General features: G+C 37.9%; 4 protein-coding genes and 1 non-coding gene across 5 annotated transcripts; 3 read left to right on the forward strand and 2 right to left on the reverse strand.

Annotated features, from left to right (window-relative positions):
- Window positions 1-29,985: 29,985 nt before the first annotated feature.
- On the forward strand, window positions 29,986-41,786 carry LOC121389624. The gene is made up of 4 exons (XM_041521264.1): window positions 29,986-30,097; window positions 33,837-33,942; window positions 36,475-36,599; window positions 41,346-41,786. Exons 2-4 carry the CDS (start codon window positions 33,845-33,847, stop codon window positions 41,612-41,614), a joined length of 492 nt encoding a protein of 163 aa, XP_041377198.1. The 5' UTR covers window positions 29,986-30,097; window positions 33,837-33,844; the 3' UTR covers window positions 41,615-41,786.
- Window positions 41,787-49,834: 8,048 nt separating this feature from the next.
- LOC121390348 (fumarate hydratase class I, aerobic-like) lies at window positions 49,835-71,699 on the reverse strand. Its single transcript, XM_041522139.1, has 13 exons — window positions 71,531-71,699; window positions 69,092-69,257; window positions 67,707-67,834; window positions 65,829-65,967; window positions 64,109-64,209; window positions 62,105-62,311; window positions 59,648-59,774; window positions 58,293-58,483; window positions 57,296-57,406; window positions 55,951-56,157; window positions 54,057-54,176; window positions 53,359-53,476; window positions 49,835-51,071 (listed from the first exon to the last, which is right to left on the reverse strand). Exons 2-13 carry the CDS (start codon window positions 69,255-69,257, stop codon window positions 50,971-50,973), a joined length of 1,716 nt encoding a protein of 571 aa, XP_041378073.1. The 5' UTR covers window positions 71,531-71,699; the 3' UTR covers window positions 49,835-50,970.
- A 3,389-nt stretch (window positions 71,700-75,088) lies between these two features.
- Window positions 75,089-83,030, reverse strand: LOC121390342 (39S ribosomal protein L47, mitochondrial-like). The gene is made up of 5 exons (XM_041522134.1): window positions 82,848-83,030; window positions 81,268-81,374; window positions 79,813-79,873; window positions 76,742-76,838; window positions 75,089-75,470 (listed from the first exon to the last, which is right to left on the reverse strand). The coding sequence occupies exons 1-5, from the start codon at window positions 82,955-82,957 to the stop codon at window positions 75,129-75,131; spliced, it is 717 nt and encodes a 238-aa protein (XP_041378068.1). The 5' UTR covers window positions 82,958-83,030; the 3' UTR covers window positions 75,089-75,128.
- Window positions 83,031-90,716: 7,686 nt separating this feature from the next.
- LOC121390737 (prohibitin-2-like) lies at window positions 90,717-120,688 on the forward strand. The gene is made up of 8 exons (XM_041522640.1): window positions 90,717-90,890; window positions 98,097-98,178; window positions 102,670-102,749; window positions 105,468-105,592; window positions 106,537-106,722; window positions 114,320-114,427; window positions 115,652-115,729; window positions 117,792-120,688. Exons 1-8 carry the CDS (start codon window positions 90,761-90,763, stop codon window positions 117,897-117,899), a joined length of 897 nt encoding a protein of 298 aa, XP_041378574.1. The 5' UTR covers window positions 90,717-90,760; the 3' UTR covers window positions 117,900-120,688.
- LOC121390789 lies at window positions 115,156-115,467 on the forward strand. Its single transcript, XR_005960262.1, has one exon. It is a non-coding gene; the product is annotated as a small nucleolar RNA U85 (small nucleolar RNA).
- Window positions 120,689-125,400: the final 4,712 nt, after the last annotated feature.

Below are 125,400 nucleotides of genomic sequence, written 5' to 3' on the forward strand. Positions count from 1 at the left end.
CACCCCCACCCCATATTTTTTTAATTCACTTTAATGGTGAGAGATGGTACTATTTATATTCGTGGTGTATATGTCGATTGATACACTGCAGGTATGAGTTTTAGCCACATATGTTACTATTGTCATCTATGGGATTTCATTTGGTTGTATACACCCATTAGGCTATTTCGTGTTAATACCAACCAGGGTTTATGGTTAGGAAAATGATGATGGACAAACAAAAGAAAGATTTGACATATTAAAGTGCTGAAGGGGCGGGACATATCCTCGTCGCAAAGGTTAGGACTCTCTACACGGTTAACATCTGGGTGGGAGTTCCACTACAGTTCCTAATTGTGACATTCGTTGTTGTTCATATATTCACTTCTACTAGTAGTAACTGGGGAAGAATTAAAACAATTGTTTTTTTCAATTGTAAGCCTTCTTACTGGATTTCGTCCATGTTATTTTGTAATATTGTGCATTGATTTTTTGGGACATGGGTGTACAGTGGAAGAGCCGGTGGTTGTGAATGGATTTCTGAACAAGCTGTTTGGACAGATACAACAGCCAGATGCGATCATATAGCTAAAGATGGAGACCGAAATGTTGGAAATTTTGGATTGAAAATAAATGCTTATATGTCTGTTCGCAAATGTGTATGTTGTTAGTGGCCGAGAACCCGTTCTATTGCCAATCTTCATTTGAAGTTGGTCAATTTAACATGGATTGCAATGGTAGATGACATATGTGTGATAAAGTAAAGTCTGTTCTATTTAACGACGCCACTAGAGCACATTGATTTTTTATCTTATCATCGGCTATTGGACGTCAAACATATGGTCATTCTGACACTGTTTTTAGAGGAAACCCACTGTCGCCACATAGCTACTCTTTTACGAGTCAGCAAGGGATCTTTTATTTGCGCTTCCCACAGGCAGGATAGCACAAATCATGGCCTTTGTTGAACCAGTAATGGATCACTGGTTGGTGTAAGTGGTTTACACCTACCCATTGAGCCTTGAGGAGCACTCATCATACCTCAAAATGTTTGTGTGTAGCCAATAAATTGGTTATACATATTTTAAGTTCACTGTGTCCTGCATGGATTCAGTATAAGAAAATACATACCGGCGAAGGCCGCGGTCTTGGTAATCTAAAATGTTAAAAAAATATTGGCATTTAGTTTCAAACGTCTAGCAACTTTCAATAATAAAAATGATGAAAACAGTCTATTGCCTGCTAATTGACTTAATATTAAAAATTTTGGAAGAAAAAAAAAGAGAGAAAAAAATAGACGATTTCAGTAGGCCTATGCATAGTAACACCATCAGCTCATTTTTATAAAATGCTAGAAATCAATCTGTACGTAGTGCGTAATGCGTGGTGCGTAAACAACAGTTTGTATAGAAATCAATCGAAGCGCTTCCATGTGTATGCAATGCGTGATGCGTAATGCGTTTATTCCCGAACTCCTCGGTGATAGTTCCAATACGCACCACGCAGACAACACGGACACAGGAAGTAAAGAAATCAGGCATGACTTCAGCAGTGTTCAAGATTAAAAATCTTGGGCAGTATCCCAGGGAAAAATATCCGCCCGGCCCCCCCCCCCCCCCCCCTCCCCTAACCCTAACTAAAAATAATAATGGAGGGGAACCCCTAACCCTAACTAACCCGGGCGGATATTATACCGTATCCCAGTTGGATACTAACATTTCCAAATCTGGTATCCCACCTGAGAATTTAGTATCCCACTTAAATGAAATTCATAAATAACATCGTAAGTAACTTGGACGACAATGTTCTCATTCCCAGCCTATTGCTACGCCGCAATCAAAATCGTGGAATTTGTGATATTCGCAATCAAACGGAATCGGCAAAAAGATTTGCTGCATCTATTTTTGAGTAATATTGACATAAATTGATATTTAGCAGTAATCTATTAGTATTTCTGACATTACTAATGATAAAGCTACCTGTATCAATTTCCTGCAGATGTGGAATCAATACCTCAAATAAAATTTGAAGGGAGAAAACATCCAACAAAAACCATAGCGATTTAGCGGTTCCCAGTCTATTGCTATGCCGCTATTGCTCCAGTGTAGCATTAGACTGGGTACAAGTTGGGGGGGGGGGGGGGGGGGGGGGTATATTGTTAAGGCATAGCATTAGACTGAGTACGAGCTCGAAAATACTTTTACTTAACTTACAAGTAAATGACGACTTTCAATGTTTAAGTGAGAACAAAAAACGCAGGATTAAAAAAACAAAATATCATTATATGGCATCCCGGTGGGATACTGGGTTATTGAAGTCTGGTATCCAAAATTAAATTCTGTATCCCTGGAATATCGGGATACCGTTAACCTCGAACATTGCTTCATTGCAAAATGGAAAAATATATACTCTCGTAAAAAAAGAAACGTATACTAGACAATTTTCTCATATTTTTTACAACCATTTAATCGACTTAATAAGACCTTTACGAACTCTAAATTTCATATGGTGATTGTTATAGGTATGATGCGTTCATTTACCACAAACAAGCGTTACTTAACGATAACATTACTGGGCACTGTGTCGTTGAAGTCAGTATCTGTTATGACCGTCACGGGCCTGAATAACTGCTCTGCACCACCTACTCATCGACTGTATAAGTGTCTGTATTCGAACCTGTTGTATTCTTACTCATTTTTCTTGCAATCCATCCTGAAGTTGCTCAAGCGTTTGAGGTGGTGGTTGTGACGTTGTCGCGCTCGTCGATCAAGGTCATCCCAAAGATGCTCAATCGGGTTTACATCTAGCGATCTGGATGGCCATGGTAGCACATTTATGTTCTGGTTACGTAGAAAGTCCATGGTGATACGTGTTGTATGAGGCCTGGCATTATCCTGCTGGAACATTTCTCTGTGAACGTAATATAACAGAAAGAAGATGACGCTGAAGGATTTCATCTCGGTAGCATATGGCGGTAAGATTTCCTTGGATGTGCACCAAAACTGTTCTACGGGCGTAGGATATCACTCACGCTGACCATGACACTGCCCCCACCAAATCTGTCTACTTCCACAACGCAACTAGGGGTGAATCGGTAATTTCTACGCCTCTAAATATGTATTCTTCCATCTCTTCTGTGCAACAAAAACACGCGACTCGTCGCTATACCAGAACCTCTGCCAGTTTCTCAAACTCCAGTTCTGGAGATTTACACACCACTGAACACGTAAACGTCGATGTTGACGTTTCAATACAGCACCAATATATGGCTTTCTTGGTCGTAGTCCGAACTCACGGAGTCGGTTGCGTATTGTTTGCGCCGATACCCTACGTAGACCAGGCACATCGGCAGCAGTTTCTGTTGCTGTGACAGTCCGATGACATAGATCGGAAAACCCGGATGTATCTATCCTGACCTGCAGCAGTGATACGTCGTCTACCAGACCGTGGTCGATCTCGTGTCGATCCTTGTTGATACCGTTCCAATCAACGTGAAAGTGTACTCTGGTGGACATCAAAATGACGCGCAACTGCTGACTGAGACTCACCAGCCTCCAAACGTCCAATAGCAATGTTTTGAGATTCTTGGTCTAGTCTTGGCATATCAAAATATGCTCAGATAGCAACCAACTTTAAATGTTTCACCAGTACCCAACAACATCGCTGATGATTTCCTCAATTTTCACGTGCGTGATGCTTGCACACTTTCCACACGCAATTTGTAAACAAATTTTATGAAACTCAATGTGCTGAGCACTCAAAGTAATTCAAATTGTGCGTTTTGGCAATAGATTGTATTCTCGAATCAAATACCAATAACATTTTAGAGATTAAATACTATACTCTTCAAAAAAAGAAACGCAAAAGGGTACAAATGGGTTATAACTCCGATTTTATGTTTCCTACCGGTTCATGCTTTGTGAATATAAGGTCATTGCATGTCCCAAACACATTCCCACGGTTACATTCGATAAAACGCACTACTGTACAATAAAGTTCCAAAATGTGAATATTCGCAAAAACGCAGCCACGTGCAAACCATGTCACCACTGCACGTGCGTTGTCTGCACGTGCAACATGAACACCGACAGTATAAAAGTGCAGGGTGTTCGCTTGTCTGGCCTCTGTATCTGGCCGACAGTTGACAATCCAGGACATGCCACGTCTCAGTGAACCGCAGAGAAACAATGCCATCGGCCGACTAGACGCAGGCGAATCCAGAACGGCAGTTGCCAGGGCATTCCATGTGTCCCCAAGCACCATCTCCAGACTGTGGGGCCGTTACCAGCAACATGGATCAACACGTGACCTCCCTAGATCCGGTCGACCACGGGTCACTACCCCCGGGCAGGACCGCTACATCCGGGTACGCCACCTTCGGGAACGATTGACTACTGCCACCTCCACAGCCGCAGCAATACCAGGTTTGCGCAGGATATCCGACCAGACCGTACGGAACCGCCTACGTGAGGTAGGAATTCGTGCCAGACGTCCAGTTCGAGGTGTCATCTTAACACCACAACACCGTCGACTCCGACTGCAGTGGTGCCAGATTCATCGACAATGGCCTCAACTGCGATGGAGACAGGTGTGGTTCAGTGACGAGTCCCGATTTCTGCTCCGACGTCATGATGGAAGATGTCGCGTGTATAGGCGTCATGATGAACGTTATGCGGCAAACTGCGTGCAGGAAGTGGACAGATTCGGCGGGGGTAGTGTCATGGTGTGGGCCGCCATCTCACACACTGGCAGAACTGACCTGGTCCACGTGCAGGGCAACCTGAATGCACAGGGCTACATTGACCAGATCCTCCGGCCACACATCATTCCAGTTATGGCCAACGCCAACGCAGTGTTCCAACATAACAACGCCAGGCCTCACACAGCACGTCTCACAACGGCTTTCCTACAGAACAACAACATTAATGTCCTTCCTTGGCCATCGATATCACCGGATTTGAACCCAATTGAGCATCTATGGGACGAGTTGGACCGACGCCTCCGACAGCGACAACCACAGCCCCAGACCCTGCCCGAGCTGGCAGCAGCCTTGCAGGCCGAGTGGGCCACCATCCCCCGGGACGTCATCCGTACTCTGGTTGCTTCAATGGGCAGGCGGTGCCAGGCAGTTGTCAACACACGCGGAGGCCACACCCGGTATTGACTCCAGATGACCTTGACCTTGGTGGTGTGTCCTATCACTTACTCACAATGGACTAGAGTGAATTGTGAACAATCCTGCAACATTTGGTAATTATCGGACTCACCATTCAATAATTAAATCAATTCTCCAAATGTTACGACAATGTGGTTTTGCGTTTCTTCTTTTGAAGAGTATATTTCAACAAGTAACTTCAAAAATAATTGATATTCCTAAAAACAATATCACCTATGCGTTTCTTTTTTTGTGAGAGTATATTGTAGACAAAAACTAATAACATCCAACTAAAATATAAATGTGTTTGGGTTGCTTATGTATCATACATTTTAGTATACTTTGGAATACTGTAGGTGTCCTTTTTAAAAGTTACACCCCTCCCCCTATAAAAATCACGCAAACACCACAGATATATTACATGTGTTAGGGGCCGTCCATAATTTTCAACATTTTCACGAGCGTACAAACCGTACACGGGGGAGGGGGTGGGGGGGGGGGGGGGGATTACGGGCCAGCGTACACTTTTTTGGAAAGTGAAAAATGTCGATCAACATTTTTGATTTTGGGGATGTACACTTTTAGGGGGGGGGGGGGGGTTGTCATAAGCGTACTCTTTGTACACTTGTGAAAATGTTGAAAACTATGGACGGCCCCTTATATAATTATAATTCCAAGTATTTCACATTTATCTTATGTATAATGTTTAAAAGGGTAGAAAGAAAAACAAGATGTGAAATATGCGATGCAGCTTTTTACTGACTGTTAATGGATTGTGAAGATAAAGAATAAAGGACTACATTTCAACATTGGACGTAAGCTGTACGGGAGAACATGTTATCTAGGTGAACTGTCGCGCCACCTAAAAGCGGAACATAAAGTTATCTAAATTTGATAGAAAATAAAAAGTGGACCTTTGCTTGTTTTTTGGGGGCGGTTTGGGGTTTTTTTTTTTGGGGGGGGGGGGGGGTATACACCCGTCGCACCCCCTCGCTGCGTACTGGTCTGTTATTACTGGTAATAATAATTTTAAAAACAAAATAATTTAAAAAATAACAACAGTAATAATAACTAAATAATTACATGAATAAACCTGAAATAAAAGTGACAAGAAAACTAAAATAATTTAAAAATAAAAAATAATGAGATATAAATTAATTAAAAATTAATAATAATACAATATATATGTAAACCAAAAAACCACAACTGATCTTTGAATTTTATTTTATTACTATTTATAATTATTATTTTATCAAATTATTATTATTATTTAGTTCACTAATGTTTCTTAGTTTGTTATTATTATTATTATTATTTTAATAAATATAATATAAATTAATATATGTTTTCTAAGTTCGGCGTTATTTATGTCTATACCTGAAAATACTCCTCACAAATCGTCTTAGTCTCTCCATTATTATCACGAGATAAATCAACGTCATAACCATTGTTTATCCGGACAACAGACTACGTAACTAACGGCGTTCAAGCGATGTCACTGTCACGTGGTTTTTAAATTGTGACACTCAGTTTAAGAGCGGGAAGGGTGTAACCAGGGTATTTACCCCCACACTGTGGGCAACTCTGAAACTGGGAGCCATAATATGCATAATATGAAGTCGCATTTAATAAGTGCCCCTCACAGTTGCTGCCACTTTCCGACGCCTATATTTATTTCTTTATTTATCATTAGTATTATATATTGTTTAGTATTATATATTTTATTTAATTATAGACATCGATCACAGAAATAAAAAATAATGACTGGGTTCTTTACCGGATGATTACTTGTAATTAATAAATAAAAGACTGAACAAACACAATTTGAAAGGTAACAAAAACGATAGATATTTATTTACAAATGACAACTAAAGAAGGCTTGTTATATACATGATACACAAAATAGAAAAATAATAAATAATAAAGTGGTATGTCTATTTCCCAAAAATTGTTACTCAATTAAACCCCGAACGTTCTTGGAAGTTAATCCGACTTTAAAACAAAATATATCTAGAATTCACAATTATAACCAAAGAATCGAAAACTGGGAAGAACCCAAGTGTTCTGAAACACTTCTTTTAACAGATCGTGTAGCGCAAGAGACAGCCGGAGTGAATCGGTTAATGAACAACCTGTTCGGACCAGTACTGTAGCAAAAAAATGAGACGCAAATGTTCTCAATTTTGGAGTCAAAATAAATGCTTCCATAATGTATGTTCGCAATGGTGTATGTTGTTAGTGCCAACGAGAACCCGTTCTACTGGCAATCTTCATTTGAAGTTGGACAATTCAACATGGGTTTCAATGGCAGATTACATTTGTGTAGTGAGAAAGGCGCTAACTGCAGTAAAAAAAAAAAAGAAAAAAAATAAGAAGGGAATTCCCCATTTAAAAGTTCCGGTCCCTATCGCACATATGTGCGATAAAAAATAAATTTATCACACGGTTTCAAAATGGCTTTATCACAATAGTAAGATTGAATAGGTATGTAATAAACACCCGTATTATTTAAGTATGAACATGTTTATATTTACGCTGAAATATATAAAGTTCATAAGTGTCCAGAGGCATGTGGTTGTAAAGTCAATCTAATTAAAATTAGCTCCACTATTACATGTGGATCTAAAGACAGCCAGTTGGAGCTCATGTCCACCAATCAAAACCTTACTTGCAGAATCCTGCCAGTGATTTAAAAATAATTTGAAAACATTCCGAATTATCCTGAGGGTATATGACATGTTTCGTGTGAATTACGAATGCCTTAAAACATGTTTTATTTTATAAAATAAATAATTTGTAATGTAAAACTGAAGACTGATTTAGTTAGTTTTTTTTATAAATAAATAAATAATTTTTAATGTAAAATTGAAGACTGATAACCCACCCCACCCCGTACGTATTGGTATGGTTCGCTGTACTGCGGCCACTAAAATAGACTCGCCCGATATTTTTAGAATTTGTATGCTCCCAAATAACGTTATAAAAGGCGAAGTGTGATTGGTCAATATTTAAATTATTATTTACAGACGAAATGTTACCTGGACATTGGGGACTACGCAGTGTTGTTAGTTTTAAATCACTGGCAGGATTCTGCAAGTATTCTGCTATTTTTATTGTTGTTACTTTTGTAATTATTTTGTTTTTAAAATTATTATTACCAGTAATAACAGACCAGTACGCAGCGAGGGGGTCCACTTTTTGTTTTCAGCATCAAATATAGGGTGGGGTGGTGTGTGTGTGTGTGTGTGTGTGTGTGTGTGTGTGTGTGTGTGTGTGTGTGTGTGTGTGTGTGTGTGTGTGTGTGTGTATTTCTCATTCCAGCCAGCGCACGACTGGTATATCAAAGGCCGTGGTATGTGCTATCCTTTCTGGGATGGTGCATATAAAGATTCCTTGCTGCTAATCGAAGAGAGTAGCCCACGAAGTGGCGACAGCGGGTTTCCTCTCAATATCTATATGGTTTCTTAACCATGTCTGCCGCCATATAACCTTTAATAAAATGTGTTGATGCGTTTTTACTGCGTTCGTATGGATGCGTTTTTTAACGCAAGACGCATGCGTCTCGAATGTCGACAGGGTCGTGAATTAGTGTAGGAACACTGTGAGAATAATTTTTGGCCGTTTCTGACAAATAATATTTAAAGTAAATAGCTTGAATGAAAGCCGCTCTGTTTAACGTGCTCACTGTTTATGATATCGGAGGTGTTTAAGTTAAAACGACTTCTGACGTCACATATTAAAGTGCTGTGCCAGACCATACACTAAAATTTCAAATTCCATAATTAAATGCTTTCTTAATTCATTGCAATAATATTTTACACCGATATGTAAATCAATAATTACGAAAATGCCCCATAAAAGTATTAAAACATCACTCCCGTAGAACACTGCCGGAAACGACCGAGTAAAATTCTCGGTAAAAACATTTGCCTGTAAATAGCCGTGACGTCACGAAGGGAACGCGCTTCACTGAAACCTACCACGAGATGACTTCCAGCGCAAGCGAAAGTGGGACCGACAGCGACTGCCAAGCTCATTGATCATGCGATTCTTCTTTCGATGATGAATTGTGTAGTAATAACGACTGGACTAATATTTGTGCAACACAACAAATAATGCCTTATCAGGTTGAACCTGGAACATCTTCCGACGAACCACCGGCCTGACAGATGACGATGAAAATGGTTGTGAAGACAGCTTACCACTAATTTACAACTTTTATTCTTGTTTTGTTCTTTAGCTTTTCGTGCGAATTATTTTTCTACACTGTATATTCTAATACTTGTGATGTAGTAGAAAAGACGATAAATAACTCTTGAATTCTACGAGTCAAGTGGACCCGATATCGGTAATTTTAAGAAATAAACAAAAACGACTTTTAGTCCGTCCCATCCCTCTATGAAGATGGGGGTTTTTGTGAATAATTTCACTTTAGTTTAACGTAAAAAAAAAAAAAGAAAGTAAAAGTGTTTTGCAAATAACAAATCAATACTATTTTTTGTGTGCAGTTGTGAAAACAGTCTGCTCAGAAATAAATAACTTATTTTAATTTTAAAAAAATAAACAAAAACGACTTTTAGTCCGTCCCATCCATCTATGAAGATGTTTTTTTGTGTGAATAATTTCAGTTTAGTTTGACGTAAAAAAAAAAAAAAGCAAGTGTTTTGGAAATAACAAAACAATACTATTTTTTGTGTGCAGTTGTGAAAACAGTCTGCTCAGAAATAAATAACATAGCACATTCCATAGTATGAAAAAAGGTTTTCTCTGTGGGAAGGTATAGTAAAATTAATTTAATGTATTTTCTTCTTCTTTTTTTTTTTGGCCGATGTATTTTTCGTGCTGGGGTGTCGTTAAACATTCATTCATTCATTCATTCATTCTTCTTTTTTTTTTACAAAAAAACACCTACATTTTTGTAGGATGGGACGGACTAGGCTATAGATACTTTACTTTATGTCTGTACTTTATTGTTTTAATGTTCTCGAACTGTAAAGAAAAATCTCACAAATGAACGCGATGCAAACGACAACAAATCGGATCTCGATGATTGCACGAACCGTGCATGAGAAAACAAACTGACCGGAGTTGAAAGCATAACGCAATTTGGGACATTGACGATATGCACCCCAAGGTCGTTTCGGTGTGGATGGCGTCGGCTTGTTGTCATTTGTTTTGTGTCGCAGAAAAATTGTTGGTACGGCATCTTTTTTTAAAAGCCATAACACATGGTATTCCCATATCTCGCTTAAGCCGACAAGCCAGTTCGGATGAATCGAAACTAAAGTGTCTGCTGTTGCAACGGTCTCCGGCATTTTCTTCCTGTCCAGTATTTCCACGTTGTTTTAATCAAATTCACACACAGCTTTCTCACAGCAACATTACTAGGAAATGCGTGAAGACTAAATTTATCGGCGTTTGTATTGCAACACGCCGTTTAACCATAATAAACACAAAAGAAGCAATGAACAATGGCGCTGACTATCGAAAGGAGTTCCCTTCATGACATCACGGATCAAATCTTACGGAAATTCCCGAAACAAATTCAGCTGGTTCTGTTTTTCAGGGGAATATTTTTAAATGGAAAATATACCGGTATATAATTTTTTTACATTTTTTTTTTTAATTTTCTAATCATATTAAATAATATCTTGATTGATATAGCTCAATACATCATACATCTGGAACAGCACTTTAAGAGAAACACAGTGACGTCAGAAAACACCTGCATTCGTCTATACAGTTCCATTTTTTTTTTTCGGAACGTGTTACATGCATAATTTTATTTTGTGTCAACATAGGACAAAATAGAAAATAGTTTTGGAAAGAACAAATATTGCCCATGTATTTTCTTTGAATTTAAATAAAATGATATTGGTCCCGAAAAATTAACTTGTATATAGGCTGGGTGTTATTTTAAGCAAAATAACCAATTTTCTCTTTGTTCACACACGGTAGAAACGTTTTAATTTCAGTTGGTTAATGGATATAAAGCATGAAGGATTTGACTAGCCAAGGAAAAAAAGAAATGTCAAAGTGATTAATACTGCCATTCACTTTATGGCCGTGGATCAAAAGTTCACACGGTTACCTATGATTTTGTTTTTGAAATTTCAGTTTATAAAATGTAAAAAATTCAAGGGGGTGTAATGACTTAAAATTTTGACCGAATATAGGACGGTTTCCCTTTAAAATGTGTAAATGTGTTTTACTGACAATAAATTTTGAGGAAAACATGAATTCTAGTGGAAAGAGAGTTATAAAACTGAAAATTGCACAGAACACATACTTATTAATCTTGTTGAGGAGAATCCGGTTTTGTACGATGCGGTTTAGAAAACGCAGATAGGGAAAAGCACATTTCCGCGCGCGGAATCGCGTTTAATAATTGAATATTTAAAAAAGCGGGCCTAAGGGCGAAATTAACAGCCAATGAACATGTTCCTTGCATATGATATAATAATATCATTTCCCTTTTCCTAGAATCGCCTCCGCCTGGTCAGCAAATAGCTAAGTTATTGAGTTAGAGTGCTAATGACACCTTACAGTATTAATTTACAATGAAAATGCTTTGACATTAGAGGGCAACAGAAGCAGGTTTTTGATTCTGGTCATGCCGCCCTATGCCCATTATTGATTGTGAGGTGGAAATTTACCGTAACCTTTTTCTCTAAAAATGTCATTGGATGTAACTGCAAACCAACATATTATAAGTGTGGCCTTATGCAATGGGTTTTTGTTTTTCTCCAGGCGCTGACCATGGCTCTGAATCTAATGCTGCTGACGGAGTTGATATCGCTGATTCTGCTGAAGATCCCAAGGTTGTCCCGAAGATGAGCCCAAAGATCACACATATGTTGCTGACCAAGACAAACTACAGTCCACTCCAGCCCAAGACAAGTTAAGATGTTCAATACAGAAGCATCTGGCACTGATCAACAAACTGACCGAGCTGAAAGATGCTGGTCTGGTCACAAATGAGTCGATAAAACAGCTTCAAGGAGCACGGGCAACTCTAAAGCAAGAAGAAAAGCTGCTGAAACGCAAAGTAGCCGAGGCTGATAGACAGAGGAAACGAAGAGCTGATTTTCGTGACACAATGAAGGACTTGGCTGTCGAGCATGGTGAAAAGCCTGCATTCAAGCGCTTCTTTCGATGGAAAACTGGTAGACCAGCTTTAGAGGATGATTTTAAAGATCTTCATGAAGCTATTGTTACAATCGTATCACACAATGAGGGGGCAGATCATCGTAGGAGAACTGAAATTCTCAATGCATGCCAGACCCTAGATGACTTGCAGTCGGAATTGAAGAAGATGGATTTTAACCTAAGTCGCTCAGCATTATATCTTCGTCTGATTCCTCGTCGAGCAAATAGCACCGAAGGCCAGCGCCATGTCAGGACTGTACCAGTTAAACTAAAGAAGGCGAAAAATACTCTTCGAAAGAAACACGAAAATGCAGACTTTAGCTTCGCTTCGAGGGAATTCCTGAAAAACATTGCCACCATGTTTGGGCCAGACTCCGTTTTTGTGTTGTCTGTTGACGACAAAGCAAAGGTACCAATAGGTCTAACAGCTGCTACGAAACAAGCACCCCTTTTGATGTGCCTTGAATATGAAATGAGGCTCTCAGATCATGACTTTGTAATTGCAGGAAACCATAAGCTCACCCCCTCTGTCTACGCAGGATGTGTCATACGTAAGCCGTCAGCAAGGTCGGATTTTGAGATATCCTATTCTGGCCCACTATATATAGCGATTAGAAGTGCCAAGCATGACAGCAGCACTGCTTTCACGCATGGTAAAGATTTCGAGACACTAATGGAGTTGGACTCCTTCCAGGCTGTGGCAAAAACTGACGGTGTCGTGAAGCCTATCGTCCTGGTGTTCACGAATGGAGGTCCTGATGAGAACCCCCGGTTTCCAAAGACACTGCAGGTTGCAATTCATCATTTCAAAGAGTTCAATCTAGATGTTTACATCGCATTGACCACGGCACCCGGTCTATCAGCTTACAACTTCGTGAAAAGACGAATGGCTCCCCTTAGCAAGGAGTTGGCTGGTATCATATTACCTCATGACGCTTGCGGTTCCCACTTGGACAGTTCAGGGGTGACTATTGATGATGAGCTGGAGAGACGAAACTAGGAATGCGGCCGAAGTTCTTGCAGGCTTATGGAGCAATATGACCCTAGATGACTATCCAGTATTAGCAGAATTCGTTGAAAATAAATCCTTGACTGTGAACGACATTGATGAAGCCTGGGTGGCGAAGCACTGTCGTATCAGCCAGTACACTCTCACCATTGTAAAGTGCGCCTCCGTCGGTTGCTGTGGGGAAATGCGTACATCGTGGACGGACATATTCCCTGGTCGTTTGCTGCCTGCCCCAGTACCAAAAAGGTCTTCTAATTCAGGGCCAGTTATTCCTGATCCGAAAGATGTCCGCCCAACAGATATGTATCCAAATCTATGGGAGAGAATGGCTTTGACATCGCGTGTACCCCAAGTACTCAAGATATACAAGGAGATCCCGTACGATTCATACTGCCCTACAATAATGAAGGACATTGATGGGCGTGTGTGCAAGAAGTGTGGAATCTATTTCCCATCAATAGCGTCAGTGACCAGGCATCGCCGTGGAGGAGGGTGTACGGTTGAAACAATGGACGAAGGGCCGGATGCCTATGAGGCCATTCATGATGATCCTGAACACCTCAACGGCGACGCAGTCTTAACTGAGGAAGCAGAGCCTGTATTTGCACCGCCGATCTACAGAAATATTTTTGAGGCCCTTGGTGTACCTTGGGAGGCATTGGATGAATAACACTACACATTTTCTCACTGATCTAGGCAGTCCTATTGTTTATCAATATTTTGTTGTCATGTGCCCCAAAAAGTTGTACCTACTGGTACTAAGTTCTGACTTTTAGGTTTATAGTTCCGAGTTAGTTCCAGTTTTATAGTTTTGTGATTAAATCATTAAACATGATTTGAATTTTTTTATAATTAAAACAGAGCAGACGTTCCGGTTTATAATACATTTAGAAACATTTTATTCGTCGTCAAGCGTTGTTTAATACATTTGTACAATGAGCAGTATTCATTAATTATAGTATACCATGATGACATCGACGGTGGCATTGTTGTTGTTGTTTAAAGCTTTAACGTGCATATATACCACGAAGGTTTCACGCACGCCTGTCCTGGGCCCAATCTCTGGCCTTTGCCAGTGACTGAGTCCAGGACAAGGGGGGGGGGGATGAGTTTGAGGTGGGCGGAATTTTGAATAAGTATTTAGTAGTGTCCAGCGACTGCGCGGACCGACTAGTAGACACCGAAAATGGGCCGTGTTCTGACTGGCGTAATTTCGATTCCTTCGGGTCTAACTAGAAAAACCTAAGTCTACGGAGAATACCTGCACCTAACATCATGTCCGGACTATGAATTTAAACCCAAAAATAAGTTTGACTGCTCGGCCGAAACGATTTTAAGGTGATTTGAGCAATTGAACGGGCTCCAAAGTAAAGTGCGTTGGACTATTTATAAAAAAAATAAACATAAGAATTTTGAACTCGATCGCAATTGTTTAAAGTCCAACTAAGCCCAAAAAAGGAGGTTACCTGTCCTAGTTAAGGTTGGTGCAGCAGGATCATGGCGAGTTGATAGACTGTTCAGGCCTGAAGTTGGGGAGTCCTTCAGTCAAAGCCTTGATGTTGCGGTGTATGGCTCCTGGGTATATGTCTCGTAGGACCATCTTCAAGATGCGGTGAATGGTCCCGTTTGACATCGTTGGCATCAGGAGCCCCTGCCTGTACAGTCCTTCCTGCTGAGCTGTCACGTATAGTTTTTCTGAGTTTGGGGCACCTTGCAGCTGGTACTTCCCTTGTCCGGTTGGAAGTTGGCGCCAGTGATTGTCGTTCCAAGGTCCCTTCAAGTGTTTGGCATCGGTGAAGTCACCGATTACCGCCCCCGTGTACTTGTGCGGCAGGAAGTCGCAGACGAGAATCCATTCCGGATCATCAGACGACAACGGTACGGTGACCGATGACATCTTCCTCTTCTTGAATTCTCGCTGGTCTGCCGCGGTGTCCGTATCAACAACTGCCGGAGGTGGTGGTGGGCTCGCCGGTGGGTCATGAGAGACCACGTGGCCCGTTTCCATCTTCGTCGGTTCCTCAACAGAAGGGACCTCCACTGTCAGTGGAGCTGACAGCTTTGGTCCCCCCTGGGTGGTTCCTGGCGGTTGTTTCGGCTTGGGTGCCCGGTGTTGCTCAGAATGAACCTCCCCCGGTGGTTTAGCCACCGGGTTCGGATCACCCCGCGCCACGTCAAGTCCAGTCCTACTCTTCGGAACAGGTGGGACCGCCCCTGGCGGTTGAGCCGCCACGTTTGGTCCCCCCTGTGAAACCTTGGGTCGCCTCCTCCTTCTTCTGCTAGGTGCGCGGGTCTTCCGGTCACCGCCGTATATCAGCGTGACGGTCGCCGAGTCGCCATTGTGCTCTACGCGATACTTGACAGAGGCCCAAGCGCACGGATCACAGCCCCTAGGGTGGGGGGGGGGGGGGGGAGAATAATCTCCACGTTTTCTAAACTCAACTTCATCCTTCGAGAGTTAGTGCAGAAGTGGCATTGTCTACATTTACTGGTACTGACTGACGATCTTTTGCGTATGTACGCAAAGGGGGGGGGGGGTATGGGCACTGGCGTACGCATGCATACGGGGGGGGGGGGGGGGGGGGGGGGGGGTGCAAAAAATCTATTAGTCTGAACATAAACAACGAAGTGTCTTTTTTCCTCACAATATTAAAAATGCTTCAAGTCAAGCTGCCAACTTTATGTTTTAATTATAATACCATATATAGTGTGCATGTTATCGGTTTTTCGTAATGCAATATTTTGGTACTAATGAAATGCCTCACATAGCGAAATCCAGGTATTACAAATCCCTGCAAAGTTATCGTCTGCAACCCTGACATCTGACCTGCCAAAGTTAGAGGATATACTACGTGATCATTACACTGAACAATAAAATTTATGGAAGGCTGGTTGGGTTACCTCTTATGTCATTCTTTTAGATAATTTCTGCTGGGGGCATGTTTACATGTACATTTACATTTACTACAAACAAAGGTGGTTTAGTGGAATTAGATTTTTTGAAAATATATAGTTCTGTATCTCTGTTAGAGTACTTAAGTTGACAATCTGAATTTTGGTGTCATTGATACGTATAACAAGAGGATTAGACATTAACCTATGACAAAAACATAATGTAAATATGTTTTAAGTGAACACTGTCTATTGGTCTGAAGATTATTCAATATTTTTTACAAGTTACAAACATTTTATGATTTTATTTTCAAATGAAGATTTTGATGTAAATTATTAAACGGAGTATAGACCCTTCACTGCCATAACAAGGACAAAAATAGACAGCCAATGAAAGTATCGAAAACATATGACGTTTGTAAAAATATAGCGGTAACACCTGTACGACTCAGCAGCTAGTGTTTATGGAGGAAAACTTGACGTTCATGGGAAATTATCACTTTTTTTCACAATAAACTAATGTGACTTGAGAAAGGTAAAATATTATTGTATGTACGAAGTACTGTTTTTATTATAGTTTAATTTTTTGCTTATCGTTTCGAAAACATATGACGCCAGGATATGTTCGCAATGGTGCGTGTTGTTAGTGCCAACGAAAACCCGTTCTACTGGCAATCTTCGTTTGAAGTTGGGCAGTTTAACATGGGTTTCAATGGCAGATGACATCTGTGTAGTGAGAGCTTAGCGCATGGCATGACGTTGTTAGATTACGTCAAATCAACCCACCCCTCTTGAAGAGTATTCCACAAACAAGCAAAATGGCAGACGGCAGAAAATGAACAAGCAGAAAACAAATCCCATGCTGCGTGTACAAGAAAACAAACCGAACGGTGTTGGAAGCATGACGCAGTTAGGGACGTTGACGATATATTTGTTATTGTTGTTCTGTATATAAATGTATATTGTTTTGTTTTTTCTCTGCCCATATACGGGTGCAAATACTTATCATGTACGAAGCCGGATGGAAGGTGCGGGAAGTGACACGGACTGTCGTCGGCGTTAATGTTTATTTTGCTAAACGCGGGGTACGTACCTCGTCTCTAGTGCTGTCCCACTCTTCATCTTGGTTCAGTCTTGGTGAGTATTTCATCCTAGACGCTGTTTTGGGGGTATCTATCACACTTCTCGCTCTCTCAAAATGTCGCGCGCTCTGCACTTCAGACGTAAAGCTCACGTTCGTGGCTCTGTAAGCGATTAGGCCTAGCTATTTAAAACGAGCCAATAGCGTAATTTCCCACTTGTAGCACGCTGATTGGTTAACTTTCAATCCCTTCACTTGCATAGCCCTAGGGGCCAGGGCCGTTGTCGGAACAGGTGGTAGGGTGGGGTGGGGGGAGGTTCCTTATCTTTTTTAGGTTTTTTTTAAATATATATATATATACTGTTAAATTGAAGCATACTTAGCCTACAATATCCATGAAGACACTAGTCTAGTGTGACTAGGAACAAAATAAAAATTATTAGAATACGAATATTGGATTATAATACTATGCATAATATTCCTTAAAATAGTTTCAAAAATATTGTTTAAAAATGACTAATTTTTTCTAGTCATATGCCAAGAAAACACGTTCACAGCCATCCAATTTAAAACTGTTCATGGGGGGAGCACTCCCCCGAACCCCTCTAGACGTTTCGAGTCCAATCCGCCCTGGGATACGACTCTTCGTGCCTTTCTTAATAACGTTAAAGTTACAGTCTCTGGTTACCATATTATAACATAATGTACAAATATGAAATACTTGTAAGCTCAAATGCACTTTTAAAAAAACTCGTGTGTGTTCGCTATGAACGGAGATTGTCAAAAGTATACGCTCGATTCGTCGCCTGTGCCGCCATTGCTCGGCAAAGGACAAACAACAGCCTGTTGTCAGTTTCAGTTAACACGTGCGTTTGCCGATTTCAAATTGTAGGGTTCGTCTCAAAAAATGAAATGAGAAATCTTGCGCTGTACGAAGAACGTTCGGTTGAGGATACGGTACTAGAGTCTTTCGTTAAAACCGGTTTGATCTTGACAATGTATTATTGACAATCGAACCTTCATATTTCAGAATTAATATTTTATAAAGTGTTAGTAGAACTTTCAAAGTTTAGTTTGTATAGGCCTACTAGTAACACATTGATCATGTATATATTTTTTAAATAAAATATACTAAAGTAGACAGTGAACGTTTTCATTTCTTAATTTTACGTGTGTTAAAATCGACATATTCAAATAAATATTCTTTCGTTTGGAAAGGGTAAAGCTTTTTTGTTTCTTTTTTTTTTGTTTAATGACATCAATTGGATGTCAAACATTTGGTAATTTTGACATATAATCTTAGAGAGGAATCGGGTGCAGGGGGAGGGTATTGGAGGTCGAAACCCTTACCTGGTTAAGCTTAAAAATATTGAACTATATTTTCTGGGGGAGCATGGCCCCATTTAAACTTCGCTCAACACAGTCTATAACCCCAACCCCGCTGAAATCCCTGCACAAGCGCCTTGGAAACCTGCTACATTTTTTTTTTTTTTTTTTTTTTTTAGCAAGGGATCGTTTATATGTACCATCCTACAGGATATCACATACCCGTCGATGGAGATCGATCCTAGACTGACTGCGCATTTTAAAAAAACCCCCACCTTTTTACGTCTAAGTAATGAATAAAAATAACATATAGTCTTGAAAAATGTCACGTAAATCGAACACAACACCCTCTTCCTGTACCCCTAGAGCGTTACGCAGTTATAAACATCCCCTTACATGTAACGCGTATGCTAACCGCTGGCCACTGTCAAAATTTCAAGGCAAATCCTCCACCGACCCGTGGAAAGGTGTTGTACCATACCTCTATGGATATGAATATGTTTTGTTGATATGAGACGACCCCTCGATCAAGACAGTTAAATTTGTTCAAAATCACGTGGGAAGCTCAGCGCCTGCGCAAATCACGTAAAGTCCCAGTTCTACTGGCGTCCCGCTAAATGAAGAAAAACAAAGCTGGCCAATGCGTTTGTAGTTGACCTAGATAATGTAGATAAGCGAGCATTGCGAAACTATAGCGATGTGGTAGACCTTTTATGTACCAAACAGAACTGAATCATCTATTCTATATACTTAAATAATAAAAATATTCCAGGGACTGCAGGATTGAGAGTTCCGCTCAAGTGAACAAAAAACTGACAAAATAGTAATATTAGTCAGTTTACAGATTAGAGTGGAAGCATAGATTAACTGCAGTTATTTGTTCTTTTGTGGTCGAACACAAATGCATGTAAATATCGTTAAAGATTCAAACTACGCGTTTCTTTCTTTGAAGAAGTATTCCCCCACAGCTCCTTACACTGTAGTTTTACATGAATATATATATATATATATAAATAATATTTCCATATACTTACCATTTGTGACACCCAATAGCCAATATGTATTTTTGTGCTGGTGTGTCGTTAAACATTCATTCATTCATTCATTCATTCATTCATTCATTGAAAAAGTATATAAATAATTTAATTCAGCGAAGGTCACATGAGGTGATATAGATGTGAACGAGCAACATTATTCGCCAAACAGCACCCGAGGAAAATGCAACTCGACTTTGTATTTATACAGTGGAATGATATGATCTTATGCAAGTTAGGGAGCGGGACGTAACAAGACGTCTGTCTGTGGTTCCATTTGCTGAAGGTTCAATCCTCCTCAGTGGGCCCGTTTGATTATTTTCTGTCCCAACCAATGATCCATAACTGGTCCATCAAAGGATGTCAGGGGCGTAGGCTAGGGGGGTTCGGACGAACCCCCCTCCCTCCCCCGCTAAAGCAAATGGTCCGCTTTCAGAACTCAAACATACAGGTTTATGCATATGGAGTTTCTGGTGGTGTAAAAACAAAATAGAAAAAGATCCACTTGGTTCATATTCGAACCCCCCCCCCCCCCCAGGTCCAGATCACGCTACGCCCCTGGATGTCGTGTGTGCTATCCTGTTTGTGGGATGTGGGAAGTGCACATAAAGATCCCTTGCTGTTGTTTGGAAAGAGTAGCCATGTGGCGACAGCGGATTTCATTTGTGACCAAGTGCGTTTGCCATCCAATAACCGCTGATTAGTAGTCACTGTTGTTCCAGTAGGCTTAAATCTGTTACAATTTTTTGCCATATATCATTTATTATAAATACATTGGTACGACTGAAAACAAACGGTTTCTTGTCGTGGCTCTGTGACCAGGCTATTTTGCATGCAACTTGTTAACGTATATTTAGCAACAAAACTTAGTGTATTATTCTCGAATGTAACCGGCGTCATCACATTGTTTGCAAAGGGGTTCTATATATATATATAATATCTGTGGAAACCCAATAACGCTTATGATTTATAACTCTGCTTCCTGGTGCTGATACTATCACTAAGGGCGAAGGTGGGGGCGGTACGTTTATGATTTACATTAACTCTGCTTCCTGGTGCTGATACCAGCACTAAGGGCGAAGGTGGGGGCGGTACGTTTATGATTTACATTAACTCTGCTTCCTGGTGCTGATACCAGCACTAAGGGCGATGGTGGGGGCAGTACGCTTATTATTTACATTAACTCTGCTTCCTGGTGCTGATACTATCACTAAGGGCAAGTGTGGGGGAGGTACGTTTATAAGTTACATTAACTCTGCTTCCTGGTGCTGATACTAGCACTAAGGGCGAAGGTGGGGGCAGTACGCTTATAATTTACATTAACTCTGCTTCCTGGTGCTGATACTAGCACTAAGGGCGAAGGTGGGGGCGGAACGCTTATTATTTACATTAACTCTGCTTCCTGGTGCTGATACTAGCACTAAGGGCGAAGGTGGGGGCGGTACGTTTATAATTTACATTAACTCTGCTTCCTGGTGCTGATACCAGCACTAAGGGCGAGGGTGGGGGCGGAACGCTTATTATTTACATTAACTCTGCTTCCTGGTGCTGATTATTATGACTGATACCAGCACTAAGGGCGGGGGTGGGGACAGTCCGCTTATGATTTACATTAACTCTGCTTCCTAGTGCTGATTATTATGACTGATACCAGCACTAAGGGCGGGGGTGGGGACAGTCCGCTTATGATTTATATTAACTCTGCTTCCTGGTGCTGATACCGATGTGACACTAGGCACGTGTGCAGTAATTTTAGCAGCGGGTGGTCTAGACTGGCGACCGAACTTTATAGGTGAGTCGAGACATTCTCACCCGGAAAACGTATTGTGAAAATGTGCATGAGCAGAGGTGGGTTTCGATCCCTTGGCACCATGCACGTGAGATTCACCAAACGACAGGCTGATTACACACGAACCCCAGTAGGACATGCACACGTGTGGGTGTGTACTGGAAGTCTCCAACACACTGGCGAAGACATGATGCGCGGGCGGTTTAGGATCGATCCGTGTCGGTGGGCCCATTGAGCTATTTCATTTTCCAGCTAGTGCACCACGACTGATATATCAAAGGCCGTGGTATGTGCTATCAGGTCTGCCAGAGGATCACATAATACACTTTTTATTCCTAATATATGATATTGACGATACCGAAAAACACTGGTAATAACCTATATATATCTATAGTGCATGTGCGTAAGATAAAACAACTGATATGCCTACTATAATATTTTGTTAACGTAAGCAACTGTTTTGTTGTTACCATGGTAAATATCCCTTAAATCTAAATCCAGTTAGCATGCGTTCATACATTACCGCATACATACAATGACGTTTGCAGCGCCAAATCAAAGCATTAATCTTACAAATCATCAAAAGTTCACGTAGTCATGAAATATACCCATTTAAATGTTTTATATGTCATGAAAATCATGGCCAGCCATTACGCAAAATGACTAAGGTGCTATCTATAATACCACACCACTCAAGTCCTAATGTAACGCTTTATTTAAACTCAAATCAAATAATTTCAGAAGTTGTACATGAAGATGAAGTTGAATGTTACCAAGTAGTCAGTGTCAATTCATGAAAGTAACATATTGGTATAGAAAGGTCACTTGTTTTTGCACACAAGGCTACCATGACAACGGCTGGAACATTGAATTTTGGTTTTGAAACATTTGCATCGATTGGACTCGCATATCTTAAGACCAGCAGTTACACCTAACATATCCCTGTCCACCACATTGGATTCATGATTAACAGCTTGGCGTAAGGACACTGACTTTGTACGGTTTACATCAGCATCAGTAAGTAAACGCTGGGAGCACACATCAAACTGATTGCGTGTAAACTTCCCTTTGTGAAAACACAATACATATCGTTCTCATCACGGTCTATGATTATTCCGAGAATATTTCGTGGGTCACTGCATCCCCTATCCACAAGAGGGATGGGTACAGCTACGTTGTCTCCCACTTGTCCACTTATTAGCTCCAGTCTACTCCTCTTGACCATACGCTCAGCCTGAGTCATCTGGGAGGAACTCGCACCATTTCTCTCATTTAAGATATTGTGTATGCGAGCCTTGAGTAAATCAGCCGGGACAGCAACTGGAGCAGGACTCATCAGAGGTGGACCGCCATATTCTGGTGTTGAATCTGAAACTAAATCAATCGTGGCTGAGAGCACTGGCATATCAGGATCAGGTCGGGTTCCTGACTAGGTTTTGGCACGACTTCATGACTGCTGCTTGGTACTGGTTCCTGACAGGTGCTTGGTACTGATTCGTGTATATCAGCAGCATGAGGTGCAGTGGTATGTTCTAGGACGGTTGGTAAATTGGATACGGCAGATATAAGATCATCCTCACTTTGCATCCGTACAACCACCTCTGCTGGCAAAGACGATGATGTTAAGCCAACTTTGGCTTCACATCCAAACATGGCAGCATATGGTGATCACTAGATTCCAGAATGATAACTTGAATTTCTTTTCCATTATCTCCCATCCATGCAACAAGCATATCCTTGATATCACCATTTGCCCTTTCCACAGACCCCTGTCTTTGAAGGTTTACCATGGACCATAACCAGCCTGGGCCACACAATTTTTAGTTCACTGATAACCTCTTCTGTGAATTCACTTCCGTTGTCGCTCTGGAGAATAGATGGGGCACCAATGAGAAGGAATATATCAAGCAGGTGATGAGCGACCTCAGCAGCACGCTTTGAAAAAGGAAACATTAATTACCAGAACCTTTTATTAGTAATATTCAAGTGCTATTAAGCATATTTTCTATAAGATTCTTTAATCTGAAACTATAGCAAAAGTTGAATATTTTAAGTTGTTGTATAATAATAATAATAAGTAATTAATAATAAGTAGTATTTTAAATCGTATAATCAATATACTTATCCTTGTTTGTTCTTAAAATGTGATTTTATCAATATCTAAGACCAAAAGCCTGTATACAAGTGTCAACAATAAGACTTCAATCACTTAGTCATTTTGCGTAATGGCTGGCCATGATTTTCAGTCATTTCGTGAAATGCCTGGAATTTTCAGTCATTTCGCGTATTGCCTGGTGGTCACAGGCACTTCTCGAAATGACTGATTTGTTTAGGCATTACGCGTAATGACTGGTTTCACAGATTGACCGTAACATATATATATATATATATATATATATATATATATATATATATATATATATATATATATATATATATAGATATGAATGGGTTCTCGTTCATATGTGTGTCCCACACGCTGGCGTAGCCCTAATTTTATAATAGTTTTTTGTTGTTGTTGTTTTGTTGGGGTTTGTTTTGGGGGTTTTTGTTTGTTTGTTTGTTTGTTTGTTGTTGTTTGTTTGGTTCTTTTGGGGGGACAACCACAACATTATCTATGAGTCATGTTATGAGGACAGAAAAATACATACCGTGCGGTGAAAAACAAGTTTGATTGGGGAGATTGTCCCAATGCTCCCCCACCCTCGCTGACCAGGCCAGTGATCCCATAACTGGTTTTGTATAGCAAATTGAAGGCGATTTTCTCACAAAGTAGTACACGAAAGCAAGCAAAAGCCAGTAATTGGTGCACGTGCTGTTGTGTATGTGAGAGAAAAACGAATGTAGTAAGTCTACAATATCCATCGCTGCTATTATATAGGGTGTATACCACCAAATAAAATCCCATACACGACCAAGGTAACATATGTGGCTAAAACTCGTACCTGCAGCGTATCAATCGACATATACAGCACGGCTATAACTACTACCTCCCCTCACCCTCAAAGTAAATCAAACAAAATTGGGGGTTACGCTGCTCATTTCAGAGATAACGAGTAGCGTCTATGACTACCCTAGTTCCGCACAGAATTTTAGTACTTTTTTTCACTGGTCTCCCATAAGTGTTTCAAGCACAAGGCTACTTGATACAGTCGTACTAGATTAAATAAAATTGTGTAAATGTTTTGCCCAAATGAAAAAGAAATTAACAACAAACACACTCACATTTATCACCAATGACAGGACTTGTTCTATTAACTGCTTTATCAAAAGAACTTTGACCCAGCCGGAAGTCATTTGGTTTAGCACTACCTATATAGGTTGTACTATACCAAATAACGTATATACCATGTTAACGTATGTGCTTAAAAAACACTATATGCAAAATATCAACCCATAAATATCATTACAACCCCTACCTCAAAGTATTAACTGAAGAAAATGGCTCATTTTCTGTATAACCAGATGTTTTTACAACAGTTTCGCAAAAAAATTGAGTACTTTTTTTTACAGGTACCCCACACATGTTACAAGCACAAGGCTACTTAACACAGTGGTACTAGATGAAATAAAATTGCATACATGTTTAGCCCAGATGAAACTTTTTTTTTTACAACCGACACACTCACATTTATAACCAATCACAGGACTTGTGGTGTTCACTTCTCTATCAAAAGTTGTACGAGGTGCACCTCCAACTTTGACCCAGCCGGAAGTTATTTGGTTTAGTACTACCTGTAAGCAAATGACCCATCCACAGCAAAACATTACCTAGAGACATTGCGAATTGATTTACCATTATTAACCGGGTTAATACACTAAATTATCACATGGGTTTATGCATATATTTTGCATCCAGTTCCGTATGTGGAATGTTTATATGCAATAAAGTTTTATCTTTTAACTTTTTTTTTTTATAGAGGATAATAAACGAGTTCCCAGTTATTATCTAATTTATGTCCCGTGTGAAATAATTTTCATTTGTCACCTCGAACTTTGACCCAGCCGGAAATTATTTGGTTTAGTGCTACCTGTAAGAGTAGAGAGAAGCATATACGTGGTGGTAACGAGTTTCTGCTTTTGTACTATATGTCACAAAATGTTTAAATAACAGTTGCGATTAAAAAAAAACATTTTCTACCTCAAAGTGTGTTTGACATCCAATAGCCGATGTGTAATTTTGTGCTGGAGTGTCGTTAATATAAAACATTCATTCATTCATTCATTCGTTCATTAGTTTACCTTTGCTTGACACCCAATCATAGAACGCGATCCAAACATTAATTTGTTGAAACTTTATGAATGGTCAAACAAATGCTTAGTTACCTTTAACCCAAATAAAACGAATGTATTATTGTTTTCTCTAACCAAATTAATTAATGAATCATGTCTTGTATTTGGTGACACAACTTTAAACAAATCAAAAACGCATAAACATTTAGGTTTAACTTTAGCAGATGATGCAAAATGGTCTAGTCATATTCTAAATGTATGCACATCAACATCGGTAATGATCTCAGTATTAAGGAAATACAGACTCTAATGCGAATATATAGTACTTTCATTCGTCCCGTCCTAGAATATGCTTCAGAGGTCTGGGATGGCTGTTCCCAATTAAACGCAGATAATTTAGAAAAGGTACAACTAGAAGCTGCAAGGGTAATCACTGGCATGCCTAAATTTGCTCACGTAATTCGCTATATATTGAAACCGGTCTTACAACACTTAGTGAAAGGAGAAAAACAAAAAAACTGTGTACAATGTTTAAAGGGACATTCCTGAGTTTGCTGCAATTTATAAGATGTTATCGACTAACAGAGACTTTTTAACGATTGAAATTACATATCAAATATATGTTTTTGCATAAAATATTAGTGGCTGTATATTAAACGTATTTCTGATCGTTTTAATATTTGTACTATGTTAAATTTCATTTTATTTCCTAAAATATATTTTTTCGTACGTACGAAATTATTTGAAGACGAAATCCAGTTTGGGCTTCTTACAAATATTAAGACGACCAGAACCACATTGAATATACAGACACTGATATTCTAAACAAGAAAATATATATAATATATGTAAGTTTAATCGTAGAAATATTTTATTAGTCGAAAACATCTTACAATGCCGCAAACTCGGGAATGTCCCTTTAAAATAATGAAAGGAATGACTCCCGATTTCTTAACTAATTGTATTCCACAAAGATTAGAAGAAAGGGTTCCTTATATGTTAAGAAATCGGGAGGACATATCTACACCTTTTGCTAGAACCTGCTTATTAAAATTATCATTTATTTATTCAGCAATTGATTTATGGAATAATTTAAGCCCAGCAATTAAAAAGTGTGAAACAGTATCGTCTTTCAAAAAAGCAGTAACACCAGTGGTAAATAAAGTTCCATATTATTTTTCCTGTGGAACTAGATTACGACATGGATGTAGCCCTTTAAACGCCGATTTGTACAGATGTGGACTTACAACAGACCCTTCATGTAACTGTGGATACAGATTAGAAAACAATATCCATTTTTTCTTACAACGTAAACAATATGAACAATCGAGACTGATTCTATGTAATTCCTTACAGCTTTTTCAACCAATAGATTTACAGTTACTGTTATATGGCAGAAGCACATTAAGCGATGCCAGTAATAAAGAAATATTTACTTATGTACAACTATATTTTTAAAAACCTCATCGTTTTGATTAATAAATTATTATTTAAATTACCAAAAGGATTATTTGTAAATGTGATAGCGAATTTAACTGCATGTGATGTACTATTTGTGTAATCTTTTGTATCATATTTGTTTTTCTTTCCTTTACATTCTTTTGTATACAATACATTTCCTTACACTGGTTATCCTTGAATGTATACATGTAGTTTAAATTTACAGCTATGTAATATAGGTCGCCATGTATTATTGTATGAATATAGAAGAGGGCCTTGTAAGTTGTCAAACTTGTGCCCGATTCTTTTGTTCTCTGTACAATAAAATATGTTTGCAATCAATAGCCGATGTGTATTTTTGTGCTGGGATGTCGTTAAACACCCATTCATTCTTTTTTCATATTCATTATTTCAATAAAAAAATACACTCAATATATATACTAGTAGCCCCTTTAAATATTATCTTCATTCGTAATTGTCATGCACATGCTTTATGATACAAAGTGATTTCGTGATATCCACAAATAAAACCAGTGTATATAAGGCTGATCACTTTTGAAACAAATAGTGTTTTGTTAGACCGAGGTAGTGGTACAAATACATACAGTTTCTAGAAGCGGGTATTATTTTGACAGAAAGATGAGGTTTTGCTTCTGGATTATATTTGTGGGTGCAATGTCTTTATGTAAGTATGTTTTAGTGATCTTACACCAACATTTATTTTGTGCTGCACTCGAAAGAGTTCCCACTGTCTGTTTTCCCCTCTTATTCTATCTCTCACATCCTCTCTCTTTTTTTTTTGTCTTCTTTTTTTTGTGTGTGTCTTTGTATCTCACTATCTTTGTATCTATGTCTCCCAGTCTCTGTCTTTCTCTCACTTTAATACCGGCCTCGGTGGCGTCGTGGTTAGGCCATCGGTCTACAGGCTGGTAGGTACTGGGTTCGGATCCCAGTCGAGGCATGGGATTTTTAATCCAGATACCGACTCCAAACCCTGAGTAAGTGCTCCGCAAGGCTCAATGGGTAGGTGTAAACCACTTGCACCAACCAGTGATCCATAACTGGTTCAACAAAGGCTGTGGTTTGTGCTATCCTGCCTGTGGGAAGCGCAAATAAAAGATCCATTGCTGCTAATCGGAAAGAGTAGCCCATGTAGTGGCGACAGCGGGTTTCCTCTCCAAATCTGTGTGGTCCTTAACCATATGTCTGACGCCATATAACCGTAAATAAAATGTGTTGAGTGCGTCGTTAAATAAAACATTTCTTTCTTTTTTCTCTCACTTTACAACCCTTGCCCTAACCCTAATATTGATACCTTATAGCCGGGGTGTCGTTAGACATTCATTCATACATTCGGGGCCGTAGCTCGCTCGATGCTCGGACGGTGTGGGATCCCCGTCTGTGGGCTATTTCTCGGTCCAGCCAGTGCACCACGACTGGTATATCAAAGGCCGTGGTATGTACTACCCTACCTATGGGATGGTGCATATAAAAGATCACTTGCTGCTAATCGAAAAGAGTAGCCCATGAAGTGGCGACATCGGGTTTCCTCTCTCAAAATCTGTGTGGTCCTTAACCATACGTCTGACGCCATATAACCGTAAATAAAATGTGTTGGGTGCGTAGTTAAATAAAACATTTCTTTCTTTCTTTCTTTCTTTTCATTCATTAATTCATTCATACATTCCCCCCCCACCCCCCACACCCCCCCACCCCCCCCCCCCCCCCCCCCCTTCTTTATTAAACGTTCTTGGAGGTCAAGGTTCATGCAAAGTGGCTGGACGTGTTTTTGTGTGCTCTTAGAAAAATGTCGTTATTTACTTATTTTTAACTATACGTAACACCAAGCACAATACCAGGATATTGTCAAAGTGATAGAGGAACGTATCAGATGAAAGACAAGTTTTTTTAAAGTTATATTTTGAAGATTTTAACCATAAACGTTTTTGAAATAGCAGGGTAGACATTATCCCCCACACCTTTCCAGCTCACGCTTCGCGTTAATTGTGAACTGTACTCATGGGCTTCACAGCTCACAGAGTCAGAAAATCAACTTCAAATCGCCGATTAGGCTACACACAGCAGACAAGTGCAACACCACCACCCCACCACCCTCAATCTGATTTACAATCGGTTATAGAACAGCTTCAAGTCATTAACGACGGACAGCAAATCATCACTTAGGAGAAAAAAGCTCAAAAGATGAAGGACGAAGGAAATGTTTTATTTAACGACGCATTCAACACATTTTATTGACGGTTATATGGCGCCAGACATATGGTTAAAGACCACAGAGATATTGAGAGAGGAAACCCGCTGTCGCCACTTCATGGGCTACTCTTTTTGATTAGCAGCAAGGGATCTTTTATATGCACCATCCCACAAACAAGATCGTAAATACCACGGCCTTTGTTACACCAGTTTTGGAGCACTGGCTGGAACGAGAAATAGCCCAATAGGTCCACCGACGGGGATCGATCCTAGCTCAAAAGAGTAGGCACGTCTGGCGCTTGAAACAAACAAGAATGAAATAATCCATTGTCCAGATGAGAAAATCGAAAAACTAGAATCAAGGGTCCTTACTTTAGAAACTGAGAAAGATAAGATGGGAAAGGTTGACAGAGGCAGCCCCCCCCCCCCCCCCCCGCCCCTAAATTTCACGACAGTTATAATTTTATTATATGTTAATTTTCATCCACCTCCAAACCTTCCCCAAAGTCCCCTTGGCATTCCGGCTCATGTCATTGCCCCCCCCCCCCCCCCCCCCCCCCCAAACAAAAAAAAGAAGAAAAAAAAGAAGGATTTTCTGGATCCGCCACTGGTTGTTGATGTGCTACAAGCCAAATGCAATACATTAGAAGCTCAGGCTAAACTGACTTCGTGTAAAAGTGATCTGACTATGAAAAGACTTAATGAACAATACACTAGAAAAGACAGCATGCGTATGTTTGGAGTGAAGGGTCTCAACAAAACCGAATCGGTCGAAGAAACTATGGACGCAGTAGTAGAGGTTTTGTCAACAATTTTAATTTTTCAGATAAATTTTGCAAATACAAATTGCACATAATATTTATTTGCACAGTTTGTTTCATTAAATCTATGAAGGTGACAGAAATCAAATTTGTATCTTATAATTAATCATTTACTGCTTTACTAATGTGTAAAATATGTGTAAAATATGAAACAAGTGCAATGTTATTTGTTACTATAGAAAGACATTTAAAGGGACACACCCTAGTTACGGCTAGTTGTTAACCATTACGGCGTTGTTTTTCGCTATTAAAACAATTTTTTCACAAATAAAATTGCACTTTACTTACCGTTTATTATTTAGAATATACATTTCCATTCACCTGAAGTGTTTTTTGGTAATCCTGGTAATCCTGGTAATCCTGGTGTTTGTAATACCACAAAATGCATTTTTCGTATTTCATAAAATGGCACGGGCCCTCTGAGAAAAAAACGTTGAGCAGACAAGGTCTAATCTATTTTTAGAGGGGATATTTCCATTTCAATGTTACAGACGTTGGTATACCACGTGACCGTTATCATTTTGGTTCGGTTTGTTTTCTCGTGCACGGTTCGCGCAATCAACATCCGATTTGTTGTCGTTTGCTTGTTGTTCATTTGTGAGATTTTTCTTCACAGTTCGTGAACATTTTCAGTAACAATATAGTTCAGACAAGTAAGTGTCTCAATACAAAACGTTACAAACCTTTAAAACCAATAATTTTGCTAAGTCTTACGATATCTGGAGAGGATACAACCAGGACAGAACAGTTGGAACATGTCCAAAAGAGGTGAAACGAACGCACCCCAAGTCTGTCACATTTGTCGTGACGTAGACATTGTTGTGCTTCGAGCGACATCTACCGGTGACATCAGAATACTAACTTTCAATATTATTTCAAGCAATCGAGACATGGGGATTCCCATGGTATTTATCGATATAAAACCTGCTTTTTCACTCCATTTGATAAAAACGTGATCTAAGTGTGTTACAGGTTTGTAGATTAACCAAATTATAATTTATTTTCGCTGGATGGAACTAGGGTGTGCGGCTTTAATGAAATAGCCTAACCAAAATACATTCTGTACGCGTGGCGACTGGTCGAGATGCACGGGTCAGGTCAGTAGGTCAGGAGGTCAGGTCTGTGTATGACGTCAGCCATCGACAGCTGGCTTTGTTCTTAAAGGAGACCGGCCTCGGTGGCGTCGTGGTTAGGCCATCGGTCAACAGGCTGGTAGGTACTGGGTTCGGATCCCAGTCGAGGCATGGGATTTTTAATCCAGATACCGACTCCAAACCCTGACTGAGTGCTCCGCAAGGCTCAATGGGTAGGTGTAAACCACTTGCACCGACCAGTGATCCATAACTGGTTCAACAAAGGCCATGGTTTGTGCTATCCTGCCTGTGGGAAGCGCAAATAAAAGATCCCTTGCTGCTAATCGGAAAGAGTAGCCCATGAATTGGCGACAGCGGGTTTCCTCTCAAAAGCTGTGTGGTCCTTAACCATATGTCTGACGCCATATAACCGTAAATAAAATGTGCTCAGTGCGTCGTTAAATAAAACATTTCTTTCTTGTTCTTAAAGGAATACTACACTCAAAAACTGAGTATAAGGTTTTATGTATTGTTGTTTGTAAATTAAGTTCTGGGACGATTTGGCTGGATGGTAGATGGTCATGGGCGTACGACCGGGGGGGGGGGGGGGGGGGGGGCAGTGGGAAAACAGTGGGGAAAATTCGGGCAGTTTTTATCTGGGTAACATTTCGGGCAAATCAACCCCTCCAGCCCCCCTAAATCAAAGAGTCCCCATACGCCCATGTAGATGGTTAGGTGACAGTATGTGCGTGTATGTATGTGGGTGGGTGGGGATTAATTATTGATGTAATTAGATACTAACATAAGTCCGAGTAATAGGTGACGGTCTGTGGGTGTGTGCGCGTGTGTGTGTGTGGGGGGGGGGGGGGGGGGTAATTATTGCTGTAATTAAATAACGTATAAATATGTCTGAGTAATCTACCGCTATTATAGCTTAGGAATCCGTCATTACCGCTTGCGGTTATATTTATTATTATCCTATAGCTTACCCATGATTTATTACCCCAGCAGGCACTCAACGCGGAAAATAAAAATCATAATTTCTCACCGAGAACTTATCATGCATTGGTCTAACGAACAATACTATTGGATGATTTGAAGCTTACAAACCAATGACCTTGTCGGTACTAATATGATGTCATCACGATTTGGCAAACACACACAATGACGTCATGTAGTTTAAAGAATTTGCGTTTACGGCTGTTTGTTTTTGGTGTTAAATTTATGACAAAATGTCATTTTAGTGCAATTCATTATAAATTTTGTACCAGAATAAAGATAACTTTTCTTTTTGAAAATGATCTATGAAGTTAACATGATTAAATAACAGAGTTATAGCAATACTGAGAACAGTGCGTAAAGTGGTTTATATCGCTTCTATACGTATACCTGCATGTGTGTCGAAAATAAAGGCTTTTAGAGAACAAAATAGCTCAGGTAATAAATAGAATAACAAACTCGGTACCAGTTATCAAATTTATGTCCCTCGTGAAATAATTTTCATTTGTCACTCGCTAAAGCTCGTGACAACTGAAAATTAGCTCGTGACAAATGAAAATTATTTCACACGGGACATAAATTAGATAATAACTGGAAACTTGTTTATTATCCTCTATAAAAAAAGAAGATAAAAGATAAACTTTATTGCATATAAACATTCCACACACGGAACTGGATGCAAAATATATGCATAAACCCATGTGATAATTTTGTGTATTAACCCGGTTAATAATGGTAAATCAATTCGCAATGTCTCTAGGTAATGTTTTGCTGTGGATGGGTCATTTGCTTACAGGTAATACTAAACCAAATAACTTCCGGCTGGGGCAAAGTTGGAGGTGCACCTCGTACAACTTTTGATAGAGAAGTGAACACCACAAGTCCTGTGATTGGTTATAAATGTGAGTGTGTCGGTTGTAAAAAAATAATAGTTTCATCTGGATAAAAAAAATATGCAATTTTATTTCATCTAGTACCAATGTGTCAAGTAGCCTTGTGCTTGAAACATGTATGGGGTACCTGTAAAAAAAAGTACTCGAATTTTGTGCGGAACTAGGGTAGTCATAGACGCTACCCGTTATATCAGAAACGAGCAGCTTGACCCCCAATTTTTTCTGATTCACTTTAAGTGTGAGGGGTGGTAGTATTTATATCCGTGGCGTTTATGTCGATTGATACGCTGCAGGTAGGAGTTTTAGCCACATATGTTACTATTGTCGTCTATGGGATTTGATTTAGTAGTATACACCCTACAAGCCAATAAGACCTGTGTACCTGAGCGTAACGTTTTCAAAGATTTAGTTACAATTTAGTCAAACTAATTTGTGCTAATAGTGATGACGTCATATTATCGACGGTGGCGACCTTAGCCTGCTTAGTACTGTGATTTACTAAAAATTGAATTAAAATGTTATATTGTATGTGTTATAGGATAAATAGAATTCGCTACTCACGTTTATTTTAATATGTAAAATATCAACCTCGTCTAGTTAATCGGTATTTGTCTCGGTAGAGCCTCGACAAATACCGATTAACATAGACTCGGTTGATATTTTCCATATTAAAAAATACTCGTGACGAATCCTCTATTTATTATTATTATTTATTATTATTATTATTATTTTAATTTTTATTCTTGTTTAAGGTTCCAGCATGACGTCTGTTCCGTCATGTAGTTACAGCGATGAATGCACTGAAACCGGAAAGTCTACACTTTTGGTGTTCGAGAAAGGATCTAGCGAGTGGTGCAGGTTGTTAACGTTATACACACGTGTAGGCAGATGTCGGGTTCTGTCGGTGTTTTCTTCCTTTATTGCTTTAACCTTTCTTTTGTGCTCTGTTGTGATTGTGTGTGATTGTGTGTGTGTGTGTGTGTGTGTGTGTGTGTGCGTGTGTGTGTGTAGGTGTGTGGAGAGTATTTGTGTATTTATTTTTTCAAATTGTTTAAAAAAAAAAAAAAAAGTGCTTATTTTGGGGGTTTTTTCCCTTTCTTTTAAATTTTTTTTTCTCTCTTTTTTTCTTTTTCTTGTACTTGTATGTGGTTTGTTCTGATGTTTTTGATTGTTTGGTTTGTTTTATTTGGCTCTAATTTTTGTTTGTTTTGGTGGATGTTGCAAGGTAATTTGTTTGTTTGTTTTTTGTTTATCGTTTGTGTGTGTGTGTGTGTGTGTGTGTGTGTGTGTGTGTGGGGGGGGGGGGGGGGGTGATCGGGGAGGAGGAGGAAGTTTGTTTTTTCGTATTTTGGTTTTGTATGTTTTCGGCTTTGTTGGTTGTTGTTTTGTTTTTTGGGGTTTTGGGGTGTTTTGTTTTTGTTTTTTTACTTTATTATTTTTTTTCCAGGTTTATAAGAACTAGTTAAGGTGGGAGTACACACAAATACTAATCATATTCGTATTTAACAAAAAGGGGTGGGTACAAACCCACTGGCGCTCATACTGGCATAAAATGTACCACACTGCAGCCTTTTGTACAATAGCTTGTCCATGCAAATTCCGACAAGACACTTGAGCTATATACAGACGCGGATCGGGGGGGGGGGGGGGGGGGGGGGGTCTGGACCAGAGAGTTGATCTTGACAACGGGAATATACTTCAAATCCATCTAAAGCTATCTTCAAATATGAAAATCCCACCCCCCACCCCACCCCCGCTAAAATTCCTGGATCCGCCCCTGATATATTGTGTTCATTAAACTGAAACGATTAAAGTTTAAAGTTTTTGTTTAACACTACTATAGCTAATTGATTATATTTATTAATCGTCAGCTACTGGATATCAAACATTTGGTAATCCTAACATAGTGTTAAAGAGGAAACCAGCTACTTTGTTCCATTATTAGCAAGGGATCTGTTATGTACACCATCCCAAAGTCAGGATAGCACATGTCACTGACTTTCATATATCAGTCGTGGTGCACTGGCTGTAACCAGAAATAGCCCAATGGGTCCACGGACGGGGATCGATCCCAGACCGACAGCGCATCAGGCGAGCACTTTTCCACTGGGCTACGTCCCGCCCCTTAAACCAAAAGGAAGGGAAAGAAAGAAATGTTTTATTTAACGACGCACTCAACACATTTTATTTACGGTTATATGGCGTCAGACCTTTGTTGAACCAGTTATGGATCGATGCAAGTGGTTTACACCTACCCATTGAGCCTTGCAGAGCACTCACTCAGGGTTTGGAGTCGGTATCTGGATTAAAAATCCCATGCCTCGACTGGGATCCGAACCCAGTACCTACCAGCCTGTAGACCGATGGCCTACCACGACGCCACCGAGGCCGGTCCGAAGGGAAAGAATATATTATGTTTTACGGTACCTGGGCACTTTTTTTAATGTATTATTATACTCAGTGCACTAAATTATGCTGGGTCTAGACCGTGCTGAGCGAACTTTCTATGGGGGTTCGGATCTTGCTCTCCGGAAAATATATATTTTTAAACTATTAATGAAATAATAACGACAACGCAACAGCTACAATAATAATTCGCTTTGAGCAGGTGAGGGGTTTTGACACCAAACGTCCTCCTCTGCACTAGTGGCGTAGCGTGGGCGGGGCCACTGGGACGGCGCAAAATTCTGGACTAGTGGAAGGGACTCGGGGGAGTGCTAATGGTCCACTGGTTAGGGGGCGCAATATTTGCCTTGCCCCGGGCGCCGACAACCCACGCTACGCCACTGCTCTGCACACGCGTCTGCAATGCGACGTATTTTCATTTCATTGTAAGTTGAATTTTGTCTGTATAATGCATTCAACTAATGTTCAAGAATACTGTCCTGGACACATACCTCGGCTATCTAGAATGTCTGTCCAGACCGACACATACCTCGGCTATCTAGAATGTCTGTCCAGACCGACACATACCTCGGCTATCTAAAATGTCTGTCCAGACCGACACATACCTCGGCTATCTAGAATGTCTGTCCAGACCGACACATACCTCGGCTATCTAAAATGTCTGTCCAGACCGACACATACCTCGGCTATCTAGAATGTCTGTCCAGACCAGAAGGTTAATGGTTAGTTGTCAGTGATTAGTGAGATAGAGAAGTTGGTTGAGTGCCCACATTGTATATCGTTACTTAACCATATGTCTGACGCCATATAACCGTAAATAAAATGTGTTGAGTGCGTCGTTAAATAAAACATTCCTTTCTTTTGTATATCGTTAGAAAGTTAGAAGTTTGTTTTGTTTAACACCACCACAATATTCATTAATCATCGGCTATTGGATGTCAACAAAGAAACTGTATGATATATATGCGTTTCTTGTATATCCAGCGTTTATAAATATTACTTTGAGTGTATGATGGCGGCATCGTCCATCTGTTCGATCGATGAATGTTTGATACAGAGTCGACTGACCGAGACTCGTGAATACTGCCAGGAAGAATGCCTCTGGGATGGTACGTATTAACAATTAAAAATACGATCTGTGTACAAAATGAGGTCAAAACATTTAGATAGGATATTGAATGCTCTCTACATAAACTATAGATCTCAATATTATCCTCTTGTCTTGTATGCTTTATACAGAACTCTACATTAACTATAGATTTCAATATTATCCACGTGTTCTGTAGTATGGTACAGAACTCTACATAAACTATAGATCTCAATAGTATCCACTTGCCCTGTAGGATGATACAGGAGTCTACATAAACTATAGATTTCAATATTATCCACTTGTCCTGTAGGATGGTACAGAACTCTACATAAACTATAGATCTCAATAGTATCCACTTGCCCTTTAGGATGATACAGGGGTCTACATAAACTATAGATCTCAATAGTATCCACGTGTCTTGTATGATTTATACAGAACTCTTCATAAACTATAGATCTCAATATTAGCCTCTTGTCTTGTATGATTTATACAGAACTCTACATAAACTATAGATCTCAATAGTATCCACTTGTCCTGTAGGATGATACAGAACTCTACATAAACTATAGATCTCAATAGTACCCACTTGCCCTGTAGGATGATACAGAACTTTACATAAACTATAGATCTCAATATTATCCACGTGTCCTGTAGGATGATACAGAACTCTACATAAACTTTATATCTCAATATTATCCACTTGACCTGCAGGATGGTACAGAAGTCTACATAAACTATAGATCTCAATAGTATCCACTTGTCCTGTAGGATGGTACAGAACTCTACATAAACTATAGCTCTCAATATTATCCACTTGACCTGCAGGATGGTACAGAAGTCTACATAAACTATAGATCTCAATAGTATCCACTTGTCCTGTAGGATGGTACAGAACTCTACATAAACTATAGATCTCAATCGTATCCACGTATCTTGTATGATTTATACAGAACTCTACATAAACTATAGATCTCAATATTATCCTCTTGTCTTGTAAGCTTTATACAGAACCCTACATTAACTATAGATTTTAATATTATCCACTTGTCCTGTAGGATGGTACAGAACTCTACTACATAAACTATAGATCTCAATAGTATCCACTTGTCTTGTAGGATTTATACAGAACTCTACATTAACTATAGATTTCAATATTATCCACTTGTCTTGTATGATTTATACAGAACTCTACATAAACTATAGATCTCAATAGTATCCACTTATCTTGTAGGATGATACAGAACTCTACATAAACTATAGATCTCAATAGTATCCACTTGCCCTGTAGGATGATCTAGAACTTTACATAAACTATAGATCTCAATAGTATCCACTTGTCCTGTAGGATGGTACAGAACTCTACATAACCTATAGATCTCAATATTATCCACTTGACCTGTAGGATGATACAAACTCTACATAAACTATAGATCTCAATAGTATCCATTTGTACTGTAGGATGGTACAGAACTCTACATAAACTATAGATCTCAATAGTATCCACTTGTCCTGTAGGATGGTACAGAACTCTACATAACTATAGGTCTCAATATTATCCACTTGACCTGCAGGATGGTACAGAAGTCTACATAAACTATAGATCTCAATAGTATCCACTTGTCCTGTAGGATGGTACAGAACTCTACATAAACTATAGATCTCAATCGTATCCACGTGTCTTGTATGATTTATATAGAACTCTACATAAACTATAGATCTCAATATTATCCTCTTGTCTTGTATGCTTTATACAGAACTCTACATTAACTATAGATTTCAATATTATCCACTTGTCCTGTAGTATGGTACAGAACTCTACATAAACTATAGATCTCAATAGTATCCACTTGCCCTGTAGGATGATACAGGAGTCTACATAAACTATAGATTTCAATATTATCCACTTGTCCTGTAGGATGGTACAGAACTCTACATAAACTATAGATCTCAATAGTATCCACTTGCCCTTTAGGATGATACAGGGGTCTACATAAACTATAGATCTCAATATTATCCACTTGCCCTGTAGGATTTACACAGGACTCTACATAAACTATAGATCTCAATATTATCCACTTGCTCTGTAGGATGATACAGAACTTCGCATTAACTCCCAATATCCACTTGTCCTGTAGAATAGCACGTGACTCCACATTAACTCTCATTATCTACTTGTCCTGTAGAATGATACCGGACTCAATACTAACTGTCAATAGCCATTTGTCCTATAGGATCATACAGTACTCCATATTAACTCTAAATTCGAAAAAATATATATATATTTACTTTACCCACCTGGATATTTTTGTTGAAAGAATAAAGCAATATTTTTTACGATTTTGAGTTGACAAGTTGTCAGAACAAACGATTTGTTCTACACTCAGACTACTTGTCTCGGACAAGCGAGCAAGCATTTATGTATGCTTGCTATTTCCTCCTTCGAAACGAATACAGTCGTCGAACACTGGATGGGGTTGGGGTAAATAACGATGAGTTCCATCCTACGATCCTACAACAGGGGGGTCGGGGGGGGGGGGTGTATACTAGGAGGCCTCCCCCAGAAAGAAGATTGGTTAAATGTAAGGTTAGGGTTAAGAAAGTCATAAAGTAATGATAAGAGTAATTACATTGGTCAAAAGGTTAACTTATAAAAAAAACCTGCAAATATTTTCGGGTATATGTATATGCATAGTGTTTTTTTTTTTTTTTTTACAAATTATTTATTTATCTTCGCCGCAAAAAAAATATAAAAAATAAAATAAATATAGCTGTATGCTATTTATGCCTAATACAAATCTATGGAGGACACCTTGATGGTCAGCAAAACGCAGCATCTTATGTTAACCAATGAAAACGCTGCTTGATAATAAAGGCCCATGGGTTGTTACAGGATCCCAATTCCCACGTGCTAATAATGCATGTGAAGCACGTGCACATATTGGCTCAACTTGGATGGGTTGACGATAGTCGTGCTGTATTTGTGTATGCTATACACTACTGAGAAGTCATGCACAGATTAACAGATGCCCAACGTAATAGTGCAGTAGGCCGAATGGAGGCCGGGGATTTTCTACCATTGCTTGTGTACTGAATGTGACACACACCACTATATCGAGACTTTGGGACAGATACCAGCAAACTGGAACATCACGTGATCGCCCCAAATCCGGTAGACAACGTGTGACGACGGTGGGGTAAGGTCTCGCTACACAGATGTCATCTGCCATTGGAACCCATGTTAAATTGCCCAACTTCGAACGAAGATTGCCAATAGAATGGGTTCTCATTGGCACTAACAACATACACCATTTCGAACATACATTATATAAGCATTTATTTTCACTCCAAAATTGAGAGCTTTTCCGCCTCAGTTTTTTGCTATATGACCGCATCTGGCTGTAGTACCGGTCCGATCAAGTGGTTCATTAACCGATTCACTCCGGCTGTCTCTTGCGCTGTATACCAATGTCCCAAAAGGTCGATGCACAATATTACAAAATAACATGGGTAAAATACAGCCACAAGGCTTACCATTAAATATACATATTGTTTTAATTATTCACCATTTCCTAGAAGTGAATATGTGAACCATAACATGTGTCACAATTAGGAACTATAGTGGACCGTCATCAATCAACTCTCACCCGGAAGTGTTCTGTGTAGTGAGACCTAAGACCGGTACATACGGTTGCGACATTTACGACATAGGTTCTTAACAGCTTCTTCTACAACAAACACTATACCTGAACTACGTAGGATTTCCGATCAAACTATGAGAGAAAACATCTACGTGAAGCTCGTATTTGACCAAGAATGCCTGCTAGAAGAATAATACTAACACAGGAACATCGTCAACAACGGCTTCTTTGGTGCCGACGATGCAGGTTGTGGCGTGTACAATAATGGAGAAGCGTTTCCAAATAGCTATGAATATTCCGATTCATGCTTCGTCGAGCCGACGTAAGAGTGAGGGTATACAGGTGGCGTAATGAACGTTATGCAGCTAACTGTGTACAAGAAGTCTGACAGATTCGGCGGTGGGAGTGTCATGATGTGGGCAGCCATTTGTCACACCGCTAGGAGAAACCTAGTGCGTAGTCCAGGCAAATTAAATGCGAACATATATTGCAACGTAATTCTGCAGCCACACGTTATTCCGTTTCTGAGCGCTAACGTTATTTTTCAGCGCGAAAATATATGATCGATCACACAGAGTACGGGCTGTTACAGCATTCCTCAACCAAAACAACGTAATAGTGCTGCCCTGGCCTTCCAGATCGCCGGATCTGAACCCAAATGAACATTTGTCGGACGGACTGGATCGACGTGTGAGACGACGTGAACCTGAACCACAAACAGAACAACTTGTCCAGGCACTGCAGGAATAGTGGACTGCAATTCCACAGCAAGAAATCCAGGCATCAATTCGTTCCATAGGCAGCAGGTGCCAGGCAGTCAGCAATGCCATTGGAAGTCATACAAGCTATTCACTAAATATGACCTTGACATTTTATTGATGTCGTTTCTAACATTACAGTGGTTGGTATACATCCATCAATATTGTTATGATGACGTGTTTCGAAGTCCGACTCCGATAAAGGTCTTCAGAACTCTGTGCTTCTATTTACATATTGCAATAAATTGCCCAATTAATTTGACTATTCTTTTCTTTTTTGACGAGTATATATGAAACAGTTTCCAGCATATCTTGACAAAAGCATCCCCCTTTTCCCCAAAGATAATCCTTTTTTTTTTTCACAAACAGATTTATGCACTGCATATTCAGTTGATTGCACTAACACCACCACCACCAGTCAGCTAGATTCAACAACAACTGAACAACCATCGATACAGACATCTACGCCCACCATGGACTCGGCTATCCAGTCCTCAACAATCGACTTGAAAGATGTCTATGGAAACTCCAGCAAGCTAAATGATGATGGTGCAAAGAGTGACTCGATGATGGTTCAGATTTCGTGGCTTTATATAGCAGTGCTGATGAACTGCGTACTGTTTCAGTATTTGGAATGAAGATAATTTGACTGAAATAAGATCTTGCTGGCACCCCTCCCGTCTTTGTCACTATTAAACCACGTGCATGTAAAATGTTTAGGGTCACATTTACGAAGTCTGTTTTCCTTAAACATCATTTGTTTTGTTTTTTGTTTTTTATAACAAATACTAATAACACATGTAGGTGATGACCAGGGCCCCATTCCACGAAGCGATCTTAGCGCTAAGATCACCTTAAGTGCATAACTACCCTATGCACTGAAGGCGAATTTAGTGCTAAGATCGCTTCGTGGAACGGGACCCCAGGTCATCACCTATATGCCATAATAATCCAATGAAAATACAAAACAGCACAATTGAAATCCATTGCTGTGTGACGTGCGTTAACCTGAAACTGATTGCTCTGTAATGTATAAGTTAACCTGAAACTGATTGCTCTGTGACCTATAATGTAACTTGAAACTGATTGCTCTGTGACATGTACGTTAACCTGAAACTGACTGCTCTGTGACATGTACGTTAACTTGAAACTGACTGCTCTGTGACGTGTACGTTAACCTGAAACTGACTGCTCTATGACATGTACGTTAACCTGAAACTGATTGATCTGTGACGTGTACGTTAACCTGAAACTGATTGCTCTGTGACGTGTACGTTAACCTGAAACTGATTGCTCTGTGACGTGTACGTTAACGTGAAACTGATTGCTCTGTGACGTGTACGTTAACATGAAACTGATTTGTATGTGGCATGTACGTTAACCTGAAACTGACTGCTCTGTGACGTGTACGTTAACCTGAAACTGACTGCTCTGTGACGTGTACGTTAACCTGAAACTGACTGCTCTATGACATGTACGTTAACCTGAAACTGATTGATCTGTGACGTGTACGTTAACCTGAAACTGATTGCTCTGTGACGTGTACGTTAACCTGAAACTGACTGCTCTGTGACATGTACGTTAATCTGAAACTGACTGATCTGTGACATGTACGTTAACTTGAAACTGACTGCTCTGTGACGTGTACGTTAATCTGAAACTGACTGATCTGTGACATGTACGTTAACTTGAAACTGAATTGTCTGTGACATGTACGTTAACTTGAAACTGATTTGTCTGTGACATGTACGTTAACCTGAAACTGACTGCTCTGTAACATGTACGTTAACCTGAAACTGATTGCTCTGTGGCGTGTACGTTAACCTGAAACTGATTGCTCTGTGACATGTACGTTAACCTGAAACGGAGTGCTATGTGGTCTGTACGTTAACCTGAAACTGATTGCTCTGTGGCGTGTACGTTAACCTGAAACTGATTGCTCTGTGACATGTACGTTAACCTGAAACTGATTTCTCTGTGATCTGTAGTTGACCTGAAACTGATTTGTCTGTGACATGTACGTTAACGGCAAGCGTTAGAGACGTAAATAGGTTGGATACAAAAGACGTTTAAATTTATTTCGAAACCTATTAATATAAACACGTATTCAACTCGCTTTCGCTCTTGTAAGATAAAGGGTATCCAACAACCACTCGTCTAGTATTCTCCATTCCTTACACTCGTTTCAGCATAGAAAACAGTGGTGGATCTAAGGGGGACTCTGCCCTCACCCCTTCCCCTAATTTTTTTGTATCTTCATTTATTTTTTTTACATTGGAATAACTGAGGAATCCCTTCGGGAACATTTGTGGCTTTCGGCCACATATCATTGGTGGCCCCCTCCATAAATGGATTTTCGAGATCCGCCATTGGAAAATGTATTTAGTTAAACGCGTGTAAGACAAAAACAGGCTTTGTAAATTCTGGAGCCGAGACATTTCTAAAGTTTGGAAAGTTTGAACGTCATGACAAACAACGCTCTACACAAAAACTGACTAAAAACGTCCAGACTGTATTAAGAATCTGAGGCGGGTTCAGGAGATTGCTGGCTTTATTTTTATTTGCGCCCAACGTTAAATGGATGTAACTGGAAAATATGTTGTTATGGAAGCGAAATTGTTCACAAGCGCTCGCCATCCTGAACACACTACTGGGTGTATTGACCCTGGTGGCCTTTCGTCGTGATCACTTATTGCGATCGAGTTGCGGCTTGGTCAGCGCCGTCGAATTTATTTCAGTTATCGAATGAAAATGTCACTTGGAAGTCCTGAAGTCGGAGTGTCAGTAAGATCTTATTTCAATTAGATTTATTTAAAAACGACGTCGTCAGTTTTTGACAGTTATCATCTTCTTTACATTAATGTTTAGTTCATAGATTATGCGGTCTACTTTGCCTTGCATACTTTGGTTGTTGTTTTGGGGTTGATGTGTATTTTTATATTTTGCTTCTGTTTTAATATTTCGTTTATCAGTTAATCTTATTGCATTTTGTGCGCTCTCCCTCCCCTCTCTCTCTGTCTCTGTCTCTGTCTCTCTCTGTCTCTCTGTCTCTCTGTATCTCTCTCTCTCTCTCTCTCTCTCTCTCTCTCTCAGGGTTTCTATTACATTTTGTTGTATTCACTTTCGTTAATAATTCTTTGACGCGGAGTCGTATATTTCAAGCTCCAATTTATGTTACATGTCAGCCTGTATTAATTTTTAATTACGCATAGACTGAAAACAAACTTACGTTTCCACCTGGATGAATGATTTGTGAATAATCAATATCCATCACTAATACAAAATAATTTTTGTTAGAAAAACTTACTTAAGAATGCACAATTTCAAAAACAGTTTAAGTGCACCTCGAACTTTTAACCGCTGGAACACAAGATAGGTTAAGGAACCACACAATTACGGTTACGGATAATCATAATGTGCTGAAGTTACAAAGCCTGTTTATCTTATACGCGTGTAACTACATGCATTTACAGTGATTAAACATCTGCGTTGAAGAAAAACAGGCTTCATACATTTACGCCAATATTATTCGGAAAGACTCAATACTAATTAATTTAAATTTACATGTATATATATGTACAATTATATATCTATATATATATCTATATATATATCTATATCTATATATATATATATATATATTACTCACGAAATGTATTTGCGGGAAGCAAACTGATTGCACGTCACAACTACACTCAAAGTGGTGACCTATCACTATCCGTAACAGTAACAGTGTGGTTACGAAGCCTTACGATCTATTATTTGGTGAACCGTTACCTTTGGAATATCAGTGTGTATACACAATATGTGTCTGGTTGTTGTAAAGTTTGTAGTAGACCAGACTAGATTTTACCTCCCAGTAAGTTCGTACACGTACGAAAAAAAAAAGTATATATATATACATGTATATTTCAGGGCGGTAGCTTGGGTTTTTAATTTTTATTTTATTGGGGGGTGGGGCCAGATAAATTCTTGGAACGAATCAGCATTCATAAAACTCAAACGGTTAAGAAGAGGAATTTTAAGTTTCTATTATTTTTACTGGATTTTTTTTTTTCGGGGTGTAGACATTTTATTATTGTTGAGGAGCTTTATCGATGGCACAAAAGTGCCGTCGGTGATGCTCTCTACCTATGACAATTTATATCTCAACGACGGCAATTGTTGTCGGTGCCGCCGTTAAGTTCGAGCCCAGATACATATATTATTTAAAATTTTACATTCCAAATATTTTGACTCCTATGGAAACAAAAAAAATTGCAATCATGATGCATTAAACATGTTTATTCAATTTATTGGCCTGGTTTTCTATATTTGATGTATTTTATGTATTGCATTAGTTAGTCGTCATTGGTATTTAATGAGGAAGAAAATGAACATGATTAGTGTATTTCTGAAACAGGGCAACACAAACATGTTACTACTAAGTAATGTTCCTTGTTGCACCCTAATTCGTAAAGATCAAGAGGCCTAGCCTAATTCACTAAACTCTCGCAACTTTGCGATCTCGCAGTGCAATGCTAAAAGACTTGTAAAGAGGATGCTTTGTTGTCTAGCAGAGCCTAAGAGACCTCTGTGAATTAGGCCCCAGATGACTAGAAGAGATGGAGTTAAAGTATACATATTTTAAAAGCATAATTATGTTATAATTATAATTGGTATAGAAGCTGTGTGGATTTAGCAAAGTCGGTTGAGTGCTTGCTTGAGGTGCTTCCGTCGCAGGATCGAACCACCTTGGCGGATCAATTCAGCTTTTTTTGTTTTTTTTGTTCCAACCAGTGCACCTGGACAAAGGCCATGGTATGTGTTTTCCTGTCTGTGGGAAAGTGCATATAAAAGATCCCTTGCTGCATTAGAAAAAATGTAGTAGGTTTCCTTTGATGACTACGAGTTAGAATTACCAAAGATTTATTGCCCCCAGAACATAGGCAGTGAACAGGTTCAAAATGCTTGACACCGAATTAATTAATCAATGTGCTCCAGTGATGTCATTAAACAAAACAAACTTTTTTTCTTCAGTGCTCCTACAACTGGACAAAGGCCATTTTATGTGTTTTCCTGTCTGTGGGAAAGTGCATATAAAAGATCCCTTGCTGCATTAGAAAAAATGTAGTGGGTTTCCTTTGATGACTATGAGTCAGAATTACCAAATATTTGACATCCAATTAATTAATCAATGTGCTCCAGTGATGTCATTAAACAAAACAAACTTTTTTTCTTCGGTGCTCTTACAGACCTGATTTAAGCTAATGCTTCGTACTGGGACCGGCCTCGGTGGCGTAGTGGATAGGCCATCGGTCTACAGGCTGGTAGGTACTGGGTTCGGATCCCAGTCGAGGCATGGGATTTTTAATCCAGATATCGACTCCAAACCCTGAGCGAGTGCTCCGCAAGGCTCAATGGGTAGGTGTAAACCACTTCCACCGACCAGTGATCCATAATTGGTTCAACAAAGGCCATGGTTTGTGCTATCCTGCCTGTAGGAAGCGCAAATAAAAGATCTCTTGCTGCTAATCGGAAAGTGTAGTCCATGTAGTGGCGACAGCGGGTTTCCTCTCAAAATCTGTGTGGTCCGTAAACCATATGTCTGACGGAATATAACCGTAAACAAAATGTGTTGAGTGCGTCGTTAAATAAAACATTTCTTTCTTTCTTTCGTACTGGGAATTAATTTCTCAATCAGTATCAGCAGCTAATGATAACATGATAAAATCTGGGGGAAATTTTAATGAACATTTCTTATGCATCTGTCAGTTGGATAGAATTTCTCATATTTTCACCCAGGCTACACAAATTACTGATAATACAATAAGTACTCTTGTTCATCTTGTTTTTGTTTCATCTAACAAATGTATTAAAGAACATGGATATTTGTCGTTACAATCTTGACCGATTTTGCTGGCTTGTAAAGCTGTATAAAATTGTCTTAACCAGAAGCATATATATAGGTTACTAATGTTATAAATATTATAAAGTTAAAGTTTGTTTTGTTTACCAACACCACACTGATTAGTTAATCATCTGTTACTGAATGTCAACATTTGGTAATTTTTACATATTGTCATCGGAGGAAACGTGCTACACTTTTCCTAATATAGCAAGGAATCTTTTATATGCACTTTCCCACAGACAGGAAAGCACATACCACGGCACTGTATATGTAGTGAAATAATTACACAAGTATAGTATATAAATCAATGCTGCTTTGCTGTTCTTTCCAGTTTACAATGAACAAAGGAAGCAAAACAATTTAAAATACATGTATATGCAAACAACATATTATCACACAAAAAAAGTTTTCTAAATATACAAAAAGCATTCTACATACACAAAACACATTTTCTGTTCACAAAGTACTCCATATGCATGAAATACTGGTTGAATGTGTTTTTTTAGACTAAATAATATTATACAGTACTACCAGTAATTATACAGTATTAGTAGTAATACTCATTGTAAGATATTCAATTCCATGATTAGCAATGACTATATGAAGAGTTTAGGCGCAAAACGCGATATATAAATTTTTTCATTTTCAGTAAAAGTGATATTTTTTTTAATTTGCGTATATCGCGTTTTGATAAAAAAAAAAACGAGATTTACCCAATACAATTTCATAAGGATCAATCGCGTTTTGTGGAAAATTAGCGGGCCTACGATTAGTCCTTACCGACATACAATAATGACTTTAACTAAAAAAAGAAAGAACATCATTATATCGCGTTTTGCACCTGAACTCTTCATATGTCCATGGCACTTACGCAGGTAAATAAAATATTTAACAGTGAGGCCTAAAAAAAAAACAATATGTGTGTTTCTGGTTTTATCCTTGAAAAAAAATAAGGTAGGTAGGCAGGACCTTTTTTTTTTTTTTTTGGCTGAAATGTTCTGAATTCAGTTTGCTGATTGTAAAACAAAATCATGGATAATGACTTAATGTTTTGGGAAACACCTATTTTTTTTTTTTTAGGCCTGAATACCAAAATAACGTAACAAAACTATCCATGGCACTTATACAGGTAAATAAAATACTTAACAGTGAATATACAAACAACATAACAAAGCCTGCACTGTCACTGTGACTGTAAAATTTCACACTTCTTATTTACATTTATAATTTTATACAAGTTAAGTAAAACAAAATAGAAATAAAATACAGGCAATGGAAAACAAACATCTTAACAAATATTTTAAGTAAGGTTACTGCACTGTCAGGGATCAAAATAATGGCCTTCAAAAAGTGTAAAGTAGTTAATTTTTTATACCTAGCAGGTTAAATAGAAATCTATCTGCTATTTAGCTCATGGGGGTGGAATGTAGCCTAGTGGTAAAGCACTCACTTGATGCGTGGTCGGTCTGGGATCGATCCCCGTTGGGTTATTTCTCATTCAACCAGTGCACCATGACTGGAATATCAGAGGCTGTGGTATGTATTATCCTGTCTGTGGGATGGTGCATATAAAAGATCCCTTGCTGCTAATCGAAAAGAGTAGTCCATGAAGTGGCTACAGTGGGTTTCCTCTCTCCATATCTGTGTGGTCCTTAACCATATGTCCAACGCCATATAACCGTAAATAAAATGAGTTGAGTGTGTTGTTAAATCAAACATTTCCTTTCGTTCATTTAATTCATTATTCTATTATATTTTAATTCCACAATACTCTAAAATGCATGTAAGAGGTCCTAATGTTTCACACTGTCCCAAACCCTCCGGTCATCCCATGCTCTTACTTCCAGCAGGCCATTTTTACTTTTCTTAGCAGGCCATTTTTCTTTTGACCTGCTGTTTTAAAAAAATAACAGCAAGCCAATATTTTACTTTTAATTTCAAGCCCTGCATTGTGCATAAAACATTTTAAAAGGATATTTAACTGATGATTTTTAAAGATATTTCGAAACAATAATATTACTTCAAATATTATGATTATCAACTAGAGGCATATGTTGTAACAATGTTCATGTTTATAAACTTGTATGAAACGTTGGCTTTAACATTTGTGTAAACTGACACCTGCTATAAAGTATAACTTGTCTATAGATTATGAATTATCCCAAAAGCTGACAAAAGTACCAGGTTACATGCATGTCTTCTTTTTAAAGTGTTACATTTATTATACTTTAGTTTCAGGTCGAAATTCAGAGGTTTCTGTCAAACTTAAGCACTTTCCATGCACAAAATCAGTGGCGGTGCAGACAGTACGGCCAGTATGGCCATACCACTTTTCATAAAAGGGGTACGGCATGGCAGTACCACTTTTTGTTTGTTTGGTGGGTTATCTTTGTTGTATCTGTTAAAATGTCCTTCACGGGTGAATTTGAAAGGAGGGTCTGGCAACCTCGAGCCGTACCACTATTTACTATTATATACACTGTGCCGTCCCTGAAAATCTGTATTTACAAAACTGAAGCACTTTTCAAGCACTACCCAGAAATTAAAAAGCTTTTCCAGATACATGTACATGTATGTGCTAACCCTGTAACAACCGAAAACATAAAATTATTCATCTGTTAAAGTAAGGCCCAATTTGTCATTGACGGTTCAACCAAGATTCACAGTTCAAACTCTGATATTCAGTCTGAGAGAGGATCAACTCAATTTTGCATTTCACATTAAAGGGACAGACCCTAGTTTAAGCCCATGAAAATTAACACTAAGTTTAGTTAATCTACAAACCTGTAACACATTGGGATAAAGTTACGATTGAGTTAAACATGAGCCTGTGACTTTGAAATGGTGAAATACCCTCTAAAAATAGATTAAAACTCGATTCCATAGCTGTTATTTCTCAGACGCATGTGCGTTTTTAAAAATATGAGAAATGCATTTTGTGATATTAAAAACACCAGGATGACTAAAAACACTTCGAATGTATGGAAATTGATAATCTAAACCATAAAATCTAAGTAGAGTATGATTCCAGTTATCAAAAACGGCTATAATAGTAAAAAATATGCCTTAGTGTTTAAAAACTAGGATATGTCTCTTTAATGAGTCAGATTTAATCTCTGCTCAAAATCTGTTTGATATGAATGATTTTGCATGCAAAGTAATTTTTAAATGATCAACCATCCATTGTAAACCAAGTGTATCTGAAAATAAGTGTGAGGATTAAGCCTCTCGTATTTGAATCGCCAAAAAGATATGAGGCCTCAAAGCAGAGAACAAAGGACTGTCCCACTAATGATATCCCCCCAAAAATAGAAGAAAAAACAAAAAGAAGGAATGGGCAAGATGCAAAATTAGTTCCAATAGTTGAATACCAACAGCTAAAGTCCCGTGATCATGTTTAGAAGAGCCCAATGTAACGAAGACTAGTTTAAAAACCTATTGCAAGCAATAGGCACATCTTTCTGAGGTCAATGTTGTTGTTTTTCTGTTTTTCAATTTAAAGGAAACATAAAAGTTGATATATTTGGGTAAACTTAATTTCATGATCCTGAGGTTCTGAAAACCAAACCATGCACAGACAGATGCATAAACCAATCTCCCATTCAGTTCTTTTCTGTGTTAACTTAATTAAATACCAGTTTATCACAGAAGTCTTCCAATTGACATTTTTCTGAGACTTTTTAACCATACCACACGATAAGATGCTACTACCTTGCTATCAACAACAATAAAAACAAACTTGGACATATTCAAATTCAGCAAGTAGAATTGTCATAAATCAAGAATTGTGTTGTAAAACGTCTATGTAGGCCTACATGAATAGCAAAAAATACCCAATTTTACCAACACAGCAGATGTGTTTGTATTTTGCATTAGGAAACAATGTTATAAGATAAACATGTGAGACTGCAATTTATGCTGGGGAAATGTTCGACCTCTCTGTAAGTATTAACCGATTCATAACATCATCTTTGATTGATTTTAGTTACATGCTGTGTCTTCTTTCTTAGTCTGGAAGTTTTCAATCAAACAAATTGATTCGTGCAGTTACCCGTTATTTAGTTCATTTTTCAGAGATTCCTTTGATGTTGGGTTTTATGATCTCTACTCAACTTGCCATTTAGCGAAGAAATCATTGCCCTTGTTGTCAACAACAATAAATGCTGGGAAATTTTCAACCTCTACTCGCCAAATTGCCTCCATTCCTAAAAGAAAAAGAAACAAAAACATGATTGTTTTTAAATATATATATATATATATATATATATATATATATATATATATATATATATATATATATATATACATTAGAGTTTTTAAGCTGTATCAGCAATGTCAGAAAATCTATAGCCAAATCCTAGCTTCAATTAGGTCTAAAACAAATGTGTTTCCGTGACTGTACCGAAAACCTTTAGGCAGGGTAGGCTGTCTTTTTGGTTTCTTTTATTAATACATTTTTACTCTTTTCACATACATATTATTATGCCTTAGTAAAATGAAAGATAAAAGACAAAATGATATTTGTTATATGTACGAACTTATTATCAGATATGCAGACCAATACATGTAACTGAAAGCTAGCCAAAACAGTGATGGGTCTACAAAGACACATGATTTTACAATTAGTTTTCTAGCGAATTATAAATGAAATATACTGAACATGAATATTTTAACACACTGTAAATCAGGAAATGTTCGCAAGCATAAAATGTTAGCGAATTTAGCGAGGCCATTCAAGACGCTACTGTTTCATGATGCTAAATTTAAAGACATGTAACAGACTGTTCCAAAAAACTTGTGGACAAAGAAAGAAATGTTTTATTTAACGATGCACTCAACACATTTTATTTACAGTTATATGGCGTCAGACATATGGTTAAGGACCACACAGATTGTGAGAAGAAACCTGCTGTCACCACTACATGGGCTACTCTTTCCGATTAGCAGCAAGGGATCTTTTATTTGCGCTTCCCACAGGCAGAATAGCACAAACCATGGCCTTTGTTGAACCAGTTATGGATCACGGGTCGGTGCAAATAGTTTACACCTACCCATTGAGCCTCACTCAGGGTTTGGAGTCAGTATCTGGATTAAAAATCCCATGCCTCGACTGGGATCCGAACCCAGTACCTACCAGCCTGTAGACCGATGGCCTAACCACAACGCCACCGAGGCCGGTACTTGTGTAATTGTTTTGTCTGTGGTTAACTGAACACACAACAATGGTTTCATATTATTGGTGAAACCAAAAGGATAACAAACAATAGTTAGTTAGCATGCACATTATTGCAATTTTCGACAAAATTCAAGATGTCTGTAAGCTGCATAACATCAAGGTTAGTCAAAAACATTATTTCAGCTGATCCTACAACTTAAGCTTATTCTTTTTTTAATATGCCGACCTCGCTAAAGTTCTATGTCGCTAATATGTCACTGATTTGGTTTTCGCTAAATTTTAAGATCGCTAATATTTTATGATTTTACAGTATGTATTTTTTGACGGTACAATTCATTCGGTAAATAGATTGGTATAGTGGGCCTACAATGCTCACAAGAGATTAACAATTTTACTAGACACAAAAATTAGAGGGATTCAAACTAAATAATTTTAAATATAATTAAAGAAAACTGAATATATATTTGTTTTTTGTTCAATATATGTTTTCTAAAAACAAATTTCATTCACAGTCCTACAACCAACTGCACATTAGGCGAGCACTCTACTACTGAGCTACATCGTGCACATGTTAAAACAGAACACAACAGACCTTGCTTTTTAAGGTGCGCAGGTGCGATCGCGCTCGTACAGCGCACATAATTTCAATTTGATGAGTGTGAAAAACAGCACATGCTACACTCAACAAACGGCGCATGTAAAATAGATGGATATATTTATTTCCACTGTTCACAAAAATCAACAGTTTCCATAGCTCATTTAGCCGATAGGAAGGTCCTTTTATTAAAAAATTAAAAATTTAAAACATGGCAATGGCTTCCATGTAGTTGTTAAACTGGTATTTCTCTTTGTTGAACAAATCAGGAAATACTGGTTTAATAGACAATTTTGTAGGCGTACCAGTCAAAAATCCAATTGCCTATTTTATTTATTTTAGAGAGTGACCAAGGACTGACACAAGAAAGATTAAGTCAATGTAAGTCAGTAAATTAATTCTGAGACTACTGGAGCAAACAAATTTTCATTTCGCCCAAGATCCAGGACCATAACTCTGTGAAGAAAATGGGTAAATCACAAAACTTGAACTTGATCTGTAACTTTCCATGATAAAACTATACACAAAATTTCAGCTGAATATTTTGGAAAAGGGTAAAAAAAAAAGCCAGAAAATGATACAGTGCATGCAGGTGGGACAGAAGAACAGACAGACAGATGGATGAAGAAGAAAACTATAGTTCCCTCCAGCTGGACCAGTAGGGGACTAAAAACAATTATGATAATTTCCTATAATAACACTGGATGACATGCTGACTAACCTAGTTCTGGATATTCTAACACCTCCACTTTCTTGATACAGTTCTGAGCCAAAATGGCAGCCGGTCCACCGATTGAACCCAGATAGAATCCTCCGTGAGACTTGCAAGCCTTCGTCACCTAAACACAAACATACTGGTATTGTATTCTGCAGCTACTTTCACTGTTTGTTTTCTTTCTTTTTAGTAGAAACAAAAGCCCCTAACATTACATTAACATTTCTGGGTTAGTAAACTTTTTTTAATGGAAACAAAAAATCCACAGTAAGTAACGTGAGTGTGAGAACACCCCAGTACACATGCTTTGACATTAACCTTTGTCAATCGTAGTCCAGTCCATCTGGCTACCAACTGGGCCAAAACTGATAGCCCTATAATTTCAGTAAACAAAATATCTGGTAGCCCGAGCCATATTTTGGTAGCCAAAACATCCAAGATATAGCTTAGGTTGAAAAAAGATAATTATTATTTTGTTTTTGATGTCAAATGTTGGTAATTGTGGCATATAGTTTTGCTAAATTTTTCTGTTAACAGCAAGTGATCTTTATATGCACTTTCCCACAGAAACATATTCCAGGACCTTTGATATATCAGTCATGGGTCCAGCGATGGGATTCGATCTCATGACCAAAGCACCTCAGACAAGCACTCTTCATGGGTGGAAATATTAAAATGTTAAACTGACAGAAAATTTAACTTGCCTGCTTGCTTCGATTTCCTTTTGCTAACATGATCATACTGCCTCCGGCTGCCTGGAATTCATCAACATAGGAATCCATTCTCCCTGCTGTCGTAGGTCCGAATGAACCACTGGCATATCCCTAAATTACAAATTAAAGGGGTTTTTTAAATATTATAATTATATACAGAGGATACTCCCCTCATCTTGTGATATCATAATTTATCAGCACGAGTTGATAAAAATACTTTTAAACTTTTATCAATTAGTGCTGATAAATTATGATACCACAAGACACGAGTGGGGTATTCTTTTTTATCATCCATTATCATTCTTTTCATTTGCAACAATTGTAAACAATGTCAGTAATGTGGGTTGAATGTCACTATATTTGGCAGTGGTAGACTCGTTAACTAGCAGAACAACAGTGGCGTGACGTCACTAATGATAGGTTTAGCACTGAAATGTACACAGTGACATAACAAAATAATATCTTGTGATTAAAATTTGACCAAACAAGATTATAAGAAGTGATATCTCCTAAGAGAATACCGCAGGAGATATCACAAATTATAATGCCAGTGATATCTCCTACAAAAACCTTTAATGGATGATAAATGTGCTTCACTTCCTACTCTAAACCAGAAGACAAACAAGAAGACTACCCATTTAAGTTTGGTCTAACAAACATCTCAGTTCTTTTTACAATAAATGCTTATATTATTGGAAAACACAACACAAGAAAAATACATGACATCTTTCTTGTTCATGGCTAATAATGGGTACATTTTTTATCCTTGTGGCATAAATTTAACATTTTTAGTTATTCAACATTAAAGGATTTAATCTGCAACTGAAACAAATCTCTGATGTTTTAGCAAACCCAACACAGTGAACTTGATGATCTTGTATCTATTTTTTATATTAAAGGGACATGCCTGAGTTTGCTGCATTGTAAGAGGTTTCCGACTAATAAAATATTTCTACGATTAAACTTACATATTAAATATATTTTCTTGTTTCGAATATTAGTGTATGTATATTCAATGTGTTTCTTGTCGTCTTAATATTTGTAAGAAGCCCAAACTGGATTTTGTCTTCAAATAATTTCATACGTACGAAAAAACTATATTTTAGGAAATAAAATGAAATTTAACCTAGTACAAATATTTGAACGATCAGAAACATGTTTAATATACATGTACAGCCACTAATATTTTATGCAGAAAAATATATTTGATATGTAATTACAATCATTAAAAGTCTCTATTAGTCGATAACATCTTAAAAAAGCAAACTCAGGAATGTCCCTTTAACAACTTTTTATACGGTAATTTAAAATAAAAATAAAAGAGTATTTGTGAGGTACATGCTGGAAAACCATATGATGTTCAAAATATAGACAAATTATTTGATTTATTTGTATCACAGAGACCTAGTAATTGTGTGTGACACACCATCCCAAATTGTTCCTACATGTGAGGTTTGATGGTCCTGTGTGCATCTGTATGCAAGATATGATCTGAACAAGGATTGACTGTTATGTGCAGTAGACCGTGAAAAGTAGGTCACAGTGACTTAGTAATAGTACGGAACAAACCACCATCCCAGGGTGTTCCTACATGTGATGTTTGATGGTCCTGTACGCAAGATATGGTCCAAATAAGGATTTACTGTTATGTGCAGTAGACCATAAAAAGTAGGTCAAAGTGACCTAGTAATAGTATGTGACACACCGCCATCCCATGTTGTTCCTACATGTGAGGTTTGATAATCCTGTATGCATCTGTATGTAAGATATGGTCCTGACAAGAAAATTTAACAGACGGACGAACGGACAGACAACACCATAATACAACCCATCATAGATGGGGGTATAAAAATGAATGAAGAATAGAAGATTACTACAAACAAACCTCTGGTGTTTTGGCAGGTCCAGCATAATAAACGGGGTGATCTTTTATATACTGCGGCAGACCTTCCCCCTTAGCGAGTCTTTCCTTCAGCTTGGCATGAGCAATGTCCCGAGCAACCACCAATGTGCCGGTCAGGCTGAGTCTCGTCTTCGTTGGATATTTGTTCAGTTCCTTCAGCACCTCCTGCATTGGCTTGTTCAAGTTAATCTGTACAAAGATAAATTAAATCCACGGTCACAGCAGGATTAAAAAAAACATTATGAATACTTCAGCAATTAGGTTGGGAATACCTGACTATTTCTTTCTTTGTTTTGTTTAAAGAAAGAAAAAAATGTTTTATTTAACGACACACACTCAACACATTTTATTTTTTAAAATCAACTTTCATTCGCATCAATCCTACAACCCAATCACTTCAGGCGAAGGAAGGAAAAGTTTTATTTAATGACACACTCAACACATTTTATTTACGGTTATATGGCATCAGACATATGGTTAAGGACCACACAGATATTGAGAGAGGAAACCTGCTGTTGCCACTTCATGGTCTACTCTTTTCAATTAGCACCAAGGGATCTTTTATATATGCACCATCCCACAGACAGGGTAGTACATACCACAGCCTTTGATATACCAGTCGTGGTGCACGACACCTCAGCATGAAAAATACATCGGCTGTTGGGTGTCAAACTATGGTAACGGCAAAACTTAACTGATGGTCAACATCAATATAAAAATTCAACAGTTAAATAAAAGAACAGAACAGATGTTTAACGACACCCCAGCACCTAACACACAATCATGCCATGCATTAGTATACATTGATTTTATTACAAATTCAATATAGGTCATAGATAACTGCAGTGCAGGTGGGGGTCTAGACTGCGTTAAGTGACATTTTAAAACAAATTCAAGTCATGTTTTCCTCGAAAAAGTTAACGTTTGTTTTGTTTAACGACACCACTAGAGCAAAATGATTGATTAATCATTGCTTATTGGATGTCAAACATTTGGTAATTTTGACATATAGTCTTAGAAAGAAAACCGGTACATTTTTCATTAGTAGCAAGGAATCTTTGTATGCATCATCTCAGACAGGATAGCACATACCACAACCTTTGATATACCAGTTGTGGTGCACTGGCTAGAACAAGCTTTTCCTTTAAAATGTATTTTAGAAGAAAAAAATTAACCTTGAGCAGGTGGGGTTTTCGACGTCAAAAAAATCTCACCTGCATAAATACATGGTCTGTAGGCTACTGTGACCACTTTACTGTAATGCCAAGTGCCCGGGCATCAAGAGATGCTTACACCGAGATGGAGACAAGCTAAGTGAGAGCGTTACCTGGACAACGTCACCCCCGAGATCCTTGTCCTCAACTTCAGGCAGGTATTTGATCGGGTTCACCTCCAGCTGCTCCAGAAACACACCTTCATCAGTAATCTTCCCCAGTGCCTGTCACAGACAACATCAATATAAATCAACTTAGTTTTACCATGATGATAAATGCATAAAATTGATAAATGTACGTGTATATCCATTATAAAAATGAAACTTCCTTCCATGATTAGTTATTCATTGATATTTTCCCTAAAGTATGTCACAAACTTAGGGTTTAAAGCAAGGTATTATTTAATTTATACTATATGGTGGTACAACAATTCTAATGTTTGTAGTAGCCCAAACTGTATTTTATCTACAAATAATTTCGTCCATATGAAACAATTTATATTAGGAGGCACAATGAAATTCGATCTACTACAAACATTAGGATGACCAGAAACATGTTTGATATACAGAAACTTATGTTCTGAACAATAAACTGTATTCAAAATGAAAATTTAATTCTTAAAAAGGATTTATTACTTGAAAATGTTACAAATGTTGCAAACTCAAGTCCCTTTAATACCTTAGAAGAGGTGTTTTAATATTCATATTAACGGTCCTTGTTTTATGTATTGTAAAGTATTTGAAAATTAAACTGACTAGTCTCCCTTGTCAACTTCAAGCCACTGTTCACGACAGGATTTTAAACTGTATGGGAAATACTTTTTTCAGTTCTGTGTCCTATGAACATCAGAACCCATGGAAAACTTGTTTTTCAGTAATCATGGTGATGGTGGATTGTATTACATGACAATGGATAACAGACCTTTTGTCCTGCGATTTTGCCAACATGCAATTGGATGTCATAATTTCTGTGAAATCTTATCGCTTGAAACTTATTTTTAATAATGTTTTTTAAAAAAAGATAATGTAAAACTGTACTTATGTTGCATAAACTAAACGATTGGTCTCACAATTTGTGGCATAAAATGAACATTCCTTTCGTCTGCCTTACCTGTCTATCTGCGGAGCAGGACACACCGATTCCGACTGGGCAGGACGCGCCATGTCTAGGCAGGCGAATCACGCGCACATCGTGACAGAAATACTTGCCGCCGAACTGCGCCCCAATCCCCATCTTCTGGGTCATCTTGTGAATCTGCTGCTCCAGGTCAAGATCCCGGAACGCTCGGCCGTGCTCATTACCTACACGGGTAGAAAACCATCAGACTATAGTCCCATCATTCTATTTTGTAAATAATTTCAGTTTGGTCTGACGTAAAAAGAAACGCAAAAGTGTTTTGGAAATTACAATTTTTTTTACTATTTTTGTGTGCAATTTACAAAGCAAATGGCTCAGAAATAAATAACTTGTAGTAAATTTTGTAGTATGATAAAAGGCAGTCCCTGTGGGAAGGAATAGAAGTATACAGTACTTATATAGTCCATCTCATCATTCAATAAAACAGTGTTTTGTAAATAATTTCAGTTGGGTTTGACGTAAGAAGAAAAGCATACGTGTTTTGGAAATAACAAAACAATACTATTTTTGTGTGCAATTTACAAAGCAATTGGTTCAGAAATAAATAACTTGTAGTACATTTCGTAGTGTGAAAAACGGCATTCCACGTGGAAAGGATTATAAGTGGCTCTCGGTGGGATAAAGTGCAGGGGTGAACCTACAAATGTAGGAAATATTTTAACGGTGAGACTGTCAGAAAGGCTCATGGACTACCTTTTTGAAAAGGACACTCTAATGGAAATTAGAAATCAAAGTGAGTTACAAAACATTCAGGTAATTATAGTATTGGTGGTCAGGTATTGACATTGGCCCTAGGCTCTATTGGTTAGAAACATGCGACAATCTCATCAAACTCATATCAGTCTTTATAGGTAATGGCAATGTTGTGTAAGCCACATGTCTAACATGAGTAGTATGCCAATGAGACAAGAAAACTGTGTGAACACAAATCTACTGAGTAAAATTTCACAACAATGATTGCCATTGTGAAGGCATTCAATCAGGCTCCAATTTTTGTAGGGTGTGGGGGAGGCTGATTTTTTACCAAATTAAACGAAAATCTTCAAATCCGGTTAACAATGCTTATACATATTTGCATCACTACCAAACAGCTATATAGAGTTCCAAACAAATCATTACACATTTTTACATGGATTACAACTAATATTGTGAGTAGATTGCTGGAAATACATGGAGAAAAGTTTTCAGGTCAGCTCAATTTACCCAAACATCATTTTTGCCTGAATGTACAGATGTTACCCCCATTTCATATGCTTATGACTGAATGTATATAGACAGATCTGTGCCCTTCTCTCTCATCCAACAATTGCTATGGTTTTGAGACCAACCTGATGTAGCGAGGTTATCCAGGTATTTACACGAGGCCAGTTTGACTGTTTTCAAGGTCAGTTCTGCCGACATGCCTCCGATGACGAGAGCTAGATGATACGGAGGACAGGCAGCAGTGCCGAGAGTCTAAATAAAATATATTTTTAAAAAAAACATCAGAATTAGACAAATGTAACAGTTAAACTTCTCATTAGATTTAGGTGTCTAAGTGTACCTGTAGCTTTCTACACATATTTACACAGTAATGTTGATCCATGAATGCATGGATATCTGGTGTAGGAAGTAGCATCAAACACATACTGAGTAAAGTGTGTGTGTGTGGGGGGGGGGGGGGGGGGGGGGGTAGGGGGTCGAAGAGACAAACAAAACATCAACAACACAACAACCCAATAAAATAAATTTAAATAAAATTATTGTAATAAAATGTTCTAAGCATTATGAATTGCATATTAGTTCATTATTCAATAACAGGGTTTCTACCAGAGGGTAAAACGGGTATAGCGCCATACCCAAAACATTATGCAGATGGGTTTTTTAAAGTTAACGTTTTGACCAAATTAATTAATGTTATCATTTCTTATCCCTAACCCTAAACTTAACCCATTTTCTTTCTTGGGGAGGCACCCCATACCCCCTGTTGACTGTGGTTGCACTCAATTCCATAGCACCATACCCAGAAATTTCTTTCTGGCAGAAACACTGAATAAACCATCAATATGCTTTAGGCACGCAGGCCTCCCAGCCACTTGTACACATTAAAATATAGGAAATATAGGAATTTTCATACCAAAATATAGGAGTTTTATAGGAATTTTGAGGTAAAATATAGGAGTTTAATAGGAATATTTTGACCGATTGTCACGATTATAGGCATTTAACACGGATTTCTAAAGACATTTACATTACTAATCAGGGTTAGATATTCACCATTTTTTCAGGGTGTTAACAGGACTACCTGACTTTCATTTCAGATAGTCCCTTGAAGTTTTAAGTGGTCCATAGTTTTAAACTATTTGTTTTATCTTGAACAATGTCTTATTCATTGTGATCCATTATTGATAAACTCACTGTAGATATATATAGAACTATTATAATTGTTTCAATCAAAACATTTGTTTAATGTTAGATAATAGATTCAACAAAATAAAATATTATTAAATGATGTAACCTGAGATGCATAATTGATTGAAACATGCAAGCAGTTCTGCGTTAAAATGGGGGGGGGGGGGGAGAATGGCATTTTTGTAACTCAGTGGAAATTAATATGCACCGTATCGGTAATTTCTGTATCAGCATTTCTATTGGCACACCGTGTCTAAATTTAATTCTGATGACGCGTGTACCGTTTTACGAAAACCTGTGACAACTGCCAATCGATATATTATTATTGTTTTGCTGAGAATGGTCAATTTCGTAGTTCTTTTATTCTGACGTGACGTTGGTAAATTAAACTACCATTCTATGAAAATGTTTGAGGAATCCTGCGGTTATGTTCCGAATTCAAGATGATTGTATTTTGGCGGAAGACTGCATCGACTACAAAATGTGTAACTCGCGCATGTTCATTTTAGACTGGATGCAGTAACAGTTGTGACCAAAATACTCACCGCATACTCTACATGAATGTGATATGATGGGGTCCAGTAAAGTTATACTCAATATAACTGTTTTCTGAACAAGCCTCTGTTTCTGCCGTTTGAAATAGGTCAGGAGATCCACAAAACGTTACATCTGTGCTAAATAAATTTTAAAATTCCAGCTGGTCCAACGGATTACGTGTTTGCAGCTTCAGGTAGTCCTGTTAATTTTCAGGTAGTCTCAAACTACCGGACTACTGTTAAGATCTAACCCTGCTAATGGTATGTTCTTACCTTGCGTATATACACAAGATACCATATCTACTACCTCAACAATTATATACCAAGGCTTGCCAGCATTCCATGCCCATATCCAGGATACTTTGAAAGTTGGTGGATCTTGTATCAGTAATATATCCTCCTCACCTCATCAGGTGAGCAGTATCTTGATTGGCACTTGATACAGATCTCCCACATTCAAAGCATCTTCTGAATTTCTGACAGGGTGGCTACCTTTCACTGCGAATATAACTCAGTAACATATTTTATTCATCGGCATTTTGGCAAAGCAATTGAGTCAAATATAGGAAATGTAGGAAATCAATCTCAATATAGGAGTTTTATAGGATCCTATAAAAAATACAGGAAATATAGGTCTGGACAAGTGATCGTCAAAGTGACCTTCAACAGGGTCAGGGAAGAGTGAGTGGAGGACAAAGAGTAAGCAGACGGTAATGCAATATAAAAGATTCCTTGCTGCTGATGAGAAGTAGCCCATGTGGCAAGGTGTGGGTCTCAAAATCAAGACACTTGGCAGATTTCGTTAATCAAAATCACTCGAAGTTAATAAACACGGTAATTTTTAAAATTTAGTTTTACCTTTATTTTTTCATCTACAAATGTCAGTAGACGTTCGGGGTTAAGCAACGCCTTGGTCTGTTGGTAGAGAAACGTCTTGTTAGCTGATCCGCCACCTTTGGCGAGGAACAGAAAGTCATACTGGCTGGAATCGGTGGCATACAATTCTATCTGAGCAGGCAAGTTTGTCTTTGTGTTTACCTCAGTGTACATGTCCAGTGGTGCTACCTATAAACAACAAACAAGATTAATTAAATTGGATCCATTGATGTCCATCTCAATGCATACTAAAACAAAATAAATTAATAAAACCAATTAAATTTAAAAAAATAAAATATAATAATCAATGGTATGTGAAAATTAAATTCAAGGAAAACTGTGCATGCATGGTGTCTAAGGTTTGTTCGCAGAATGTAGCCAGTGGTGAATCGCTCGCTCTATGCGCGGTCGGTCTAGGATCGATCCCCATCAGTGGGCCCATTGGGCTATTTCTTGTTCTTCTTCTTCTGCATTCAGTTTCTTTATGCTCCTTGAATTCAAATCGCCAGTGCACCACGACTGGCATATCAAAGGCTGTGGTATGTACTACCCTGTCTGTGGGATGATGCATATAAAAGATCCCTTGCTGCTAATCGAAAAGAGCAGCTCATGATGTGGCGACAGCAGGTTTCCTGTCTCAATATCTGTGTGGTCCTTAACTCTTTCACCACGACAGGCCGGTATACCGGCTAGCGATATCCAGTGCCTCTCAGCACGACAGGCCGGTTTAGCGGCTTGTAACACCTGTTCATATTTGGTGCCGAGTGACGCTTCAATATTATAATTAGTCAAAATCTTGCGCGACCATAGCTGCCATGTGACACACTGTAATGGCTGCGCCCATGTTCTAGTGAATTTTTAATGAGTTTTTCCAAGTTTATACTGATATTCTGACTGTAATTAAACATGAACCGAGGTGACGAAATTTCGTCTGTTGAAAACAATGGTTGCGATTCAGATGACGGGTTTTCCGATGATGAAATGTGGGATAATATGAACTTTGGTGCATTTGATTTAATCGAGATTGGCGATCGTGAACGAAATGTCATTCAACATGGCAATTTAGAAGAAAATGATACCGATGACGAGTTACAAGATGACTTGCCACTGTTTTACCATGCGCCTGAGTTTACCTGGACACATGAGCCATATTCGGTTACCTGCAGATCAACGTTTACTAAAAATCCGGGGCCTGTCAAAGTGTTTGACGTCAACACAAACGCCATAGAGTACTTTTTGATATTTTATTCCAATACAGTGTATGGAAAAATTGTGGAATTTACCAACATGAATGCCAAAAAAAAAGCGTGATACAGATCCTGCTAACAACAAAGGTGTGTGGTATGATGTTTCTGTTGATGAAATGAAAGCTTATTATGGCTTGTTAATTTTGCAAAAGCATTGTAAATATATTTTTAAAATTATAACTGGAATGTTAATTAATTCATTATCCAACAAGAAAAACATTTGTACTGTTGTTTTTTAAATTACCAGTCCTACCTACTCAAATAGGTGAGTAATATGCATAGTTTACTTGTGATTACCAGATTTATACCTGTTGAATTTTTAAAGTATTATTTTTTTTATCTAGACAGCCGTCCATTCACCTTTCTGGAAATGTATAGCCTATAACTAAAATTAATGATAAAACAAGTAGTTTTATCCTTTAACAAACATGATCATAAATCTGCTATTTAAACTCAGTGTGCAGGGAAGGTCAAGGCTGTAAAACTTAGTGGTGAAAGAGTTAACCCTATGTCTGACATTATATAACCATAAATAAAATGTGTTGAGTGTGTTGTTAAATAAAAAAAATTCTTCCTTCTAAGGTTTGTTGAAAATATCTTCTTCCAGTTTAAATGCTTGTGTCCTCTAAAAGTGATGACAACTGAAAATATGACAGCAACTACACATTAAAATACTTCAGTACTGCAAAATGTGATTCTTGTATTAATGTTAATATTTGATATGCTATTCCAAACAAACCTGTGAATAGCGGAGATTTGTTTTCGTGTACGTGTTATAAATCCCTTTAGAAATGGCTTCTTCATCTCGTCCCTTTGTCCATACATACTGGCCTTTCTTTCCTGAAAGGTAACACATTAAAATATTGTTAACAAGTCCAATTTTCTGTTTTATAATAGGTTTGTTGTTGTTTTTTTATTGTTGTTTTTTATAATAGGTATACTTGTCACTTGACTGTTTATATAGTAAACTAAGCATTTAATTATTTAATATATTAATTTTATCTAATTTATTTAGTAGGGCTCATTCTGGTATATATAGTGTAATTTTGTTTTAGCCAATTTCAGAGATATTCCTTTGAAAATGATCTAAATCCGACTAATATGAACAAACTTTCATTAGCGAAATATTAAATGTTGTGGCCACTTTGTATAGAAAATTATGGGTTGGCTAATTTGGCAAAGAGCAGAGTGAGAACTGATTTAGTAATGAAAACCAAAATGATAACAATTTTAACGAGCCTAACTGTATCATGTTAATTTTAATACTCAGGCTGAGAACATCATAGCCAATATGGGCCAAATTTACAAAGGCTTTTTTTTTGTCTTGCAGACATGTAGCTACATGTACATATATTTACAATCATTAAATGCCAGTGTTTAAGAAAAATGGGTTAAATAAATTTGGCACTATCTTTTCATTTGTTTACAACTTTTTGCACAATACTAATAGTCACTTGCAGGCTCTTGAATAGTAGAGGGGTTACTATATTAGCTTTAAAATTTTACTAAAGAACAAGCATATTCATGAACAGTTTTCAAATAGTGCTCAAATCTAAAATTAAGTTTAATCCAGGCCGATAGGAAACAGGCGGATGGGGTGGATATGTCGTGCCCTGCCCCCCACTTGTGGCACACATTTACTTTTTTTTTTGTCCTACTACATGTATATCATTATACAAGTTTGTGTGTTTTGTTTAACGAAACCACTAGAGCACATTGATTTATTAATCATCGGCTATTGGATGTTAAACATTGGTAATTTTTACATAATAGTCTTAGAGAGGAAACCTGCTACATTTTCCCATTAGTAGCAAGGGATCTTTTATATACACCATCAACCAGACAGGGTAGCACATACAACAGACTTAGTTACACAAGTTGTGATGCACTGATACTTCCCTATGGGACCACAGACGGCGATCAATCCTAAACTGACAATGCATCAAGCAAGCGCTTTACCACTGGGCTATGTTTTGCCCTGTATCATTATACAAAACCAAAAAAAAATATTTTGCTCTGGGCTTGTGCCTACCCACCTCCACCACCCCACCCAACTACCCCCCAACTACATTGTACAGTGTGCCCTCCACTTTACATACTGTTCATTCAAGACTGTAATCAGCTATAAGGTGACTAGTACATGGTTGCTCTGACAGGTTCTATGAATGCTATGACAATATTACCAATACATGTATAAGGTGACTAGCACGTGGTTGCTCCGACAGGTTCTATGAATGCTATGACAATATTACCAATACATGTATAAGGTGACTAGCACGTGGTTGCTCTGACAGGTTCTATGAATGCTATGACAATATTACCAATACATGTATAAGGTGACTAGCACGTGGTTGCTCCGACAGGTTCTATGAATGCTATGACAATATTACCAATACATGTATAAGGTGACTAGCACGTGGTTGCTCCGACAGGTTCTATGAATGCTATGACAATATTACCAATACAAATAGCTGTGCCAGTATCCTGACATCCAGGCAGCACCATGCCTGCTGCTACGTTGGCATTTTTCAGCAGCTCCAACGCCACAAACTTGTCATTGCTGGATGACTCCGGGTCCTTCAGTATGTTCGAAAGTTGCTGAAACATTAATAGAACATTTTACAGGGATATCAATGAAGAAAGAAGAAATTTGTTTTGTTTAACGACAGCACTAGAGCACATTGATTTATTAATCATCAGCTATTGGATGTCAAACATATGGTCATTTTGACACAGTCACAGAGAGGAAACCCGCTACATTGTTCCATTAGTAGCAAGGGATCTTTTATATGCACCATCCCACAGATAGGATAGCTCATAACACAGCCTTTGATATACCAGTCGTGGTGCACTGGCTGGAATGAGAAATAACCCAATTGGCCCACCGACAGGGATCGATCCTAGAGCGACTGCGCATCAGGTGTGCGCTTTACTACTGGCCTACGTCCCGCCCTGGGATATCAATGAGAAAACAGGACTCACACAGAACAAATTTTGGTTTAGCCAATTTTCAGAAATGTAGAGTACATGTGTATTTCCTAAAATGTGGTTAATTTAAGCAACCTTTTATTAGCCAAAGACTAAATTTTGTAGCAATTTTTGGCTAATTTGGCAATGTACAGGGTGATGTCTGGAAAAAAGTGTTAAAGAACTCAGCAACTAAATGTTCCAGTTAGTGAATTAAAAAACAAAATCATAAAGTGATCCAAAATATTATGGAAATCCATGAATCTGCAAAAAGTATTGGATTCCTGAATGCACACCTCGCTGGGTAAGGGGAGCTATCGCTCTCCCTCCCCATCACTCACCTGAGATTAGCTCAAGGAGTGTAATTTTAGCTCCCCTTAGCATGTGAATTTATATATCCATATGGTAATATCTTAAATGGCTCCCCACAATCTTCTAAGTTAGTGGAGCAATTATCAAATTAATCACTCTCCTCAATTTTGTTCACGTCGAGGTCTGCATGGAGCGAAATGATTAATAGGTATTTTAATATAAAAATACCAGTTCCACCCATTAATTAAAGCCAGTAACTCACATTCTTTTAAATCTGATTAATAATATGAAATTAAAATGCTAATGAGTTCCACTGATGTCAACATCAAATTTCTAAACAAGTGTTTTGGATTTTTTAGATACATGTAGGAAACACATTTTTTGTCATTTTTCAATAGCCGTGTGGAATGGATGTGGGCATTATTTTATTTTTTTATTAACACATTAAAATGTATTCAGTATTGCAGATATTTAACTATAATACCCATATCCTACCCCCTCTCCAACACTTTTCCATATTTAACCATTTAAACAGTTTTGAAAAGGATCTGCAGGCAAAATATAGCCAGAATAAGAGATTTTGCACAAGATTACAAAACTAATTCTGGATTAAAACAAATCAATTTTAATACACTGGACAGCATTTCAAATACCATTGTGCAGTAGATGGGGTAAAAACACAACAACAAAAAACCAAGTTCATTGCATGGATCAAACCTCAAATTTTTGCCAGAAAATAGTTTGAGGATACGTAATAATAAAACAAAACAGATCATAAGTGTCCCTACTAGGTGGTTATGGGTTTGAAATATTTTGAAATTGGACAGTGGACTGCATACAAATGTATATGTTGACAAATTTTAAACATTAGTTCACTAACTATAATCTTTCTAAACATGATTAAAATGTATCTATTAATTTCCAAACTTTTAGGGCACATAATTTTACTTTTCATACCCTCTGATAGAAACCCTAAACCTTGCACTCAACCCATTTCAAAGAATTCAGGTACTCTACCATCAAACTAAATTCTTGTCCAACCAATAAACAGAACCAACCTGCAAATGCGCTGGTCGCAACAGATGCGCAATGTCGATCATAGCCTTTTCTGCCAGCAAGGTCAAGGCTTGTGGTTCAATACTGAGAACCTTCTTGCCTTTGACGTCAAATGTTGACACAAAGTCACCTGTAAACACAGATGAAAGTAATCAACTTTACACAATATGAAGAAAAATACAGCACGACAAAATACATGATTTGTTGAGAAAGCAATTAATTCATTATAAGAGGCGAGACGTAGCCCAGTGGTAAAGTGTTCGCTTGATGCACGTTCAGTTTAGGATCGATCCCCGTCGGTGGACCCATGGGACTATTTCTTGTTCCAGCCAGTGCTCCACAACTGGTGTAACAAAGGCTGTGGTATGTACTATCCTGTCTGAGGGATGGTGCATATAAAAGATCCCTTGCTGCTAATCGTAAAGAGTAGCCCATGAAGTGGCAACAGCGGGTTTCCTCTCTATATATATGTGTGGTCCTCAACCATATGTCTGACGCCATATAACCATAATTAAAATGTGTTGAGTGCGTCGTTAAATAAAACATTTCCTTCTTTTTTAATTCATTATAAACATTTTAGACGAAAATGATATTTATCTCTTGCACCACTTTTCTTTGTCCTAGAATGATTATTATCTAGAACGATTTTATCATTATGTAATTTTACCTGTATTATATAATATTTCATTAAATGTAATTTAAATAATAATTAGTTTTGGTTTTTATAAGGAAAAATGATTTGCAGTACAAGGTTGGTTTCAGAATTTGTTAAAAACAAATATTTTAAATTTTTTAAATGACCAAAAGAAATAAATGTACACTAATTAGCAAATTAATAAATAGTTATTTATGCAACCTAATAGTGACTTAGAATACATTTGCATGCATCCAAAACACGGTTTAATGTACATGTAGCACAAAAATACAATGGACTTTGTCCAAACCAGTATCTGAGTAATCTAAATTATTTCTTTGTAAACTGACATGAATACAGAATCCCACTCAGTTACAATTACATTTAATTTAATTGTCTGCATTTTATTTTTGGTGAACCATCTAAATTTGTGTCCAAATTTTAAACTCATGCACATTTGTATTGCTGAATTAAACTTTACTACATGTATTAGACTAAAATGTATTGCAAATTTCTCTCCATTCCGTTTCCCCTTCTACTATGGGAAAAAACACTGATTTTAATCAAAGGCTGTGTCCACAGTAACTGAGTAAGCGTCTCTGAACCCTCGGGATATAAACATGTTAACACCTAGCTACCAATCAAAGATACAATTACTTGGAAGAAATCTCAGTATGTTACAAGTCAGTCCCTCTTGATTCTGGTTGAGACAGAATCTACTATATATTGTTACAGATTTAAAATCATACAAACTTGTGAGCTTTTTCCACTGCAAATCTGGTTTCTTCTCCTGTTCGAACACATCCTGATAGTGGAACTGCTTTACTTCAGGTGCTGCTACAGCCAATGGCGCTGTAGTTTTGAGACTGCGACAGTGTGCACACAGCGTTTGTACAGCTCTCAGTCTAAGCGGCAACATCTAAGGAAACAAAAACACAGACTTAATCTTCTATTTTAATTGAGTGGGCTCAAGTACATGTAATTACATACCGTAAAATATGATGCTGTCGACTAAAATAGACTTTTTAATGACTGTAGTTACATATTAAATATAATTTTCGGAATAAAATATTAGTTTCTGATCATATCCTATGCCAAACTTCATTTTATTTTTGTTTTAAATTTCGTGTGATCAAAATTACGAATGCCAGACAACTCGGACCCGTGGACAACTCGGCCCAGACAACTCGGCCCACGTCGAGACAGCTCGGCCCATAGTTCTGAGACAACTCGGCCCACCTCAAGACAACTCGGCCCGGAGTCCAGAGACGACTCGGCACATGCACAATATTGTATATTGTTGAAAAATATTGTTGAACAAGTGTTGTTTTTTAAATCACAGAAATAAAAGAGTGTGTTTTTTGTTAGTTTTGAATTAGTCTCACTTTAACATAAACGTCCCGAAACGAAGTGTCATGTCGGATTGATAAATTGCTGATCCATTTATCTTTGAAGATAGTTTCCGCTGTTCGAATAATTTGTTTTTGTTCTACAATCAGTGACCTAAACATTGGAGATGATCCCAGAAAAAACATGCAAAAGTTATTTATCGTTGTAACAACACTCGCGGATATAGCCTCCTGACTTCCTGCTTTTAAGAAGTAATTCCAATTGGTGAGCATGATGCCATTTTCAAATAATGTATATAACCGTCCGAATTATTGGACTTATCACTTTCTAATATCACTTTCCAACAAAATGCTGACATATGCGTGTTCCTTTTGTTCCAATGAAGTTCGACCCAGACAACATGCATTACGCTGCGACGTTTGTTCACGATGGCAACACCGCACCTGTAATACTGTCGTAATTTTACTGCTTTGGCATATGAATACTGTATTGATTGAGAAATACTAGGATAAACTGTTCAATTCTGCTACTTGAAAATCTGATTTCGACATATAGCCGCTTTCCGCAAGTATCAATGAACCCGTATCAATAACTCGGGGCCGAGTTGTCTCGGACAGCTCGGCCCCGAGGCCGAGTTGTCTGGGCCGAGTTGTCCATGGGTCCGAGTTGTCTGGTCCCCAAAATTACTTGGACACCAGATCCAGTTTGGGCTACTTACAAATATTAGGACCATCAGAAAGACACTGAATTTGTAGACACTGTTATTCTAAACAAGAAAATATATTTCATACATGATACATGCGCTACTGCAAAATTGTAGTAGTCAGAAACATCTCACACGGCAGCAAACTCGGGACAGTTCCGTTTTAAAATGGCCGGCCCAGACTTAACAGGTATATTCAGTTGACATGAATAAACTACATATAAGTACATGTATGAATTTTTATTTTTAAGCATTTTAAAAATCCCCAATCAAAGGAGAACAATTGGTTTGGTTATTTATTCTGATGTAATTTCTTTTAAACATTACCCTAAAATGAATATGTAGATGTACACTGTAAAAGAGGTATGCAGTGATAGCTAGGGAGGATACAAACTTTACACACTTAGTTGAATGCATTTAACAGTGTATGTGTTGTTGCAAGTTGTTTCTTAGCTTGCAAGTCAACTTCCTATTAAATCATACGTCAATTGATCAAAGTCATTTTTATCACATGCATGCACAAAATGTTCCAAACGGTAATAGGATAGTAATTTATCATAGTTGCTAACAATGTGGTTCAGACTTTAGATAACTGTATAAATCACTGGGGCGAGTTGGTAATTTGTGTGAGGAGAGTTGACCAACAATTCATAGAGGTGGAACATAGCTCAGTGGTAAAGTGCTCGCCTGATGCATGGTCGGTTTAAGAATACGATCAATTCCTGTCAGTGTGCCCATTGGGCATTCCAGCCAGTGCTCCATGACTGGTACGTCAAAGGCCGTGAAAGATGCCATCAGATCTGTGGGGCCAGGGATGGTCAATATCAAAGATCCCTTAAGTTAAGTACTACTAATGGAAACATGTACTACGACAGTCACATAGGGGGTTTCCTTTCCAAGACTACAACTTGTACAAGTCAAAATTACCAGGTCCAAATGTTTGACATTCAATAGCCAATCGGCCCAATGATTAATATTAAATCAAAGTGATCTAGTGGTGTCGTTAAACAAAATAAACGTTGACTAGTTCATCAAGATAAACGTTGGACGCAAGCGTATTCCCGACGCTTGCGCCCGACGTTTGTCTTGAATCTTGATGAACTAAACTGTAAACACTAAAACAGTAAACTTGGACCAACCACTGGCTGGGCAAGTCGGTGTGCTCTCTTCTTTGGCTACTGTGCAACGATTTCGTGAAATTATATATTTAAACAGTATGCTGTGGAACTAGGCTAACGGACAATCATGACATAAATTGCTTGCAATTCTGAAAACTAAAGTAGTAAAACAAGTTTCACATCAAGCAGCCGACTCTTTCTCACCTTGATCAAATCGGGTAAAGGGGAGATCACTCCTCTTCAAGGTGAAGGTCAAGTTGATTGTTCGTTTTTAAATTCCACCATTATGGTGAGACCTCCTGTTTTTAGTTTCAACAAAATGATGCAATACATAATTGTGCATATTTTTTATTGTCAATTTGTATTCAGTTTCCAGGGGAGCGCTCGCTTGATGCGCGATCGGCTAGGGATCGATCCCCGTCGGTGGGCTCATTCGGTTATTTCTTGTTTCAGCCAGCGCACCACGACTGGTATATCAAAGGCCGTGGTATTTTCTATATCCTGTCTGCAGGAAAGTGCATATAAAAGATCCCTTGCTGCATTAGAAAAAATATGTATCGGGTTTCCTCTAATGACTATATGTCAAAATTACGAAATGTTTGACATCCAATAGCCGATGATTAATAAATCACTGCATGTGCTCCAGTGGCGTCGTTAAACAATCCAAAACTGCTACAATTTATTTTGTATATTATGACATTTCTGATACTAAAAATATTTAAAACGTCATCTCATTCGAACATCTAAAGTATTAACCGTAAGTATGTGTTGTGGTCTAAGCCAGTATTCCACGTCTTTGGTCACTCTTTGGTGTGTAACCCATCAGCCCTTTTACACTGGGCCATCGATGGCCCATCGTCGAATGAATCGACAGCCCGTTGTCAGCCCGTCGTCTTTTCTGTTCGTCCGTACGGAAGCGGTCCGGTGTCGGTTAACGACATATTATTAAACCGATATCGGCCCATCGATGGCCCTGTCAGTTGTCAACATCAGCCAATAGTCCGTTTCACTCATCCATACAAAATTAACCATAATATTCACAAAAGATAAACAAAAGAGGGCATACTGGAAAATTGGTTTAGTAAAATTTTAAGAGATGTAGAGTATTTCTTTGAAAATTATTAAAATATACTTAATTTAAGAAATACTTTATTAACCAAACACTAATTTCACTCAGAGGGGTCGCAAGTAATTTGCCATTGAGTCGGCGGAGATGGTGTGTGTGTGTGTGTGTTTTTTTGTTTTTTTTGTATGTGAGGGGTGTTCCTCTCTTGCAGTTGGTGCTGCAGGGGTGTTTCTGCTTGAAACATTTTTAAGGTATCTACTTTCGGAGAATATTGCCAGAATATTAAACAGAAAGAACACTAAAATATGTACCAGCACGTACTGTTCTCGTGACACCTAGCACACCTAGAATTTTCCAAAAGTTGTCAGTCGCGATTCCTTATAAATTGCAAACTTGTATTATACTTGCGTTTGCAGCTAGCTAATACAATGTCCATTAAACTTCACAATTAGCGATAGTGGGAATTTTGATTTGTTGTAAGGAAAATTAAGACTTAAAAAAAACTACAACCTAAAAACAAAAACAAACAAACAAAACTGCTGTCCCAGTTCCGACGCCCCTGTCACTAAATGTTATAGCCACTTTGCATTAAAAAAAATAGCAATTGGCTAATTTGGCAATGAACAGGGCGAGACCTGGATACACCAAGAACATTCCTTTATCAACCACGTCACTCGTATACTGTCAAATAGCTCCATGTGTGTGTGTGTGTGTGTGCTTTATTGCATACACGTGCACTAGTTGAAACAATATACATGTATAACCCAACTATTCAAAAAGTTGTTCCTACAATCTATATTGTGTAGATAGGTGGTCACTACGTCTTCCATATAATCCTACCTCCAATGGGAATGTTTTAGCACAATTTAACTCGCTATTAATATTATCTGTACGTGTTAGACATTATAATTTCTTATGTACTAATATTTCTGTACGAGATATTTTTAATGGTAGTGATCCACAATTGACCACTAGAGTGTAGGCCGTTTACAGATTGGCAAGAGATTAATAGTTATTTTATCAGCAACAAGGGTTGTCCCACATACACAACACACATACCACTGTCTTTAATATTCCAGACTGATACTGGTGACCAAATTTCATCATTTACTAAATGTCACTTTATTTATCTGTTTAAGGGGAGCTATCACTCCCACTTCCCCATCACTCCCCTGAGACTATTTCAAGTTAATCATTTTTCGCTCCCCTTAGCATGTGATTGTTAAAAAACGTATTAGGCCTACAAAATGATTAAATATCTGTGTTCAGTATGGTAATATCTTAATGTCTCCCTATAATCTAAGTTGGGGGAGCAACAGTTCATCAAGATAAACAACGAGTGCAAACATTTGTGCTTGTGGTTTATCTTGAATTAGGGGAGCAATTAATCACTCCCCTAATTAATTTTTTTCCAAGGTTGGTAACAATAACGTCCCACCTGAGGCAATATGCGATTCTTTTTTCCCAGTACTGGCTTCAGTTCAGAGAGTGCACCACTAGGCTCAATGAGATTTGGAGATGAAAAGTCATACACATTTTTATGCATTTACAGTTATGCAGGGGTGGGATGTAGCCCAGTGGTAAAGTGTTCCCTTGATGCGTGGTCGGTCTAGGGTCGATCCCTGTTGGTGGACCCATTGGGCTATTTCTCATTCCAGCCAGTGCGCCACAACTGGTATATCAAAGGCCGTGGTATGTGCTATCCTGTCTTGAATTGTGCATATAAAAGATCCCTTGCTGCTAATCGAAAAAGAGTAGCTCATAAAGTGGAGACAGTGGGTTTTCTCTCTCAATATCTGTGTGGTCCTTAACCATATGTCCGACGCCATATAACCGTAAATAAAATGTGTTGAGTGTGTTGTCAAGTAAAACATTTCCTTCCTTCCTCTTGGATGACACTTTTTAACATGGATGTTTACCTGCCTGGCACTGTAAATTCCATGAACCAATATGCTGGCTTTAAGTGATGTAGAGAAAGCTCAACGGACAACACACTTGGATTAAGGCTGTCAAATAGTCTGCTGAATGACAAATAAGATTTGAGGTCAAAGTCTGTTTTGTTCAAAGATACCACTAGAGCACAATGATTTAGTAATCATTTCACTACTGGGTGTCAGACATTTGATAATTCTGACAGTTTCAGAAGGGAAATAATATGTATTAGGCATATATGCAGAGAAGGAAAAATATATGGATGAATGGATTAACAGATGAGCGATTTATGAATGGATGGAAATATGAATAGATGGAGAAGTTGGTATTTTGATGGATGGATGGACAGACGGATGGATGGTGGGATGAATAGGTTGATATTTTGATGGATAGACAGACAGATTGATGGATGGATGGATGAATAGATAGATGGATGGATGGATGGGTTGATGGGTGAATGGACAGATGGACGTCTTTGAAGTCCTAACAACACCTGTTCTAAACTTAAGAAAAACAAGACAGGAACACCCACCCCCCCCCCCCCGCTCCCACAAAAAGCAAAACGCATTTAACCAGCTTAACTGAGCACTACAGATTTATTTACATCCACACAGTCTTTGTCTATTCTTTTTCAGATTCACGCAAGTGAGGAAACTTCTTCTCCAACATTTTCATATTTTTCTGCTCTCGCCGCAGCTCTCTCATCCTCTCCCTTCGTTTCTGTTCCTTGTAAAGATTAATGTACATGTTCATCGACGAGCGGTATGGCGCGTGAGTCAGTCGGTAGAATTTGTTCATGAACGAAGGAATTGCATATTCCTTGGGTGTGCGGTGGTATTTTAACCCGAGGAAGTTCCGGACGACCCTCTTCTCCGGTTTGTTGGATTTCCCGGTCTCTAGCATACTGAATGCCTCATTGCGCTCGTCCACGATCGCCAGTATATTCTCCATACTCTCCTCTACCTGGTGAACAAAAGAAAGGAAGGTCTGGTTAAATTACACCCCAGCACATGGTTGAACTACATTTTAAAGCTGCTAATCTCAGTCCGATTGAAGTGTAAGAGCCATGAAACTGCTTGTATGTCTGTATTTGTATTCCATTTACGTTCAATTATGTTTGCTCTTGACACAACTCAGGGGCCAGGACACAGCCCAGTGGTAAAGCGCTCATTTGATGCGCAGTCGGTTTGGGATCGATCCCTGTCGGTGGGCCCATTGGGCTATTTCTCGTTCCAGCCAGTGCTCCACAACTGATTTTACGAAACGAGTGTCAGGATTCTTGTATTGCCAGAGCGAGAGCAATGGTAATACATGAATCCTGACACCAGTTTCGTAAAATCAGTACAATTCACACGGAATAATTTCTTTATTATCTATATTATCCGTATTACTTTTTCTGAATAACAAATACCTTGTCCAAACGTTTTGAATGTAACTAGAAGACAGTGTTTCTGTCAGAAAGGAATTTTTGGGTATAGTGCTATGGAATTGAATGTAACCACAGTCAACAGGGGGTATGGGAGGCCTACCCCAGAACTAAAATGGGTTAAGTTTAGGGTTAGGGTTAAGAAATGATATAATGATAAGAGTAATTAATTTTGTCAAAAGGTTAACTTAAAAAAAAAAAAATTCTACAAAACATTTGAGTATGGCGCTATACCTGTTTTACCCTCTGACAAAAACCCTGAAAGAACACAACGAAATTACGTCAATTTTGTAAGCAATTACGATATTTCACATGCACAGATCTGAGACTGGGGAAGCCACATTATGACGTCATTTATTGGTCAGTGTCATTTCCCTGTATGTGTTGAACTACGTGGGTAAATAGAGATTATTAAACGAGCATGTGTGTCGTACTGATTTTACAGAACGTCAGGATTTTTGTATTGCCCGAGCGAGAACGAGGTTAATACATGAATCCTGGCATGAGTTTCGTAAAATCAGTACGACTCACACATGAGTGTAATAATTTCTTTATTATCCATATTATTATTGTTGTTGTTTTTATGAATAGCAAGACCCAACTCAAAATGTTTCAGCCACAACTAGGAGACAACGAAATGATGTCATATTTCAAAAGCATAGTCTTAGCTTGGCCTGGGGAAGCAACGTCATGTTATGACGATGCTTCCCAAAATTATGTCATCACACTTGTTATTACATGTGTGCTTCATATGATTATTATTAACTCGGTATGTTGAACCATGTGGATAATAATAACTCATATGTACCTTGTCGACTCTTTCTGGACTTGGGAACAACTCGCACTGTCTTGTGTACTCCGCCTCCATTGTCATCAACATGTTACGCTCCTTCAACAGAACGTACCTGAGAAAAGAGAACACACACATGTAGCGACACTAGCTTACATGGAGATGTACCTGCAAATATACAGCATACGGGGCTTCTAGATTAAAAGTAGCCCCACTCCCATGGCTACTGATATGCAATGTTGGGCTAGTAAATAACTACAAATGTCATGCCTAACAGGGCTTCTAGGTTATGGTAGCCCCACTCCCATGGCTAGTGATATGCAATGTTGGGCTAGTAAATAACTACAAATGTCATGCCTAACAGGGCTTCTAGATTATGGTAGCCCCACTCTCATGGTTACTGATATGTAATGTTGGGCTAGTAAATAACTACAAATGTCATGCCTAACAGGGCTTCTAGGTTATGGTAGCCCCACCCCCATGGCTAGTGATATGCTAGTGATAGTCATAACTACAAATGTCATGCCTAACAGGGCTTCTAGATTATGGTAGCCCCACTCCCATGGCTAGTGATATGCAATGTTGGGCTAGTAAATAACTACAAATGTCATGCCTAACAGGGCTTCTAGATTATGGTAGCCCCACTCCCATGGCTAGTGATATGCAATGTTGGGCTAGTAAATAATTACAAATGTCATGCCTAACAGGGCTAGATTATGGTAGCCCCACTCCCATAGTGATATGCAATGTTGGGCTAGTAAATAACTACAAATGTCATGCCTAACAGGGCTTCTAGATTATGGTAGCCCCACTCCCATGGCTAGTGATATGCAATGTTGGGCTAGTAAATAACTACAAATGTCATGCCTAACAGGGCTTCTAGATTATGGTAGCCCCACTCCCATGGCTAGTGATATGCAATGTTGGGCTAGTAAATAACTACAAATGTCATGCCTAACAGGGCTTCTAGATGGTAGCCCCACTATGGCTAGTGATATGCAATGTTGGGCTAGTAAATAACTACAAATGTCATGCCTAACAGGGCTTCTAGATTATGGTAGCCCCACTCCCATGGCTAGTGATATGCAATGTTGGGCTAGTAAATAACTACAAATGTCATGCCTCAGGGCTGCCCCAAACAGCTAGCTAAAAGACCTAACAGAGATTATGGTAGCCCCACTCCCATGGCTAGTGATATGCAATGTTGGGCTAGTAAATAACTACAAATGTCATGCCTAACAGGGCTTCTAGATTATGGTAGCCCCACTCCCATGGCTAGTGATATTCAGTTTTGAGCTAGTAAATAACTACAAATGTCATGCCTAACAGGGCTTCTAGATTATGGTAGCCCCACTCCCATGACTAGTGATATGCAATGTTGGGCTAGTAAATAACTACAAATGTCATGCCTAACAGGGCTTCTAGATTATGGTAGCCCCACCTCCATGGCTAGTGATATTCAGTTTTGAGCTAGTAAATAACTACTATTGCCATGCCAGACAGGGTTTCTAGATTATGGTAACCCAACTCATCTTGATACTCATCTGCTCTGCAAACAGCAGCAAAAGACCAGAAGGTAAAATTATGCACCCTAAAGACTAGGAAATTAATGGATATATTTTTTAAAAACTTTTATAGATTTTTTTTTTTATAGATAACGTTGTTTAAAATCTGTCAAAAGCATGAAATGCAGTGCCCAATTTCAAAACATTTCAAACCCATAAACCACCTAGTAGGGGTGACTTATGGTCGGTTTTGTTATTATTACATAACCTCAAATTATTTTCTGGCAGACCGGTCTCGGTGGCGTCGTGGCAGGCCATCAGTCTACAGGATGGTAGGTACTGGGTTCGGATCCCAGTCGAGGCATGGGATTTTTAATCCAGATACCGACTCCAAACCTTGAGTGAGTGCTCCACAAGGCTTAATGGGTAGGTCTAAACCACTTGCACCGACCAGTGATCCATAACTGGTTCAACAAAGGCCATGGTTTGTGCTATCCTGCCTGTGGGAAGCGCAAATAAAAGATCCCTTGCTGCCTGTCATAAAAGAGTAGCCTATGTGGCGACAGCGGGTTTCCTCTCAAAATCTGTGTGGTCCTTAACCATATGTCTGACGCCATATAACCGTAAATAAAAATGTGTTGAGTGCGTCGTTAAATAAAAGATTTCTTTCTTTCTTTCTTCATCAGGAAAGGATAGTATGCAGTCTTCACCAGGAAAGGAGAGTGGTCACCTACTCCCATCCACACTCTCCTGGAATGTTTTTAGGAGAGCTGCAAACTGATCGCCTTGTAATAAAATGTTTAATGAATTACATTTGTAACTTCATATCATTGCTCGCCTTAAATCATTTAAGTGGAATGATCTTCAGCTCACCTTGATTTTGCTCATCACGAAGACCGAGTATGCCCTTAATGCACCAGTTGTGGGACTCTTGGTTCAGTGGTTGGAATGGGAAAAAAACAACCCCAAGTCCACTGAGGACAATCAATCCTGTGAACTATCATACCTCAACCAAGTGCTCTACCACTGAGCAACATGCTCTTTCTATTATATAAAAGTGCCTAGTTGAAATTCATTCAAGTTGACGTTATTTTTTTTCTGTTACACAGAGAAAAAAGCCTTCTGTCACCACACAAGCTACATGTGTATGCACTGCTACAAATACCCGCAAGGGATCTTTTATTTTTGCACTTTCCCATACACAGAACAGCACATACCATAAACTCTGAAAGACAAGTTATGCAGGGGAGGATCAAGTATTTTGAGAAATGGGGGATTAGCATATAAAGTCTGTTTAGTTTAATGACATCAATAAAGCACATCATCAGCTATTGAATGTCAAACATTTGGTAATTCTGGGATTAGCATATATGCAAACTTGTAGATCCACATCTCCCCAAGAGGTTTGTGTATGAAAAAAAACAAAATATTATTTTTATTTTTTTCACATTGCAGCTAAAAGTTGGGGGAGTGGGTAAACCCCCTAAACCATCCCCTTGGATCTGCCACTGTTTTGGTCAGTTTGGAACAAGAATATTCCACAGAGTCTACGAAGTAGGAGAATTCTACAATCCTGTGACTTACCACAGTTTGTGCAAGTCTTCATTGCTCTTGATTCGTAATTCATCCAAATGCCATGGTCTGCCTGAACAAAGATGACAGAATGTTAACATGGAACTAAGAAATGACAAATTTCAGTTACGTTAACTTCAGCATGCTTTCTCAGTGTTTTCTCAAATTGTTTGTTAAATATGCTAAATATTTATGTTATTCTGTTGCATAGTGACCATTTTATAAATTAAGTTTACACAAAATCAGGCTAGTTTTGAAGACCCCCTCAATATACATGTACGTTATGTAGCATTTTGTACAGCCAAGACTACTGCCCTTCTAAAACCTGTAACACTAGTAGTCTACCATACATGTACCAGTATATTTTTGGTGATGGCCTTCTCAACACCTCCAGCCCCCTGTTTATATATTTCTTAAGTAAATAAAATTGGTTCAAATGATATTTACATGTACCTCTAGGTAATCCATTGTTCATTTATGTGAATTGTATATTTATATGTAATCTAAATCAGTGATCACAACTTGACTGCTATCAGATGTCCAAAAAAGAATACTCAAATAAAGTTCTGATGATCCTTAAGTTTGCAGCTTTTAATTTTAGAACATAACAATTCATCACATACATGTACATGCATGTATGTAACTGAAGGTACGTATGAATTTAAAAAAAAAATGATTCACGTGGAATATTGTGCCCTGCTTCGTCTTCAATGCAAATAGGTACCAAAATTATTGGAAGGAAATGTTTTATTTAACAACGCACTCAACACATTTTATTTATGGTTTTATGGCGTTAGACATATGGTTAAGAACCACACAGATATAGATAGAGGAAACCCGCGGTCGCCACTTCATGGGCTATTCTTTTCGATAAGCAGCAAGGGATCTTTTATATGCACCATCCTACAGACAGGGTAGCACATACCATGGCCTTTGATATACCAGTTGTGGTGCACTGGCTGGAATGAGAAATAGCCAAATGGGCCCACCGATGGGGATCGATCCCACACTGACCACGCGTCGAGCAAGCACTGTACCACTGGGCTACGTACCCAAAATTATTGTGTTTTCTGTTCTTAATTCTGGTAATATTTTACAGCTGTCTGAAAACTGCGAGAGCGATAGTTTCATTTGGGCATCGCTTGCGTACGTATAGTTCTGAGTAATCCATTTTCGTTTGCGCATTGAATTTATGACATCATTTACATGGTCATGACGGGTTACATAAAAGCGAAATGGGTTGCCTGAATTTGATTTTGTGTAACCCATAAATGGCTTATGCAAATTTTCAAAGGCTCGTTTTACACAATAATTACACAGAATAAAATTCATCTGTAATACTAGAATTTTAAACTGGTCCTTGAAGGCTAGATTGTGTAAAAGAAAAATGACAAATGGAGGAGTGCAGGTGAAAATCATTTGAAATAATGAAAATAATTATGAATTTTAATTAATATGTCAGTTTACCACACTTGATCGTTTCCTCTCCCCAGTTTTCTTTGTCATCAAAAAATTGTGACAAATTTTCCCTTCTGGCCGATGTAGAAAATGCTGCATGGACCAAGGCTGGTATCCTGAATTAAAAAAATAAAAAATAAAAAATAAAAAGGAAGGAATGAAGAAATGTTTTGTTAAACTCATTTTTTCTAAGGTTATTTGGCGTTGAACATTTGGTAAAAGATGACACAGGTAATGAGAGGAAACCTGTTGCCACCACACCAGGGCTACTATCCTCTACCGCACAATGGGTTTTAAACTAAATCAATCTAACAGTAGCTGCGCAGGTACCTTCAGGTATCTTCAAGTGAGCCAGATGAGGCTATGTATTGGCATGCTTTGACAGTCACAAAGTTAATATTAGCAGTCATTTTGTCCAACACCAGGTACAGTCGCTAGAATACCATATAGTAGACCTTGCTTTTTAAGGTGTGCGGGTGCGATTGCGCTCGTACAGCGCATGTAACTTTAATGTGACGAGTGTGAAAAACAGCACACATTACACTCAACAAATGGCGCACGTAAAATAGATGGGTATATTTATTTTCACTGTTTACAAAAATAAAGTTTTCATAGCTCATTTAGCCGACAGGAAGGTCCTTTTATTAAAACAATAAAAATTAAAAACATGGCAGTGGCTTCCACACAGTCGTTAAACTGGTATTTCTCTTTGTTGAACAAATCGGGAGATACTGGTTCAATAGACAATTTTGTAGACGTACCAGTCAAAATCCAATCGGAGCTGCACTGCCTATTTTATTTATTTTTGAGAGTGATTTTTCACTCACCTTAGTATATTGACGTGTGCAATTTTCCACTCACTTATAATTTTCAAAAACCAAGGACTGATATAGATATCGCGTTTGCTATTAATAAACAAGATTCAGTCCAAAAGAAGCTATACCCAATTCAGTCGAACTCCGTGGAGAATCCATAGTCTGCCAACTTGTTCCGATTTGATTGGAATAGCAGTAAGAGAGAATTTTCATGACACATAGCCCCTTTTCAATGGTTAGTTTTAGGTATAGGGTTAGGGTTAGTCTTTACAGCCTTTGATATAGAGGGGTACGGATCAAACTCTTTCCAGAATTACATGTTTGACATCAAATAGCCAATGCGTTCACTTGATGCGCGGTCGGTCTTGGATCAATCCCCGTCGTTGGAGCCATTAAAATTTTTGGCTATTTCTCGTTCTAGCCAGTGCTCCACAACTGGTGTAACAAAGGCCATGGTGTGTACTATCCTGTCTGTAGGATGGTGCATATAAAAGATCCCTTGCTGCTAATCGAAAAGAGTAGCCCATGATTCCGCATGAAGTGGCGACAGCGGGTTTCCTCTCTCAATATATGTCCGGCGCCATATAACGTAAAAAATAAAATGTGTCGAGTGCGTTGTTAAATAAACATTTTCCTTCCAATAGCCGATGTTTAATTAATCAATGTGCTCTAGAGACTAGTGGTGACAAATAAAAAATCTTAGCATTAGCCTAAGGCTAAGACTTAGGGTTTGGTTCCCGACTTAAGTCTTATAATAATTATTGTAACAGGTACCTTCTTTCACAATGACATCGGTGTAAAATCTTTGATGACTGTAAAGTGATCTTGTGCATCATGTGTCGTAGAATATGGCAAGTAAAATAACATGACTGCATTACTGACATCGCGTTGAATAGTTAAGCTTGTGCTACTCGTTAAATTTGACGATGACCTTATTTCAAAAGCGTAACAAATTATATTTTCGACTGGTAACCAACACTACGTTTTTCATATGGTCTAAAATCCATGGCACCCCACGTATGGACAAATGTTCCAGATTTCATTGTTTTGGGAAAACGACTTCAAACGAATCACAACGCATTCTTACGTGTAGTAGAATGCAGAAAATACACGAAATACATCTAAGTTTGCCAGAACGTCTCCATCGTTTTAACTCGAATGTCAATCAATCAAAATCATTTATTTATATATGAATCATATAAACATGACATGGTATACATTGGACAACATACATAATTAGAATATAAAATGGTAAGATCAGACACATAGTAATAATAATGATGACAATGATTATATACGTGTAATAGTTATACATGTACACGTAAATGTGTGCAGTGTCACTGAGTGTGTATACGTGTTTATTCAAGTTGGTGTTGTAGTAGAGGGTCTGGTAAGTTCATTTTGCCTATGGTTGAACATTTCATAACATAATTGCCCAACAGTTGGAGTTACTTGTTCTGGGCTGTCAAGAAGGAAAACACATTTTTCCAGTTCAGACAGAAATGTGAACTAAGAACATATTTGACCGACTTTATAGTATAGTATTTTTCTTAAATGCATATTTATTGGACACCGAGTCAAAAAATTAATCTCATCTTCTGGTTCTTTTTGGCACAGCCGGCATATACGGTCATTTCTATGGATATTCCTATAACGTCCTACCTCCATTTCCAGTCTGTGAGCACATAAACGTAGTTTTGTGAGAGCTTGTCTAAAATTGGTGGGTTTTTTTAATATATATTTCAAGTAATTTGCCATTTCATATTTGTTTTTAATATGTTTAAATATTTGCAGCTTTTCAGAGTTCTGTAGCTTAATTTTAAAGTGTTCGTAATATCTGTCATCAAGGATTTTGTTTGCGTAGCTAGATTTAGATTTTGGGTGAATTTTAGCGTTAGTTAATAAACTTTTGTCAATGTTGTTACTATCAAGCATATCTTGTAAATAAGCATGCCAGCCTATGTTGTATTGTGTTTGTAGCTCTTTGCTACAGGATACTGCATCATACAATATAGATATATAGATGTGGAGATTTGTTCTGAGCAGCACGGGGGGGGGGGGGGGGGGGGGGGGGGTGTTATTGACCTCATTATCTCTCGTCTCGTGCGCTTATAAGAGTTCTAAGCTCAAGATATAATAAAGGAGGAAGCGACATAAACTCTGTATGATATATAAACTTTCAAATAACATGTTACCAACTTGTTTAACCTTACAACTACTTCTCTCTGCTGCAGAACGTAATGAATACTATATGCGTAATGCGAAGAATCTACAAACATATTTTTGTCGAACAAAATTGTTTTCGAACTCCTTCTTTCCTTCAGCAGTAAAATTATGGAATAATCTGTTGCCTGATATTAGAAATTCTTCTTCATTAAAATTGTTTAAAATACAAATGAACAAACACGACCTTGCTGTTCCATCTTATTTTTATGAAGGTGATAGATGGCAACAGATTCTACATAGCCGACTCCGTTTGGGTACCAGTGATTTGAATGGTCACAAATTTGTACGACATGTGACAGATACCCCTTCTTGTATTTGTGGCCACCCAGTTGAAGATGCAGAATTTTTTTAAATGTTTTTGCCCAATATATGTTGCAGCTCGCAATACCCATTTACTGAACTATTATAATATCAAGTGTCATACTTTGCTATTCGGAGATTCAAATTTAAGTGTCCAAGAAAATATCTCTATATTTAAATCTGTTCAGAATTTTCTTATTAATAGTAAGCGTTTCGAGATCAATTAACCATTTAACCATTCCAACTGTTTGCTATTTATTCTTTGTTTCTTCTACACACTCATCTCTTCTATTCCCCCAACTATCCGTGTTATCTTTATTGTAATATTGTTCTAGCCATCTTGACGTATAACATGTATATTTGTTAAATGTAGGGAGAGGCCTTACAGGGACATTCCTGAGTTTGCTGCAATTTTAAAGATTTTATCGACTAACAGAGACTTTTTGACGACTGTAATTACATATCAAATATATTTTTCTGCATAAAATATTAGTGGCTGCATATTAAACGTGTTTATGATCGTTCTAATATTTGTACAAGGTTAAATTTCATTTTATTTCCCAAAAAGAGTTTTTTCGTACGTACGAAATTATTTCAAGACAAAATCCAGTTTGGGCTTCTTACAAATATTAAGACGACCAGAAACACATTGAATATACAGACACTGGTATTCTAAACAAGAAACTATATTTAATATGTAAGTTTAATCGTAGAAATATTTTATTAGTCGGAAACATCTTACAATGCAGCAAACTCGGGAATGTCCCTTTAATATAGGCACTTGCCTGTTGGCCAATCCCAAATTTGATTTGCTAATAAATATTGTTTAAACCAAGATATAATATCTATATTGTGCCTGTGGCCATTACGTGGAACATCTCCTGTTACCCCCCCCCCCCCCCCCCCCCCCCCCCCCAAATACAATTGAGAGCGCCAGACTACTTATTTAGGTTCAATCATACAAATGTGTATATCAACACATTATATATGGCAATCCCAACTTAAAGCAAATTCCAACATTTCATTGCTAAAAGCAAACGTTACATAAATTTTTATTGATAAAACCGTTCACCTTCTCCTTTATTCGTCTTGTTTCTCTGGTTCTAATCGATATACAAATATTTATATTTTGACAGGTTAAACATACAATTAAACTAATAGTTTTACTTTTGTTGACACTAAATGCACATTTTCTATTTTTCTCAACATTTCCATGTTGACCAGTTACTACTTTAATTGTATAATGTAGGGAAAGGTCTTTAAATATATAGGCTAAGCCTGTTGACCAATCCATTCTGTTAATGTTATATAAAGTTATAATAAACAGAAATAAGTATTGTGCAAACCATAATATCTTGATGTAGCCATTCAGTAAACGCCAGATAAGTACCTAAATTTGATGGCAGCTTATTTATACACAATTTTAAAAGTGCATCCTACTGAACTGCCACCTGATCTTGAACACGCTTTCAAATAAGATTTTTAAAATTTAGTTGTTTTTTTCTGGATAAGTTAGTGTATCAGTTTAACTTTATTATAAAATTGTTGATATTAGGTGTGCAGGGTTTCCCCAGAGCCGTTAGGCGTAACGGCCCGACACGCCTTGGTCCGTAACGTAAGCGCTTCAAATGACGGCGTGGAAGTCCCTTAAATCAATAGCCGCTACGCCTTGGTTTTGAAGTGCTTTAGAAAAACAATTACCACAAGTACGAGCGCGGCAGTCGACTACCTCTTGCAAACAACTTGGGTACCAGTATATCAAACGCACCTGATCACTATGAAACACTTCCTAAATACCTAACAATGAACCAGTCGTTTGCTCAAAATTGGTGTTTGGTAATTTTACCACATGTACTGGGACCGCTAATCCACCAGGAAGGCGCTTACGCGTAACAGGATTCCCGTGCCGAGCAATCAAGCTGTGTGTTAATTGCTTGTGAATTTTCTTTTTCATTTAGGTGGTTGCTGAGAACAAATTAATAATTTTGATAAATACGGTTTGAATAATGAACAAGTTAGTGGATTATATTCGTTGTTCTGTCGATCTTTGGAGCAAATCATGAGATATATTTTCCAAGGTACATTACAAGACACATGTCTTAGTCCAGTAAGCTTACGCCGTTTAATAGAAGAGATATGACCATTGTGACAACCAACCCGTGTGACAACCAACCCCGGTCTCCCCTACATATTTGTGAGGGGCCTTTAATAACATTCGTAATTTAAAAACACCTAACTCAAATCCTAACTCAGCCAGAGAGGAAAAAAAAAAACGCCGAGGAAAATCCAAACCTGTAAAATAAATCTCAGTATCATGGGAAACATAAAATAAATCTGTGAAAATTCCAGACGAGGTAAGCGCCTTGTCTTCCTCATGCTGGCTACGCCATTGCACTAGTTACTAAAATATCAAAGCTGTCAGCTGGTGTTAGCCGTTTCCTAACCACGTGTAACGATATATGATAACATTCTGTCGGCTAACCAGAGCATGCGCATATTACACTAGCCGAGTTCGCAGTCAGTTAATCCAACTGACGTGATAGCCAGAGCAATTAGTGGCGCCATAATTAAAGATAACGGTATGCTCGTCCGGTTTCAGAGGTAGCTACAATTTACACTAAATGAACACCTTGGGACTGAATTATTCGTCCGGTTTTTGTTAGGGGTGGAGGTGGGGGGTGGGGAGGGGGTGGTCCGGTCTAGAGAGAGAGGTAAACTTTAGTGTTAAAAAATAATTAAGACGCGAAAATCACGGGACCTTGGAAAATGTTCGCTCTTGAGAGAATTCCAGTTTAGTGGTTGGTTTCACTGTATATGCATGTATATAGTTCATATACCCTCATAAATACATCCCTCGTAGGTGAGTATTCCTAAAAAAACTAAAAAATGCTATTTCAAGATTAATATAGCAGAAAAATCGAACAGTATTTTAAGTTGACCGTGTACACACAAATAATAATAATAATAATAATAATAGTAATAATATAATAATAATAATAATAATAACAATAATAATAAACATCTAAATAATAATAATAATAATAATAATAATAATAACAACATAATTTATCTCAATGCTCTTGTGCATAAAGTAAAATATTTCTTCATGTTTCTTCATAATTTTAATTATGTATGGTGAATAATTCGGTAACGTGCACCTGTTGGGTATAAATTAGAGGCTTCCCATATAGCAGAAGTATTTCGATTTCAATGTATATGTAACAGCATTAGGTTTGTTCCCAAAAAGACGACAGACAGCTGCAGGTTCTGAACAATGGCATTTTATTTAACATCATACACAAAGTATTTTTAAAACCCAGGTGTGTGTACTACTTAAAGTTGTAACACTTCACCGGTAACTAATACACGCATTCAGAAGTGGAGATCTTAGAAATCCTCTTAGAGTGCAACACTACAGCAATAGCGACAATATCATTTTCACCCAGCAGGATAGCCATGGACAGCACGGACCTCGGCAGCCAAGACGAGGTGATCGATATCAACAACCACAACAGCTGAATTAGCGGTATCAACCCAGAGATGAACCCGTTTGCTTCAGATGTGGACAAGTAGACGGATGTCGGGTAAGACTTGACCATTCTCGACGACATACGTTAAACAGGAATCAATCTATGGGGAGGGGCTACCCGTAGAATCCAGACCGAGATGCCCTATGAACTTCATGCAACAGGATAGTACACATTTAGTGGGAGGTCCAAATGAAAGTGATGTTATTATCAATAATATTTCCACTAAAGCTTTGTTGGACACTGGCTCAACAGTATCTACTGTTGCAGAAAGTGTTTACAAGGACAACCTGTCTGATATAGTGATGCATCCGTTTGATGTTATTTTAAAGATAGAATGTGCGGATGGACAGCAGTTGCCATACCATGGTTATATTGAGGCAAAACTACAGGCAACCGGAGCTAGTTCTTCTGGGAAACAGCTCTGTCTTTTATTAGTTGTTCCTGGTAGTTCTTATAAATCTCAGGGCCTCGTTCCACAAAGCAATCTTAGCGCTAAAATTACCGTAAGTGTATATGTTAGGTGTGCAGTTACGGTGATCTTGGGGCTAAGATCGCTTCGTGGAATGAGGGGTCCTGGTGCCACTTCTTCTGCGAACTAATGTTTTGTCAACATTCATGAGTGAGTGTAAAAAAAAACATGGTAGTCGTTTTCTTCAGAAAGCAGATATCCATACACCATGGTATCTGGCTTTCTGTTACATGCTGTTGCAGGATAAGGTATTATCACAGGAACTATCTCATGCTTATCGGAGCCATTCCATCTAATGTGAAGAGCCAGCCAACACCGAAGCCTAGGACGAGACAATCGCGAGAAGTTCAACATGAAGTTAATATTGAGAAGAGTGGGTCTGAACAGGAAGTTCTGGACGTAGTGCAGTCTACAGCTGCGGATGATACCAGAGTCATCGCTGAAGACGCTGTAGATGAGGATGTATCTGTCTTGCCGGATGCTGGTGACGATCAGCTATCTGTTGAGGCAGAGGGTGATGTTTCTGGTGGCGACGACCATGTGCCTGATAACTTGGAAGACGTTGAAGGTACAGAAACAGAACCTGATGTTGTTGATCCAGAGGTAAACTCTTCTGAAGGAGAATCTCCTCCAGTATCTCCAGTCAGACTTCTACCACGGCCTCCACCGCGACCTCCCCCACGTCGTTCTGAGACATCGCACAGGAAACCGCATTGGATGGAGTCTGGTAATTAGGTCATGTCCCATACTGTTAACCCCGATTTTATTGACAAATCTAGACTTATTGAACGGTTGGCAATTCTTTCTATCCTCAATGGTTCAGGTAAATGATGAGGTTGTAATTTCTCCAGGAGAGGAAGTATGTGGCAATATCGAGTTTTATCTGTGTATAATATATAATGGTATTTTATAATGTATTAATATGTAAAATAACTCTTTTGCAACTATATTTATCTAAAGTAATTAAGTAACAGATGAAGTATATTAAATTAAGTTCTAATGTCTAAATGGTAATGTAATTAATATTATGATTTCTTATAACGAATTACTAATGGGTTTTAACTTTAAATTAATTATGTTTTGATAGTTAATTGAAAGTAAGATGTTTGCAGAGTTTGTATTATCGCAGAAGAGATAGTTTATTTTATGCTATTGCTATTAATATAATTATGTACTTTGGATTATAGTCTTTGTACGATACTTAGACTTAGTGTGTTTTATTATTTTATTTAGATCTCTATTTCTGAATGCGTGTGTCAGTTACCGGCCAGGTGTTACAACCTTAGTTATAGTTACACACACTTGGTATGTACATGACTAGGTTGTTATATGTGTATATTTTTTATGACGTAATGTACGTGAATATGTTAAACATTAGTAGTGAATGTATTAGTAAAGTATGGGTTGTATAATTGTATAAATGATTAACATATGGTGTTGTGTCATATGTATTGTGATGTATTAATTGTTTAGTAGGAACCATAGGAACCATGTATTAGTATGTGATTCGATATATATGTTAACTATATGTGACAGTATAGGAAATGTCGTGTGTCATTTGTCACATATATGTATTTCTTATCGTAATGTCATGTACTGTATTCGTATTGTATTTTAATTTATTGTTTTGATCGTTTCAGGGTTTTAAAAATACTTTGTGTTTGGTGTTAAACAAAATGCCATTGTCTTGAACCTGCAGCTGTTTGTCGTCTTTTTGGGAACAAACCTAATGCTGTTACATATGCAATCCAGTGTAAGATCACATCATATTGCTCCGAACACTGTGAATTCATATATACTATTGTGGGTCTGTGGTAAATGACAGCCGAATTCAGCCGATGTGTTCTGGTTGCTACTGTCAACGACGACATGGACTTTGGACCAATATGAAAATGAAAACCTATTATATTATTATCTAAACATTAGTTCAAATTATAATTATTTAAATTAAAAATAATACAAGAACATATATTTTTTCTTTAAGACATAACTAAATGTTATGTTGAAACACACGCATTGATATATTGGTTATATATTTTTTTATTTGATTTAAAAAATTTTTTTAAAGCAATCTTCTAGTGATACATTGTGGTGTTTTAGATAGTAGTATTCACAAGCACATGTTCGCAGTTTGAACCTTCAGCAATTTTCATCAGCCGAAGATGGACCCTAAAAAGCTTGGAGATTTTGCTGGCAGATTGAAATCTGGTGGCAAGGGCATGGGCGCAGGGCTTGGCTTATTAGCTGTGGCAGGGGGTCTTGTGTACGGGGCGTCGCAAGCGTTTTATACAGGTATTTAACCTCTTTGCAAACGTGACATTAACATAAGGGAGACAACTCTAGTCTAGTGTGTTGTTTTTTGCTCGATCACATCAGATCACCCCACCCGTTTGTCTTTAAATAATTAAAGAAATTTGTATTTAGTTCGTTTATTCTTTTGTAATTTGTTCTTATTCTCCCATTCTATATAAGCTGTTCCTTTAATGACACCAATTATGCCTTAAAATAATTTAAGCAAAAACATTTGAATTATTAATCTGTAAAATACTTGTAATTCTACAGACTACAGAACTTTCCACAAGTAAAATATTCTATGTGCATTCCAGGGTTCCTTTGCTTATGGCAGTTGTAGAAAGTTGTTTTTTATGCCTCGGCTGGCATGGGCTATAACCGTGGCAATCCTACAATGTTGAAACCAGTAATCAGTCAAGGTCAGATGAACTAAAGTTGTAGACAATTAACTGACAGTGTGTCATATCTGCTTACCCCCATGACTCTATCATTACCACTTTGGAATCCATCGTGTGGAAATAAAGAAGCAGTTTGAATGCTGACAGAATGACACACTTTATTGTTTCCAGTATTTTAAGTGAATCTTTTGGAGGAATTTTCAATTAGAGACTAAAAAAGTTGAACATTATTTCATTCATGATTCACCACATGAATTTATCGAGCCATTCTGTTTGTCCTATCATAGGCACCCTTGCCAAAAGGAAATGACTGAAAATTCCCACTTTCTATTCTAAAAAATCCCAAGATATACATGTATATATTTAATTATGTCTGTTCTAATAAATCGATTTATAACTGGTATATATATTGCATCATTCAGTGGCTTAAAAAAATATCCCAAGTAAAATTTGCTCAAACTCATTTCCCAAATCCCATCAGACATGGAAGCCTTGGCGATAAATCCCTGTCATTCTGTTTGCAGAGTAAAAAAAGTAAAGTTTGTTTTATTTAATGACACCACTCGAGCACATTGATTTTTTATCTTATCATCGGCTATTGGACGTCAGACATGTGTCCATTTTGACACTGTTTTTGAGAGGAAACCTGCTGTTGCCACATAGGCAACTCTTTTACAACAGGCAGCAAGGGATCTTTTATTTGCACTTCCCACAGGCAGGATAGCACAAACCAATGCCTTTGTTGAACCAGGTATGGATCACTGGTCGGTGCAAGTGGTTTACACCTTCCCATTGAGCCTTGCGGAGCACTCACTCGGGGTTTGGAGTCGGTATCTGGATTAAAACCCCCATGCCTCGACTGGAATCTAAACCCAGTACCTACCAGCCACGACGCCACCGAGGCCGGTCTGTTCTGTTTGCATGCCAATTACGCAGTTTTATCGATTATATACCAGTGCTTACGTTTTCAATAAGTGATGGTGATCAACCGGCCTCGGTGGCGTTGTGGTTAGGCCATCGGTCAACAGGCTGGTAGGTACTGGGTTCGGATCCCAGTTGAGGCATGGGATTTTTAATCCAGATACCGACTCCAAACCCTGAGTGAGTGCTCCGCAAGGCTCAATGGGTAGGTGTAAAACCACTTGCACCGACCAGTGATCCATAACTGGTTCAACAAAGGCCATGGTTTGTGCTATCCTGCCTGTGGGAAGCGCAAATAAAAGATCCCTTGCTGCTAATCGGAAAGAGTAGCCCATGAAGTGGCGACAGCGGGTTTCCTCTCAAAATCTGTGTGGTCCTTAACCATGTCTGATGTCATATAACCGTAAATAAAATGTGTTGAGTGCGTCGTTAAATAAAACATTTCTTTTCTTTTGATGGTGATCAATAAACAACTCAACAGAAATTATGTAAGAGAGTAAAATGTTTGCTCTCACTCAGTGCAGGTAACATTCTGTTTTCAAAATCTTGATTAATCAGTGTATTTCCACAGGTCTTACGATTTCAAATTTTATGAGAAACACTTTTTCGGTTCCGTGCCTTGTGATCATGAGAACCCATCGGGACAATTGGAACACTTCGGCTGATATTTAAAAAAAGTTACCGAACTTGCCTTTTAATTTGAAGGGAAATAACTCCATCAATCAGGTGTTAGAAAAAGCGATTCCTTGGCTCGTAAACAAAATTAATATAGAACGATTTGATTTATAACAACACCAAATTAGTGCTTATGGTAGTTTTGGAATGTTTTTGTGGAAATCGTTGTTATAGTTAAAAAAAAAAAAAAATGGAAATACAAAAAAAGATTTAGGGTCGGCAGGTTCAAATTAGGGTCAGTCGGGTAACCGGAAACAAACAATATTTTATGATATGCCTTAGCAACTACTCGGTGTTTGTACCAGAAATACATTTTTGGGTATGGCGCTATGGAATTGAATGCAACCACAGTCAAAAGGGGAACCGGCCTGTCCCCAGAAAGAAAATGGGTTTTGTTTAGGGTTCGGGTTTAGAAAATTATACATTAATGATAAAAATAATTAATTTTGTCAAAAAGTTACATGTAACTTAAAATAATAAAATCTGGAAACAAATTTCTGTATGGTGCCATACCCTTTTTACCCTCTGGCAGAACAAAATATTCCTTGTAGTTGTAGTGTCGAAATTAACTGTCATTGTGAGTAAAATCATAAAATTTGGCACAAACGATTTTGTGGTTCATCTGTTGGTTATTTGCAAAACCAATGTCAACATAAATGACTGATCGTTCGTGCAAAAGCTGTAATCGCTTGTCAGAAAATCCAAACAAACGTGTGTTGGCTAATTAATGTCATCAATGTTTTGGAAAACTGTGCAGTGGGAAATCCCTGACCTAGATGTACGTCATATATGCTTGATAGTGATGTTCTAACCAATTTTTTTTCCATCGTTCAACATGTTCAGCTATTTTCTTCATGACCACTGTCAACTTTCGTTATAAAATGTTACCCACATTAGCATACCACACCACCAACATATTTACAATTTCCTGAAGTTTGCTGAAATTCTCAAACTCTTAACATCACAATATTCGGTGTTTGAAGCACGTCACAGAACTTTTATGGGTAGTTTCTTAGAATATTATATACATACCGATGCAATTTAATGACACTAATGAAAACAAAATGTTTTAAAAACAATAATAGAGGGGTGTCATGAAAATCTCTCTCACCTCTATTCCGAGCTAATTGGAATAAGTCGACCGATTACAAATTTTGCGCAGAGTTCAACACTTGTAGCTTCTTTCAGACTAATTCGGGTCTATTAATAGCAAACATGATAATACAGTCAAAGCATGTCAATACATAGCCTCATCTGGCTCATGTGTAGGTACTAGTGTAGCTACCGTTAGATCGATTTAGTTTAAAACACATTTTGCCTGCCACAAGAGTATGTACCCAGGGGTTCTAGAATATTTTTAAAATTCACTTGCCATAGGGCCAGTGGATTTGAAAATTCACTGGCCATGGTGAAAAATTCACTTGCCCAATTTTAACTGTTGATAAAACAAACAAAAAACAGTAAATTAAAATAATTAACTTTTTAATGTCCATTTTTCATACTGAGATCATGTTTAATCAATTTGTCAGTTTACACAACAGATTGGGCATGCTTTATGGTTTGTTTAGAAAAATATGCAAATAATTTTCATCAGTTTAGAATAAAGTTACCATACCTATTAAAATTTTAAAATAATTGTTTCCACTAAAACCACCTAAGTTATAAAAAATAATCCATGTTACCGAAATATTACAACAATTAACAGCATTATTCCTTTACTTATGAATGGGAACTTACCCACCCCCTCAAAAAACAAAAAGAGAAAAGAAACAATTAAGAACCTTTATTAGCATAAAGTGTACATGTATTGCAGTTTAAGCCCCCACCCCACCCCCAACATTTTGCAATTTGGGTACTTTGTTAAATTTATCTATTTCATGATACTAAAAACACCTTTTTTGCAATTTGTTATATTTTATAAATTAAATTAATAATTTACACATTTTAAGTATTTGTAAATAGTGACGTGCAACCTTTAAAACTAATAAAAGACTGGTTACCGTTTTGCATGTTATTAGTATTAGAGTAACAAATCTTTGGATTTCAGTGTAAAAAAACAAAATGGCGGCAAAACTATGAACTTTTGTTTTTCCAATGTTTACATTTTATAACTTTAATAAAGTTATATCAGTAGGTATATTGATGTCATGGATAGGTCAGAGATTACTGGTGGCCAACTATTTGTTAGTGAAATATTGCATGTGATAGCAAATCGAAAGAAGTGACTTGTAGATGTTTCTTTTGTTTTTGTATGATCGTAGGACGTAACGTTGTAGATTTTTTTTTTTTTTTTTTTTTTTTAAACCACTTGCCATCGGGATTGCACAAAGTAACTTTTACTGGCCTGAATAAAAAAAACACTGGCCTCGGGCATCGGGCCACCGTATTCTAGAAGGCCTGATGTACCATGTATTACAAACATGCACCCTATGTGCGAGATCTCGTGCCACTTTTGCGAGAAAATTATGTTCTTGTTACTAGGAATAGCATTTTACAGAATTTTTCAATTCCAATGAATCAAAACTGATGTTAAATTTTTTTCGGTTAAATTATATCAAGATTTTAAAATGTTTGACAAATATCAACAAATCAGTAATATACTAGAGTTTAAGCCTAAATTGAAATTGGTTAATTATTAAAAAAAAAGAAAAAGAAAAATCTTCCCCAAAAGAGGTCCAAAAAGATTTTGACACGGGTCAATTTTCGTGGGTAGGTCGAGTTAGGATGAACAAACATAATTTTTATTTTCGCCTGGCAGCTTTTAAGTCATCTTCATAAATCAAGGCTAATATTCGTTCCTCGTATTCAGCCTTGATACTTGTCGTCAAAAAATCGTGCCACAAAATGCTTAAATTTCATTGGATGCGATGAGATCTGATTGCAACGAATCGCAACGCTCCTTATAGATTCCCTTGTTATTGTAAACAAAGATGGCAGCGTCAGCATCCGTGGAAACGTGTCGTGTTTGTCACGATATGTTTAAAAAAAAGGTTTCGGCAGTTAATTTTTGATATTGCTTTCAAGATTGTCACATGTTACCGATGCTGTGATTGGTCAGTGATGTCATCGTGTACGGGACATAATCTGTGTTACAAATTTTCTTCCAATAGAGGGCACTAGTAGTGGATATCAGTAATCTTGACTACATGTATCAAGGCTGAATACGAGGAACGAATATTAGCCTTGATTTATGAAGATGCTTTTAAGTTAGTCCCAGCACACAAAAACTTTATTTTTATATTTATGAAAAGACATTTGATGGAGAAACGCTACAAAAATTGCTCATCTTAGATTCTCATTTGATTGTCGTTGCCCATTAACCTTTTCATTTGTATCTGAACTACTGAAGAAAATTGTTCGTGTAAACAATAAAATCACATGGATTGTCTGAATTTTTTTTTTTTTATGCCCTGCTGATTAACCAAATAGTATATATATATATATATTGTGTAATTAACAATAGTAAGTAACTTGACCACAAATTGGTTACCTACAGTACTTCAAACTTTATGGGAACCAACTTACAGTCCAGTTGTAATCTAAGATTTTGAAATATGCCTTGAATACTGTGACTACGGTTGTTGACAAAGAATATTTTGAGTTTGAGGATTAAAATATTTAACACACCACTCCCCCACCCCACTCTGCAGGATTTGTGCCAGAAAATAATTTGAGGGTACCAGTGTTCGCGCTTTCACTTGCCCTTGGGTTTTTTTCACTTGCCAGACTTAAACGTTTTCAAATTGTAAATTTACATTTATCAATATCCAAACAACATACAAATGTATACTATGAGAAAACATTTATTTTGGACCTAGAAAATACTGTTCACTTAGAAACATACATGTAGTTAGCCATGCAGATTACAATTCTTCTTACTACCCGGACTGTCAATATAGCATTATTTTCATATACATTGTATCTTACAGTGTTCGAGATTAACGATATCCCGGGGATACCAGAATTTAATTTTGGATACCAGACTTCAAGAACCCAGTATCCCACCAGGATGCCATATAATACTAAATTCTCAGGTGGAATACCAGATTTTGAAATGTTAGTATCCAGCTGGGATACTGGCCAAAATATTTAATCTTGAACACTGTCTTAACATCTAATCATTCCACTGTGAGTGCCGATGAAATTCATTATGTTCCAGGCTTGTAGATCTATTAAGAAAATAAAAAATACTAGTCAGCCAAGTTAGTAAATATAAAAATACATTAGCCTGTACAGATATTATCACAAGCCTGAGATTCTTTCACTCAAATTTTGTGACCATTTTTTTTTGTCCATATATAAAATAAATTATTTTATCAGCATGGTTTAAAAAAAAGAAAAAAAGTGGGGAAAAAAGATAACAAAAACTTAGTTCAAAACAAATTCATTTGGAACACCTTGGCTGAATAAGTAAGAATCAAATGGCCGAGTTGTTTCAAATGGGTCAGTATCGGAAGTACTCGGATAATGTCGCATAATACGATAAGAATGGCTAACATCATGGTAATCGTGTTCGTTTATAATCTGGATTAACTTTAACAATTTATCTTAATTCTCATTTCCGATCGCAGTGTTAACAGTAAATCTATCTTTTATCTTGGAAATTAATGAAAATAACCAATATTGATAACCCACTGGAAAGTACGGGTACGAATGACAAAGGGTTCAAACAAATAATAAACATAGACGACTTTTCAGAAGACATACGCACATAAGAAAACATCACATGGATACGGTTAAATAGGCATTAACCGCACATCACTATGATGAACATAAATCTGAACATCAAGTCATTCCACTGTGACTGTCGATAAATATTTTTGTCGCCAGGTGGGCAACCTGGGACAGGGGTTTGACTTGCCTGTCGATAGTTTCTTTTGACATTGAACACTGTCCACTGTATGTCATTTACTTTTAATAATTTTAAGCAGCAGATTTCTATTATTTAATCTGTCTAAAAAGAAGTTAAAATTTATCCATTAATTTCCAAGATTTTGAGGTACATAGTTTTACTCTTTGTACCCTCTGGAGGAAACCCTGCTTCATTGTCTCGGACATCACTCATTTATAATACTTGGTTGTTAGCATTTAAATTTAGATATAAAAACAAGATATTGTTAATATGAATTTATATGTTGTTTTATGCCAGAACAGTTGGAAGTCTTTGCCATAATGTATTTATTTCATTTTTCTTTCTTTTTCTGTGTACTAGTGGATGGAGGTCACCGTGCCATCATCTTCAGTCGAATCGGCGGTGTTCAGGAAGATATTTACCATGAAGGGCTTCACTTCAGGTTTGTAAATCCTTTTTTAACACGGTAAGTACTGCATACGTTGTAATATATGTCGACAACCTTCATTAGGGCTGGCTCTGAATGAACAGAACATTTCTCCAAATCTACTAAACTGCAGAAACCCAAATCAGTGTTCGAGATTATACATTTTTTCCCCAGTATCCCAGTTGGATACTAACATTTCAAAATCTGGTATCCCACCTGAGAATTTAGTATTATATGGCATCCCGGTGGGATACTGGGTTCTTGAAGTCTGGTATCCAGAATTAAATTCTGGTATCCCCGGGATATCGGGATACCGTTAATCTCGAACACTGCAGATACATAAAATTATTTTGCCAAATTAACATAAAATTTGACAAATTGTTCTTAAAATTTGCAAAAGGCCAATTTGGCGAGTGCCGAAGCTAGCTCTGCTTCATGCTGAAGTTGATTCCTTGGGATGATTGTCCGTGTAATTAGCCCAGTGGTAAGCACTCACTTGATACGCGGTCGGTTTGGAATCAATCCCCGTCGGTGCACCCATTGGGCTATTTCTTGTTCCAGCCAGTGCACCATGACGGGTATATCAAAGGTGGTGGTATGTGCTATCCTGTATCCTGTCTTGTGGGAAAGTGCATATAAAAGATCCCTTGCTGCCTTAGAAAAAACCCGTATCGGGTTTCCTCTGATGATTATATGTCAAAATTACCAAATGTTTGACATCCAATAGCCGATGATTAATGAATGAATGTGCACTAGTGGTGTCGTTAAATAAACCACACTTTTGATTGATTATTAATAGCATCAAAGGTATTGAGAGCATAAAAGATTTTAGCATGATAATCGATCGAATACAGAATATCGTAGGTACATTGTATACGAGTACAGCTCAGATATGGGTACAGAAACTGTTACACCTAGGTCAAATATTAAACTTTGCACAAATCATGTGAAATGACACTAATTTACTGACTGATATCTAAACTATGTAGATTTATAACTTGCAGATCAAGAACATAAGAATTTTGCTCTTGACGGAGCATTTCATAGCAAGACATGCATATCTTCTGCTCATAACATGGTGTCTTGTGATGCATAGTAACTGACAATAAATAAGGTCATTTCACAATTAAACCCAAAAACAAACATGAATAAGTGGAAGACTATGTGAAGACACCAAAAAACCCAAATTGTGTATAAACTTAAAGTTTAGAAGTGACACTGTAAAATAAGACACCGTTATGAGCAGCAGATTAAAAAAAAAAAGTTTCCAGGTAAAGAAAACTAACACCATTGGACATATACAACAATGAACACAATATGGTACATGGAAATAGATTTATTCATCATTTATGATAACCCAAAATCAATAGCACACATTGAAGTAGAAAGACTATTTCAAATCACCTTCTGCGCATAACACAGACACTGATTATGCCAAAATACATCATAAAACACTGCAAATCATACAGATGTGACCCCATTTGACAGAATGACTTAATCATTCCTAGGATGTGTTAGCTTGTCTTGAGTAATAATAAAAAAAAAAAAATACAATGTACTAGTATATATATGCTATAGACTTGTGACACAGAAAACCGTAAAATATGTTTTTAAAAACTGAATCTTTGTAATATTTCGAGTTGAATGAATATAAAAGATTGGAAGTAGAAGCTCTGTAAATATACTCAGCCGGATAATATTGCCTCTCAGATAGTGTTAAGTTATAACATCTTACTTTAATGATTGGGAAAAAACAAACAATAAACGAAATATGAGGAAAAAATAGTTGGCATTCACTGGAATAAAACTTGTAATTTGATCATTGGGATCCAATACTAAACAGAAATCATGTAGGCAATTTGTGTCTTTAAAAGAAATCCTTGGAACAGGCATAATGTCCAGGATCTTATTGGAGAAAAAAAAACGAGGTGTCCAATACATCAGACATGACATAGTGCTGCCCCATTTTCCTCAGGAAACACAGCTCTGTTCCATCGTCATCAACACTTTCAACCTGCAAAATATGAAAATGTCACATTATATAACAAGCTTGTACAATGTACTGACAAAATGTAAACAGAAAAAACTCCACATTTGTTTCATGTTTGTGCTGTTGCTTCTGTTGTTTATCTTACAAGGTTTGTTGTCAACATCCAAATAAATTTTCATGAGGTTTAAATAACTAAGTAATTTAATCCAAAACTTAAATCTGTTTTGTACATTCCATAAAGTTTTTTTTGGCACAAATGGCAAAAGGGGGTGAGGGGGTTAGGATCGGTCAGGTAACTCGAGCCACACATATTATTTAATTTGGTCTAATTGTATTTTACTTCCAGGTTCCTTGTAATGAAGTGTTAAAATGTAAAAAAAAAACCCCACTTTAAATGGTTAATATAAAATGATACCTAAAAGTTATGTTTATAGATAAAACAACTAAGTCAATATTTTTTGTAGCATTTTTTTGTTAAAGTTTGTGGTTGCTATGGTTATGAAAATGCCTATATAAATAGCCAACGAAAAGATGGATTTTGATTATTTAAAGTTTTTTCGGCCATAACAAAGACTAACTAAAATAATCCTCAAAAGACTGTTCAGACATCTGCTTAAAACTTTTCTGTTCAAAGATTTTGATTACCGAATAGAAGTACATCAAACACAAAATAAAAGAACTTTAACCCTTTTTTGTTTCACCATCAAAGACTACAAAGAACAAAGTGGCTAGTCTTGTTAACACATCTTTTAGAACAGGTGGCAATTAGGGGCAATAAAAATTCTAAAGGTAGACACAGGTGGGCCACACGGGTGGGAGGTGTTACTATACAATACATTCAACCTCACTTTGAATCTGTAGTATCAAAAGGATGTGGATTATCACATTGGTGATAATTAAAAGTTCAAAATATTTCAAAAGACAACATAAAAGGCTTTTTTCTAAGCTTTGTACTCTTGTACTTCAACAAATAAATGGAGTCTGTGTTATGAGCAGCATGCCATGAGTTAAAATTGAGTTAAAATTTACTTATTTATTACAAAAATTAGGCAGATATATTTCAAGCACTATTTCATTAATGTGGACCAACATAAAGCTGGTTTAATTAATTAGGCACATTGATTTGCAAACAATCACTTCAGCTCATAACAAAGACTCCAAAAATTAAAATAAAATGGGTGTCTGTGTTATGAGCAGAATACCATGAGTTAAATTGGGTTAAAATTTGCTTATTTATTACAAAAATTAGACAGATATATTTCAAGCACTATTTCATTAATGTGCACCAACATAAAGCTGGTTTAATTAATTAGGCATGTTATATGCGAACTATCACTTCTGCTCATAACGAAGACGCGATTCTAGTGGTGAGAGAATGACCATCAAAAATGCATTTATCGTCATAAAATTTATCACAAAGTGTCTCAAGTAAAAAGAATAAATATTAACAAAAGAAATACTAACCTTCCATTCGTGTGCACTGCTCGGTTATCAACCAAATTGAAGAAAAACGTCCCTGGATCAAATTGTCTTCCACTCATAACATGTGTCAAAACCAACAGACACGAACGCAGATCAAGCTCTCTTTGTAAATCACAACGTGCTTGGCACAAACCAATGACGCGTTGCTTTTAGTAAATAACTTGTGGAATGTATTAAGCAAATTTAGAACATATCACAATTTTACCCAAAGTTGCAGCGTGTGTTCTTTCGCTCATAACGCACAGGACACCAATCACTTGCGAGTTATATATATGACCATAAATTACGTAATTTTACAATCACAAATCTCAGTTTTTCCCGTGTACAGTACTAAAGTGTACATATTAAGCCATGTGGTCTTTGTGACGAAAAAACACTTTGTTGCAGTAGATACATGCGTTATCTAGCATTACTGTAAATAAGACACTAATGGTTATGAGCGGAATGTAGATTTATCGCCAGTAAAATCGTGCAATTTACTTAAATATACATGGAAACAATTTAATGAGAAAATAACAAAAGTATTTATCTTATGTTAGGTGGTAGTTGTGGTCTGTATATTGCTTTTGTACATGGGGCATTTGTTGATCAAAATTTGTAGTCGTCATGATGTAACAAAATGGCCATGGTTTTTACCCACTATTACTGTCGTTTTAGCTTTTTCCTGAACTTGGTGCAAACCAAAAATAGCAAACTTTGCTCCTACTAGGTTCTATAAAGTCTTTCCTGGACATAGTTGTAAAAGTAACTTTGAAATTTTTTACATATCCTTTGAAAATAGATTTTTTGTTCAACATACACTCAGTGTACCCATGATCTGAGCCGTACTCATACATGTAGGTATATACTGAAGGATTGGGCATGAGTTCGACCCGTACCCCCGTTTTAGTGGTTCGTGTAGTTTTAGGGATAGGGTTAGGGTTAGTCTTTAGAGCCTTTGATATAGAGGGGTAAGGGTCGAACTCTGTCCAAGGATTGGTTTTCATTTCTAGGGTTATGATAACTTTACACTTGATTTTTAATGAATCTTTCAGAATTCCGTGGTTCCAGTATCCAATCATCTACGACATCCGATCTCGTCCACGTAAAATAACGTCACCTACGGGAAGCAAAGGTACAAACATGTATCAGTGACCAGTCTAGCGCTGTTAATCCTCGGCAGATCTGTCAACCCTATCGGTATTTTATCAAGTCTCCCGTGGGAAATTGTTTTTTTTCCCTGGGAAATCCTTATTTTCTAAACATGAAAAAAATCCAAACTACCGTGGCTGTGTATTGACATTCAGTGTTGCCATATGTAGCATATATAAAACTATCCAATTTTGTTCTAATAATGCCTCTGACTTGTAAAAAAACGTCTTCCATCTTAAATTTCTTGTTCATGTTCTTAAAAGTTTTGGATGGAAGAGTTATTTTTTTAAATGTGTATTAAATCATAATGATATTTAAAATTAAAAAACATACAACAACTAATAATTAGTATAATTTTTTTCTAATTACTTATTTAATTTTAGTATATTTTTTTTTAATGCCAAGATCTAAGGTTGACATGTATACATGGCATTATATAGTGTTCATATAACTTATTATAATACTTTTTTAAAACTTCCGATTTTGTGTTAAAATCGTGTGCATTTAAAAAATCTCCGGCTTTTTCAACACACACCTGCTTTCTCTCAAATAAAGGTTGATAGGTCTGATCCTTGGGTGCATTCATTTCAGTAATGCCTGAAAATACTAATCATTACTTTCATTTTAGCATAACGAAACTTTTATCAACTACTTAATAATATCAAGTTTTCAATGAAACATACAATTGTTCTGTTTAAATTTTATTACCAGAAGTAGTCTTTTATAATCCCTTGCTGCTATTCGGAAAGAGTAGCCCATGTAGTGGCGACAGCGGGTTTCCTCTCAAAATCTGTGCGGTCCTTAACCATATGTCTGACGCCATATAACCGTAAATAAAATGTGTTGAGTGCATCGTTAAATAAAACATTTCTTTCTTTCTTTCTAGTGTTTTATATCAAAATATTACGATCAGAACCAAGTATATAATTCATATTAACACGAAACATGGCAAAACGTTACAAAAATGTACCGATAAATGTTCATTTCGCCAATTTTTCTCAAACTTCTCCCCTTTCTTCTTCTGGGAAGGGAGAAGTCACTTCTACTTTTTGCCATTCTACACAAGGGCCTGATGTATAGGAAGTCTGGTGCAACTTTTTAATGTTTCATTTGGAAACTGCATGGAATGAAATAAAGACATTGTAGGCTAAATATAAATTGAAATGACAGAGTAACCTAAAGAGGACTTAATTTCTTTGAAATATACATGTAAAAAGTGTGTAGGCATGTATTTTTAAAGATAACGTTTGTTTTGTTTAACAATACAACAATATTTAACGACGCCACCGAGGCCGGTCAACCTAAAGAAAGAAAGAAATGTTTTTATTTAACGACTCCACCGAGGCCGGTCAACCTAAACAAAGAAAGAAATGTTTTTATTTAACGACGCCACCGAGGCCGGTCAACCTAAACAAAGAAAGAAATGTTTTTATTTAACGACGCCACCGAGGCCGGTCAACCTAAACAAAGAAAGAAATGTTTTTATTTAACGACTCCACCGAGGCCGGTCAACCTAAACAAGTCCTGCGAGTGCTTTTCTATCTAAGCTTAATATTAACCAGTATTACGTGTATTTTTAATACATGTATATATATACAGTCGAGCACCGTTGTGTCGAACTTGCTTGAGTCGATGTATTGCTTGTGTCGATATGACTGACTGGTACTGGCCAAGAACATGTATTAATTATCATGTTTTTATCTCGGTTGAGTCGATATGTTTGAGTCGTTGTGACGTTTGTGTCGATATATATTTTGGGTCCCAACGTAGACTTTTATATGGAAAAATGTCTGTGTCGTTATTAATATTATGTGTTAAAATAAGTAAAAATATTTAAAAAGGTAGATATGAATTGCGCGATCTGAAATCATTGCCAACATTTGACTGTAAACACATGATTTGTAGCCTACGTGTAGTTACTCTTAACAGTTCACATGTAAGATTATCTAAACCATTGAACAAGGTACTAAAATGGTCTTATCTAGCTTAAAAGAAAACACTAACAGACGATGATTATTAAAGAATGCAACTAGTCGTGTGACTTGTGGCTTTGAGAAATTGTGGTCTGATTAAAGTAGGATCAATCTGTCTTGATAAGTTAACTAGTTGTTAACTGGTGTTGTATCTGAACTTGATACAAGGATTGTCACGGAAAATGACGAGACGTCGATGTGTTTTAGCTCTTCAGCTTTGATGCCACGAACCAATGCGTGACAAACATTATTCCTAGACTTACTGAATTAGGTGTGGAATTTCGTATTTATTCTTCTGCAAAACATTTGGTGTAATTGTATTTTGTTTTTATAACTTTCTTTTAAATTCATGTTTGTTAAAAGCAAAATTTAGATTGTTCTAACGTCCACAGTGATTTTAACTTTACAATTTATAGAAATTTTAAAAGATGATTAACTTTTTTCAGAATGTACACAGCGGTACAATACATGTAGATTGATTGATTGATTGATTTTTCATCTATAGACTAACAGTTTTCATCGGTTTAAATAAAAAAATCTATGAATCGATAAAAATATTTTTTTATTTCTTTTTTAATATATGACTATTTTGTTTATACATTTTTGGTTTACATATTTCACTCAACGTTTGAGTCGATATTTGTTGAACTCGATATTTTTTGGTGGTCCCCTCAATATCGACACATTGGTACTCGACTGTATTTTAATATGTAACATTTTGTGCCCAGACTTGCAGATGATCAACATATCCTTGAGAGTTCTCTCCAGACCCGACCAGCAGTTTCTGCCACGATTATACCAACAGTTTGGAACCGACTACGACGACCGAGTCTTGCCTTCCATTTGCAATGAGGTAAACTTTCAGTTGTTCTCATAACCATATGCATACGGGCTCCAATTTTTGTAGGCAGGCAGGCTTTTGCCCGAATTAAACGAAAATGCCTGAATCCGGATAACAACATTTATTCATATTAACATTACTAGCAAACAGCTAAATACAGGGTTGCAAACGAATCACTACGCATTTTAACATGGATTACAACTAATTTTGAGGGTAGAATGATGGAAATACGTTGTAAAACGGTCTCCGGTTAGCACATTTTGCCCAAATATGTGTATAATTTTTGCCCGAATTTGAAGTTTTGCTCCAGCAGGGGGTGGGAAGGTTCCGTTGTCCCTTCGCCACTCCTGCCATCCTGTCTCGCATGCTTGTGTTCATAATTGCTTAATGCTCGTAGGGACTGGATGTGGCGTGTGCGTGCAATCTGGCTAAAAAGTTTAAAATACATTACTTTTAATGAGAAAGTGTAGCCTGGATGCATGCATCTGCAAAACGCACATGTAGCCAGCCGAAGTGAAGTAATCCTATATGGTATATACAGTGCTCACACGGGAACCAGTTTTGGTTTAGACAATGTTCAGATGTGTAGAATTTTTGTTTTTTAAATGACTAAAAATTAATGTGGTTACTTTAAGTACATTTGTATTAGCCAAATGCTAAATGTTGTAGCCATTTTACAGGGCTTCTGCCGTTCTGGAATTTTTTATAAAATCCACCAGCCATGGGATCAGAGATTTAATTTTTTTTACTAGCCATGATTAAAAATTCACTAGCCCTACTATACTTAAGTTAATACAATTTTGCTAAATAATAGTACCGGTAATAATCAGATATGTCGCCTAAAGAGGAAGGGATTAAGAAAAGCGTCTGCTTTTGAGGGAATTCCAGTTTACAGAGGGGTCCGGTTTTGATGGGTTTTACTGTACATGTATGTATGTATGTGTTATTTTCTGCAGGTTCTGAAGGGCGTGGTGGCCAAGTTCAACGCATCTCAGTTGATAACGCAGAGACAGCAGGTCAGTTTGTTGATTCGCCGGCAGCTCATTGAGCGCGCCAAGGACTTCTATATCCTCCTAGACGATGTCTCCATCACCGAGCTCAGCTTCGGCAAGGAATACACGGCGGCCGTGGAGGCCAAACAGGTTGGTGTTCACAGCACTCGGCAATATAGCAATACAGTGCTGTGTTAGATGAATCTTGAAAGGTCTTCTTCACTTTGTTTTTCCAGGTACAAGTTTCCATAACTTATTTCCCTTCTATGTATCAGACATTTTACGTAATGAAAACAGGCATCGAAATAAGCATTGTGTCATTTACGTGTTACCACAAAATATAGCCTGGTAACCTATACTATATGATAGTTAGAATTGAATTTCTGTTACTACTACTTTTTAACCTTTAGACTACTGGATTAATTTTTAACAAAACCACGTTGAGTGGGTACAAGTTTATAATTTTTACTCACATATATTCACTTAAATGTTTTATAAATACATGAAATAAAGTTCATATATGAATCGGTAAGTATTATTTTCATGTCTTTTTTGTAATTTTTATTATTTTTAGATCGGCTAATGGTGATTAAAATAAGGCAAAAAATCGAAAAAGTTGCGTTTACTTACGGGCATTTGTGGCCAGCTGTCCAGTATTTATGTCCATTATTCCCGATAACAGTGGTTTTCTGACCAGAATTTTTTTTTAAACCCGAACTACGATTCATATTGCAATATTTGGTAATTTTCGTTTTTGGTAAAACGATCAAATTTATTATCAAATTAGCTGTCACAATCAGCTATCGATCCCTGAAAATGACCGCGACGTGCCGCCATTGTTGTCAAGCGAAAATACTTGCCGAAAACCACTTTTTGAACTCAAAATTTCAAGGTATTTTCAGTTGAAAAAATCAAAGCAAAAGCCACCATTTTGAAAAAAACATCTTTTTTCTTTTATTATGTTTCTTGTGAGTGTCGTGTGCAAAATGGTGGGAAATATGAATTGGGGAATGCACTGTATACAGTGTACAGTATGTCGACTGACGTGACGTCGGGCGAGATATCTCGCCTGCAGTACTCAGAAGGTTAATGCCCTTACATGTGTGCCAGATGATTATTTTAGTATACATGCATTTATGAATGTTCTGAAATTGTATCGAAGCTCGTGAATATCGGTACGAGAAAACAAATCCAGAAGTAAATTTATCTAGTGGGCACTGCTTAACGTGGATTGCCGAAATTGCTTGCAATTGCACATGAACATTGGTGCAATTTCGTATGAGAAAACGAAATGTGGAAGTAAATTTATCTAGTGGACGCTGCTTAGATGCGGAATGACTATAATTGCTTGCACACGAACATTGATGCAATTCCTTACTGGAAAATGAAATGCGGAAGTCCGGAATACATTGCCTGGTTTACGTTCGGAAACGAAAATACCATTCGTTGAAAAAAATTTCGAGACTGAAACACCGTTCTCGACTTTTCTTACATGTGGGAACCTCCCGGTAACCTGAACAACCGTTCTCGACTTATTTCGACGCCGCTGAAAATAACAAGGTGACCGGTCTACTGATTATATGAGTGCGAGGTGTAGCCCAGTGGTACAGCGCTCACTTGATGCACGGTTGGTTTGGGATCAATCCCCTTCAGTGGGCCCATTGCGCTATTTCTCGCTTCAGCCAGTGCGCCACGACTGGTACATCAAAGGTCGTGGTATGTGCTATCCTGTATGGGATGGTGCATGTAAAAGATCCCTTGCTGCTAATCGAAAAGAGTAGCCCATGAAGTGGCGACAGCGGGTTTCCTCTCTTAATATCTGTGTGGTCCTTAACCATATGTCTGACTCCATAAATAAACTAAATAAAATGTGTTGAGTGCGTCGTTAAATAAAACATTTCCTTCCTTCCTTCTGATTATATGAAGTTTTGACATATTCAAAATTAATAAATGTTCGTGTTCACAGCACTCTGCAATATAGCGGGGGCGGAACTTAGCCTAGTGGTAGGGTAGAATGATGAAAATTTTATGAAAAAACTTACGTCACCACAAATATACTGAACAAAACATTTTTATTGCCTATCTTGACATTGGCATAACATAATACATGGAAAGCACACCCCGCAATAACTTCCTAAATTATACAGAACAACATGTAAAGGTGAAACACATTTGTGAGTATTAGTTTTCTCGATCACCTTGAGGTTAAGTAATTCGGAAATCTCAGAATCCAGAAAATCACATTCCTTTTGAGAAAAACACCTGTTATTCAGTTTATAATAGTCAACTGGCTTATTGAATGGTAAAGTTATGCCATCTTTCAACCAAATGATAAGTGTTTCATTCGCACCAATTTCTTTCCAAAACTCTACTTTGTCTGGAAGATTACCGAAACACATAACCAACGATGAATCCTAGTCTTGACCATCTGAATTTCCAACATTTGGGTAATGAGATCTCATCGGCCTTTGATTATGCGCTGTGAAATAGTCGAAAGCATCTGAAGGTCTTGTAAACCCCAAACCATGTCTTGGAAAATATCCACTAGAACGACCTCTGTATGTATAGGGGCCTCTGTAGGGTCGATATTGAGTAGCACTGTCAAAACGCTGTCTAGCAGCTGTAATCTCAGTAGCTATTTTCAAATTGTCAAGAGACTGTCCAGACGAAGCAGACGAATTTTTCTCCAAACATTTAAATAAACTGGATGTTTCTCCGTCAAACCTGCTCTTCACTAAAAGACCCGCATACTCACTCTGAAGAAAGTTTATTTGAGCACTGAGAATAGTAAACAGTTTGGCAAAATCTTCTTCCTCACTGGAAATTGGTAGTGTATGTAACTGTTTCAGCGCTGTTTCTGTGTAACGTGCACACTTTGATATCACTGATAACAAACTTTGACATTCTTTGGAAATACCTTGTCTACCATCGAATACTTTTAAATAGTTTGGCAACGTAACTTTATTCAAGGAGTCTTTTACTTGTAAGTATTCCTTTTCCAATTCGGACGCATAGTTATCTGTATTGGATGTGTGGCCGAGAGGGGCTGAAACCCTATTAGGCGCTTGCCTTTGAGTATCGAAAATGCCTATGTTTGACGAAACCGCCTGCTGTGTTGAACGGTCTATTCCGCCGCCATGTTGAAACGTAGTTTGTTGAACGCACTCGTGTGAATCAAAAAACTGGACGACTTTCAGAGTGGTGTAATTCTAATGACGCGAGACGTTCAGTAAAAGAGTTTATGGTTTCTGACAAATTAGCTACCTGTCCAGATAAACACTTGACCAACTCATTCTGTTCTTTTTCCATCTCAAACCTTTCATTTGGCAGGGGGGAACTCCATGTGGTTTATGTGACACCAACATAAAGACGAAGGTGAAGGTTGACCTACTTATAATAATTTTCACCACCGGTGTAAAGGAATTATGTTTCTCGTATATTTGTGTGACTACAGACATGGTAAAAGGGTCTCGGGTTACCACATTTTGCTCAAATATCTCTTATAATTTTTACCCAAATTAATTTTGAGGTTTTGCTCCAACACTGCAACTGCCCCGTCCCCTCCCTCCCTGTCTCGTATGTTTACACCCACGACTGATGATGAATCAAAGGATGTGTTATGTTCTGTCCTGTCAGTAGGACAGTGCATATAAAGGATTCTTTGCTGCTAATGGAACAATTTTAGTTTATTTCCTCTATGAGGGCGAGACTTGGCTCAGTGGTAAAGCGATTGCTTGATGCACGGTCGGTGTGGGATCGATCCCTGTCAGTGGGCACATTGGGCTAATTCTCGTTCCAGCCAGTGCACCACGACTGGTATATCAAAGGCTGTGGTATGTACTACCCTGTCTGTGGGATGGTGCATATAAAAGATCCCTTGCTGCTAATCGAAAAGAGTAGCCCATGAAGTGACGACAGCGGGTTTCCTCTCTCAATATCTGTGTGGTCCGTAACCATATTCTGACGCCATATAATCGTAAATAAAATGTGTTGAATGTGTCATTAAATAAAACATTTCTTTCTTTCGGCAATGTAGCAATACAGTGCTGTGTTAGATAAAACTTAAAAAGTCTTCTTCACTTTGTTTTTCCTGGTACAAGTTTCCATAACTTATTTCCTTTCTATGTATCAGAAATTTTACATAATGAAAATAACAAGGTAACAGTTGGTCTACTGATTATATGAAGTTTCTTAGTGAGTCATTAAGGCATTTAGAAAAATATGTAAATGAGGAGGAACAAAAATAATAAATTGCTGAAATATAAGGGTCATCGGATGAATAGAAAATAACAATAATTTGTGTTTATATATTTTATGAAAATGTGTTTACTTAAAAATAATACTTCTAGCTGTATTGAATCAATACTAAAACAAAAAATATATTTGGTAGCAAATTTTCTTTTGCTTTCTTTTAAATTATTTTCGTGCTTATATCCAATTAAACTTCAAGCACGCTGTCCTGGGCACACACCTCAGCTATTTGGGCTGTCTGTCCAGGACAGTGGATTAGTTGTTAGTGGTTAGTGAGAGAGAAGATGGTATAGTGGTTTGATATCTACCCATTGAGTCGTTAAAACTCGCTCTGGGTGGGAGGCGATACAGGGCTGCGAACCCTGTACCTACTAGCCTGTAGTCTGATGACCTAACCACAACGCCACCGAGGCTGGTAAATTTTCTTTGATTTGTGTGTTCTTTGACAGCAGTTATCTCCCTTCCATCAGCTGTGGAAGATGACTTGGTAACTACAGCTCTATAAGAACACACTATATACAGATCAGGCCTTTCCCCTGGATTTTCCCCAGGATTTTTTTAAGGCGCTTACATATTTAGCATCATTATAACACAAAAATCAAGCCAAAAGAAGTAGGGTAGGCGGTTGAAAACAGTTAAGTGTTTGCCTTCAATCCATCAAATCATGTTGGGGTTGTTTTTGTGGCATTTTTTTGGGGGGTGGTAAAACTTTTTAAAAAATAACCCATCAATTCCCCACCCCCAACAATTTCATAATTTACGCCATGTTGTTGCTGTTGATTTCAGCGTCATGTTAAATGCTTGTTGTAATTTCTGCTTGTAAAATACCTAAGCTAAGAATGCTGACTTCACAGTATGTTCCATTTATAAAAAAACAAACAAACAAACAAACAAAAACAAAAAAAAGAGTTAATAAAATAAAATTTTACTGTCTTTTTAAAATCCAGCTAACTTATTAAATGTCACCTCACAGTTTTACAAATATATATCTAGCATTATCTAACAAATGATTATTGTAAACTAATTCAGTGTACGTGTAACTGCAGTTAGTATAGATACTGCATGTTCATTTCCCGCGATCGCGATCTGCATGCGTGCTCACGACCATAGGTACAAAATTAACAAAGACAAAGGAAATAACGAAACTGCAGTTAGGTATTCATTGATGCAAACAACTATTGCTTTTCTACAAATTTACATCAAGATTATTTCTGTGTAATCGTATTGTTTAATGTCCACAACGATGTCTCTTGACACGTGGGTGTCAGCTGACTCTGAAGCGTGACGTATATTACGCCGAGAGCTTTCCTCAGTTCAGCCAATGAACGTTCTTCCTAACGTTCATGAACTATTTGATTGGTGTCCGTCGTGCCCATTTGGTTTAACGTGAAGCGCACAAACCAGTGTAGCGAACGTTTTGTTTTCGCTCGATCTGGCTGAACTCTGCCCCTGGGATAGTCGGCCCTGAACTGGCATGTGTATTCAAATTGACATGCATTGTCGGTTTGTTTTTATTACTTTGGTTCAAAGACTTTACAAAATTAAAATAGCAAGTTACATATCTTCCAGACCTTGAATCACCGTCACATTGCTGTCATACATGTCGAATGCATGCTGTTGAAATTAATAACCTTGATTATTAAAATTAGCCAACATCATAAGGCATACGCTGTATTCTGGATAACACCGTTTCTCGTTACGGGTCGCGAGATCGCTATTATGCTAATTGAATATTTGGTATTATTATTATGTTTGAGGTGTCGAATAGATTATGTAACCGTTTGTTCACATCAGAAGATAGAAAATGGCTCAGCCAAAATTTTAGCCACTTGCAAATTTTATTAGCCATTTTTTTAGTAAAAATAATTTTTAATTAGCTGATGGCTAAATTGGTTACCGACAGCGTGAGCCCTGGATGTTTTCAGTATGTGTTTTGGGAAGGGGGTGTTAGGATAGAAATTACTGATTGCCAACTTAAGTGTACTATTAAAAAGTGCTTCACCTATTGTTTATTGAGTTAACTAGTACAGTTGATTCTGTCAATGGGCATATTCTTTGATCGGCCTTGAAGCTTGATTGCTCGGCACAGGAATCCCGTTACGCGTAAGTGCCTTCCTGACGGATTAACAGACCCAGTAGATGTGGTAAAATTACCAAACACCAATTGTGTTTTACCTGTCATAGTGATTAGGTGTGCTTGATATACTGGTACACAAGTTTTTTTGCAAGAGGTAGTCGACTGCCACGCTCGTACTTGTGATAATTGTTTTTCTAAAGTACTTCAAATCAAGGCGTAGCGGCGATTGATTTAAGGCGCTTCCACGCCGTCAAAGCGCTTACTTTACGGACCAAAGGTGTGTCAGGGCCGCTACGCCTAACATCCCTGGGGAGACCCCTAACAGTTATCCCAACTATGTTGGTGTATGTCAGACATTAGGTATTATCTGTGCTAGTTATTTTTTAATCACTAAAAATTTTCGATTTCATTGCGGCTTAGCAGTGATATCATTGTGTCCCTGTTGTTTTTTTGGGGTGCATTTGTTTCTTTTGTATTTTGTATTATTATTATTTTTCAATAAAAAGCTTACAGTAACCTTTTATTTTTAGAGATATTTTGTCTGTCATATTCATCTACGGCAAACATTTTATTAAATAAGTGCTGACTGATGCTTATTAAAGCCACAGACCCTAGTTTTAACCTGTAAAAATAGACACAAATTTAATTAATCTACAAACGTGCAACACACATTTCGATACGGTTATAACAGAGAGAAGCTAAAGTCTGTGATGTTTAAACAGGGAAATACCGTCTAAAAATAACTAGAGCTTGTCTCATTAACCGTCACTTCTTAGACGAACGTGCGTTTTTAAAAACTAGGGTATGTCACTTTAATGACTTGCGTAGTTTAATTAATTAATTTAATCTATCGCCACTTCTGTGACTGAATGTAGCCACATGCTTTGTACAGTAAGACCTAATTCTGTGATGTACTAAACAAACCTTGCTCTCTTGTTTCCTTGTAAGAGGGGCGGGAAATAGCCCAGTGGTAGAGCGTTCGCTTGATGCACGGTTAGTCTAGGATCAATCCCTGTCGCTGGACCCAGTGGGCTATTTCTCTTTCCAGCCAATGCTCCACAACTGGTGTAACCAAGGCCGTGGTATGTACTATCCTGTCTTTGAGATGGTGCATATAAAAGATCCCTTGCTGCTAATCGAAAAGAGTAGCCCAGGAATTGGCGAAAGCAGGTTTCCTCTCTCAGTATCTGTGTGGTCCTTAACCGTAAGACTGACGCCATATAACCGTTCCTGTCTATGGGATGGTGCATATAAAAGATCCCTTGCTGCTAATCGAAAAGAGTAGCCCATATAACCATAAATAAAATGACCTGACTGCGTCGTTAAATAAAACATTTCCTATTCCTATTCCATATAACCGTAAATAAAATGTGTTGAGTGCATGGTTAACTAAACCATATCCTTCATTCCCTGTAACAGGTAGCCCAGCAGGAGGCCCAGCGAGCTCAGTTTATTGTGGAGAAGGCCATACAGGAAAGACAGCAGAAGATCGTCCAGGCGGAGGGAGAGGCGGAAGCTGCTGTTCTGATATCCTTTTAGATTAATAGACAATAATAAACAAGTTACCATTTACTATCATATTTATGTCCCGAGTTAAATAATTTTCGCTTGTTTGAAATCCAATAGCGGATGGTTAATAAATCATTGTGTTCTTGTGGTGTTGATAAAATCAAATTTCAAACCTTTCTGTCTTAAAGCATTGTACCAGTATTTGGATTCTGAAAATAGTGGGAACTATGTTGACATAAGAACAACCAAAATTACGTTAATATTCTCAATTTCTAGTGTTTGCTTGTACAGTAAAATGTCAGAAGAAGCAACTGCTTCCCATTCATCAATGAATTTTGAGCCCTGGCCACAAAAGAGTTCGTCATGCAAACTACATATTGAGTGTTTCTGCCAGAAATAAATTTTTGTGTATGGCGCTATGGAATTGAATGCAGTCATAGTCATAGTATGGGTGGCCTCCTTCAGAAAGAAAATGAGTTAAGTTTAGGGTTAGAGTTAAGAAAATCATACATTAATGATAAGAGTAATTAATTTTGTCAAAAGGTTAACTCAATTTATTTTTTTCAAAATCTGCCAAAATATTTGGGTATGGCGCCATACCCGTTTTAGTAACTTTACCCTCTGGCAGAAACCCTGATCTTTATGAAAATAATTTGGGAACCACTATGCCCCCATCAATGTGAATCTTTTAGTAAATGCTATTTAAAAAAATATATTCCTCTCTCCAAGTGTATACATGTATATCTACCAAATGATGATATCAGGCATAACACAGTAGGTGGCATTTCTGAGCATTGATTTACCATGTCTGTAATCTTGGTGGGCGTGACTCAGTTTGCACGCTCGCTGTAAGGCCGGACATAGAGAAAACTGCCCGGTCATCAGAACCTGCAGTTTAAGTGTTGACTGCAGGGTAGGAGCCACGGCAAACAACTTAGAGCACCAGGGGCAAAAAAAAAAATGGGAGGGGGGGGGGGGGGGGGGGGTTAGTGTGTTAATTTTAACACACCAACATGCTCAAAGCCACCAGTGATCTTTCCTTTAGTAATCTGATGGTTGATTACATGTTTTTACAGTTTTATTAAGACGCTATAATAAGAATGTTGGTCACTGACCCTATCGTGCACCACGACCTGTATATCAAAGGCCTTCAGATACCTGGTAGCTGTCGTTTATAAACATGTTGAGAACAGACATCACTTTCCTTTCCAAATGTATATTTGTCCTCCTTGACGACCACACATCGGTAAAGCTGTGAGTGCTAACCCGGGATATCTCAAGCTGAGGAAAATCCGAGCTGCACAGAACATTGCCAGAACAGTAAGTCAGCCATTTTAACAACTTGAGTCTTTGGTTTAATTAACAAAACAGTTTTGGTGATAATTTTGTTTGGGGATGGGGAGAGTGCAGTGTGCAATTGCCATTTCAGGGTGTATACTACCAAATCAAATCCCACAGACGACAATAGTAACATGTGACTAAAACTCCTACTTGCAGCGTGTCAATCGACATAAACGCCACGGATATAAATACTACCACCCCTCACTCTTAAAGTGAATCAGAAAAAAATGGGAGTCAAGCTGCTCGTTTCTGAAATAACTGGTAGCGTCTATGACTACCCTAGTTCCGCACAAAATTTGAGTACTTTTTTTTACAGGTACCCCATACATCTTTCAAGCACAATGCTACTTGACTCTGTGGTACTAGATTAAATCAAATTGCATTTTTTTTTATTACCCAGATGAAACTTTTTTCTTTTTTTTTTACAACCAACGCACTCACATTTATCACCAATCACACAGGCCTTGTGGTGTTAACTTCTCTATCAAAAGTTGGGTGCACCTTGAACTTTGACCCAGCCGGAAGTTATTTGGTTTAGTGCTACCTATATTCAGCCTGTGCTCGATGATTAGTATGTGCTGCTCCGTATTGGAATTTTATGGGTGCAGAATGTAGCTTTGTGGTAGAATGTTTGCTTGACATGCAGAAAGTTTTAACATTGCTACACAAGGCCATGTACTTTATTGGTGTGTTTCGTACCGTTTCATAATTGATTCTGAAGTAATAAAATTTATTTACGTCAAAAGTTTAATATTTCCATTAAGGATCTTGTTTTGAAATGCCATAATTTAAAGCGACATTCCTGAGTTTGCAGCACTGTAAGATGTTTCCAACTAATAAAATATTTCTATGATTAAACTTAATTATTAAATATATTTTCTTGTTTAGAATATCAGTGGCTGTATCTTCAATCTGTTTCTGGTCGTCTTAATATTTGTAAGAAGCCCAAACTGGATTTTGTCTTAGAATAGTTTCGTATGTACAATTTTTTTTTTTTTTTTAGGAAATAACATGAAATTTAACCTAATATTAGAACGATCAGAAACACGTTTAATATACAGCCATTAATATTTTATGCAGAAAAATATATTTGATATGTAATTACAATCGTTAAAAAGTCTCTGTTAGTCGATAACATCTTAAAAATTGCAGCAAATTCAGGAATATCCCTTTAATGGCAACTGAATTCTTACCAGTGCTCGCATATCTGTGTCTGTGATTAGTGCCTGGCCTGGTGCTTCTAAAACACAGGGCTAGCTCTGGCACTTGCCAAATTCGCCAATTGCGACTTTCAGAAACAATTACCGAATTTTATTTTAATTTGGCGAAATAATTTCATGAGAAATAACTGATTGTTTTATTGCAAAATAAATGGGTTTCTGCAGTTTTTTAACTATGATTGATAATGTGGCAAAATTTTCTGATAGCCCTGAGTCTAGACTGAAGACTCTTAATAGAATCTGAGACAGCAACGTCAAGGCAACGCCATACAAATTGCATGCGTGTGACGTCATTTGAGATAATGAGTCTGGACTCTAAAAGGTTTAATAAGCACAGGCCATGATAAATGTTGTGTATATTGTTTTCATTTTAGATTTACCGACCTCGGTGGCGCAGTGGTTAAGCAATTGGACTACAGGCTGGTAGGTACTGGGTTCGAATCCCAGTCGAGGCATGGGATTTTTAATCCAGATACCGACTCCAAACCCTGAGTGAGTGCTCCGCAAGGCTCAGTGGGTAGGTGTAAACCACTTGCACCGACCAGTGATCCATAACTGGTTCAACAAAAGCCATGGTTTGTGCTATCCTGCCTGTGGGAAGTGCAAATAAAAGATCCCTTGCTGCCTATCATAAAAAGAGTAGCCCATGTGGCGACAGCTGGTTTACTCTGGAAAAAACCCCTGTCAGAATGACCGTATGTTTGACGTCCAATAGCCGATGATAAGATTAAAAATCAATGTGCTCTAGTAGCGTCATTAAATAAAACAAACTTTACTTTCATTTTAAATTTAAAATCTATTATCGCTATTCGTCTTTTCAGATTGCCCAATCTCAGAACCGTGTGTATCTAAACGCTGGTTCATTGATGCTGAATATTGCCGAAGCTGAATTCGACGAAGCAGCCGACTTGGTTGCTAAAAAGAAATGATGACCGCTCTAACTTGGTGTGTTATGTTATAGTGTGCTGACATTTGTATTAGTCGAACATTTCCAGGTTCATCAAAGACATGATCAACTTGTGTACAGTTGTTACGACAAATCACAAACAAATGTGGTAGCCTTCAGGTGGACTGGGGACATGTTTAGTGTGTGACTGTGGATCATTATATGAATTTTTCGTTTTTAATACCCAAGTAATATATATATATATATTGGCTGTGTTGTGAGGTAGTGGTTTTGGCAGATGTTGGGGATGGGTTAAATACCTGGGGCCTAATTCACCAAGCTCTCTTAGGCTCTGCTACACAACAAAGCATCCTCTTTGCAAGTCTTTTAGCATTGCACGGCGAGATGGCAAAGTTGCCAGAGTTAAGTGAATTGGGTCCCTGGTTCTACATCAAAATACGTCACATTTTAAAGACGCAGACCCTAGTTTTGACACATTAAAATACGTCACATTTTAAAGACGCAGACCCTAGTTTCGACACATTAAAATACGTAACATTTTAAAGACGCAGACCCTAGTTTCGACACATTAAAATACGTCACATTTTAAAGACGCAGACCCTAGTTTCGACACATTAAAATACGTAACATTTTAAAGACGCAGACCCTAGTTTCGACACATTAAAATACGTAACATTTTAAAGACGCAGACCCTAGTTTAAACACATTAAAATACGCCACATTTTAAAGACGCAGACCCTAGTTTCGACACATTAAAATGGACACTAAGTTTGTATCATCTACAAACTTGTAACACATTTGAATAAAGTTACAACAGTGAGTTTGAGATGTTGAAATTGGGAAATAACCTCAGATATTAGATTAGAGATCGTCTCCATAACTGTTACTTCTCAGGGGTATGTGTGTTTTTAAAAAAATTATGAAAAATGCATTTTGTGCTGTTAGAAACTGCAGGATAACCAGAAACATTTTGGATTTACGAAAATTAATAATTTAAACAATAAAACCTTAAGTAATATCTGATTACAATGATGAAAAACGGCTCTAGTTGTGAAAAAATATGCCATAGTTTTGAAAAAACTAGGGTGTGTCGCTTTAAAAAACCATTCGCAATTTATTAACATTTTCACAAGGGTACTAAAAGTGTTGATTCTTGTTACAGTACTACCCCCCTTCAAGAAATAGAACACCAGAAATGTGCATTTTGCAAGAACTACTTTTGTCGGCTTTTTCGTCACAGTTTGTACACTTAATCAAAATGTTAACAATTGAGGGCGTCCTCTAAATTGATACATTAAAAAACCCCAAAACATTTTGCACACTGATTTCATAGAGTGAATCTTTTCATCCATTCATAACATAACACGTACATGTGCTAACAACCCATGTGTTAACAACCCATGTGCTAACAACCCATGTGCTAACAACCCATGTATGGTGTTCTCACCAACGGGTGTGTAAGAAATTGTTTTTCTTTTGCATTCTGACTATTACAGCATTTAAAAGAGCAACATTGTACATCTGTGAATTACATACATTACATAATTACTTAAAATAACAAGTGGCTAACAACTCCCAAAACATGTTGAAATAACTGGATATAAAACATGGTTTGTTGAAAAGCTAGGTTACACATTTATACGGTAACCTTTATGGAAATTTTGATAAATATATTTTGATAATTAAATATTTATACATTTATTTTAGTCATCTTAGTTGCTCCGTGTTTTTAATGTAATGTAACGAAAATAAATAACTAAATGGTGCTTCTTAATTTTGTAAACGTGCTTGGGAGCACCTAGGATTTTCGTTCAGCATTCAGCTTTGCTATAAACACTTGGTTCTATCTTTAGCCAATGTAGATGTTTTTTCTATAGTTAGAAGTTGTTAATGTCTAGTACTACAGTGAACCTCCTTAAAACCGGACACGCTTGGGACCAAGTAAATAATCCGGTTTTAAGAGGTATCTGGTTTCCAGAGGTTCTCTTCTGAACAGATATTTAAAAAGGGACCATATAAAAACCGTCCGGTAGTGAAGGAATTCCGATTAACAGAGGGTCCGGTTTTGAGATGCTTCAGTGGAGACGCATACCAGAAATATTGTCTATGGTGCCAAATACTTTAATAAAACTTGCATCACAGCTGGTATCTAGATCACAACACCCCTGGTACTATAAGTCATAGGATCAATCCCCTTTGGTACCCTCATCATCCCACCCCACCCCATCTCCACCAGTGCTCCACAACTGGTACATCAAATGCTGTGGTATGTGCTGTACTGTCTGTAGGAAAGTGCATATAAAATATCCTTTGATTCAATATGGTATGAGTAGCTTATATGGGTGTATAATGTTTCCTGACATTATACCAAATGTTTAAAATATCCATATATTAACACCTAACAGCCTTGCTTTAAAATGTGCTGAGGTGTGACTAAAGGTGTGTTATTCCATAAGAACTGAATTTCAGAATTACATTTCTTTTTGTAGAGGTCTATGTCTTGATAGAGAGTAGTTATATTATTTGTTTTTGTTGTGTAGATAGTAACATTTTAAAATACTGAGGCTACTACAGTTTTTGATAATGATATTGTACCATTGAATGGTAAATTAAGTGTGTAGATAGTGTTGTATGGACGTAATCATGAGATGGCATTACTTGGGTAATTAAAAGAGTACACTAATCCATTAACTAAAAACAAAAAGGCATTATGGTATACCGGTAGTGCTGGCATGGCATTCTGTGCACAGTATTCCAATGTATATATGTCTTTCATTGCTTTCTCTGGAACAATAAATACAGTTAACATGATGTATTACTTTTGTCTTTTTAGTTCTCTGGGTTTGGTGGGGTTTTTGTTGTTTATTTTGTGGAGAGGTTGGGGTTTTTTAAGGGATTTTTCTGGGTCTGTAACCATTGCTACATGTTTCCCATCAAGTCTTTTTGGCTACTATATAACCACCTCGGTGGATTCATTCAACTGATTGGGGTTTTTTCTCGTTCCAACCAGTGCACCACAACTGGTCATAGGCGACTATTAGTACACGTTGAATGCAGGGGCGGGACGTAGCCCAGTGATGCTCGGTCAGTCTGGAATCTGCATCAGTGGGCCCATTGGGCTATTTCTTGTTCCAGGCAGTGCACCACGACTGATATATCAAAGATCGAGGCATGTGCTATCATGTCTGTGGGATGGTGCATATAAAAGATCCCTGGCTGTATTAAGAAAAATGTAGCGGGTTTCCTCTGATGACTACATGTCAGAATTACCAAATGTTTGACATCCAATAGCCGATGATTAATAAATCAATGTGTTCTAGTGTTGGGTCTCCACGAGTACTCGATCACCGCCCGAGTCTTAGCAAGGCTCGAGGCCGTTCACAGGATTATAATACAATGGCACAATTTGGCATGTTTAGCGCTGGAAATAAGATGCAAAATGCTATTTTACTTTATTCCTTAGTCTCACAAATCATTGTCATCTATGTAAGTGTCGTGGACGTAGCCCAGTGGTAAAGTGTTCGCTTGATGCGCGGTCTGTTTTGGATCGATCTCCGTCGGTGGCCCCATTGGGCTATTTCTCATTCCAGCCAGTGCACCATGACTGGTGTAACAAAGGCCTTGGTATGTACCACCCTGTCTGTGGGATGGTGCATATAAAATATCGCTTACTGGTAATCGAAAAGAGTAGCCTATGAAGTGGCGACAGTGGGTTTCCTCTCTCAATATCTGTGTGGTCCTTAACCATATGTCCGACGCCATATAACCGTAAATAAAATGTGTTGAGTGCGTTGTTAAATAAAACATGTCCTTCCTTTCCTTCCTATGTTAAGTGTCCGGGTCGACTGACCCTCGAGTACTCGAGTCCGGGTCGACTGACCCTCGAGTACTCGGGGTCCGGGTCGACTGACCCTCGAGTACTCGGGTCCGGGTCGACTGACCCTCGAGTACTCGGGGTCCGGGTCGACTGACCCTCGAGTACTCGGGGTCCGGGTCGACTGACCCTCGAGTACTCGAGTCCGGGTCCGGGTCGACTGACCCTCGAGTACTCGGGGTCCGGGTCGACTGACCCTCGAGTACTCGGGGTCCGGGTCGACTGACCCTCGAGTACTCGGGGTCCGGGTCGACTGACCCTCGAGTACTCGGGGCCGGGTCGACTGACCCTCGAGTACTCGGGGTCCGGGTCGACTGACCCTCGAGTACTCTGGGTCCGGGTCGACTGACCCTCGAGTACTCGGGTCCGGGTCGACTGACCCTCGAGTACTCGGGGTACGGGTCGACTGACCCTCGAGTACTCGGGGTACGGGTCGACTGACCCTCGAGTACTCGAGTCCAAAATTTTGGACTCGTGGAGGCCTGACTTTGATAGCACGCTTTCGCATCCGTATCACAATTAGTATACATATACAAGAACATTATTCAAAATCTGTTTAGAAACTCTGTGAATGTTATGTCTAAAGGGATGGGGATATTCAGTCTATTGGCAGCTGTGTTCCCTTCGTAGAACGTTCGCTTGAGCTGCTTGCGTCGTATGATCGAACCCCCCCCCCCCCCAGTGTACCCATTTTCTGATTGTGTTTTCCCGTGTCATCCAAAGCCCCATGAGTGATATGTTAAATGATGTGGCATATGCTGTCCTGTCTGTGATGAGGTGTGTATTAAAGATCCATTGCTGCAAATTGGAAAAATTGGCAGATTTCCTCTTTAAGACTACGTGTTAAAAAATTACCAAAATGTTAATCGCCAGTTTTTAGCAAATAAAATATTTTCACATTAGTCGAAATAGAGGTGACTATTGGTTTCGTCTCCGTCCTCCTCTCTATCCGTCTATCCCAGATTAATAGTTTCCGGCACGAGTCCGTTTGTAGATGGGTGTTTCTGACACGAGCCTTGAAACGTCTTTCCAAAATTATGCATTACTATCTTGGGGACGTGTGCTAAATAGGGCCTCCACGAGTCCAATATATTGGACTCGAGTACTCGAAGGTCAAACTCGACCCGGACCCGAGTACCCGACGCTTACACAAGATGATAATGAGACAAAGGAATATAACGTAAAATAGCATTATATAGCTTAATTCCAGCACTGAACATGAATGCCAAATCATGCCATTGTATTGCATTTAGAAACCCGTTGATACGTTCAGTATTGTGACGGACGAACGGACGGCCAGATTAAAAAAGAAACTAGCAAATAGTCCTATAATTATCGTGTAACTTGTATCGTTGATTAGTTACCGCTGAACTAGTTGCTCTACATTGTCTCACTTGTACGGGTACTCGAGTACTCGTGGAGACCCTAGTGCTAAACGGTTTTTCTAGCGTAGCTTTCTGACACCATTCTACAGGTTGATTGGACTAGAATTCGTTTTCTGGAAGGTTTTTTTCACAATGCCTCAATATTGATCTGAAAGTTTGTGTATAGCTTTATCGTGAACTGCTACAGATTAAGTTTGACTTGTATGGTGATAACCCATGTTTGACAGAGTTATGGTAGGAGACATGTAATGCTTTAGCAGTACTCCCAGAATATGTGTTTTATTTATTTTTGTTTGTTTAAAAAAGCAGAGTGTGTGTTTATTTTGATGGTGAAGTCTTTCTAGGGCTGAGGGATGGGACGTAGCACAGTGGTAAAGCGCTCGCTCCATGCGCGGTCGGTGTGGGAACGATCACCGTCGGTGGGCCCATTGGGCTATTTCTCGTTCCAGCCAGTGCACCGCGATTGGTATATCAAAGGCCGTGGTATGTGCTGTCCTATCTATGGGATGGTACACATAAAAGATCCCTTGCTGCTAATCGAAGAGAGCAGCCCATGAAATGGCGACAGCTGGTTTCCTCTATATATCTGTGTGGTCCTTAACCATATGTCTGACGCCATATAACCGTAAATAAAATGTGTCGAGTGCGTCGTTAAACAAAACATTTCCTTCCTTCCCAGAATACGTGTTTTATTTATTTATTTTTTGTTTACAAAAGCAGGGTGTGTGCTTATTTTGATGGGGAAGTCTTGCTAGGGCTGAAAACACAGGATAGTCCCTTAATAAATCAATGTACTCTAGTGGTATCGTTGAACAAAACAGACTTTTAACTATTTCCTTGGCCTTAGTATGTTGGAAAGTTGTATACCAAAAGCCGTGGTGTCTTATCCTGTCTGTGGGATGTTGCATTTAAAAGATCCCTTGCTACTAATGAAAAAATATAGCGGGTTTCCTCTAAGACTGTCAAAATTACCAAATAAAATGTTTGCCATCGATTAATTAATCAATGTGCTTTAGTGGTGTCGTTAAACAAAACTTACTTTAACTTTTAGTATGCTGGAGGCCCCTATGCAGTGAGTTTGGTAATACAATGTTAGTTTGTTTTTGTTTAACGACACCACTAGAGCATATTTATTAATTAATTATCAGCTATTGGATGTCAAATATTTGGTAATTCTGAGACGTAGTCATCAGAGGAAACCATGTACATTTTTTTCTTCTCTTTTTGTATATTCTTGTAATAGTTGTAGTCGCCGTTATTGTCATATTGTCATTATTGTATGTTATTAGGAGAGGGCCTCGTAAGTTGGATAACTTGTGCCCAATCCATTTATACCTTATATGCAATAAATTATGTTTCAATCAATCAAATGTACCAATACAGCTAGGGATCTTTTACAGGCATTTTTTCCACAGATAGAAAAGCACATACCATGGCATTTGACCAATTGTGGTGTACTGGTTGTAACGAGAAAAAATAAACCCAATCAATTGAATGGATCCACCGAGGTGGTTCGATCCTGCGACGGAAGCACCCTCAAGCGAGCACTCAAGCGACTGAGCGAAATCCCGCTCCTAATACCAGGTTAATGAATCACCTACAAATGACTATCTGCGCAGTGACTCAGATACTCGACACATCCATTGTCATTTTGTATCTGTCTTTCAGTCAAAGTGCATGAAAGGTTTCTTTTACGTTTTGGAGTCATAATGCCATGCCATGTCACTTAGACATATCTGTCGGCGCCGGAGCTAGAGTTTCACTAATTGATTTCAGCGATGCTTGGCAACTGTATAATTTCCTTTGTGTTGTCCTGATTCGTGTTGACTTAAGGTCGCCTGACCCACGTTATTAGGTAGGACCGGCCTCGTTGGCGCAGTGGTTACGCCATGGGATTACAGGCTGGTAAGTACAGGGTTCGCAGCCCGGTACCGGCTCCCACCCAGAGCGAATTTTAACGACTCAATGGGTAAGGTGTAAGACCACTACACCCTCTTTTTCTCTCACTAACAACTAACAACTAACCCACTGTCCTGGACAAACAGCCCAGATAGCTGAGGTGTGTGCCCAGGACAGCGTGCTTGAACCTTAATTGGATATAAGCACGGAAATAAGTTGAAATGAATATTAGGCAGGGCTCATATCTTCGAAGCTATCTTAGCGCTACGATGTAGTAAATCTGTTGTAGGCTATGACATGCGTCGCAGTGACGTCTTTATCTTACGATGGTTTCACGGTATCGTTGCGCCAAGAAAGCTTCGGAA

The sequence above is a fragment of the Gigantopelta aegis genome, chromosome 15, assembly GCF_016097555.1.
Source record: "Gigantopelta aegis isolate Gae_Host chromosome 15, Gae_host_genome, whole genome shotgun sequence".
In the NCBI taxonomy this organism is placed as follows: domain Eukaryota; kingdom Metazoa; phylum Mollusca; class Gastropoda; order Neomphalida; family Peltospiridae; genus Gigantopelta; species Gigantopelta aegis.

What these genes read in the sequence shown, in the direction of transcription:
- LOC121389624 (XM_041521264.1), top strand. Translation starts at nt 33,845, where the DNA reads ATGACGTCTGTTCCGTCATGTAGTTACAGCGATGAATGCACTGAAACC. An exon ending in GGATCTAGCGAGTGGTGCAG is followed by an intron (nt 33,943 to 36,474) that starts GTTGTTAACGTT and finishes TTGTATATCCAG; the next exon opens with CGTTTATAAATATTACTTTG. An exon ending in GGAAGAATGCCTCTGGGATG is followed by an intron (nt 36,600 to 41,345) that starts GTACGTATTAAC and finishes TTTCACAAACAG; the next exon opens with ATTTATGCACTGCATATTCA.
- LOC121390348 (XM_041522139.1), bottom strand. Translation starts at nt 69,257, where the DNA reads ATGTTGCCGCTTAGACTGAGAGCTGTACAAACGCTGTGTGCACACTGT. An exon ending in TGGCACAGCTATTTGTATTG is followed by an intron (nt 64,210 to 65,828) that starts GTAATATTGTCA and finishes GTTACCTTTCAG; the next exon opens with GAAAGAAAGGCCAGTATGTA. An exon ending in TCGGGGGTGACGTTGTCCAG is followed by an intron (nt 56,158 to 57,295) that starts GTAACGCTCTCA and finishes ATCTTTGTACAG; the next exon opens with ATTAACTTGAACAAGCCAAT.
- LOC121390342 (XM_041522134.1), bottom strand. Translation starts at nt 82,957, where the DNA reads ATGTCAGTAATGCAGTCATGTTATTTTACTTGCCATATTCTACGACAC. An exon ending in AGAGGAAACGATCAAGTGTG is followed by an intron (nt 79,874 to 81,267) that starts GTAAACTGACAT and finishes ATCTTTGTTCAG; the next exon opens with GCAGACCATGGCATTTGGAT. An exon ending in GTCCAGAAAGAGTCGACAAG is followed by an intron (nt 75,471 to 76,741) that starts GTACATATGAGT and finishes TTTGTTCACCAG; the next exon opens with GTAGAGGAGAGTATGGAGAA.
- LOC121390737 (XM_041522640.1), top strand. Translation starts at nt 90,761, where the DNA reads ATGGACCCTAAAAAGCTTGGAGATTTTGCTGGCAGATTGAAATCTGGT. An exon ending in TGCCTTCCATTTGCAATGAG is followed by an intron (nt 105,593 to 106,536) that starts GTAAACTTTCAG and finishes TATTTTCTGCAG; the next exon opens with GTTCTGAAGGGCGTGGTGGC. An exon ending in CACAGAACATTGCCAGAACA is followed by an intron (nt 115,730 to 117,791) that starts GTAAGTCAGCCA and finishes TCGTCTTTTCAG; the next exon opens with ATTGCCCAATCTCAGAACCG.